Source organism: Labeo rohita, chromosome 3 (genome assembly GCF_022985175.1).
Source record: "Labeo rohita strain BAU-BD-2019 chromosome 3, IGBB_LRoh.1.0, whole genome shotgun sequence".
Lineage (NCBI taxonomy): Eukaryota > Metazoa > Chordata > Actinopteri > Cypriniformes > Cyprinidae > Labeo > Labeo rohita.
Window position 1 is genome coordinate 28,687,592 of NC_066871.1, and position 144,179 is coordinate 28,831,770.

Here is a 144,179-nt window from a genome sequence, read left to right on the forward strand (position 1 = left end):
AATATCTCAGGTATGCATTACAAGACCTATAGCGAAAAATGTTGTGAGCGCTTTCTGGAGTAACTTAAATATGTGCACTAAGAAGAGACAACTGGATATAATGGTAAAGCATGTGAACGTTAGGTATGTATGCTTGAAAATTTTGTATGTTATTTTGCACTGTGAAGGATTTTTATTATTAAATTTGTATTGTGTTATGAGATGTGCTATTTTTTTGTAATTTCATTTAAGTGATGAAATGTATCAGATTGCTTTTTTTCCCATTCTGTCCCAGAGTTTTCGGCGCATAAGGAATATTTCTGAATATATGCTGATGTTGCTTGACTTGATACTGTTCCTTCTCTTTTGTCTAATCCAGTCTTTGCTTTGGTGAACCGCCATGTTGAGATGGGACAATCCCCAACGTCATTGGCCAGGCAGGGGCCTCTTTTTATAACAGGGGGCAATAGACCCTTTTATTACCGACAGTCTGGAGAGAACCGGATATGCTTGTGAACTTAAATTACTTTATTTCCAGCAACGTCTTTAAACAATCTCCTTTCCCCGCAGTGGGTCAGAAATGTTCCAGTTGATTTCTTGAGATTTTAGCTCTAGTGCCCTCTAATACGGTTCCTGAGTTAAACGGCGCTCTGTGAAAGGACATAGCACTGAAATATGAGTGCTCATCTGGTTCAGTACTTTTGGACGCTAGACTGCTGGCAGTCTTTCAGGTCTTGCCTTTGAACACGGAGAAGACCAAGCTGGTCTGTGATTTAGGTAGTTTCAAGTTGTTGGGCTGGACGTTTAATTTCACAGGAACCTGAAACTGCCTGAATTGCTCCAGTTAAACACACCATTGTCCGTTCAACGTGGACTAAGGTTACAGTGTCGCCTTCATTGAAAGTACTGATTTAATAATCCTTGTAAATGAGCGATTCTGACAGACCATGCTTATGTTATTACTGCAGCCATTACATCGCGTTTTTTCTTTCTTTGACATTTACTTAAACACTTACTATTTGGAATATACAATATTCTTTTTTCTTTTTCTTCTTTTTTTAAACGATGAACACTTAGCTACGAGCAGTAGTTTGTAAATTTGTTCACCCACAACGCTGCGTTTCTTCGATAGTTTTCCTCTCCATTTTCAAAATGGCCTGTTTTTACTCCGCGTCGGTGAGTTGGCAGAAGTCCTGCACCATTTTTAAAACACATTTTAAGTTTTAAAAATTCCAATAAAATGTCTCAGTTATATAATAAACTATATATAAAATGTTTTAGGACATTTAATGTTAATCAGTTGTGATCACTTGTAAGTTTTGCAGTTAGACTAGATTTTTTTGTGCTGTAGGCCTATGATACACTGCATACATTTCACATCTTTTTTTTTTGTTTTTTTTTAACAAACATATTATCTATGACAAAAGCGTTTCATCTCATCCGTGTAGAAAGTTGGTTATATATTTACTGTTGTACTAGATGTATTGTGGATTTTCCTACTGTAGTGAACTGAGCGACTGTTGTTTCTTTTGTTTCATTTGTGTATTTTCACTTAAAGGTTTGAATGTTAAACGTGACCAACCTGCCAGTGGAGTTTTTAACATTCTAAAAGATCCAAGTTTATTTGGAATATACATTTTAAATACACAGGGAGGAATACATTTGCTAAAACAGTAGTAAATTGACCTAATAAATTATATTTGCATATTTTAGCCTAAACTGAAATATTTAAAAATTGACAATAGGTTTATAAATAAAATACGTTTATAACAGATCTAATCAAATTCGGTCGTTTTAGAACCTGCTGTGTTAAGAAATCCACAGTTAGTGACAAATCCACAACAGAATATTTGTCATATAGGCTGTATCATATAATAGATATGATTAACTGTGATATTTTTTAAGACAAACGCATTAGAGCAGTAGGAAAAACTTAAATGCATTTGTTGATGATTTGAATTATGCACTGGTAACACTGTGGTACCGTTAGTAGAGTGCCTGCTTGTGGTGGCTTATAGCGCGCAACAATATTGGTCAATATGCTATCATTGCTGAACTCATTGGCATACCGGCAAAAAATATGGCAAAATTGTAGTTTTAGAAAGTTTTATCGCTAAGAATAAGGTTACGTATTTTACGAATGCTTGCAAATTTGTATTACAGTACCAGCCCACTCTATACAAGAAACTCCATATTGAAGGTGAGACGTGCAGTTTGACCTTCCAGTTAAGGTCCACTCTTCTACACTGAATAAAACAAGAGACGTTTACTTACAAAATATGAAACAGTGTTGATATTAAGACATTTTTAACTTTGCCTTAAAAAATATTGAGAGCGGAGCAAAGATACATTAACTTCTTTGTTGCTGATGCCTTGAGTAGGCCTACTTGAAGAAATGTTACAATAAAAAAAAAAGAAAAAAAAAAAACCCCAACATAGCCAGAGTGTGGACATGGAAGGTACTGAGTCATGCTTAACAGCTAAAAAAACCTAACCCTATAATGTATATATAAAAAATCTATACCTATATTTTAAAAATCTATTAGCTCTTGTTAATAGATATTTACTTACACATACGTGTGCTGAGATGCATCTCGATGATTAATATTTGTTTGAAATAAATTTATTTGCTCACAAGGGGTGTTGTTTCTTTATAAACAGGAATGTGTTAAATAAAACTGTATTTTCTGTGTTCACTTAAGGTAAGCAGTACTCTAAACAGGAGTTTCTCTACTAAAAGAAATACTTGAAACTTGTATGCGTCACAATATACGTGTTTTTTTTTTTTTTTAGAAAATCACGTCATACATTTTAACCTGCTTGATGTGGTATATACTCTACGGCAGGCTCTTCTTCATAATATAGAGGTCCATTTTTTTTTTTAAAGAAAATGCGATCCAAATCGATTACAGTGTAGGATTAAAGTGTAGCTTTCGATACAGTTTTTTGAGATGCAATTTTATGTTCTCGTATCTCTGTGTAATTCCAGCAGAAGGCAGAGGTTCTTGAATTCATAATGTGAAGTAATGCACCGTTGGCGGGTTGATTTTTTTACAGGGTGTGGTTAAATGCCTTTTAAAACAGCTATGTTGTGATTTAAGTGCATAGCCTTTTCCTGATGTAATTAACATTTTAGTGGTTTTAGAGGTCCTATATAGCGCAACTTATTGCACAAATGTATCTTATTATGCAACTTGCTCTGTTTACGCATGGTTACGCATGGTTATAAAATTAGCACGAAGCTAAGTATGAGCTATCTGAAGTTACAGTGAAATAAGATGATAATAGTTGCTTTAATTGTCTTTTTTTCAGCTAACTCTACAGTATCTGTAATGACTTTGTAAATTTAGAAACATAATTTGCTATTATCCTTTTGCTGAGGCACAACAACATCATAGCCTTGATTCATTCTTGTATTTTAAGGTGCAACTATTTATTGAACACGGCCAAGACACACAGCAAGTGCTGAAATCACTGTTATATTGTATTACATTACATTGATGGTCCAAGACAGTCACCACAAACAGTGAAATCCTTTCTGGAACTGTTGCCGTTTTGCAAGCGTAATTCAGAATTTCTGTTGCAAAATGTTGCAGAGAGAAAGAGAGAGAGAGAGTAGAATGGACTGGTGTGTATTTGAATGAAGTGATAAAATAGAAGAAAAAAAATCCTGTTTATTTGTATGTGTGAAATGAGCGACTGGATGGAATACTACAGCGGAGTCGTTCACGGTCCTCGCCACAGGCAGTATATCAGGCCTATAAAAATCAAAGCTGCCTGATGTAGTATTTTATTATAGTATTAAACGACCAAAAAAGTTCAAGTAGTTTCTTCCATAAATACAAGGGGATTGTCGCACGGTGGTGTTTAATACCCTCGTTAAGAAAAAATGACTGTTAATTTCCCAATAAAGCTGTTCATTATCTCAACGTACTCCTATTACTCCAATAAGAAAGAGGTTTGCCTCCTCGGAGGTTTGGAAGTTTAAACACGTGGGGGTATAAAATATTTTAGGGAAAAAAACCGGTTGAGTAAACTTTATAAGCAGACGTCGCTGCCTTAATTTGGTTTTTGTGATGTCTTTCAAAGCCCTGTTAAATATCTCGATAAATTGCCTGTATTAAATAGTTATTGTCATACATTTTATCAAGCAAATATGATCCAGCTCCTATTCAGCACTCATCCTGTAGATCACGATATAATGCCACATCAATTCATAGGCAAAAATGTTCTCTCGCTTATTATTGTGGGCCATTGCCCTGCATATGCATTTTTTTATATAGTAATGTCAAAACGTTTCATAATTTAAGTTGACATTTTCCCGACTGCTTGTAGATATCTGGAGATATATGGACACACTCCCATTTTGCATATTGCATAAACAAGACAATTTATTTAGATGGGAAATATAGAGAGCACAAGAGGAGGAGAGCTCCGTACAGCCTCTTGGCGGATTGATTTACACCCCATTGACGCTTTATCAGGCTCGCGAAAAAAGTCTGACCAATCACTTCGCTCGGAGCGCACACCATAGCAGCCCTGCTCTACTTCGTTGGCGAGCGAGTAGAGAGGAGTACCGTAAAGAGGGGAGTAAAGCACATTTCTATTGTACATGTTTTCCCTTTAATGAACAGTACGTTATATAATGTCCGAGAATGTCCATTTCTGGAACTCTAAGCAACTACTATGTCGATTCTATCATAAGTCATGAGGGAGAAGATCCGAACGCGTCCCGCTTCTCCAATGTACAGTACTCCAGCGCTAGACAACCGGGACCCGGCGAGCATCCCGAGTTCCCCTCTTGTAGCTTCCAGCCCAAGCCTCCAGTGTTCAGTTCGTCATGGAGTCCATTCAGTTCCCACGCGTCCAATGGCTTACCCGCGGTCTACCATCCGTACATACCGACGCAGCCAGTGCCTTCAACGGATACTCGATACCTCCGCACATGGCTCGACTGTGCTCCGAGAGCAGAGCCTCTGCCCGGGCAAGGACAGGTCAAGATGGAGCCGCTCCTGGGACATCTTGGGGAACCACCGAAACTAGTTGGCCAGCATGAGTATATCTTGGAGTCCTCTACAGCACGGGAGATGAATTCTGGTCACAGCGCCGGGTTTGAAGACAATAAGGACATATGCGAAGGCAGCGAGGACAAAGAGGGACCGGATCAAAGTAAGTTATAAACCTAGGAAGTGAACACTCTGTAAAGCGTTTAATGCTGTCATAAAACTAGAACAAAGCAACGGAGAGCAACACACCTCACGCAGCCAAGTATGATCATGTAACATTTTCAAGTCTTCGCTAGCATGTAGGGATTTTTAATCGAACCTCTATTTTTACCCAGATATGTATGATTTAGCCATGCTATACATATATAGCATCGCTGAAGACTGTTTTGCTTTGCCCAGCTGGAGTCGAGTAGAGGTTTCACACGTTTATAAAACAAGCTTTAATTTTCCCCAAATCATTTTATTTGCATTTATTTAATTCTTGAGTAACTTTCAATATATTTTTCTCTTTCCGACTCTGTAAGAGTCCCTTATTTTCGCGTCAGTGCACTTTAGTGCACCAGCTAGTTTTAAGTCGGCTGTACACAGCTTTTTCGTGCAGTGACTCCCCAAAGCGTCTCGTAGTTATACTAAAGAGTTCTAAACATATTAAATGTTACTAAAATGTTTTACTAAATATACTACTAAATATACTAAATGTTGGTATTTAGTAGTTCATGGTTAGCAAAAATAGTATAAGGTTTATTTGCTTTTTATCTGAATCTTTAATGTATTTATTTTATCCAATTTATTTATGAGGAAAAATTACTGACTGAGGTCAGTGTATAGTTTGAATACCACAATATAGTACTGCATGGATATGTTTAATGGTAAATCTGGCTGCTGGGGGTTTGTATATTTTACCCTGAGCTGTTTGCCTGTTCTTGAGCTCCCTCAAGAGTGGGTTTGGGCTGGTGCAGAGAATAATCCATAGAATAATTCCAGCTCATAACCATGTAAGACCAAAGTTTAACCATGTTTATTGGCAAAGTATTCCAACCGATTCAGAAATACAGCTAAATTTTTAGGGATTAGTTCAACGATCGTTTTCGATTTTGTCGCAGTGAATTTGAAAAGGCCATTGATTTTAATCCGTGAAATAGGCTGCAGCACTATGAACTAATGGAATTGTGCGCAATAGAAATCCCAATGTGCTACCCCGGGCGGCATTCCAGAATAAACTGTAGGCAAAGGCAATGATGTTGGGAGTTACACGTCCCGCTTTGTGCTCATGGCTGCCCATGAGAAGGAAAAAGTTATAGCCCTCAAGTCTATTAAGTTATCAGAGAAGCCAACATCCCCATTAATCGTACGGGAGCTCTTTGGGATATGTTACGTTAAAAAAAAAATTCAATCCAAACATGGGCAAATGCAATAATAAGGTCAGAGGTCCATTGTCTTTGAAAGCGTAAAGGCAATAAAATAAATTCTAAAGTTTGTGTAATTCGCGGATTTTGATCTTTTTTTTTAATGGAAACACACGTCACTTTCCTCATCATCTAGCATGACCCTCCTAGTGTTTCATTGTTAGGGATCATGTCTTGGTCCTGTCGTAAGGTATACAGACGTGTCCGCGAGGCCTGTTGACATGACACGCGCATTAATCATTTTAGATGCGTGTATCTCATTCCATCATTATAAAAATACAATTCCGTCCTAAGATTTGGGATATCCTAGAAAGCTGATGTACAGCTGACGCTTGTGTCTTGAGGGAGAAGCTTTGGAGTTTCCACGCATAGGATGGGGAACATCTGCAAATAAGTGGCTTTTCCTAAACTGCTAGCGTACACATTTAAACTGTTTGAGCCCCTGAAAAGTGGAGTTACGTGCCAAACGTTGAGAGTGTGAAGCACTAGCATAGTAGAATTCCCCCTGACGTCACTGAACCCACACAGGTAAAGAAGACATGCACAGGTGACATCAATTTCGTCATCACAGTGAATCTCGAGTCGCTGTAACATTCAGCTTCTCCGTGTGCATGTTAACAAAAGTCAGCACAACGGAAATTTTTCAGCCTCCCATCTGCATTCCCGACCAAACCACTGAGGGAGAAGACGCCTCGTTAGAGATGCTCTTCCTCCGTAATTCATCCCACATTTCTCCCTAAAAAGGAGATAATCTCATGTCACATGTGACCACATTTTACAGTGCATTCCAGTATGGTTAAACTCCCTGTAGAGTTCAAAATTAAACCTTTCTTTCCCCCTCAGTCCTTTTCTTATTTTTTTTTAGTGTTTTCACATTATTCCTTGCGGAGAGATGAATGACATGGATTATCACAGGTGAACTTAGATGGCCTCTTGTACAAAGTTGTTGCTTACTGGTGGTGGTACAGTTTATACGTATAAAAAGCATTTTAATTCTGCATCTCAAATTAATAGGCTACTTTGAAATCGGATTTCCTTGTTATTTTCATCAATCATAGAGTTGGTTTTCATGCATTTGTAAGTGACGGAGCACTAAAGCACTTTATTTTAATAATATCGTCTTCGTGAAGGCTGTAACTTTGAATGCACCGTGAAATGTGTTTCCTGTTTCATAATGGAATCTGTACTGATCTGCTCTTCTTGTTTTTGCCTGTCATTTGCAGACGACCCATCTGCCAACTGGTTACACGCTCGATCATCCCGGAAGAAGCGATGTCCATACACGAAATATCAGACCTTGGAGCTAGAGAAGGAATTTCTGTTCAATATGTACCTCACCCGAGACCGGAGACACGAGGTAGCTCGCCTGCTGAACTTGACAGAGCGACAAGTAAAAATATGGTTCCAAAACAGAAGGATGAAAATGAAGAAAATGAATAAGGACCAGCCCAAAGAATAATAACGCAGACTGGTGCCAGGCGTCCAAGCCTTTTACAAAGAGTCTTTTAAATCTGGAAGCTGATGCAAGAATGTTTTACTGCATCAAAAAGAAAACGCACACACGCACTCACACACCATTTTCCGTATGACTGGACAGTGTTAAGCATATAGCGTATAAGGAAGAGGTGAGATGATGCAGAGGAGGGGGGAAAACGTCGTGCCATCTCTCCCTTCTTTTATTGCATTTTATGACTTGTGTGAAAGAAACACTTCATCAGGAAATAAACAGGTGATAAGGAACTGGTTTCAACAAGCTAAGAACAGCTGAAATATTGTGTTTTTATATGTTGTTCTCTATAATTCTACATTTTCATCATTCCTTTTGTCATAGACGTGTGCTGACATAAAATGTATTTAACAAAACATAAGCCTCATTCAATATACAAGGGAAGTTTTGCTTATCTGTAAAGCATGTTCACGTGTTTGCTAAAGACGTGAGCTCTCTTTTACAAAATTATTATTATTATTATTATTATTATTATTATTATATAAGAGCGGAAAAACTGCCTTTAGCTCGTAGTGTCTATACCATCCGTGAAGCAGTTATTGAAGTGTGCATATGCTAACGGTTTTGAAAAACCTTTTGAAGTTTACGATATTATAAATTAGCTCCTTTTGACATTTACTTGTACGCAGAGATGTGTGGTAGAGGCGCACTTATAAAATGTCTCGGCTGATTCGAATGTATCAATAATAGTAATAATAATAATTTCTACACTTGATTACAGATCTTTTCTTTAGGCTTTAGCTTCTATCATAGTTTCCTTCAATAGTGTTTATATCATTTGGGGTCAAAATCAAGAATCAAACTTAAGTAATTAAACACGAATGAAATGAATGGTTTTACCTACTATTTTTTGTTTTGCGTTCAAATATCCCAAAATAATCCTTTTAAAAATTAGAGTGCAGGTTCCCGAGTGTATGTATTTGTAGCGTGCCAGTAACCATAGAATTAATTCGTGCTTAAATGTATAACAACATTTAATACAGATTCGGTCGCAGTTGTTTACATAAATTTGCGCATGCCTCGTATTGTGTAGTGTTATTGAAAAAACTAGTATTAATTCGAAGCTGTTTTATGTGCGGTCTAAGGATTGTTTTAATTTATTGTAAATACGTTAATAGTTTTTTTTTTCTTTTAAATGGAATGTTTTATATGTTGTAAAAAGAATTTAAAAAAATAAGTCATACTTGAATGAGCTGATACACGTAACCTTTTAATTTTCCTATTTTGTTTACACGTTCCATGTATATGTCCAGAATCATGTCCGTTGTCCATTGTCAGTGATGTTTTTCTGTATTTGCGCGTTCCTTCAAATTACTTTGCTGGTTTAGAGGTTTGTTTAATGTTTTTGTGTTTTGACCTCACAGAAATCGAGTGCGGCTATCTTCAAATGTCAATTACTCCTTAAATTGTTAGTGGTCATTGCAACTGTTTTCCACTTTCTTTGACGCATGTCCAGTCAGGAACACACACACACACACACACAAACACAAACAAACAAACAAACACATCTGTGCTATTTTCTGAACCGCTCGTTTCAAGGCTTCTGTACATTTATTAAAAGACAAATAATTGCGTCACTAGACTTTAACCCGCAACGCCGGATCTAAATTGTTTTCGTACAAGACTGCTCTTTAATACTGCGTCTCGTTTGTGTTATTGTTTTGTTGTGTTGTTAATCTGTGCTATTGCACTGTTGATGCTGGACTCATTAAAAGTTTACATATAGACCACACACAGGTATTGTCATTTTTATGGATAGAGCTAACGCAGGTTGGTGAAAGAAACCCAGTTACAATATGATTTAAAATGTAATGTTTTTTTTGTTTTTTTTCTAATTGAGTGCACAGTCTGATGTATCACTGCAGCAAAACTCTCTCGAAATCTAAACGTTCCTCATGTAATTAAAATAAATATGCGTGGCTGTGCATGATGTGTGTATCTATGTGTATGTCTTATCAATACTAGTCGGACGCACGAACATTTTGGTGAAATTGAATTCTTTGCTGCTCTTTATTATTATTATTATTATTATAGCACGTCAATTGTCCTTAATGTTTTTGATGGTAAGCACGCTCAAACTTTATCTCGTCCTTTTGTGCTGTAGCTAAGGATATTCTGTGATACTCTACTTTAATGTTTACTGCATTTTCTAATGAGAGTCATATGTTGTAAATATGTTATCGTGCGCTCGAGCATTCTTGAATCGGAATGAAGAAACGTGCAGCTCATATGTGGAAAGACGAATTACTGAGAATAACCATGACTCATCTTTGCTTTGGCTCTCTTCTTAACGTATTATTTGATTCCCTTACGATATTTGTGGTATTATATTTGGCTATACCGCATCCTCCAGATGCAAGCTATGCATCAAGAGTCAAGAAGGATGTTTTGCCTGCACAGGCGATGCATAATAAATTATGCAAACTAAAAGGGATAAGGTAAGTCTAAATGTTTCAGACTCTGAAGTTCTAGACACTCAATAATGTGAGACCCGAGGCCTACTGTTAGCAGAGAAAATGTGTAGTGTCAGATGCGATGGTAAATATGGATATATGCAGTATTATACGAAACGAGAAATAGAACAAAACAATTAAAAATACAATGACGTGACTACAAATTTGGACAGCTAAACTTCTACCCATTATGCAACTGACGCAACTGCAACTTGAAAGACGAAAGGGGATAGCTCTGCATTCAACAGATTGTAACAATTAAATATTTTTGAAGACACTGCCAGTTGTGCTGGCTCACAGATGTGTGTACAAATTCAGCCTTCGTCACATATTAATTCAGCATAGGTCTGTCCTGGTGATTCTAGGGCTGAAAAGATATTTTGAGTCCCGCCACACCACTAACGCCCTTTATTTTGGTGTTTTGAAAGGAAACAAACTGCAGAAAGGATGTACGCTCGATGTTCGGAGGAAATGGGAAGTCGACTGTCATAAAAAAGAGAAAGAAATTCAATGTGGTGTGCCGCAATAAAATAATATGACTGTAATAAAACTTTATAGGGTATAAATTTCTGAAGGTTAAGAACTAAATGGCTGTAAAGCAAACACTACGCGAGAAAAAATGGAGGAAAATGTGAAAAACGTTTGAGGATTCTAATAACTGTAAGGCAAAATAATTTGCGTAAACACTGTGTCTCCGTTGGGGGAGTCTGTTTTTTTCTTCCCCTTTCTCGCATTTGTCGTTTATTGTGTACAGCGTTTGTTCTTTAGCCGTCCAGATTCCTTACAGAGTAGGGGGTCGGGATGGGTGAGATCTGGACTTCCACATGAGAGCCCTGAGTCCAATTCAATCGACGCCCACCCTTTGTTCCATTTCCGAACGCACTACAGCCCTTATAGCGGGCCATAAACTGCCACAAAAAGGATTTCTGGCGAGACGTCTGGGATGACCAACGTTAATTTGTTTACAACCTTTGGGACCGGGCTCGACTTCGCCATTTTGTGGGTACACATCCGATTGTGTCTTGGTGATACAAAGGCCGGTTGCTAAAGAAAAATATTTCATTCTCTCAAAAACAATACCACACATTACATTTCATTTCGCAACTATAGATTCCCTAAAATGTAACCAGAAGTTAAATATGTTCATTGTAGTTTATCATTTATAAACTAACATGTTGTTTATTATAGCTGCTTCACTGTATATATGAATAGCAGAAACATGTTGAGAATTATATTCATGTTGTGGTGTGTGGTTGGATGTTGTAGTGTAATATACATACATTATCAGTGATGTAAATAATAATGTAATAAAGCTAATAAATACAAATTTTAAATCGCTTTCTTTCTTTAAAAAAAAATAATTTCTATAATTGATCTCCGTGTTCAGAAGCTTAAATACCGGCAGTATTGACAGCTAACAAAAAAAGTCAACATGACAATGATGATTACTAGTAGTAATTTCGTAATGCTTTTAAAACAGTGCACAAGAACGCAGCCCAAATAAAACGTTGAAGTACGTATTTATGCATTAAAATGTTATTTCATGACCTGATTTTTTTTTCCTGACAGTGTATGCAATTAAAAATAATACGCGAAAGGCCGCTAGCATCAGCTTATTATTATTAGCCTATTGTTGTTATTATAATTGGAAGTAGTAGCAGCTGCAGTAGTAGTAGGTTTTGTGATGGTACTATTAATAGCAGTAATAGTAATAGTTGTGTGTGGAATCCAAATAAAAATTGCATATCATGGACGGACGGAATGTTATTTGAGCTTCATTCTAAATCTTAAGCTTAAAAATATTAAAAAAAAAAATACTAATATGACAGAAATAAAAACTTTCTTTCATTGTTTTTTACGGTTTAACATTAGTTTAGTGTTCCAACCCTATGTAAATTAGTTTTCTAGATATGAAGAAAAACACACAGGACTAGATCCTACAAGGGTTGGTTTTAAATGGATTCCTTGTTATAGAGAATGAAAATAAGTACTTAACATCATTGAATTTGCACTTACTGAGCTGTTAATTCGCTCATTCTGTTTTTATGTTCGTTGTTTATAGAACCATTAGCTTTTGAACTTCCGTCTCATTACAGATGAATTTCATGGAGTAACACACAATTGCCGCTTGATGGCAATGTTGTTCCATGAAAAAGTGACTTGCTAGCCACCCTCCACCCCCAAACCGGAAACACTGGGGCCAAAACATTTGCAGACATGTGCGGTATTACACTTGACTAAAGTAAGGTTCACACAATTTCACTCTGTTACAGCGGAGCTTTTGAAGGAAAAGAAGAACATTAACTTCAGAGGATTCTTCAATCTATGTGAATAAGATCCTGAGAAACAAGTAGACCGTTTTTTACATTTTACTCTAATAAATGTATTTTTAAATGTTACTACACACAATATATAAAAATCAATAATACATTTTTTGTAATTGTGTTTTAACATTTAATCTTAACCAAATATATTATTGAAAGTGTTCAGGTTTTATAAATTATTACAGCACCGTTAAAAGAAATTGAATTAGTGTACTTTATTATCTGCTCCATTTTATATGAGACCCAAACATTTTGAGATGTGATGATTCAGTAATTGTTTTAAATGATATGATTAAGTAAGATATAAAGTCACCACACAAAACTTGGTTAACAATTGTTTTATTGACAGCAATAAACACACATTACTTGACTACTGCTATTGCAATGAAACTATAGAAAATGTACAAAAAAACAAACAAACAAAAAAAAAAAAAAAAGAAAAAAGCCAACAATCAAACAAAAACATACAGTAGTGTGACGTTATCTGACACCAGCCATATCATTATTAGATGTATTATATATCCACATATTCATTCAATGGAAAGTCAAATTACAAAAAAAAGGAAAAAAAAAATATTTACAACAGAATGTCTGCTATGCTTACATGAATTATATTTTTACGTTTACATCAAAATTTAACATACGAAATTCTAGGTTTGACTAAAGCCGAATCATTAGCCTACTTGTTAAAACGGAGAGATTCACGCTTGGAGTACTCCTTGCCCTTGTTGAAAGACAAACGTTTAGTAAGTGTAGAACAAGATGTGCGTGACTACCGCTTAAGATTAAATCGTAATATAGAAACACTAACATTGTACAAAACTCAAGTGTTGAAATGTAAATATTCCATATGACTACCCATATAGTCAACAAAAAGCTTCAAAATGATTCGTCACACTGAGGTGATGATTTTAGAAGAGACATTGCAGTAATTTATTATGGACGTAAATGAAGTTGTAAAATAACAAGCACCACCAGCATATGTGTCATAGAGATTTAAAAACTAAACTTTTTTGTGCGTTAGGTGAGCATTTCTATTCAGTGTATAAGTACGCTCACTAGTGACAAATGCAGATACTGTTTGTTACAAAAACCATGACAAAATCTTTAATTTTTAGAAAATGTGAAAAGTTACAGAATTCTATAATAATTTAATCATTAGAATTCTGTATTTTAAAACGAATACAGAAACATAAAAAACTGCTACAAGCACGTAAAATGTATTGTTTGTTTACTCATTAATTATAATTTATTTATTAACTGAGATTTGCTTTTTTACCATTAGAAAATTCCATGCACGGTACTTTTCACTCCTCGGATTTTCTTGGTAATGTTAAAAAGCTTTACCCGTGGTAAACACAATGGCAGACTATACGAAAAAAACAAAACAAACAAAAACGAAAACGACAATTAAAGGACTTACTATTTCTGCATGGATAAAATCCGGAGTGAAGCATTTACAGCACCGGTCGTAGAACCTCATAAAAACCTAACAGCTTTTTGATGCACTACGTCAACAACAAACAGTAGGGGCGTTTATTGCATTTTATAGTTTGTTAAACCATTTACAGCCACATTTGCCATTACACCTGACGTGCAGGTCCATTTCAACATCTTCGTATCTCTGCAAATATATGTATATAAACACAATAATCAGAATATTAAATATGGCCACCTCGCTTATTTTCGATGCGCGCACACTGGTCGCTGCAGAGGATGATTTTGTAAGTTTAAGCGTTCATATAAGGTTTATAGGATGTATTTAAACTGATGCCAATTAAATCGTGTACCTTTTAAAATTGGGCGTCTCGACCCTGACATTTCAAAAAGGAGACTCGACCTCGTTAGAGATTTGGAAATTAACGACTAAATATGCATCACTTTAGGTTGTCTGTGATGAACATGCAAAAAAATCAATCTTTCAAAGGGGTTTGGAGTGGAGAAGTTGAGTGGGGGGAGGAACAGAGGCTATGCACTTGATCTGATGCAAAGCGGCAGATTTCTCATTAACTTACCCGCTTGAACATATTAATGTGCATATTCTCCCCTCCTCTCTCTCCCTTGGCCCCCCTTCTCTCTCCTGCTCCCTCGCGCTCTCTCCCTCTCAGCTCTCTCTCCCTCGCTTTCTCTTTTTCTCTCTTTTTCATTCTCTCACTCACTTCATATCAGAATCGCGCAGAGCGGTGTCCGTGTAGGGATGCGAGAAGCCAGTGGAACGAGGATCCGATAGAAGATGCAAATGATCGTGAAAACACACTGCAAAATATGAAACTTCTCATTTGCAGCCGAGTAGATCATAGAAAACTGGTCGGGAACTGGCACCCTTCACCGGAATTGTGATGCTGGAACTCTACAGTGGGAACATGCCTATGGAAGCGTTAGATAAGTTGTTTTAACAAAGGTATACAAACGCAAACCGCTCATTTGTTGGAAATCAAGGCTTGGCTGCTCTATTGTTTGTTACCTCAGTAACTGTGAAACTGACAACTCTCTGTAGCTACTGCGCTGATATAAAGACATTCAGACGTCAAACTCTTGAACAAAATCAGTACCACCAACAACATCAAAAGATGAGCTCGTATTTCGTCAACTCTCTCTTCACTAAATACAAAAGTGGAGACACTCTGCGGCCAAACTATTACGAGTGCGGATTTGCTCAGGACCTAGGGACGAGACCCACCGTCGTGTACGGTCCAGGCACCGGGGCCACTTTCCAGCATGCCCCTCAGATTCAGGAGTTTTACCACCACGGCGCATCCACGCTCTCCGCAGCTCCTTACCAGCAGAGTCCCTGTGCAGTAACTTGTCACGGCGAGCCGGGTAACTTCTACGGTTATGATGCTCTCCAGAGGCAAACACTTTTCAGTGCTCAAGACGCCGACTTGGTTCAGTATAGCGACTGCAAGCTCGCCGCGGGGGGCATCGGCGACGAGACGGACAACACAGAACAGAGTCCGTCGCCCACACAGCTGTTCCCGTGGATGCGACCTCAAGGTGAGCCTCAGTAGACAGAAAAGCCGGCCAACTCGCGTTGTGTGTGTGTTTGTGGAAGTGACATAAACCTGGGTTAGCCACACGAAAGGAATCTCGGTGCAATTTAGGTTTAGAATTGCATTTCCTGTGTGCACGAGAGGAGGGGGGACAATAGCCGTTTTTATTGTTTTATGGTGTTCAAAACTTGTGAATCACTTTACAGTTTAATGACCCTGCCATAGAAAGACAGCAGAGTGGGAGAGAGGAAGAACAGGGCGAGAGCAAAGCCCCTTCTCTTCTTGCTGTGTCCATGTGTGTGAGACTGTGCCCCACAGCTGATCTCTCACTTCTCACCCAGGTCAAAGTTTTACTGCAGCCTTTAAAGACTTACAGTGAACCCTGACTTTATTTCACTACACGGTGGTCGTTTCACAATGATTATGTCATTTATGGCTGTGCCTAATCCTTTGAACATGTGAAACAGTATAGACTGCTTTTTGACGACTCTGCTGTGGGGTTAGTGTTGTGTATTAGTGTTGTGGTACTTATATTTGTAGTGGCGCAGCCTTTATATTAATTACTGTGTTAGGCTGTGGGGAGTCTCCATGGTACACTAAAAGCCTACCCATAAACTAATAATGTATCGCAATTATGTGCTGTAGATGTTCATTTCGCGTGGAAGTTGCCTTTGTTGAATGTTGGTTCACATATATGTTGGAACTTCGTTGTAAAAATTACGATTTGGCGCGTATTGTGAGCTCTAACATCTGTAAACTTCTTTATTGCCAGTAGCTGCCGGACGGAGGCGAGGCCGCCAGACGTACAGCCGCTATCAGACGCTCGAACTCGAGAAAGAGTTTCTCTTCAATCCCTACCTAACGCGCAAGCGACGGATTGAGGTATCACACGCTTTGGGACTGACAGAACGACAAGTCAAAATCTGGTTTCAAAACCGTCGCATGAAATGGAAAAAAGAGAACAACAAGGACAAGTTTCCAAGCAGCAAGTCTGAACAAGAGCAGATCGAAAAAGAGAAACGGGAGAAAGAACAGGCATCCGGGACACAGCCAGCCGGCGAAGACTGCGACAAGGCAAAACAAATGTAGAGCGGATGCGAGTGTGTGTGTGTGTCTGTGTGTGTGTGTGTGATAGAGAGAGAGAGAGTGTGTGTGTTTGCGTGTGTACGTGTGTCAGTCAATCAAAACGGCAAAGAATAAATAGGGAAAATAAAACAGACAATGATGAAGAGAACAACGGTGTTTGCATGGGAGGTTTGTCTCACAGAGACGTTTTAATCAAGTCGAGTGGTTACATCTTCCACTCGAGGAAGGAACAGGAAAAAAATGACTGGGACTAGACGAATGACTATAAACTTAATGTGGTGACCACAGAACTTCAGGAAGACGAAGGACAAGAGGCATTTCTACTTTTTAACTGTTGTTCAGAGAGTATGATAGTGTTAAAGCTAGTCTCCTTTCTTTGTGAAATAATTATCGTGAAACTTAAGTTTCTATTGTTAGGATATTGTCATTAACAATTACCTTGGCAGCTGTATAGTTTTTAAGTTAAATGGTGCACTTTTAACTGTTCTCACTTATATGTTATGATGATGACGTAGAAATTAATGACTTCCAACAACATGAAACTGCCTATTTATGCCGTAGAATCTCTTTTTACACGTCTTTGGTTCTTCTTAAATCGATGGTATTTTTGTTGTCTTCCTTTCATGGGGTAAGCATGCGCACAGTGGATTATAAAAATGAATAAACATAATAAAAAAGAATTTTGAAAATTATGTCATGTGACCCATTGTTTACTATGAATCAAACTGTTGTCGTTCACCTTTACTGAAGTAGTTCATGAAATGACTATATGTTTTGTTGTCATTCTTAACTGTATTCTAGTGTCTAAAAATTGAGGAATCCGTCAGAAAGTGGAGACAATAAAGTTTACAAGCGACAATCCCTGGCACCATGTATCCTCGACATCATTTCTCGCTAATGTGCGGTTCCAAAGGCCCGCTTTAAATCATAAACTTTTAAGTTAGCTACCAGATAAGATTTGGTTTATGTTAAACACATAGGCCTTAATTTCAAATAATCTGTATAGGCACAAACATAATGTTTACAAATCTGTAAATCTCACAGAAAAGTAATATAGTGTGGTCTGATTTTTGATTTATAGTTAGATACGTGAACTAAAAGAGGCGGCATGTGAAACCACAACTGAAAACCCTCATAACTACTCTGTCAGACCAATATTGTAACACAACACGATATAATACACCACTAAACAGAAACAGACTTATGCATTATCGTGAATCTACATCGAAAATCTTCTAAAACGAAATTTCATCTTGCTGGTCTTTGTTAAATGTGGGTATTTGAGTAATGGGAGCACATCATGTCAGGTGAATTACTATCCTAAGAGTATGTGGGCTTCTCAAACATTCAGAGTGTAAGTTCCACGACAAGATTCAGAGCCCTCGCGTGAACATGTTTGCTTACTATGTACAGGGAAACTGTTTGGGGTGCACTGAACCAGTCCGTCGCCATGGAAATGGCTAGTTGGTGGTGACTGTTCATGCTATAGGGATGCTTTGAAGCAGAAACTAGTAAGGGCTCGAGTCATCGTGCTCTTGACATGGGCAGACTGTACAGACATTGCAAAAATACTGTGATGAGATTGTGGTAGCCTATTCGCAGAACCGGTGACAAGGGGAAATCGTGTTGAAGATCAATACAGAAATAAATAGGTTTCTTGTTATTTGTGTGGTGGCCTCCCAAACAGGAGGCACGTTCCTAAATCTGGACAACCTGAACTCATTTATAAGTTTGTACAGCCCGCTATTATTTATTGTTTGGCACGGATTTAGGTGATTATAGAAACCTTCTCAATAGCCTATCGATTTGTGTGTTCTCCTGTGCGTTTGTGTTGACTGTAGGTACCGTTGGCTGTAAGTGAATAATTTAACAAATTTATGTGGATGGTCAGCTGCGAAGCCCTTCTCCACATTCGACGGGGCTCTGGGAAGACGTGCACCCATTGGAGGATATTTCATCACGTGCTGCCCATCACGTGGCCCCAGAGGAAAAAGGGGTGATTTTTGGTGTAAATCTGGACTGTAATTCTGTAATATATCATTGGACCTCGTAAAACCGACACTAAAACTTCTTGGCATATAAATCACTTCTCAAATTATGAGTTCATTGTATTATGCGAACGCGTTGTTTTCCAAATACCAAGTGGCGAGTTCAGCCTTCTCTACAGGCGTGTTTCCCGAGCAAACTTCTTGCGCCTTTTCGTGCAGCTCGCAACGGGCCAGCGGCTACGGCTCGGCTTCTACCGGTGCACCGGTCTCCTCTACATCTTCTGTCTCCCTGTCGAGCATGTACACTAACGGCGCTAGTCTTTCCAGCCAGACTCAAGGCATGTACCCCACTGCGTATGAGCTGGGAGCTGTTTCGCTGAACATGCACAGCTCTCTGTTTGACCATCCGAATCTACCCATGGTGAGCGCTGGCGATCTCTGTAAAGCGCAAAGCAGTAAAGAAGAGCAGAGGGGCTACCATCAAAACAACGAAAACAACCTCCGAATCTATCCGTGGATGAGGAGCACAGGTCTGTGAAAACTGAATGTTTCTTAAGGACAGGGGTGTGCATCTGTTTGTCTGAGGGGGAGGGAGACAGATTAAGGGGAGCGACCAAGTCATTTCAAAAAGTGTTCTTTTCCTCAGATCTTTTTTATGACTAATTAGTCGCCATAATTCAAGACACCTTAGTACGTAGTACTTCGTGTCTTGTTGAAAAGGGAGGGGACGGCTATATGAGAGGTTTGATGAATGATGTTTAGCTTCAACAAATATACAATATCCCACTGAGATTGTCTCATTGTTGCACATACTGCTGCGCGTACACATGAACCCATCATTAAGTTAGTATGTTGGGAATCACTGGCGTTAAAAAAATCCTCATGTTTTCGATATGGAGGGCGGGGCCTTGTATTTCAATGGTATGTTACAGCTGGGTGGACCTATGTTTTACATTACTGTCAGAAATTTAACAGTGTCTGTGCGTGGACGTGTGTGTGCGTTTTATATATGTACATGCTGTACATGTATGTGCTTGCGTGCGTGCACTCGCGCATGTGTTGGAAATTTCACAAAACATACGACTCGAGATCTCCGGCCCTTTTCGCGGCTATTTTTTCGCTCAGTAGCGGCTTTTAACAAATCGTCAACTTTTCGTAGTAATAGCACATTTCTCACATAGTCACCACACGTCCCGGCTGACGTTTTTGAAAAGGAGGTCGACAAGTTCTCCTTTAATGATTTTCTGCGGCCTCTCAAGACACTCCCCAAGAACACCGACGTTCCTATCAGTCAACTGTCAACCCGGGGCGCTTCTTCTCTTGTTAGCTCCAGTGTAATAATACAACAACATAAATAGTTTTGAAACAGATACCTCATTAGCAAAGTTGTTGACATTTACTGGCAGATCGTCTTTGCGCTCCTTTGGTGTATACATTTTCGTTCTGCGTCGTAGTTTTGTGTGAAATGCCAATGTCATTTAAAAATAATGCATGGGTCATAGTTAGCCAGTCTTACTGTCGTTGTACAGAGAGATACGACATTTTAAATAATTTTAGTTTTGATAAAATCCGCAGCCAAATTTCGATTGTAAACACGATTAAGCCTCTCTCAGATAGGGAAACTGTATTTTAAGCACTGTCATTTTGTATTGGTTTTTAAAAAGATTAAATTAGTCCACTGATGTCCTGCATGTCCGCTGTGAAGGCCACATATTTGGTCTTATGATACACTAAAACTGGTGTAGATAGATGCACAGAAGGAAGTCGGGCCTTATAACAAACATTTACAAGTATATCAACACATAAAATCACAAGAAGTAATTCTTTTGCTCCTATACATTTTAACATATCAGAGACTGGGCCTTGCACCTCCAACCACCAGATTTGTGTCTTTATTGCTAGACCAGCTGCGTTTTTGGTTGATTTCGTGCTTTGGGTTGATATTTCACATAGATGGACTCTGTCCCTCGTTTTATTTCTCTTTCACTATTCACAGACAGACACATTCACACACTGACCAGATAAAAATTCTATTTCTCTGTCGATCATTCGGGAGCCTGTGTACGTCAGAGGCCCTGCACAGTGACCGAGTACAATGCTCATCCTTGTTTTAACTCGTGTAAAAGCGTTTCGTTCTGCGAGGACTCGTAATATATGCACTTAATTTATGCCTTTTAAAGAACGAAACAGCTGTATCATTTTTGTGGAGTTTAATTCTAAACTTGTGTTTCATTCTCTCGATTTCTCTCATTGCTTCTGCTTTTCACGCACATTCTTTATGCTTTTGCACAGTTTGTCCTAGACTAGTATCAACAAGAAGTGTCACGGCGTTGCCGACAAGACGGAAGTAAGATACAAACGACTGAAGAGTGCAATAAAAAAGTTCAAATAGCACACGAACACAAAGCAGTCCCCATTTGTCGACAGTCTGCTGAAAACGGAAACGCAGGGACAGCAGAAAGTCACTGACCGTGCATGGGCAATGTTGTGAAAGTCTAGTTAGATTTCTTCTCTTTAAACGTGCAGCTAAAAGATGGATACTTTACGTAAATGGCTTATTTCTCTAAATGGATAGACGAACACTTCAGCGCTTATGTGTAAGGGAACTAGATCATGTTGTTGACTTTGGTCATGTTTAGAAGGAAGTCTGAACGCCAGGGCTCCATTAGAGCCACGGGAGTGTGCGAGCCAGTGAATTTACTTTGTGAAAGGGTATTTGTGTACTGTCATTTCGCTTTTTAACTACATTCCACTTTTATATTTAAGATACTTTTTAACTTCCAAAGTTTTTATTAGCTACTGTTGTGTGTCTCAACCTTAATATAGCCTAGAGTTAAAACCTAACGCTTAAATAGTGTTCAAACGCGTGCTTAAATTGCATATGTGTGTGTTTCGTTTTGCTTTATTTATTTTTACTGTAGTCTGTGACCTTAATGTAAGGAATAAAAATACAAACAATAATTTAGAAGCCTTTAAAGGCCTGGGTTTGTTGGCCGCTGTTTTGAAATTTCAGGATTTAATAACTGCTTTTTATGTGATTGTTTTCCACTTATCTCTCTGTAAAAAGCTAACCAAGTAGTATTTAAATATTTAGAGTCACTAATCTCAATATCAGAAAAAATTGTGTGTTATCACTGGCTGCTTTGTTTATGGTAAGATAATAATAGACCTAAAAGAAGCAGCATCCGTGTTTATGACTTTTTTCCCCCAGTGTGTAATATTAATGAAAATGCTAAAATGTCGAATCTCTCGTTTTCCATTCGCTCATTGAAGTGTAAAGATTTAGCTTAAATATGAATGTGTTTTCGATCACCATATCATATTTAAATTATTTTTAATGAATTCTAAATCTTTCGTTTTCATTCACACCAGTGCGGATTCACCCAGGCAGAAGTATTTTTATTTTGACTCTTGAAAGAGATTTCGAACACTTCATATTATTCTTATTACTATTGTTGTTTGTATACATATATTTATATTTGTTATGCTTTCTTATCCTCCTTTCGGATTTCCACAGGTGCGGACCGGAAAAGAGGTCGTCAGACATATTCCCGCTATCAAACATTAGAATTGGAGAAAGAGTTTCACTTCAACCGTTACCTTTCACGACGGCGGCGTATTGAGATTGCACACGCCCTGTGCTTGACCGAACGCCAGATAAAAATCTGGTTTCAAAACAGAAGGATGAAATGGAAGAAAGAAAACAAATCAATGGGCCGCTGCTCTCCTGCTGCTGACCAAATCGGGGGCGACGAGGAAGAGGAAGATGATGAGTAGCCACGCAAATGGAAGACATAAAAATAGACTATACTATAGACTATACTATCGATTCAACCTGCTTTATTTCAGGATACACTGAGTTGGAAAAAAAAGACATGCTACTTACAATCTTGTAGGTAAAGTGTCACTGTCGTCTACCTATGTAACTTGTGTTAGAGGTGTTAATGTGTTAGACTATGCTATAGTAAATATAGTAATACAAGTAATTTTAAAACGCATTTTAATATAGTTGTATACGTTTAATACTCCTACTGTATAGTAACCTAAATTATATATATATATATATATATATATATATATATATGACTAATATTAGTGTTAATAATACTGGATCATAGATTTCATATATTTGTGACTCATATATTTGTGACCTGTTACGTTCGGCCTAGTCCCTGTGGGGTCAACACAGAAGGGAGCAAGCTATTTTTAATAACTTCTTATTTTGATATATCCCTATTCTGTATCTATGTGTACATTTTTGTCTGCTTAAGCATTTAGCATTTCCCCCTGTTATATTTTGCGCAAGTGTTAAAATAAACGAACTGTACAGCTGACTACAAGATGTTTAAATTTTTGACTCTCGGGAGTTTTTCATTTTTGTGTTCTTTGCTTGATTTTCGTTTTTAATCGAATTGGAAATCACAATAATGTTGAGCCAAAGATCCCTGAACGTGATAATACCACGAGCATGTATTTTTAGATTTTATAAAGACCCATGCCTTTTTAAAAATATTGCCCTAAAAGCCACTCGGAAGTCCGCCTCTAGTTAGTGTTTTATATAATAATAATAATAATAATAATAATAATACAAGCGTAATGGAAAAATAATACAAACAGAAGCAATCTCGCCTGTATGTCTGCTTTTACGGTTATTCTTTATTAGTTAATTTCTATTTACTACCAGGTTAATACATCCTCGAAATAATTATTTTATTTAAATTGCAACAGTTACATGGTTATATTACTAAAATGTTAGTAATATACTAAGAAAAAACAAAAGCTTTTATGAATAATTTCACATTATTTGGGAATTACAGTTGTTTTGCTGTGGACAAAAAAAACAAAACAAAAACAAAAACAAATTAAAAGCATTTTAAACATTTGAATTCTTTAAATATCTATACATTACTTAAAAAAAAAGAAAGAAAAAAAGAAATTTAATTTAATTTAGTAGATTTAGTAATGATTAGTGGAATGGAAGTTATTTCACGAAGCACCAGAGCATTGTTAGTTTGATTCTATAATATTATAGTGACATCGTCGTTTTTCGTCTACATTATTACAACAGTTTTCGTTTATTGTGACTAATTTTTTTTCCCCCTTCGGTCAAGCCGAGTCCTCGTAGAGAAGTGACAGGTTCTGTATTCGTGTGAGACCAAAAGAAGGCGTTTATATTATGGGGTTGTAAACTAATGTGTTTAGTGCATCAATAAAAAAGCCGGAAACGCCATAAAAGGGACAAAAAAATCTGCAGAATGGGAAAACGGTTGGTCTTTTCTTGTTTTTAGATCTCGCAGAAGCAGTTAAGCTTTTGGTGACAATACCTTTTCCGATTTAGACAAATCTGTAATATTATAAGTGACCCGTATTTGTAATTAATATGTTTATTTTGTTTTAAGCAAATCACCGAAATCTTCAGTGCTGTTCACTTTTTTGTGCTTTTTAATAACGTAAATTTTGTCGCATTGCGAATGTTTCTCGCATCTATAGTTTAGTGCTGTGTATATCTCGCTTAAGCTGTCAGGGTTGAGCATTGCACTAATGCCATAACGTTGCAACTATTTTCGTTGTACATCTTTCCTTCTGAAATGTGTTTTTAAACAACTATATTGTTAATAACATTTTTTTCACTCTTTCTTTTTTACTGTCTTTTTGTTTTAGTTGAGATTGTTTTATTTTTCCAATATTAATTAATATAAAAATATTTATTTATTATTTTTTAATCGACTAATTCTAATTTCTATTTCTATTTTTAATTCTATTTTTGATATTACTGTACGACATTATGAGTCTGCTTTTAACGTAGTTTATCCTCAGCTCGAACATTAAAAAAAATAGCAAATACGTTCTCTTGAGGTAGATACTACGAAACAAACAAACAAACAAAAAAAACCTAAAACTAACCATTTTATAGCACCGTAAACCTATAGCATCAATGTGCTATCTCTGATCTTGCTTGATTCGCTGGATAGTTTCATTTTAAATTAAAGCTAATCCGTGCTGAATTGCCTCATATTATGAACATTTATGAAAAAATAATAATAATCAAACCGCACTCGTGTTATATTTCGGCTTCAAAAACACAAATATCATATGTTCAAGCCTATTCTCTTTCACGTTTGACTAATACGCCTTTCAGTTAGTCTAAGTATAGCAGTGCATGAAAATAAGCACGAAAATACGAAATTTTTCTTTGCGATTGTATAGGGAAAAAGATGGCGACGGCAGAGCTACTGCTGTTAAAACAGTCATGAAGAAATGCAATAAATTCCTTGTTGTTTTATGAAAATTTACAACTTTGTGATAGAACTTTATGAGTGCCTGGGTCCTGGGATTGGCCGAGGATGGTCATGTGGACGAGTAACCGTGAACATGAACTTTTTATGATTTCCCAAGTGGTTATATTGCAGCATTCTTTTGGCCGCAGCACTTAATGTAGCTTCACTGTGCTCCTTAAAGGTTCTTGCTCTATTTTTTGTAGTGTATTTTGACCAACACTGAAAATTCACACAGTCGGAGAGCATTGTTCAGGCTGATGTTCTCAGAATGAACAGGGAGAGAACAGCCTCCTCTCCGCTCTGCTATGCTAATGTGGCCGCCTGTGATTGGGATAACCACTGCGATGGAGTCTTTATTGAGATCTGGACACGCAGTAGGGTCTCATCTAATTTTTCATACGGGGGTCTGACTCCCGTTGACTAAAGCGAGTGTAACGGATGGAAGCTGTGGTGCCGCTGTCATTTTCACTGCTTCGCTCTAATGGCGGGACCAAGAAGAGCAACAGGACTTACCGAGAGCGAGCTACGGCGAGAGGTTTGCGCCTCTCTGTCCTGGTGCTGGGTGACGAATTATCAACAAAGGTAAGTCTGTCATTGTCTCGCAACCGCATCGTTTCTCTGAGGTAAGAGCTCGACCAAGCCTAATCATGCGCACTGGATGGACATACTCTACTTCCAAGCTGTACAGGCGCGACTTATTAGTAAACACCTTCTCTAAATCCAATTATTCATTTCCATCTTGGGTGGAGCAGACGTAAGCGTTTTGGTGCCTGTCCTTATGTTTTCTTCTGTTCAGCGTTGGGGTGTTTAGACCTAATGCATGGCGTGTGCATTTACAGAGATTCAGATGTGCTGATTTCGGCTTTTCCACTGCATTACTGTATTTATGATATGGAGCGCAGTCATGGCTGCGGCGAGAGGGCGAGGTTTGAAGAAGCTGCTGCCTTGCCAATCGGATTTTAGCCTTATATCCCTGGGTCATTTATTAAGTGTAATGCTTGATATATTATTCCGTGCCACATTTAAAGTTGTATACATGTGATAAAATGTGATGCATACCGCCTTGAATCACAAACTAACAATAAAAAATAAATAAACTAATAATAAATAAACCAAAAAATATAATGATACTTGAAGGCCTCACTTGAATCGTCAGGGTTCTGTTCAAAATACCCAAAATAGCCAGAGGTCTCTTTGTGTTTTGCATAGGACGTCTTTCACTTCCAGATCAGATGAACTAATCTTCCAGGTTATTCTACCGGGCTGTTGTGAGAGGAAGGTAATGATTCCTCGCGGCTCTGCTAGGTATTGGCTATTTTCTTTCTCGGTTCTCATCTAATCTATTCCATCCCGTCCAAATTTCTGACGTTCCTGGAATTTTGTTGTCCATTTATTCACATGCTCGTTTTCTGTAACATTTTATGGTATAGACTGTATGGGGCAAGAATAATGTGGGAAATTAGTTATGTCTATCTGTCTGTCTTTCTATCCATGCATGCCTCAGTTTTTTTTAAGATAACTTGTCTGTAATTACTAAATTGTTTGGAATATATCTCACATGTCTGAGAACTATCATCTCTCTGTCCCAGAGCCTGACAGTCTTACAGAATATCCATCCAATGGACTATGAATAACGAAATATTCAGTATTTTTTTATTTATCAAAAACTTCCATGTGCATTCAATTGGTCGGTGTTTTCCTAATTTCATCTTGCTAGGTGCAAGAATTCGGTCAGCTTGTTGTTGTTGAGAGCTGCTGACACAAATCCCAGCACACAAGCCATTTCCCCGCTATCTGGCGCCATCTAGTGTTTGTTCTTGCATTTTGCCAGCACAGACTGCTTATAGTAGAGGGTGTGTTTATTGCACTGGGTATATGTGTGTGAGCGTGTAAGAGAGAGAGAGGATTTATTACAGTGCGCATTTGTTTGCTGTATTGTGTGTGTGTGAGTGTGCGCGCGCGTGCACGCGAGCGCGTGACGTTTTATGGCAGTGTGAGAATGTGTTTTAGTGTTCTTCTAAAGCACGTTTTATTGCTTTGTGAGTGTTTGTGAGACTGTGTGCACGCAGTATCTTTTCTCCCTCTTTTATCAAGTCACACCAGCATTTGCCACTCACTAACAGATGTGTGCTTTAGCTTTTAAATATTAATAAAACCTCTTAAATGCTGTATGCAGTAAAGCACACATTGCAGCCGCAGATAACAGGAAAGACAGGGAGGGGTTCTCGGCCCGGTGGCAGTGAAACGTAAAAGAATGTAGGGGCTGTAAATTCTCCTAGCTGTTCTTGCTGCTCTTTGAAGTGTCTGCGTTTGGGGAAGATTTGTGGCATACACACACACACAAAAACTGAGGCCTGAAGGGCTTATATTCCTTCTACCCTGTTCCCTTGCTTCTTGTAATACATCCAGAATATCAGGATTTGACTACTCCTAGGTTATTCCATTGTAAAGGGAATGAAGTGCGTCGAGGCCTGAGTGCGAACCGACCTGTGTGCGCCCTAGCCAAAACTTACATCCTTCGCCAGTTTTTAAAGTCATGCTGACCTTTTTATTTCTTTGGCGTTCTCTCTTAAGGAAGTACATACTCCAAGCAATAGGTGTTTATTTGGACTGGTAGTGGGCATAGTAACCGGAAAGAGAGAAAGAGAGAGAGAGGGAAAAGTGAGAGGGAGGAGGGACTGCTTGGAGATTGTATGACTCCTGTTTAATGTCGTAAAGAGCGAATGTGTGATATGGTTTGTCTCTTGGTTTTTGTGTATATTTGACGGCTCTGCCGTTTTGCACCTTAAGGACTATCATTTGTAAGCAATTTCAGTCACAAGACACAAGTTTTCATAATGTGAAAAGTACAGACGCTCTCCTTTTATTTGCATTGGTCCCGCATTTATTACCACAGTGATTTATGCTGTTTCAAAACATGGATAATTACAGGGCGGACTTTAAATTTTTTTGTTAACATAAATATAAACGACCTGTTTAATGCAGCTTAAAGTAAAATTAAAACGCTTTATTGTTTGATAAACCTAACAAATATAATGATCATTATTTTTGTTGGAAACAGAGCAGAAGGCTTTGTAACCATCCACATACTCAGAAATCCCTTGTTATGAGTGGCTGACACAGCTTCTGAAAATCAATAAGGCTTTTATCCGTTAGGCTCATGATATTAGTGAAATCTGATATGGATATAAAAATTCATTAAAAAATGACTTTTTTTTTAAGATTAAACGTGTTTGATTTACTAATTCATAAAGACACGGACATTTCCATTTATTTTGTATGTTGTCTAACACGCAGTTCTCGGATTTTTTTTCCCATTTAGACGCGCTTTTTTGCACTTTGCTTTGAGAAGAGCTTTTATACATTAACATCGGGGTACACTTTAAGACGAGTTTGCGGATCCCCCTCCCCCGACTTTTTGACTGTAAAATGCATGCGCATTTGTGAAACTTGATTAACAAGATTGCTGTATATACTAACCTACAATGTACAAACAGCGCACATAAATAAAATATTTTACTGACTGACCTTCCGGTATTTAGGGGGAGTAGATAAACTGTATAATTATCGTGCCATAAATTCAAAGCGCGAAAATAATGTACTCAAATGAAATTAAAGCGGGTGAAGGCTGCATATATGACATTAAGCGGCAACCACAGACTTACCGTAAATTTAAAGGAAGCCTCAAAAACCTTCAATTATTTATGTTAAAACACATATTGTACACGGAGACACGGCATTTGGTGTAAATCCTGTATGACATTTTAACTGTTCAGTTTCAAGAATTAGTAATTATAACAAATGTCTGACACCAGCATTCAAGACAGTGAACTCGTGAGCTCTTTATATATATATATTTTAATATGAACGTGCGCTTTGTACAGTTTTAAATACATGTATTAATTTTAAAAATATCAATTTAAAATAAAAAAGACAATTCAATGAAAATACACTCGATACAACACTCAATAAATTATTTTTCACATATGCATCATATAAACACACTAGAAAAGTTACACACACGTGTATTAATAATGCTCATTAATGCACATTTGACATACTCACATATGCTCCACACTCGGGGGAATTTACAGAACGTTATAGCATACCTGACAATAAATAAATAAATAAATAATATCAAACCACGTAACTCAATGTCCAAACGGGGTAAAATTTTTCACTTTTACTCCTTATCACTAAATAAGTGACTTCCGGAGATGTTCCGGAGAAGTTGTCTATCTATTAGTCCATTGCAATCCAGTCGTCTCGCTGGATTCGGTAGTTCTTCGACGAGAAGGAAAATACCTGTAAAATAGAAGAATAATAATGAAGTTAAGAATAAAGCATAAGCTTTTTGGAGATAGAGTATCACGCTTGTATTTTGAGTTACGTTTAAATACTGTGCTATCACAAACTAAGATGTCTTGGTTAAGAATTTATAGAACGTGTAATGGTAGTTATTGCTCATTAATAATTAACAAACGTTGACCGGGCCCTTCTCCCCCTTGGTCATTTGTACAAATGGAAACACAATAGATACTTTCCGTTAGCAGAAAACTATGCAATGCGAAAGGAAACGCAGCATCCTAGTCAAAGGAAACCGAAATGAAAGTAAAATGCACGCAACCCCCCGTGCGCCACCTTTAAAAATATCCACTTGTTGTGCCGCAAATGGTTTACTGGTCGTATAGCGACAGGATACCCGGCCACCATAACTGTACTTTTGGTTAATGAAAAACACACACGCTCGACCGGTGCAGCGTAACATCGACAAAAAGCTAAAACACTGCTGAATTATTTGCTGGCATTCTCAAACCATTAATTTAAGGAAAGGTGGAAACATCTTGTGCGAAATTCTGTCAAAAAATCCGAGGCTGTTTTATTCTCATAAAAAATAAATGTAACAAAACTCTTTCTATAGACTTCTACATACGGTACGCACACGCACGCACACACACACACACACACACACACACACACACACATTATATATATAGGTTATTTCTATTATATATATATATGTATTAGGTTACACACACACACACACACATCAAAAAACTGTGGACAGCACGTGTCTTTCACATATCTGTACTGTCATGTGTCAAAATTAATATTTAATAATTTGAATTATCATTAAATGTTTTTAAAAACAGTTTTGTATATACAACAACATACCTATTGGATTTTGTAAAATAGTTTTGCTCAGGCTCATTTACTTTGCACTGTTTATATATAGGCTTTGGTTTTCTTTAACACGTCGTTTACCATTTATAAATCACTATGAAATTACAGTGATGAAAAAAGCGATGAAGCCGCGATCATCAGTATGTCATTTTATCTATTGTGACCTACTTGTGAGATAAGGCCCAGCAAATATTTGAAATATAAATAAGGGAGGATGAAAAATTATCAAATGTTGTACGGAATAATGTCTGTTTGGAAAATATGCTACTCCAGGGCTTGTATGTTGACACTCTATTGTCCAATGGTATGATAGGACCAAAGACCACTGTATGTGGGGGCACAAAGTGTCGATGTATTCAATTTAGCGTTTTAAAATTCCTATGTGATTCGTATTGTGCAATCTCATTGGAAGGTACGGAAAGGGTGAAGGGATTAAAAAAAAAGAGCTAGCTCTCTGCTCCGGGGTCCCCCGGCGCGTGCAATCACAGCCCCCCTCAAGGGTGCTATTTTGCAGGCACGTCCGCTCGCTATTGGTCAGTGGCTGGTCAGATGGTACGGTTTCCCTCTGTCCCGCACTGGCACATAGCCACCCAGAACACCCCCCCAACCCCCCAACTAAAACCCAATCTCCGATAAACTACTAATAGCTAAACCACTTGGACTATAAAACACAACAAATCATAAACCAAGCAAAAGAGCCGTACCCTCCCAATGAGTTCCTATTTTGTAAACTCAACTTTCCCTGTGACTCTGCCCGGAGGACAGGAGTCGTTCTTGGGACAGATACCGTTATATTCCTCCGGATACACAGACCCTTTACGACACTATCCCGGTGCTGCTTATGGAGGTTCCAGTGTCCAAGAGAAGGCGTACCCATCCTCCTTTTACCAGCAAGCGAACGGTGCCTACGGCAGGACAACCGCCGCCGGTCCCTGCGATTATGCGACAGCAAGCTTCTACAGGGAAAAGGACCCTGCCTGCGCCCTCGCCAGCATAGAGGAGCACTCGTTCGTTCTCAGTCAGGATCATCGCAAGCAAGACTGCACGGGGTCGACGGGGAAAAGCATCTACCCTGAGGCCGACGAACAGAAGCCGTCAGCGCCGGTTTATCCTTGGATGCAACGGATGAACTCGTGTAACGGTGAGTTCATGTTGTCTTTTTCACCCTTCATTTTTCTCATCGCTAATAAAGACGGAGCTAGAGCGTGCTATACGTGACTTACAGCTTCACTGTACAATGCCGGAAGCCCATACAGTGCAAATACGCTCGTCTCCACCATAGTGTCATACTGAAAGCAAAGCCACTCCTGTAAAGTTCTGTGAAATCTCTCATATGTACTGTACTTGCTTTTGAGGGAGGACATTTAGAAATATGTTCGCCGCAAGGCTCACATTTAAATCACTGGAGAAGCTTGTCTAATTATAAACAGAAGAGCTGTTGTAGTACCGTATGTCTTATAGCAAAATGACTATTGTTGTTTTGACACATCTGTTGCTATTTGTGCCATCTTGTGATACGAACAATCGCGAGTTACTTGGCAATATGAAAACACAAAATATAGCCTATGGTTAGACTATGCAATAGTTCGTGAAACAGAGAGAAACTCTAAAGGATAATAGAAGCTGAATAGTCGGTGACTTTTTTATAACTTGATTTTATTCGCTGACCATTACTAGCCCTGCCCGTTAACAATGGTTTCATGTTTAAAAATAAAAAAAGATCAGCAGTATCGACATGCAGTATGTCACAAACACAACTTTGACAAGTGCTCAAACTATTACTGGACGTATTGCGTCTATGTTCAGATATAAAGTTTGCTATGCAGCACATAAATAGACCAGTATCTTTTGTTTATATCTGTCACGAAAATAAGGAGAATCACATTTCCTCTGAAATTTCCCCTCATCGCAATAAAACTGTTAGACCTCTTAATATGTCCGCACAAGGGTTTAAATGAGGACAAAATTGGCATAATAAACATATTTAAAACATATCTGAATATGGTGAAAACGCAAAATAGCAAAAATGTGTGATGTTGTGGACTGTGTTGTAGGTGCATAAATTTCACACTGTCTTGAGTGTTTCTTGTCATTATGTCACCCTCGAGTTGTTTTCTCCGGACGCATTTATCATTGTAATAAACACGCTCTCGGTGTTAATGTTTGACTTTTCTCTTTTATCTCATGGACAGGGACCTTCGGTAACGCTGGCCGGAGGGGTCGTCAGACGTACACTCGCTACCAGACGTTAGAACTGGAGAAAGAGTTCCACTTTAACAGGTATCTGACCCGAAGACGCCGCATCGAGATTGCGCACGCACTGTGCCTGACAGAACGTCAGATAAAGATTTGGTTCCAAAACCGGCGAATGAAATGGAAAAAAGAGAACAAATTGATCAACTGTTCACAAACCAGTGGCGAAGAGGAGGAGGAGAAGAGGACAGAATGAAAATTTAAACGATAAAATCCCCCCCAAAAAAGAAAACTATTGCATAGAGGGCACCAGACACCACTCTGTAATAACACAAATGAAGACTTTCCATCATGTTAGCAACTGTAGCATTCCTGTTAACTCATAATTGTAATTTCTTTTGTGATTTCTTTCCTTTTGTACATGACGTTTAAAACATGTGGTTTAGTGCGCTCTTACTCTGACTTTAGATTTGCTCTTATGACTGAAATGTCCATGTTGAACGAAGCTATTTGAAATTTGTGTCATATTCGTGTTTATATTTAAGCTGTGTATAAATAAAAATAAATTCCCATTGTACGGAAAACGTTTTTCTATCTTTCATTTTTTTTGTAAGTTTGAAAAGGGTGAAAAGCAAAGCAGTTAGATATTGTAGAAAAACATATTAGATACATAGTAGAAACAAAGCAGATACATGTATATATGTATGTGTGTGTGTATATATATATATATATATATATATACCACGTACGTTCTGTTTGTTATTTAATAAAAACAAATCATGTCATGCTGTACCTATATGATGACGGTCGATCATAGGAAAAAGACGAATCCTTTTGCAGTAAAACACCTGTATGCTTTACCTTTTTTTTTTTTTTTTTTTTTTTTTTTTTTAAAGTAGTTTACCCAGGTGATGTAATGAGAAATACAGTCTTCACCGCAACTTTAGTCTGTTAGGCAGCGCAATAAACACGCGCCCTTATGCGTTACTAGTATGAAATTTCAGTACCTGCCGGATAATATGTAAATATACATATACATAGACATTTATTAGTGTGCATATGATATTTTAGTACAAATAGTGGTCACGTGTTTTTCTGATTTCATTAGACAGGTACAAAGCCCAAAAAGTTAGGGATTGGTTTCGCTTTTTTGTACTACTAAGAGGCCGAACGTTGCCCACTTGGTTCCAAAATACTTCCTACAAAGCGAGAGGTGAGAAGGTTCAGCAGGTTTTAATAGATAACCAAAGGAGAAAGCTGACCTGTCGGCGCTGGTCACTCACCCTGAGAGACTACACAGCCTGGAGGGCTAAGCGACAATAAACCAAAATTTTCAGGTGGAGGTTCCTAATTGCCTCTTCAAAAAAAAAAAAAAAAAAAAAAAAAAAAAAAAATACAAAACCAATTTACTATGTACGTAATTTACATAGTAAAAACATAGTATAACATGGTATATGTTATAAAGTAATAATGCAGATGTTTTCTACAGACAAACCATAAATTATATATGAAAAGCAGAGTATATATGCATCTATGCATGTGTATGTTCACAGAGCACAATGGATGGACTTCACGCTTCTTCGCAGGCTGGAATATTGTAAATATGTTAAATTCTGCACTTTTCCGAGCATCAAAAATGTTGCTAAAATGTCAGTGTAAATGTTGATCTGAGGTATTTCAACGGTCCTTTTTCCGGCTTTAACGTAATCAAAAGGGCATGGAAGTTTAGTACAGATTTACATCGTGCACATACATGAAGCAGCAATTGGCGTTTTGTCAACAAACCATATATCATCTTGAAACATAAATTACCATCTCGCATTCCTTATATTCACTTCACAGAATCTGCTGTGTGTAAGGAGCTCATCTTTGGAACACGTCTACTAAAAAGTCACATCGCTCCTTAAGTTTGAAAAAATACATCTGCGGTGAGACTAACGATGGAAGCTATTCGAAATTAGCGAAATATAATTTGTTTTAATCCCCCTCCTTAACTTGGAACTAATATGGTATACATATTTCATGTAGTCACTGGTATCATTAGTGCTTAATTTTTTATCATTATTATAACTTGACATAAAGTACAATTTCAAATTACTAGTTTAGCCGTAGGGTTTCACACCATTACAACCGTTCAAATTTCGAAAACTAAATCTTAGTATATTCTTAACATGTTCAAAATATAATTGTTTCATTTCTTTTTGTTTTATGTGGAATGATGTGACATTTAACTGTATATTAATATCTGCATATCAAGTAGCCTACGCATTATAAATTCTGGGTAATGTTTGTATGTGTTAAGGGTCAATAAGTACACGAAACGTTGTTAATATCACAACAAACTACAAAGAAAATTATTTTTATTTCCATTTTAGAGAAATAAGCAGCGTTAAGCGCTGAAAATATCTTTCCAGCGTGCAATAAATTTCATTCCCAGTAGGTGACGCTGTCCGCTTACATGCAGCAAATCCCTGCAAAGGGAGGAACACGTTGACTCGAGTCTAACGACTCCCCGTCTCGTCATCATTTGTAACCATAGAGCATGAATTACCTCTTGAAGTCATCAGTGAGAATTTACGACTGGTCAACAAAAGCACGTGATTCTCAAACGCACCCCCACCCCCATATTTGGCCGCATACATAGCAAAAACGAAGTACAGTGCATTGCTATAATTCATTAATACATCATAAATCGTGAAGCACAGCGTTATAACGACCAAGATCTACAAATCAAGCCCTCTAAAACAACCTAAATGAGCTCTTACTTTGTAAACTCGTTCTCAGGGCGCTACCCAAATGGCCCTGACTATCAGTTACTAAATTATGGAACTAGCAGCAGCGCTATGAACGCCTCGTACAGGGACTCCGGCACCATGCATTCAGGCTCTTACGGCTACAACTACAATGGAATGGACCTAAGCGTCAATCGTTCAACCAGCACTGGCCACTTTGGGGCGGTTGGGGACAACTCCCGGGTCTTCCAGTCTCCAGCCCCGGAGACGCGATTCCGGCAGCCGTCAAGCTGCTCGCTCGCGTCTCCGGAGCCGCTGCCTTGTTCCAACAGCGAAAGCCTTGGACCCAAAGGCTCTTCGCCCCCTTCCGACCAAAGCACCACCACTGCGGGTAATAATCTAACCAACAACACACATTTCACAGAAATCGACGAGGCCAGCGTTTCTTCTGAGACCGAGGAGGCGTCGCACAGAGCGAGCAACTCTGCACCCCGGACACAACAGAAGCAAGAGACCACGGCAACCTCTACTACCTCGGCGACGTCCGATGGCCAAGCTCCCCAAATATTCCCTTGGATGAGGAAACTACATATTAGCCATGGTACACACGTATTATGTTTACGTCTCTTTGTTTGTTAGCGAATGCGTATTGTGTTCTGTTCTGATTTTAATTCAAGTGTGGCGTCAGTAACAGCCTTTATTTTAGATTTCTGTGAAAGTGTCATAAATCTATCAAGCTTGGAGCCTCGCAAACTGTAGAGGAGAGAATGGGAGCGGGGTGGAAGAGAGGGCAGGAAGGTTTACAAGTTGTTGTTTCTGTGAAAAGTTCAGCTTTATGGTGTGTGGGAATGTGATTAGTGTTGGAGAACCGGTAATAAAACGGCGAGAAAGAGCACGGGATAAAAGGCTAGAATAGTGGGATGGATAAACGAGCGGCGGAGAAAAACGAATACATTTAATAATTACGTAAATGTTTGGTGATGTGTTGCATCTAGAAAATATTGAGGTTTTAAGAAGTAAAGCGAAACAAAAACAAACGCCATGAGCCTACAGTGAGGCGCTGTGCAGTGTACCATTTGGCGTTTTCCCTGTACACGTCCAGCTGTAAATCGTGTCACCCATGTGTATCTATAGCAAAAAGTTGTTGGAAACTGTTGTTTAAATGATGTGCAGGTCAAGTCTCGCTAATCTTTATTCCCCTTTGCGTTTTGTCCACATTATTCAGATATGACTGGACCAGACGGCAAAAGGGCCCGAACAGCATATACCCGCTATCAGACGCTAGAGCTGGAAAAAGAGTTCCATTTCAATAGATACCTCACCCGAAGGAGGAGGATAGAGATAGCCCACGCTCTATGCCTCTCAGAGCGTCAAATTAAGATATGGTTCCAAAACCGGCGGATGAAATGGAAAAAGGACAATAAACTGAAGAGCATGAGTCTGGCTACCGCAGGTAGCGCTTTCCAGCCATAGTTGTATGTATCCCAAGTCCTACTACGTGGTGTGCAAAAGAAAATCACGAGGAAAACGAGATGAAAAATAGGTCTCAAAACATTACTTACAGAGTACTGTACATCGCGGCACCTTTCGGCATGTTATGGATGTTTTAGGCATTTTAAAATTCTACTGTGGTACTGCTATAATGAAACGAAAATTAGTGTTCATATGTTGTTCTTTTAATACTATGGTGACTATAATTTTGGCAAGTAAATAAAACTGAAGGGGAAAGAAGCTATCAATATACCGCCTGTTGTTCTTGTTATGAATATTGTTTATGTGTCAAGTGCTATGTTAATGCTTTCTTGAGAGTTAGCATGTGAGCTCTTAAATGTTATAACTTATTTACCTATACACGTGTATACCTTTTGAGTTTACAGCTTAGAAACGCATCTGCCCTTGTATGAAGTGAAGCTCTAGTTTAGTGGTGACTGCAGTAAATTTAGCAGAAGCCTCTGTATATTTCATGGTCTTCTGTTTAATCATTGTCTAAATAATCACATTGAATTTGTCATGTGTTCAAACTCTTCTATTATTTTTGGGAAAAAAAAGAAAAATTGTAAATAGTCCTCACTAGATTCTTGTACCCGTTCATACGTGTGTATAGTTGTATTCCAAATATGTAATTGTATATTACTGGATCATGTTTATGTTCCAAAAAGGATGTACATATTGAACATTTTTATTGTGATCAGTTGGCTATTTGTAGTAGGCAGAATGAACGGCAAACGTGTGGAAACGAAAAAAAAAGAAAAAAAAGAAAAAAAAAAAAGCAATGTCATGTCGAACTGCCTGTTAGCATTTTGCCAAAAAGCTTTTTGTATTTGTTTGTAGTTTAACTTGGAGTAAAAAAAAATAAAGTTCCTCATATTCAAAGCTAATACATTTCTTGACAATTCTTCAATTTACACACAAACGAGACAACTGATTCTTGTCAGTGGTTGACAGTTATCGATTACACACTAATAATATTCTCTGAAACTCAAAATGCTGTACGGCCCTTTAAATTACTGAGAAACGTTTCGCTACGCCACAGTGCAGATCCTTGAACTGTATACTGACAGCTCACACTCAACTTGGACACTAATAGCAAAATGCTAAAATGTCATTACTATTAAGCGATAACAGACATCAGGAGAAATATTCACCAAAACCTGGCGTGTACAAGACTTAAAAGACGTTTCTATAGTCCAGCTAATTCTAAACAACATACATTTCCCAGAATGTTTATATAATTTACAAACGCTCTACTGTGTATACCCCTGTATTTCTGCGTCCTAGTAAACAAGCACTGAACCTTTAAACTTACCATGCGTGCCAAACTCTTCTCTACCTCTAAGTTTGAGAGCCGAGTGGAGGTCCCCGCAGTGTACCATCGGCCACTTGCCTTTTGTAATTTTGCTTTTCCCTTTGCCCAAACTATACAAAAAGTAGCTATGACATTTACATGTCAAACGGATGAGCGTTTTATCTTGAAGTTAGATCGTAAAAATCGCCCAGGCCACAGACAGATACCCCTTACTGGCTCTCAAAAGTCACGTGGGGTCCATAAAGTTAGTTTTATGGTTTTGGGGAGTTGACAATGTACTATATATTTCACATTCTAGAATGCAAGTGACGGTTTAACTGCTTCGAGGGGATTCTAAAGGGTCAGTTGTGAGAGGAAGAGCGTACCAGTAGGCCACTACAGTGCCAGTGTCTAGTCGGTGCAATGTCTCTCCGGTTCTACTCATTTGGAGGCGGAAATATGGATAGTGGACCGTGCAGAGTCAAAGTAAGTTCAATTTAAGGCTGCATTGGCCGGTGATTTGATCTAGGAAGATGTGGGAAGGAAAGGAGGGGTATGTCTCAAGTAGAAGTGTCAATCATTTTGTTTCTGTGAGTGCAAGAAGAGGTCCTTAGATATTAGTTGTGCCATATGCTAACGTGGTTATCACAAGGGTTCATGTACACAAGTATATTTCTAATAGAATTAGCATACTAACTTTGGTTATCTTATTTTTTAAAAAGCGAAAAAACATATTCTTCGATATATATATATATATATATATATATATATATATATATATATATATTCTTAGATATATATATATATCTGTGTGTGTGTGTGTAAATAATAGATTTAAGTGTTGTTTGTTTTCTCGAAAAGACTTCCATTTTTTTTTTTTTTTTTTTTTTTTTTTTTTTTTTTAATAGTTGTTAGTTGCACATTAGGCTGAACAATTTTTGTGAAATAGGTGAAAACCATGAATCTCCCTAGATCTCTCTCTCTTTTTCACACACACACAGACACACACACGCAGACAACAATATGACAATATGCCTCCCTAAGGTTCTACAAGCAAAGCTTTGTTCCTTCCCCGCCCCTGTATTTTTCAGGGAGGAAGCGCGTAAGGAACACATAGTAGTACTTTCTTAAATGGGCAACAGGAGGAAAGTATTTGGTTAGGCTATGATCGAACTATATGTTTATCACAGACAAATAGCTACGATAATATTAGAAACTCCTACAGTATAATTATACTTTTTGAATAAATATTTTTGATTGTTCTGTCAGAGCACTTTTGTCGCCGCAGGTCAGTTCGAGTTCAACTCAAGTATACAGTTTTGAAACTGTAAATGATTATATTACACTCTAGGCAGCGCGAAAGACCTTTTGCTATATTTTTTATTTATTTATTTATTTTTTTATCTGTAGCAACAGATAAACTAAGACTTTACTGTTGGTATTAATTGTTATGTCCTGTAATCCTACCAAACTTTGCCGTGACTACGGTTAGAGCGTGTAACCTGACCAGGATTCCGGCTCAAAGCATAATAATGCAAAACTCAGTAGTTAACATTGTGAATTTAAAACGCCATCCACATATTCTTCGTCTCTTACTCTTTAATACTCTTTAATAATCTATTTAATCATTCAATGGATATTAATACAAGTGACATTTAAACTATTTAAACTACCCTCTAAATAGCACATTATTTAATTACAAACGGTACTGAAAAAAAGGATATATGTATATGTAATACAATATATTGCACATTGATTTCGGGACCGGCTTTTTATTTATTTATTTATTTTTAGCCAGACCTTAACCCTTATTAGAAAACAAGTTGCAAAAGATCGAAAATCTAATGCTTCTGCTTATTTTTCTTATCAAATACTTGTTTGGTTCTTTCCTGCTCCTCTGCGTTTAACATCAACATTACCTCGAAAATAATAAATGTTAAGCTTTCAGGGTGTTTTACAGCCTACTTTCAATGAGTGTTACAGATTTTATAGCCCTCCATTTGGCATTTCTGTGTGTGAGAAAGAGGGAGAAGGAGGGAGTGAGGGCGCGCACAAGAGAGAGTAAGTTTGTGTATGCGTGTGTGGGTATGTCCGAGCAACAGAGTTAGGAAGTTTCAGGCCGTAAACAGGAAGGCGAAATTGTGGTCGCGAGCATGAGTCGAGGGCTACCGTTTCATTTTTCATCAGCTTCCTTTTTAATGATATGAGCGGGGAGGGCTGGGGAGGCCTGCATGAAAAAAATGCGCGCATTCCTCTAGAAAGTCACTTAAAAAGACAAGCGTCGATGCAACCACAATCGAGGTCCATACTTATAGCATACAATGCAAATACAAAACAATGCAAAATGAGGAATAGCAATTTCCCTTGAGTGTTTATATGTGCTGTGAGTCACTAAGGCGACTGGGCGTTAATTCTAGGTGTGTTTGTGCGTCAGAGAAATATTTGCAGGGTGTGTGTGATACGTTTTGACACAAACTCAGGGGATCAAAGACTACAGTCTATGTGGTCTATGAAGGTTAGCCCAAAGACATATACGACTATTCGGTATTACTGTGCTTTTTATTGATGTAACGAGGTTCAGAGAAATTATTTAGCAGGACATTTCAATATAAAGTTTCCAGCATTCTCTGTCCATTGAGCATCTGGTACTAAAAATCAATTTCTATGATTTCAATGAAGCCTCTACCATGTAGACGCAGCAATTTCGAACGTTTAAATAGCAATTTTAAGACTAATGCGTTTTGCATATTGATAGGGGCAATCTGCGGGCATATCTCATCCATAATGCATAGGGACGGGATCATCCAGGGGTCAGCAGACAGGAGCTGCTGGAAGGCGCAAGCGCGAAACAATACAACGTGTCCATAAAGCAAAATTACGCGATGTTTGTCTTAAAAATGGCAATCTTGACTGAAAATGTTTTCATACCATTGTTTTTTTTTTTTTTCTATTTTCAACATTTGTATTGAATATTTAATTCAATTTAAAGCCAAAACAACAAACAAAAATATCCCACATTTAAGTGTGGTGTTTTCTAAATGTTCTGTTGGCCTTTTTGACACTGTCTAAATTTAGAAATTTAGAGAACAGGAAAAATGAGGGTGAACAGGACCGGCAGAATTTGAACTCGCGTCGCCCGCTCGCCATATCTTGGCTAACCACTAAGCCACAGATTGATTATATCGGATTATTCATATAAACCGTTTAAGACGTAGCCTATTGAAAATGACCCGAGTTCGATAATAGAAAAACTCTCATTAGATACTACAAATATTTAGGCTGTTCAATTATTATGTATGTATAAAGTATAATAAAAAGTACTCATTTACTTGAACAATTCTTAAAGTGAAACATAAGACTAAAAATTAGTTATTTATTTATTTAGTTATTTATAAAATTACTATTTATTTTAAATACATTACATATACATCAAATCATAATTAGGTTATAATAAATTAACAAAACATTCAATTGCATAACGAACAACAATTCATCAATATTGATATTTGTAATAAGAACCTTAATATTCTAACCTTGTTATTCTATAACATCTAATTGTTAGAAAATAATTCGAATGAAACTTCAAATCATAACTAAAGTTATGATAATTTTCTCAAATTTAAATTAAATGTAAGGCAATATTTAGAGCAAATAAGTCCAATTATACATTTTATATACATTTTTGTATTTTGTTTTAAATGATCAGATAGAGCGAATATATATTTACGCGTCTTATTTGAAAATTATTTTATAAACATCTTTTTGTAATGTATAAAAATACACATATTTTCTCCTCAAGACGTTATGCACGAGTTTGATTTTTCTCAGATGTAACTCTCCTCCGTCGCCAGCAGAGCCCGCTTTAGACCAAGATCATGATGTCTGAGGCTGCTGGTTTCTGATTGTCGCCCTGTTCTAAAGACTAAAGCTTTTGGAAACATCTAGAAATACGCGCTTTCAGTTAACAAAATACAATACTATCCTAAATCCCATCCGATAGATTTCGTAGTTTTTTTCGTGATCTGAAAGGTGCTAACTAATGGTACTTATAGGATAGAGCATTTTGCCAATAGAAGCTTACATCGTGAAGCAGCCTAGTTCAATCCTTTTGTCGTAAATCAGGAGGCATAGAGCTATGGCTTCGGCACAAGATTGGCTTGTTCTCCCTTCTCACTCTGTCTACGTTAAATCCAAAGGAGCGAGAGAAGGTGAACGTAGTCTCGTTAGAAGTGGCGCGAGATTTGGCGGGGTCAGAAAGTTCAGGGGTCAAAAGTTTACGTAGTGCGTGACTCGGTCGTTGGCTGTCGACTCACTGCGCTTGACCAATCGCTGGATGTCAATGGCAAAGTGGGAGAAGGAGAAAGAGGGGGAGTGAGGGGTTTCAGACTGTCTCTTTTGAAAAGATTAGAAAAATGATAGAAAGAGCAGAACTGAGAAGACCGACTTTGTAACAAAGCACGTTCCCGCGAAAGGGTGTGTTGGGGAGTAAAAAAAGACAATCGATTCCCGAGGTTTAGGGCATCGACGAAAAGGCCTGATGTTGCACTGCGAACCTTTTTAAAATGTAGTTTGTTCTGAGATTAATTTCATTGCTTATTGCGTTCATGCATTTTGTAAAAAGGCAGCTTGTTTATTAGACAAATAAGGCCAGTCAAAGGCAAATATAACAGATCGTTTGATTTATTCGTGTACTTTAGAAACGTGACTCTTGGAAAAAAAACTGTAGTAAAATCATTAAAATCAGTTCGACAGTTACCTGTCAAAATACAGCAGTGTTGCTGTTATGAAATATATTGTGTTAAAATATGTTATTAAAAACGCATTCTTTTATTTTTTTATTTTATTATGTATTACTTTCCTTATCTTGTAAGTCCAAGGCCATTTATGTGAATTGTGAAAATGTCTTTGTCTAACACGATAATTTTAATTCTACAACTAAAGCTTGCATATAGGGTTTCTGACGAGACTTTATCATGTCGTAATATTCACGGGAATATATTTAAGAAATAAGATAGTTATATCTTTACATTTTAAAAGAGAAACAGCAAACTAATTGTTCGTGACTGAGCTTGTGATTGTGAGTGCGCCAAATGCGTGTTCAATGCCCCGCAAATAAAATATTTTCTTTTTCTGATTGCGAAAGAAATAAAATTAGTTCAGCGCCGCCATTCCTTTTATTTTGATAGAAGGCGTATTGTATTCCGCATTTTTGTTTGTTGATCACATTCAGCACGTACGAAACGGAAGACCACCTGCGGTATTTTGTTTACATGTTTTAAATGTAGACAAGTCGTGAATAAACAAAGGAAATTTGCTTAGGAAGCACATTTCCCTTTCTTAGGAAACTCATTTTCAATTAATCAAATGTATCATATTTTATCAACTCTAAAAAGAAAAAAAGAGATGAATATTGCTATTGTTGTCATGAATATTGTTTATTTCGTGTGGGCATATATATATATATATACACACACGCACACACACACATAGCAATAGCAAGAAAACTATATGTTAGTGTTGAAAAAGTGCCGAGAAACTGGGCAATTGATAATTTGGTCATGAATATTAATTTATTGGCACGAACATTTGGACTAATGGTGGTGAGTCAGGATGATGTGATGCTGAACGACTTGGTATTCTCAGAAACAACGTACGTAAGTGGTGAATAATTATATTAGAAAACTCGTCCCATTTGGAGTTCAGCTAGAGTTCACTGAATTAATTTCCATTCCATCCTAACATGTGCCGTTGCTGGGCAGTGTCGTACCCTCATTCTATATTCTATATATATATATATATATATATACATACACATATGTATCGAGGGTTTTGTTTTAATTATTCTATGTTCCCATTTAATGAACGTTATCGCCCCTTAACAGGTTTCGCTTGGCGATATCTACCGCTGTAGAAATATATTTACAAACAAATATATACATCAATTATTTAGCCTACATAATTTGTTTTTAAAAATGTGGATCGTTTTTTTTTAAAAGACATTGGTCGTTACCCTTCGAGTACACAATGTATTTTAATTTTTCAGACACACATTTTTTTTATATTATTATTTATTTATTTATTTATTTATTTATTTATTTATTTATTTATTTATTTATTTATTTATTTATTTTTGTTAAAGAATTAAAAATTGCGTAGATATAGTGCTCTATTCTAAATGCACATTTATAAGTGTGTGTAATAAGCAGTCGTTTGTATATTCTGGACTTTTAGATACACGCTGACTATCTCCTTTAGTGCTCTGAATACAACTAGGGAAATAAAGAATTGCTCTATGGTTGAACTGATTTGTGGGTTATAAAGCCTTTTTGAATGACCCCCTTTCTGGAGCCATTTTTCTTCAAAGTAATGACCTGGGCACAATTCAATATGAGCGAGCAAACTATGCATGCATTACTATAGAACTTTAGAGTGGGAGAGACCCAGAGAAGGGGTGAACCGGAGGTCAGCGCGTCTAACAAATATTAAAATGTACTGGGACTCGTGACACGCCTCGCTGTTTAACAAAGACTGCCAAAGTGCGAGATTAATATGAAAACTTGAGAGTCCACAACAAAATGCCTTATATCGCCCAGTGGTATTGTAGAGCTCGCAGCGGCTCGAGGCTAACGTGCATTTTATTTTTAGTTGTTTTAGGACAGAGAAGGCTGCGATGTGTGGGGAAAGCCCCTTGTTGTTGCCAGCAAGATAAAGCGTCAAAACGAAAAATGCAGCGCGATGACTCCCGCTGTCGAAGTTGGTGGCTCGGAGCTTTTTTCTTATTATTGCTTTTTCTGAGCTCTTGAGTCGGCTGAAGATTTGCTTGGATGTTTTAATGTCCGCTTGTCTGTTATCGTCGCGTGATGTTAAAGAGGAGCTCGAGGGGACCCACGGAAATGAGAGGGAGTTGAGCACACAAAGGTATCACGGCGAGGTCACGGGCTAAACCTGTGGCATTGGAGAAAGGAGTGAGGGGGGGTTCAGACGGAGGGACTCGCAGGAACGGTTGAAACGAAAAGAGGGGCTTTGGAGCGGCGACAGTCCCTTGCAAAGACCGTGTACGGCAAAGGAGAGAAGCTATGACCGAGAGACTACCGAAATGAGAGGTGCAACACCCAGAGTCAAAAAAGTAAGTAAAGAAAAAGGCGCTTCATTTGCATATCGCCGAGCTCTCTTCTGCAGGTGTTTGCTTGGGCGGACCACGTGTTCGCGCACACTGTGGCGAGAGTACGGGTCCCCCCTCCTATCATAACGGAGTTATGACTTTGAATTCGAGCCCCACGGAGATGCACTGTTGCGTGTGTGGGTTTTATATGGTGAATATTTACCTTGGCTATAGTCTCTGAGACGCGGCTTTGAATGCCTGTCGGTGTACACATTAACCCCATAATGAGGCAGATGGCTCGAGGTCCCCATGGCTTTTAGAAGGAGATGGCTCACGGGGGTGAAGGCGAGGTCGGGGACTTCAGGGGGTGAAAGGGTTAGAGTGGACACCAAGGCTGAACTTTCTCCTTTGCAGTTACAATAGCTTTTGCATCGATAACATGTGAAATAAGGTGTACGGGTTACACGCGAAGTACAAGCTGAGTCATCTAAACATTAAATTATTAGCCGTTTTCAACTCGGACATGGATGCTAACCTGCTTCAGTGCAAGAAGGTCGGCACGATTATTACCAAGCAGAAATCAAAATGAATTGAGAGAGAAGAAAAGCATCAGGCAAGTTGAAAAAAAAAGAGCTGAAAATGGCAGAGGCCCATTTGAAAAATTGCCAGAGCTTTGACTGCCAAACGCTAGGGGTGCTACAGATTTCTTTGATATGATACAATTTTTTTTTAATTCACATTCAGACTACTCAGTGAAAGGAAAAAGATTTTCCTTCGTTTGTGAATATTTCGATACTATTCGATATTATTTTGATACATTTATTAATAGATCTCTTTCGTGTATACTCTGGAGTCAATTTATAATCTTTTGTACAATTTGTGCCCTTGCCGCAGGAGAACAAAGACTCCCCAGAAACCCTCCAGATTTAGATTTGCAAACAATAAGGAATGAATGAATATATATATATAATTCCAATATTTTGATATTTGCTAAATCATTATTTTAAATGTACATATCATTTAAAAATCGAAAATATTTAAATTGTTAGCTGTTTGGAATTGTTTTAGTGCGTGATGGAAAATTATAGCAACTATTACGACGTATTGTGTTATGGTACTTGTTCATTTGAAATATTTTGGTATGCAGCGCAACGACAATTTAGTTGCATACAATATTAATTTTACGATGTTTATCTAATACATTTTTTTGCCAAATAACTAACTCTAGTAACTTTTTTTCTGGTAAGGTTGTCTTTTCGTTTAAGGTATGAAATGTGGCAAACGGAGCGTTATGTAGTTACATCTTTATCCCTCGTTTTTGTGTAGATTTACTGACATAACTTACTGTTTGCTGTTGTAATAAATACGGTCGATTATTTTTAATAGCAAGTAAACTGTAGTATCGAAAAATAAATGCGTTTTCGTTTTTTTCCCCATTATCCTAAATTTTAGTGTAGAATAATTAAATAAGGAAATCTTACCTTTTCTGTACATCTAGAAAACCAGCCTTGAAATATCGGTGCATCCCCAAAACAAAGAGACACTCCTTAGAATGAATTAGAAGTTCTTTATTTCAGAGAGTTTTTCATGAAATGAGTGACCGAGTGTTTGGTGAGAGAAACGCTTGTTTAAGGAGTCATAAAATGTTTGCTCGGTGTCAGGGGGTTAAAGAACTATTGGTATTGTCCTATGTGCATATTTTATTGTTTTATACCCTCTCACCTCGCTATTTATTCGCCGTTTGACTGGTGTTTGCGGGCGACAAACAGAGCTGACCTGCCATAAAACCCACATGTTTTATTCCAGTGGCTGTTTTCAGCTTTCTTTGACCTTTGTTGAGATCTGTCGCGGTCGCATTTACATGCTGGCCTGATCGCGCTTTGTGTGTTAGATTCTAAGGAACTATTTTACAATTCATGTCTGTCGTGAATAGATGTTACATAGGTGTGCAAGTCTTAGCCTGTAATTGTATGTTTTGTTAATTTCCAACGTGAGTCTATTTTTTCTTTCAGATTTTAAACGTTTTTTGAAAGAAAATTAGCACACCAGACGACAAAGGTGTGTGCTTCGACTGCTCAGTATATAATGAAGAGACAAAGCGTTTGAGTTCGAGGGTAGGAAAATGTTGTTTCCGGGCCATGTGGTGGAAAAAATGTCCATTTTCCTCCCTTTAGTTGTGTTTAGTTTCTATGTAGGGGAGAAATGTACAAGAAAAACTCCAGTGTTTACCACAAACCATTAGCAAAGTTTATAAAGGAAGCACCGATCCATTAAGTGGCGAGACAGATTGCTGATATCCTTGGAGGCAGACTGTTCCAGGTGCAACACTTGACACTGGGAAGGCACTGTCAAGGTGAGCAGGCTCTCTCAATACCTGTCAAGAAGATACCTGTCATCTATATATACCCTGTAGATCCGGATTTGTGTAAACAGACGCACAGTCACAAATTCGTATCTAGGGGAGTATGTAGTTGATGTATAGGCTACATTTCAACTTCAACGGGCAAAGAAGATGACATTATAACTTTCGGTTTGTTTATTAATTACTGTTTGGTAGTGGAATATTGTAGCAGGAACGAAAATTCTTTTTTTCCCTAAGTACTACTTTTATTTCAGTTAAATTTTGGTGTAGATTTGAAGTGAGTTTATGGTATCACACATATTTTGTGAGACCTTCAAAGAATTCGAATTTAAAGAAAAAAAAAAGAATTCGAAATGAGCAAATATATTTGTACAGTTTTGCACTGATTAATGATTATCTGAATGCAGTGATTTTTAAACATTACTATCAGTAAACAGCGAGAAATATTTGCTGCTGGCGTTAATAGTGAATTGAGCACATATATTACTATTCAGTGTGTGTAGATTTGGCATGCAGGATAAACGCGCTGTTTGGAGTGGAATGACTGCAGACTCCGTTTAAATGCAGAAGGTCTCCTTTGTGATTTAGGAGGCTTTGTAACCTGAATTAGTTGATGAATTTTCTATCGATCTTAAACAAGCCCAGATTCATCTCTGACACGCTGCTCACGCCACGACCATTCTCTCACCGTTATTAGCGAGTGCATTTAAGAGCTTGGCCAAGGCGAGCTTCTTGCATCACTTTCCCCTGGTACCGCTTTTCATGAACACTGGCCAAAATTAAGCAGTGTTTCTGTTCGCCAAATCTGAGCAGTTCTTTACAGAGGTGTAGTCATGCTCTCAATGTGCAGATGAACTGAGAGGGACTGGGGGCGTGACTTTCTGTGCGGCTGGTAGAATCCAGCATGCCTTTTCGTCGTGTCTGCTTTCGCTTGTTATTGTTTTGATTTACTCACATCTCATCAAGCGCGTAGCAACGTATGAGAAAGTATGGAATTTTGGACTATGCCGAAATGCGAGTTGATGCGCGCGGTCTAAACTGACTAATCCCATTTCCTTATCCGGGAATCGCGAAGATCCACGCCATTGGCTGACGATGTCACATGGACCCTTAACTTTGTTCACTTGACAGAAAGTAGGAGGGTTCTACGAAACAGGAAAACGAGTAAAGGGATACATATAAATTTTAGTATATTTTGTGTGCAATTCAAAGAAATTAATGGCCATGAGTTCCTATTTGATCAACTCCAACTATGTGGACCCTAAGTTTCCACCCTGCGAGGAATATTCCCAGAGCGACTACCTTCCCAGTCACTCTCCGGACTACTACAGCGCCCAGAGGCAAGACCCCTCGTTTCAGCATGAGTCGATCTACCACCAGCGGTCGGGCTGCGCCGACCCACCCTATTCATCGTGCCAGGGTTCGGGGCAGCCTGCCGCGGTCATCTCTCCGCGAGGTCACGTTCTACCCACAACCGCACTCTCGACCCCTCTCCCAGAACCGAGCCATCACTGCGACTCGGTAACTCCGAGCCCTCCGCCTGCCTGCGGTCAGACTCCCACTAGCCAAAACACTTCAACGGTCACTTCAAGAAAAGATCCCGTGGTATACCCCTGGATGAAAAAAGTCCACGTAAACATCGGTAAGTGCAGCTGAACTTCTCTTACTAGTGTTTCCTTGCGCAGACAGCTCAGCCACTTTAGAAAGCCTAATGTCCGGCGTTAAATCTATGGCTCCCCTTATGAAGTTGCCCTTGGTCGAGATTTACGATCGTCTGTTTGCAGGGCAATATAATTACACCCTCCATAAATTTTTATTGCACTCCTTCTTTAAGCTCTTTCGGGGTCTATGCAACTTTCTCGTTCTAATTTCTTGCCGGGAAGAGGTTTATGAGTTCTCATGTAATCCATAAGTTAAGTTTTATGTTTGAGTAATTTGATTTTAAGTGACTGGACGGATTAATGTGTACTTTACACTGTCACTTAGCTATTGTTAATAAAAAAAAAAAGTTTTATGGGAGCTAAAATATTAATAGTTATGAGGACGATAATAAAACATTGATGGTAATACAAACAGTCGGACTCTTTTATAAACTATTATTCTGCGATAATTAGTGCTTGTATTCATAGAGCTGCCATGGTGTGCGCTGAAAAGGGGGCAAACTCCGTGTTTGCAAAATCACGGCTTAACATTAGTCGCCCAAAGCCAACTATAGATTATGCTGTTCCCTCGTAGTGAATTGCTGAATATGTATTTTTCTTATGAACCCTTATGCAAAAACTAATATCCCTATTGTTTTATATTGTGCTGCCATTTGTGTCACTGTCCCGATGCTATTCAATTGCTAATCCTAAATAGACAATGGCCACTTTTTTTTTTGTTTTGTTTACCATTTTTGCATAACCGAATCTTTAAACAGTCACATTGTATACTTGCAAATTCGAGATAGACAAATATATCTTTACATGTTCAAATACATATATTATTATAGTGTTTATTAGAAGAGTGTACATATCTATGTACGTGTGTGTGTGTGTGTGTGTGTGTGTGTGTGTGTAGCCTATGTGTTTGTGTGTTATACTTTTTTGTAACGTGTCGCTCTCTGTTTCTCAACAGTGAGCCCGAACTATTCAGGGGGTGAACCCAAGCGCTCACGCACAGCCTACACGCGGCAGCAAGTCCTGGAATTGGAGAAAGAGTTCCATTACAACCGCTATCTGACTCGCAGACGGAGGGTGGAGATTGCCCATACACTATGCCTATCTGAACGACAGATTAAGATTTGGTTTCAGAACCGGCGCATGAAGTGGAAGAAGGACCATAAGCTTCCCAACACCAAAATACGCAGCAGCTCTGCCAACACTAATTCAAGCAGCGGCCCGACATTGGGCAGCAATCAGAACCGAGCAAGCGGACCTCCGCCAAGTCTATAGCCCTCCACTGTTGCCCAAAACACGTACAATTATAAAATCTAATTTTCTGGAGTGTAGAACGTGGATTTTACCCGCGTTATGTCTCCCTACTCTACCCTGCACTCTAATTACAGGGACAAAACACGAGGAAGATGTGGGGGAAAGGAGCAAAGAAAATGTTCATCTTTTTAACACTAAAAATGGGTGAAGACTCGAACTCAAATGCTACTATAGATGGGTTGCGTTCCCAGTCTGGTTCCCATTTTTATCCCGCACGCCTCTCCTGCTCACTCGCCCCTTCAATAAGCACAGAAGGCGGCAGATAGTTTTCAGATTTGGTGAAGATGGATCCGTGTTTCATCTTTAATCACGCCAAACTCGGCCCCATTTGTCATGTTTACTCTGTGGTACAAAGGATGAACCGTAGGCCTGCCCATTACCTCGACGTCTAGCGTTGTGCTTAATAAATGAGTCGCTCTGTTTTGTCAAGAAGCCTTTTCTAACTCCCTTTATTCCCCTGGCTTAAAATAACTAGCCGAGTGTTTTTCAACTGATATGAAGTTTTGTATTTTGTAGCAATTAGGATATTTTGCATTTGCTATTTGCATTTCGAATGCAATGCCAATGGGACTGAGGGTTTATTGTGCGTGTGGTCCATTTATCGCTCATTAAAAATACAGGGACTTGTTTTACTCGCCTGTTTAGCGCATTTCAGTTTAAGAACAGCAAATTACAATTAGTTGCTATTCATATTAAATATAATATAAAAGTTCAATGAAGCTGGACGGCTAGATATGCATAACCAAAACCGGTACAACGCAAAGCATTTTAATGAGAGCACTGCTAAGTACTATTTGAATTACCTCAATTGTATTTTTTTGTTCTAGTTTTATGAAGTGATACGTTTAAGTTCTTTGGACTTAACGGCAAATATCTGCAATAGCTTATCTCAGCATTTTGTTTGTAAGTTGAAATGAAATTTAAGTTAAGTGTGGCCAGGGTTGTATAGAGAAAGGTGCGTATATTGCATGAGTAAATACACTATATTTTGTTTATTCTTTATTATGTCACTACCACCCTCGTTTTGTTTTATGGTACATAGACATGTGCACATACCACATTTCTCTTTCTTTCTTTCTTTCTTTCTTTCTTTCTTTCTTTCTTTCTTTCGTCAACTTTAATTTTACATTATTATTATTATTATTATTACATTCCAAAGATCAGTTTTCTCGCTGATGAATTGTAAATTTCCCCTCTTACATGTTTGTATTTTGTCTTCTTTCTGCTTGTACCTTTCACTGTTTACCTTTGTTACATGTAAATAGCTCTAGAAATTTAATAAATGGCGGAAAAGTATAATCTTTCTTCATGTGTCATGTCTTCTTGTGGATTTTAAAGCTAGATATGCTTATTTTAAATACACATTTCTTATATAGGAGGATACCATCGTTCTCTGTGTTCTGCTAAAAACAATTTAATTTCATTTGGCTTGCCACTGCGCATTTTCGTTAGCCTTGTAGCACTCGCCTGTCTTGAAGATCACTGCATATCTCTCTAGTGATTTATATCGCTGCATTGCGAGTAATCCTGGTACATTACGCCTTGTAATCTTATTCTAAATCACAAAACCCTTCCTTTCTGTCTCGTCTCTCCTTAATTTAACGGTGCACAAACCCTCTGCTCAACGATGCCGTGAATGCGCCTAAAAATATGGATCCATGTTAGAAAAAAAAAGCAGAAGTTAAATAGTTTCTCGGCTCGTGGGCTTTTAATGCTTTAATGAGTGTAATTCTTGCACAACAGTTTCGCGACTGTTTGCCAGCGCAAGCTGTGTGTTTTTTATATTACAAAGGAGCGGGTCGGTGCCATAGCTCAAACCCTGACAACCAAATAGATAATCAAGAAGACAAATGGCTTCTTTTGGAAGGCGCAGCCCTTGTATTAATTTTCATTTTCTTTTCTCAGAGCAGGTATTGAAAATATAGAGCCGGAGAAAATAACATTCCGTTTGCTGGCGTTGAACTTTACACAAAAGTATGGCCTTAAATTGGTCTTCTAGCATTCCGTGGCACCGAGAAGATTTTCTATTACTTGCTTGTTGATATCAGAAAGGCATTTTCGCCACACAGCCCGCTAAAGCCATTTGTCTGTTTTCTCCCTTTTATTTATGAAATGCTGTCTGGACATAACGTCAAACACTTCAAAAAGCAAAAAAAAAAAAAAAAAAAAAAAAAAAAAAAAAAAAAAAGCGAGGCAGTAAAATCACATGAAGACAATTATCTAGTTGAAATAGTTAAATGTTCTCAATTGTGCACACACGTGTTTGTTTTTATTAGCTAAGACTGATTGCAGTGGCATAAATATTTCATTTTTTAACACACACACACACACACACATATATATATATATATATATATATATAGATATAGATATATAGATATATACATATAGATAGATAGATAGATAATTTACATACACCCATTTTGTGGTTTTTAACCACACATTTTGTCTCTCAAAAGGTACTCGAGAATTTAAATGGATGCATTTGCGTGTGGCATCTGTATAGACCTTGGAATCCTATTGTTGTCACACATATTTTATTTTCTTTAAAAAAAAAAAAAAGCCCCACTGATTTGAATAGGAGTGAACAGATTTCTTTTGAGGGCCTCAAAAGTTCACCACCATTATTTGCAGACAGAAGCCTAAAGAAAAATGTGAGAATTATACAGAAAAATCATTAATCACCGCTTCTCTTTAAACAAGTCTTCTCTCCTATTGTCATTCGGCAGCACAACTGCTCGGACCTTCTGCTAGGAGGGGAGTGAAATCTTGAAGGGCACTTGAAGACATCCCCCCTCCCTCCTCTGCCATCTTCTATTCACCAAGTCATGCCACAAGAAAACTTTTTTGGCGAGGGATGTCCCATGAAGAATCTCTTGAAAATGTTAGCGCGAGTGAGAATCTTCGCAGGACGAGAGATGGCAGCGTTTAAGGTACAGTACTTTTGGTTTATTTGCAGCACTTTCAGTGTTTGGAGTTTTATTGCTTTATGGCCTTCTCGCAGTTGGGTAGCAGAGGCACATTTGTCGTGTTGGGTTTTATGGCTGCTTTGACAGAAAGAGTAGCTTTTGGGAACCGGCTGTCGTGTGTTTGGATTAACTTCTAGGTGTGTGCCATCACAACTAAAGACGTAGCATGTTTTTCTTTTCGTTTGGTGTAACACATCTGTAGCATTGTTAAATGGTGTATTTGTGGGTGTTGGTGCTGAAGTAGTATGGAGCGCCAAAAAAGTGTGCACGGGAGCGTCTGTTTGTCCCTTCATGTGCGCGTGAACGCGCATGTGTGCCTTCTATCAACACTGTGAATATGCATGAGTTGCAATGTGCCACATACACATGTGAGCAATATCTAGATTTGCAGTACGTAAGACACCTTCTCCTAGCTACGAATATGACATGACATGCCGCCTTAATGACTGTTGTTAATGGCGCTTTATTTCTTTTGCACATCATGTTGTTTGTGTGCGCACGTGTATGCGTTTCCCCACCCTTAAACGCCTTTTTATTCTATCAGAGAGCCTGGGTGGCACACAGGTGCAAAGCGGCCGGTTTCGAGAATAAATTATTCGATGCTCTGTTGGTCAGACAGGAATGAAAAGCACCGAAGAGAATGTCTCGAGAGCAACTATTTGCCTAAAACAAACGACTTGTAGCAAATTGCTTCAATTGCATGTTGTGTGCTTAGATGAGCACCAATGCTCTGATACGGGCTCACCGCCATTTAACCCCTGCAAATCAATCTTTTGTGCGTATTGGAGAAAAGGCCAGTGGTTCTGGTTTACGGCTTTCGCCTCCCTCTGCGGACCTGTGTAGCATGAAGCGTGGCAAAAAGAACAAAAATATAGAAACTGATATTGAGGGAAGTTGAGGGATGACAGGAAAAAAATCGATCCTTGCAGCAGGCAGACAGAATGGCAGCAATGGGTTCAACCAGAGGACACGTTTTTCTGACCGATTAGGTCTGTTGCGAAGGCTTAGACTGACCCTTCTGAAACCCTTGACCCGGCGCGGACAGGACAGCGCTACGTGGTACATGGTCAACAAAGCCCTAGGGCGAGTTTGTCATAACAGCGCGGCCGGGGCACTGTAACCCGAGGGCACCGTGCTATCTCTTCCCTCAGACAGTCTAGTAAACTATCGGGGCCCTTAAAACAACAGCAGCCGTGGCCTTGCAAAGACCCATCCTTAAACATCTCTCCCGTCTTTTGGTTTGAGCAGCTTGTGAAAGGCCCGAATAGTCACCATGCGTGTCAAGACCTGCAGAATGCACACCGCGAGATTACTTTACGATTTCCTTTATATGTATTTCAGTAGCAGTAACACTGTGAGGGAGGCCAAGAGGGCCTTCCGCTCCAGAAATATGACGGCTATTTTGTGTGACAACGCCTCGCATTGTATCATGTAAGCCCCCTCCTTCTTGCTCTCCTTGTTCTGGTCTCCACTCCCTCCTTCAAGGTTTGTTGGAAAGCACGCCGTTTGGCCTTGTATCGCTGATGTGATGGTGTGGTGCCTGTTTTAGCTCACGCCGCTAATTGCGAAACAAATAGCCCTCGCACATTGCTGAATTATTATTGTGAAAAGCCACGGAGCGGAGGTCAGCACCGCATAGTCACAGAGATATATGGCCCGCGCACGCCAGCTTTGTGGGCCTGGGCTGAGAGCCTGTGTGTGTATGTGTGTGTGTGTGTGTTTGTGTGTTTTAAAGAGACACATATTAAGTAAGGCAAATCACCATTGTTAACATTGCCAGCAAAATGCAACCCCTCCCTTTTCTGCTGCATTACTAATCTACTATTTCATCAATATTACTGTACTATTACCGATCTCTATCTACACATGGTCTACTACAGCTATTTAGTAAATATGTTTAATCTCTTGTTTTGAAAAATGCAGATTAGACGTGCATTTATTTCTTTAACTCTCCGTATCTCTCCAACCGGGCTCCTCTTCATTCGATATTAATATTTAACTAACTGAATGGTTGCTGCGATACAGATTCCATTATTTCCTGAGATAGCGAAGAGTAATGAGTGCGCTCACTAAAGAGGAATATTCAGGTGCTTTATTTGTTACTCTTGGCTTCTGAAAACGTGACTTCTCATTTAATGTGCAACTAACAGATCGCGCATGCTGCAGCTATTCCTACCGCATATTTTAGGCATAAGATTAGGTTCGTGAAAAACATAATAATTAAAATGTTGAATTAAAATTATTGTTGTTGATAATAATAATAATAAAAATAATAAATATTATTATTTAAGACGCTACATTTTATACACTTCTTGGGTTAATCTAAATCCTTTCCCTGATTGCAGTTTTATAACAAACAAACCTGACACATGGAAACTGCACGTTTAGCTCAATAGGCAGCTGTCCTGCAAGTCTCCCTATCAAAGGATATAATTTTTTTTAAAGGCACTACGCGTTCTGCCGCTTTTGACAGATTTACAGTCCCCAATAAAAGAGGGTATGCTCAGTGCCGTAAATCAATCTCCGCCGCTCTGTATAAACCTAGCCTTTAGCCAAACGTTCTGTTTACTTAAGCGACTGTAAAATCTGGGATATTCATTGACTGATTTATCTTTACAATCTGAGCTCTCTCTTTTCTAATAATAATTATAATAATAATAAAAACAACAATACTGGTTGTTGTTGTTGTTGTTGTTGTTGTTTTATTACCATTACCGTTGATCTTGCTGATGCACGTTTAGTAAATTACAAGTATTAAAGAAATATCAGATGCATTTATTACCTGCACTGTAAAAAACTCGCGACACAGAACATATTTAATAAACTGGTCTCGAATGTTAATATAATTCCTATCCCATTTTTTGACGTTTATTTTAAAGATTCAGTTTCTACATGTTTGTTATTTCGTTTTAACGTTTGAAGAAGATTTGGTCACAAATTGAAATACGGATTTTAACTTAATTCCGTTGTTCTAAAATAATTTAAAGACAAGAACAAAACAATCGCCTTGTACATTCGAATGATTTTTATTAGGTATGTTTTATTTATGTTGTGGGCATTACTAGCATGAGTTTATTTCCTTTTTTAAAAATGTAATTTAAAATCTGAAACGTAGATCTTATAATAACTTTTTTCAAATGTTACTTTTTTTTTAAGAAAATATAAAAAGAATCTGAATAAACCTGAAAAAATGTCAGATATAGTCAGATATTTTAAAAGCACATGCGCAATTACTGTCTATTACTGTTACTATTTGGGAATCACACTATTTCTTTTCATTCTTACAAAGCAGTCGACACAGAGCCACATACATACATGCTTTAATCTTGATAGGCAGTGGTGTTTTAAAACTGATACAATCCACGTGTAGTTCATATGTATTTGTTTGTATTTACACCGCCACAGCTATTTTGCAAATGAGAAAATGCATTGACTGAATTGCACTTTTGCGAAATTGCAGAGGTTCAATTGCATTTAAAGCTTATCTTTATTGCAGTTACCTTCTTTGGCAAATAGTCTAATTGCATTTGATAAAAACTGCTGCGGAGCTGGCTACACTTTAATCGTGCGTTTTATTCGTTCCTTCGAGCTGTTTGGACTGAAATTAGCTATAGAAAAGACTGTGCAGATTCTTTGCTAGACTTCTTCGAAGCACACAGCAAGTCAGGCTATTGTTTGACCTTCAAAGTCTCTGTACTGCTCCGTTTCTTTTGACTCAGCCCCAGGTCTATTGTTTCCGTTTTGCCTCAGCGCTGTGCAGAAGGGCATCCTACCATTGTTGCTTAGGGCTCGCGGCAGGGTCTCCAAAAGAGATTTTTCCCCCTTTATCTGTCGCTTGCTACCTGTCTTTGCACAGCCTAAAAACTCCAGAAAATATTAATAATGATAGATATATATAAAAAATAGCATTTTGTTAACTGAATGTGGATAGATTAGAGCCAAATTAAACATCTACAAACCTACTAACTTGTTACAAAGGTGCTCTCTGCACTAGAAATGTTTAAACCGTTAAAACTGACTTAATTTCGATAAGATGTCATAAACGCGTGGTTGTAGTGTTAAATAAGCTGGCAAAGAATCAGTGATGAAAATTGGGTATGTGATATCAGTTGTAATGCCAACAGCCATTCATCAGAGTGCTTGTTATCGTAAGAATTTCTTCACAGAGAGAGAGAGAGTCTCTTTTTTATTTAGCATTATTTAATGTATATTCAAAGTAGTGTTACAAAGAAATCAAACAAGCCATCAGTATAACATTAAGGACAAAATTATCGCAAAGTAGAAAAAACAAAATGAAATATGGAATGCGGATTACAAATGTAAGCTATTTCATAGGCACATAACAAAACACAGAACTGATATGAATTAAAAACGATTTTTAATTTAAAAAAAATGTCCGTAATAAAAATACTTGGATGAAAGACTTTAAAAATAAAAGAAAGAAAACTTACACCACTTGCACGCAAATTAAGCCATTATAATTATCTATGTATACCACATAGGTTACCATTCACCACATATATGCTCGTGCCGTAACAAACTTTTTTCTTTACCTTTGTCCTGAATAGTATGAAGAATTTCATTTTACGAATAAAAAGGACAGCATGTAGTGTAGCTGTGGAGTGTTGGGTCATAGTAATCCCGCGAGCGTGCAAGCCGTGGTGCCCCCATCCCCCTCCTGGTCACGTGATTCATTAAATAATTAATGCAGTGGTTGCAGAATAGATATGTATTCGTCAGGAATATCGCAGACATGGTCTCCTAGTGTCTGACGTGAAATTCAACTGTCCTTTTAAAAACAAGCCCTATAGCGGAGCGAAAAAAAGCACAGGCAGAGACCCTCACCGAGGCTGCAATAAAACAAATTTGGACGGGGGAGCGTCTCACCGTGTGAAGCTTGTGAGTATACGAGGAAACGGGGAACGCCACTTCGACCGCCGCCACCGTTCCAGGCTTACCCGACTCCTTGCATTTATTTGCTGTTTTGTGGTGCTGTGGTAAATATCGTCCAGAAATACTCATCCTCGCCATCCCTTGTCATCATGCATGTATGTCTCACAAACCCATTCCATCGTTTGAATTCAGCTGCCAACAGGAGTGATGCGACATGTCATAGCATTACACCGTGCTCCATTCATATCACTACATACATATATATTTTGAAAAGCAGCGTGTTACTCTTCTTTTCTTCACCGTCCCACATAAACCATCTTTCTCCCTTCCTTTGCATGTCCCTCTCTCTCTCTCACTCTCCGTACCGTCTTTTCAGCCAGCTACTTCGCTTGATTTATAGTGATATGTGTGTCAGCGGCAGCGGGGCTGCCATTGTGTATTTGTGAGGGAGTTGTGTTGTTTATGGCCGTCTGCGCGATAAATCATTTCTCTTTGAAAATGATGGGCGAGCGACGATATGCGGGAACGAGGAAGAGATTCCCCGGATTACCGTTTAGGCTCGCCGACTTTCTGATTCGAAAACGGCCCGCGAACCCTTCGCTTTCGCCCTCTCCCTTCATCTTTAAGCCCCCCAAGTTGATTATCGCGAACGATTTACGACAATGGATCAGCGACTAATATGAAGGCTAAGTAGCTGCAGGTCTTGAGTTACTGAATATGCAATTACCAATTAAGGGAAGATTTGTTTAAATTTGGCAAAACGGGAACGCCTCGTCGCCTTGTAAATCTCATAAAAGTGTCCGCGCCCGCCAGGAAACTCATAGCCAGGGGTCTCATACCTGGACTGCAGCTGTTTTTCTTCATGGTGTAAAAACCTAATTGGAGTACTTACTGAGCAGAAAGGGCTAGCTACTGCTTTAGTTTATTCTTAACTAGAACATTGACAGAGCTTGAATTGCCTTCAAGCTCAAAGAGGCTCACGGACTAGCCTCTCAGACACAAAGAGGATCTTTTTTTCTGAAATTCCTTTTTATGTGGGACAAACTTAATACACTGATATTGCCTGGTTTAAGAGTAGGCTTTTCAGGTTTGCTGGAGTACAGAATGCTTTGATAGCCTTTTCATTGTTACAAACCTTTTTTTCTCCATAAAAGTGATCCCAGTTAGTGTGAAAACTAAAAGAATAGCACAGAAATCTGCCTCATTGGCTGGCATGCTATTTGAACTGGATTCCCCCCCTTATCTGCGCACGAGGAGGAGGCTTGTCAAGTGAGCGACTTTACCTGTAGTAAATCTTGTTTATGACGTGTTAATGTTATTTCGTAGAGATGGCAATAATTGTGCAATGCACATGCGCCGCTGAAGAAGACGACCACAAACAAAGAGGTTAATCGATCTTTATTATTTTATTCACACAAACATAAAACAACAACAACATACATTTATTGTAATCTATGGTCTTAAGGTCAAAATAAAACTAGAACTGGTTTTGTTAATGTTACAAGTAATAAATGAGCAGCAGGAATAATCATCATCATAATAAAATAATAATAATAATAATAACAATAATAACAATAATAATAATTATTATTATAATAATAACAACAACAATGAGTTCGGGGACCCTTTGCTTTATAGCATTGCCATTGTTTTATTCACCTCCTCTCCACCTGGGTAACACAAACCTTTGTGCAGCAAAATTAGAATAACTCCTTGGCTCCTATCAAATATTAATGGGCACACCGGCATGGCGAGCACGTTCAAAATGTATAATTCCAGCAGCGCTCCTTGTTGCCGGGCGCTGTGTCAAAAACAATATCCGAGCTCATTTTGGAGGATGCGCAGGGGGCGAAAAGATGGGACATTTTTTCGTGCAGGGACTCGCCAGGCGGATCTCATATCTGATTTCACGTGTTTAGTGACAGCCGAGGTTGAATAAATGATTCAAAATGCCAGTCAGTTTGGATAGACGTTAAGAGTCCCATATCTATGCAGAAAAAAAAACAAAAAACTGTTGTGTTAGGTTTATCACAAAAGCCAGTGATATAGATGAACATTAATGCAATCAAATAAATACCCTTTATATTTATTTAATAATAATAATTATTAAAATATTACATTAATAATTGTTACGTTAAATCTTAGTATGCCAGCCGTACAAATGACCAGTAATGTAACTAGCATTAAAATCGTGGAGTAAAATCATTTAAAATGCCCATAAAGACAGTAAATCCAGATAATTGTATATCAATTTATTTTGCGTTTTGATAATGGATAGGCCTGTGTATATGACAGGAGATGTTAATGCTTGTTGGCCTTTTTTCTTGTTTATCAGACAGTATTCCGATAGTTCATCACTAGCAAGTTTCCTTAGTCTTTGGATTGGATGTCGGCCATATTGTCCTCTTATTGCATCCAAATGTACACTAACAAGATGGAGCGATGTATAAACTAAGCTGCCGTTTCGCAATTTAATCTTCAAACCGATCATTTTGACTAATTTAAAGCAAACATTACCACACTTGACAGAGCAGACATAGCGCAAGACAACCCAAATTAATAATAATAACAATAATAATAATATTGATAATAATAATAATAATAATAATAATAATAATAATAACAATAATAACAATAATAATGATCAAGAGATTTCAGTATTGCTAACTTTGATAACGCACACCGTTTTCTGTGGAAAGTTAGATATGTGCAATAAATAAAGATACATAAAATCAATGTCGTGTATTTGTACCACTAAAAGATCACAGCTATTTGGAAGTTAAAAGATTATAGTTGTGTTTTCGCTATCACTAAACGGTCATAGAGAATACACAACTATCACTAAGCGTGGTGGCTTAATCTAATCATGTTTTGGCCCTTTTGTCTCTCATTGGATTCGTCATTTTATTAGGCCAGCAGTAGCAGTTGTATGTAGCTACGATTTATTTTATGTTAGCTTAGGTGAGTTTTCCAGGTGTTTCACCTGTCTCCTAATGCACGAATAATTACCCATTTGGAAATAAATCAATATCAAACCTCTCTCTAATTCATAACGGTCTACACAGAGCAACGATTGAAAGCACATGAAAAATGAGCAGAGAAACGCTATCCAGAGGCTACATGCTGGATTTTCATCCATTTGAGGAGCATGGGGGAGCGCGATAAGAGAATTCAGCCGGAAATGTTCGAGCCAGCGTCTGCCTTTTTATGCAGTGGCTAAGAATAGCATGGATACTATCATCACACTTTTAAATAGTTATAATTGAACTTCCGTCTATGTCTGCTCGGTGTGTGTGTGAGCGCACGCGTCTGTTGTTTTCTGCTATCTTTGCGTGGGTAGAGTACAACCTAGCACACAAAAGCCTCGAAGAACGAAAGCCAAGTGCAGTGACTTGAAGGTTTGCAGTGTAAGGCTAGTGAATGCAGGCAATTGGCATTAGGGAAAAGCTAGCAAAACAAAACCGACTGAAGCTACCACATGAAAGACCGCGGGCACTTATTTTTGTAAACTCGAGAGAAAAAGCAAGTATCACGCTTTGCCTATTTACTGGAATCTGGCATCATTCCCTTAAAAATGAAAAAAGGAGACGAGAAACGTGTTGGATGTCGACAGGGAAGGGAACAATTATCGGAATGAGGTTGACCGTGTTCGCCCTTGCCGAAGCCTGCAGGTTGCAATAACCATATGGCCCATGTGTTGGCCCCGTAGCCGTGCAGTCCCCTATTGGACAAACGAACCCCGTTGGCTTCTCCACCCTGTGTGTCCTGTCAGTCCACTGGTTCACTAGTTCACCGTGTCAATCCACCCTGCTCCGCGCAAGCAGCGAAAGGCGAACAGACAGCTTGAGGCTAGAGGTGGAATCTTTCGCCTGCTGGTGAGTGGTGCTCCAGAGCAGTCACACGCCAAGACTTAGAGCCTGGGGTTCGGCTGAAGGAAAAACGAGCTCCCGGAGTATTGGGGCTGTGGACGCCTAAGTGGAGTGCGCGCGCATTACCAGCTCCCAGCGCGCCTATGAACGCTTTGATCCACAAAGTAGCCTCATTTTGTTTTATGCAAACGTTTAAATCGATAAGGAAGCTATAAAACGTTACCTTCTCGCATCGAGCAACCATTTATATGCACCTATAAAACAGTCCTTGCATGGCAGTCAATCTGTTCCGTCGTTTTGCGTAAATATTCCAAAAACAAAGACCCATCTTCGGCGGAGAGATCGGGAGGAATGCTGGATGTCAGGTAAGATTTGCAAGCTTCGAATGATGCCGCATGCCTGGACTCTTCCTTGTGTCCCGAGCTCTTCTGCCGACAAGTCATTAATTATCCGTTGTGTGACCTAGAGTCATCCCTGGGTGTGCCCGACTTCGAAAACTTTTTTCTTTGTTTTCAAACAACCGGAGACACTTGCCTTCAAATTGGTAACCGATGAGGGCTAAAACTCATTCCCCACATACCTCACTGCGTTTCTTTTATTAGCATGTGGTTCTGTAATTTTAATTTTTAATTTTTATTTATTTATTTATTTATTTTTTTAAATCGACGTTATAGCTCATAAGTTTCCTCATCAGTTAGCCTAATTTCTCAAATGCTCACTGATTGGAAAAGTGTGGAGATTCGAGCAGAGGCCTGAAAGTGTAAAAGGAAGACAGATTTATGACCTAAACAGAGGACTGCTTATTCTACTAACAGCATCTAATTTCGACCTTTGCTTTGCTCTCCACTGAACGCGCCACAGGTATCCTAAAATGGCCTTATGGCCATTTTGTCTTGTTATTATTTTTCAATTTTGCTGCTTGTAAAACGACTGGTGTCCCTAAAACCTACAGTAGGCGCAAGCTGTCAAAGGTAATAGAGGAGCGGCTAATAATTCAAATGTGGCCTCAAGGTAGACGGCTATATTGAAACATAATGTCTCCTCTGTGTTCCCAGCTCCTTGGTCGTTTAAACGCCGTTTAAACTTTTTAAAGGGAAAGAAAAGAAATAAATAAACAAATAAAATATCTTGGGTCGAAAAGCTTATGCGCAGTTTACTATTTACTATAACCGTGTAGTGACTTTGCTACATTTTAAATATTATATATATCTATATATATATCTATATATATATGATTATAATTGATTTATTAGTTTCAGACTACAATGAATAATTTAAAAATAATTACAAAAAAAAAAAAAAAAATCGCGTAAAATGTAATATTATATAGTTTGTCCTTTTTGATGAATGAAGACGGGAAAATTTGCTATTGTACATAACCTAGGACAGAGACATAATTAAATGTCAACAAACTTTGCCTATAAATCACTTAGAGGTTCTGACACAAATGTTTGACATCAAACAAGTAAAAACTACATTGTCACTTGCAGACATGTGCACCAAAAGGCACTAGAAGCTCAAAACAGCCCTCTGAGTCAATCTGTGCGCTTTGACACATTTTGAAAAATCTCTTCTCTAAGTAGTACTTTTGGTTTTGTTGTTGTCTTGATGGTCGTTAGCCCAAAAGAGAAATTGTGACCAGCGGTTTCCGTGAACTAGCGTACAGGTCTGAATAAAACCACAAAAGTCTAAGTGGATATAATTTAATTGATTTTATCATAAATCACTGACAGTACAGAGAGAGGACCAGTTAGAGAGAGCAATTTAAAGTACAGTGCGACTGTCAACTAGGTCATAAAGCCTTTTTTATATATATTTTCCATTCTTAGAATAGTTTATTGCTGTCATAATTATCACAGCCTGTGATTTTCATGGGCACCAATGCTGCAATGGCGTGTGGTGTTATGTAGCTTTACTAAGACGCATATTTAAACGGCGACCACAAAATAAATCATTCAATGACTGATTTAACGTATCTTTTACTCTTAAAGCTCCAAATGCAACTGTTTCACTTCTAACAGGGTGAAATTGTATTTTCTCTGCTCATTTGTCAGATTTGTGAAGTTGGCAGTTTTGGGGACCCTGGGGGCATGGGCCTTGGTTGACCCAAAGACCCTGTCTCTTCAGTGTCTTCATTCAAAAAAAGTTAAACATTATCCACCCTATGCACAGATGGTCCTTAAAAATTAACTTTGTGGTCGAAAAGCTAAAAGTTCCACTTTTGATATAAGACCATTTGAATGAGTACTATTGGAGCAAGGAGGTTTGCAGGGCGTTGCGCAGTAATGCATCTTCAGGTCTTCGCGTTTTTAGTTTCGTTTAGTTAGCCTTACCAGTAAGCCTACTTGGACGATATGTTAGTCAAGCTTTAGACCGGGTCAATTAAACAATATATAATCATTAAGTAGTACAAACATTACATTTACACAAAGAAAACCAACTGACCCCACTCCTAAACAATAAATAAAGATTAATTCGCATATGAGAAAAAAGTTTATCCCGGTGCGCGTCTTTGTTGTGACCATTGCGCACAGGTCAGTAAGGCGAACCAGAAATCTTTAGTTGATGCTATATGCGTGGGTGTCAGAAACCAAACCCCCTGCCCATTCACACAGCCTGAGAGAGCAGAAACGCCTTTAATCGTTCAAAGATTGGCCACAGAAGGCCTAACGTATCCAGCGGCCTCACACTGAAGTTTGTGGTGTTGAAAGTTGGATGTCATCCGCCAGACTGCAAGAGAAAAGAAGACATAGCTAGCCGCTCCCAGCTTAAAACAGCCTCTCCTCTCGGCATTTGGGTATGCTAAGCGTTCGAGCTCATTACTTTTCAAAGCAGTGGAATCCAACGAACGGACTTGATGAAAGCTCACCATTTCAGTGATGGGGAGGCGACATCAGTGTTTTCTGCTGGGTGGCACTCAAGAAAAGGAGGCAGGAGTCATTAATTGTGGATTCTAAACGAAAATGTGTATTTTCTGTTTTTGGATTTATTAGACTAGAGACTTTAAAAAGACATTCTGATTAAAAGACGTTCTGACGCATGCGTGTCACGTGAGCGAAGGATTCAGGGCATTATTTTGGATTTGGAAAGAGGGCCCTTAAGGTATCGCCCAGTCACTACTAACTCGCCAGTTCACAACCGCCTGGTAAATTACACAACAAATGGGATGAGGTCGGCTTTGCGCTGACTTCCAGAAGGTGCCATACGTGCTTCTCAAGAGCCTGTGGACGTACAGGACGGGAGATTAATGCATAAATATAAGACATTACAAGGGGATTCCAAAGTACCTCTGATTGATCATTAATCTGGTGAGTTATCGCACCTCCGCGGAAAGGTCAAGCTGCAAACCCAGTGCCAATCTGTCAAAGCCAAGCCGCGCTCCTCTTTTAGTTTCGCGTGTTTTTTTCTCTCTCTCCCATGTTCGTACGTACGTGTTGCATGTATATTTTCGAAACGAAGGACTATATTACAGAGCATACAGAGGGGTGATGCAATATCAGAGGGTGAGAGGGATAATAAAGTTGAAAATGTAACTGGTTTGTAAGTGTGCAGACACGAGTGTAAATGAGTTCACAGTGTGAACTATGCAGTGTAACAGTAGTTTTACTATTTTTAAACGGTCTGACAAAGCGAACACAATCGCCCACTGCCCGTGCATCCACTTAATATGCATTTATATAAATGATGCAGGAGCCCTTTGTTGCAAAGCCCGCAGTAATGAGCGCCAGTGAATCCGGTTGTTGTTTCCTTCCTAACCTTCGACAGCCTGAACAATAATTATATACTACTGGAACGCTTTCCGTGTAATAGAGGAGAAGCTGGTTCTGGTTCGGCTAAGCCGTTGCTCCCTGGTTGCTTTCTCTTCCATTTTCCTCACTAAAAATTGGCTCATCAGCTCTTCTGGCTGGGAGCTGCCTCCTCCCTTTGTTCTGAGAGCAGCAGCGTTCCTGCTTGCTGGGGCACGAGCACCCTTCACTTTATAGGTAACTTTAGGTTAGTCCAGCAAGGCTGCGGGTCGCTGGCGTGTTACCGGGGACGAATCGACCCAAAAATACCCGGACAGCGGTAGAAACGGGCCCGGGTGCTGGGAATGGAATCGAGCCAACGGCGTGCGTAAGTGCGGGGATGCAATAAATAACTTTATAGCGCTGTAGGCCGCAGAGTCGGGGAGGTCGGGGGAATCCTCGTTTTGATTTATGTGTTTGGGGTAGCTGTCACGAGCCGGCGAACGAAACCGTCCAACGTTTTTATTCCACTTTTAATAAGCGCAGCTATGCAGACCAGCAAGGCCATTTCATTCCATTTCTGTTCAGGCCATCGCCTACTGTATATATCCATTTTCGGTCCTCCAGGGCACTCGTTTGGATTAAGGACTGTGTTTATCAAGTTTATGGGCGGATTTTATACCAGAATGGTGGGGCTCGCACTTAATGATTTTCTCAATGGTCGCCGAACGTTGTTGCATGTTATATTTAATTATTTTCAATCTGTTTCGTAATTTGTATGATTTATTTGATGATTGTATTTTAAACGTTTAATGTTATTATTAACACTACTGTTTTTACTATTATTATTATTATTATTATTATGTCATTACTTGTTTATCTCTTTTTTATTTTTATATATATATAACTATAAATTAATAAATCTTGCAGAACAGAAAAGTAGGCCATTCTTTTTTAGAAGGCCATGAGAGCTTGTAATGCTGTTAAACACTGACGAAAAAAATGCGATTTAACTACGGATTTTTAGTAGCATGTTTTTATCCCTTTATTCATCTGTATATTTTCAATATTTGAATAAGGGCGCATGTATGGTTTGGATTTTCAAATTACTCTTCCTGCTGTCAGTAAATCCGTTAGGAAGGCCAAAGGTTCTGTTTTAAATGATTAGAAATATCATACTTAATTCAATACATGTTGAAAATCAATAGAAGTAAGGGACTTTGGGATATAGCGTAAATATTTTCGTTGGCCTCGAATTTCTCTCTGTGTTCCCGAACATAATTTAAGGTTAACATGTCGGTCAACAGTGGCCAACCATCAAATTGTCTTCGAGGTCAATTTCTCTACATGAGGTCTGATGTTCTCTATTGGATTTTTGGCGACCCCGTTTTGATTGCATCTCTCCTTTTTTCTGTTCCTCTACTTACAGTTCCTTCTCGTTATCAAGAAGTTGTATCCTTGCATAAAATCTAGAAGTGATAAAGGACAATATCTCGGTAAGTGATTCAATCTTTCTTGCGTTTGACAGTGATTTATACCCTTTGGTTATGTGTTTGGGGAAGAGACTGTATTTTTTTCCTTCTTCAATTTCGATTTTTTTCTTAAACATTTGTATTATTATGAAATCTGAATTTATATTTTTACTGATTCGAATAATAAAACAAATTTGAAAATTCGCATGCTTTATTAAAATGTTTTAATTTCAAAGACATTTTCATACAATGCAACATCAGAATTTTAGCTACAGATTGTATTTGATTGCATTTAATGAATACAATTTATACAGTTGCACACTGGGAGAACAAATTTCATAAAAAAAAATTACAGACCCCTATCCTATATGCTATTATAATTGCGCATCTAGTGTGTGCTGCGTACACGTTGTTTTTAAAATTTATACAAAGAATGTTGTCATTAGAAAAAAAAAAAAAAATGATTGATTGAGACAGCCTATCAAATCTGGATTGCATTGATATAGCAGTATAGGGACTTGGATGGTGATTACGTGCTTTTTCATTTTTGGGGCTGCTCATGCGTAACATTTATTTGCAGAGTCTTTGAAAAAAATTGTTTGACACCTTAAATAATTGCTTAGCAAACGGTGATTCGCAACTCACAGTAAGTCCCACGCTAGAATAACATTCACAACATGTTTTTGCCATGTAAATAAACATCCAAACAACAACATTAACAGCAGCCCATTAATTGTTTTGCCAAAAGGCTACTGGAGCTATTTGCTATCTTGTTGATGCCATATATTAATTTTAGGGGCACAACAATCTAAAAAATATATACATATATTTCCATTAACGCCTTTATTTTTTATTTTTTTTTAATACCAATATCCTATTAACGTAGCAAAATGTTTTCATCACTGTTCTGAAACAATGGAATTGAGCAGAAATGCAGAAATTACATAAAGTAAAATACTCCATACAGCTGCGTAGAAAATTCAATCTGTATATTCTATACAATTTTAATACTTTTTTTAATGTCCTTTTTCAACACAGACATACATTTGACTTAATTCCTTTTAAACGAACTCATTAATTTTAATTTCAAAAAGGAGTATCCAGGGAAGTATCCGCTTGAAGTACGATAGAATGTCCGGAAGTGCAGCTAGTTTTGCTTCTGGTTTCTGTAGATGTACATCCACGGAAATAATGCACCGAGGTGCGGTTGTCTTTTTTGTATTCCATTGGAAAAGAACGATAAATGTAACATCCATCACCGCGCAGCTCAATAAGCTGTCCTTTTTGAAAATTAACAATATGATTCCCAGTCCATGAAAACCAGCATGCCATAATCCAAACTGTAAAACTCGACCACTGTCTGAACAATAACAGTTTGTTAATGTTTATATCACAGCTGAAAGATGGCAAAATGGAAGAGTAGAAATAGTGTTTTCTGCATTTCGTTGCCTCAGCCCACGTGTTAGTTAATTAGTGCCCTTTTAAGTGGCTCCCCATTGGATCCTTTTAGCAAAGGTTGCAAAATAAGGAACAATGCCGTTTAGTAAAAAGTTGCAGACACCTACATTTTTGCCTCGTGCCTTCCTCCCACACCGTTGGTGATGCTCTCTATTCAAGCACCTAGAAGAAATGCATCTTTTTAAAGTTGCCTGTTTACAGCTGCCTGTGTATGGTGGAAGTCATAAATCTTACGTAGCCATAAACGACGGGGGTAGTGTCCTGAATAATAAAAATAGAGAGAGAGTAAGAGAGAGAGAGGGAGACGTGGTGTTTGGCTTAAGGAGAGAGAAGTAGCAATATCTATTGAACACCTTCGTGGTGTTTTTTCTTTTCTTTTTTCCATTTTGATTTCGCGCCGGCTTTCTTCCTCGTTTCTTTTTCGCGTTTTTCCATTCTGTCCTCCATCCTTAAAGGATATGTTGATATTTTTGTCCTTTTTGTAGCCTAGAGTAAAAACAGAAGAAACTCTCTCGTCTATTTTTTTTTTTTTTTTTACCCTGCAAGCGCCATCCATGCTACTCGAAGAACTTGTGTGACCAGGACTCGACAGAGCTTCTTAATATTAAAAAAAAAATCTTTCTTTTTTCTTTTGGGTGATTTGTTTTCACACCCCTCCCTCAGGTCTCAAGTCCGCCTGTTGTCTGTTCTCTTGTTCTTAAACCCCCATCTCATTGGTTTTTATATTTTGCGCATAAGTTATTATACTAGTTGGGTGTGTTGGCAGGGATGTGATGAAATATTAACAATACAGATAGAATGTTGTTTCTGCCTCAAGCTAGAAGCAAGCCGGCGCTAAGAACGTACTTCCTGGTAATTTAATATACACCGGTAGAGTAGGAGAGGGAGAGAGAAATGGGTCCTCTCTGCTATAGTTGCCTATTCAACAATGTTACTAGAGCATAATAGTTAAACCACACAAGTGAAAGAGACTCGGGGAAAAAAACTCTTCAGCTTCCGTTATAGACCCTTATCTTGTCCCGAGCGCCTGCAATTAGCATAAGTTTTCACTGGTGACGCTGTTTGATGGGGATTAACGCTTGCGCCTCTCACATCCAGCCTGCTCCGTTATTTCCAATAGCTGGAAAGGCCTGGTGTTGACTACATACAATAACCTAGCAAAGACGAGCAAATTACACCAGCAGACCCCGGGCCCCGACATGAGACGGGGAGATGTTACGGCGAGTCGGGAGCCCACCTCGGATTATGATGTTCAATTTTGCGCCGTGAGGAGAAGGCGAGGGGAGATTGAAGGCGAAATCTGAGGCCATTGTTATCTGCGAGCAGGGCGTACCAGTCGACAGGGCGGCCAGGAGCAGTGCTGCCTGTCCATTTGCAGCCCCCCTCGCATACCTCAGATCTTTCATGCTAGACCGTCTCCCCCTTTCGCGAGCCGAGGGGAATCGTCCAGCAGCGCCCGCACTCTGGCGCGGGGCAGCCGTGCTCGAGATACCCGGCGTTTGACGCGCGCTGTCTGGCTGGAATATCGAAACTGGTATGAGCTTTGGGCTTTTTTATTGATTGCAGCGCGGCCGAATGTGGAAAATATGATGCCTGCCCGCGCGTCTCTCGTCAGAGGCTAAGGTAAGCTGGTCTGAAATAGGCTATCAGTTTGTGAATGGCGGTATGTGTGTCCTAGTGATTTATGACCGTATGACTCCAAACGCGGTTCAAGAAGAGTTCACAATGCTTTAAGCTTCCATTGGAGCTGGAGCTTTCTTTCGCTACCTCTGAATAAATGCATCCCAGATTTTGTTATCTAGTCTAATTTGGGCTTCGTTACATAACAAAGGAAATCATTTTTGGGGATGTTTGTTTTCATGTATGGCTTTGGTAGGAAAGCGAGCGTTTCATTTTTCAAAACTGACTTGGTGTTTTTACGCGAGCAAATAAAAATGCGGTGGTTAAACGTCAGTATGAAATATTCAAATGATTTTAACGATTTCACCAAATGCTTCGATTGGCACCAAGGTGTGTTTTTATTTGATATTGAATTTGCACGTTCAAGGCCTATTCTTTCCGAATGCAAAGACTGTGGGTGTCTCTAATCGAAATATTTACTTACTTTATTTTTGGGGTTTTCTATGTAAGCCATCCTTCAGAAATTTACATAAATATCAGGTAACTTATTTTCGAATAGCAAAGAGGCGCCCAAGCAATGTTATGTTGTTTTTGTTGACGATTGGGTTGGTCCTGCTACTACTACGTCCGCTCTTGACTCCGTAATTGTGTTAGGGTTGAATCTACAGAAAAGTTGGTTATTGTGTTACCGTAACAAGAGGGCCAAGACATTACGTGTTCCATTTAATGGAACTGCGATATGATTTCATATCTATTATGCCTGTTTTTATATCCCCCCTCTTCCTCTCCCCTTTCTCTCCCCTGAACAATTCCTTAGAGTAAATGATTAGGATTCCGGCCGTCCTCTTCGAAGATAAATGACCGACATTTGTGACGTGTTGAGACTCAGTCGATGTCCAAAAGCTGTAGCTCATATTTACGCTTTATACAACAGAAACACAAACCTCTCCTCAAATATTTATTTAGATTTATTTCTAAATAATAGAATATTAATCGTAAGATTAGAAATATATAATGCAGGGAAGTGCATTTTATAATCAGAAAGAATGATCTCTTCGAGAAAGACAAATTCACGGACTATTCCAGTTCATTTTAACAAAGGATTTTTGTTTTCTTTTTGAGTTAAGCTTCTACAATAATGTATTTATGATCCCTGAAGCTTATAATGTTGGTTCAAAATGTTATGGCAGCGTATTAACGCTTTCCTTTTGCTTTTACACAAACAAAAGAAAAAAAAGAAAAAAACAGATTTAGAACAATATAATGTCAGGATGGTCAGATGATATTTCAAAACCACATATACTATTTTGTGGAACACTTTATTATTATTATTATTATTATTATTATTATAGATAGATAGATAGATAGATAGATAGATAGATAGATAGATAGATAGATAGGTAGACCAGTATTATTCTTTACTTGATCAAATGAGTTTTTTTTTTTTTTGTATTTTTTTTTTTGTATCTGATTTTCGCAACGAAAGCGAATAATTAAATAAATAATAAACAAGCACAAAACAGTGTTTACGTAAAACAGGCCTTCGTTACATTTGTCAGGTATGTGTATGTATCCAACGAAATATAAGACCGCATTAAAATACTAATACAGTCTTCCAGTCATTTTAGTACATTTATGGTAATATAGACATAGCTATTTTTAAATTCCCAGCTCATGCATACAATTTGTAGCTATGGAAAATGATTACACGAAATAATTACAAAAATTGTGTTGCCCACTGTGAAGTGAACTTGCAAGTATCTGATAAAACAAAAACCACAGTAGTCCTCCTAAAACATCTTACGCAATCTCCTGGCTTCCCCTTAGTCTTTTTAATAACATTTACTACCCAGGCGAGTGAGTGAGAATAAATGCCAGGTGCCTGTAAGTGTTTGAGTGATCGTTTTCGCCCGGTCCTCTCAGCAACCCCAGAGCCAAGCAGCGAGGTCTTTAGCTTTTTAAAGAGCTGGATTTGTCTATTTGGGTCCAGCGACCGTTATGAATAACACCAATCGAAGCTTCCGGTGAAGCTTTCCCTATGCGTTCATAAAGGCCAGCAACAAAGTTAAAGAAACACGATGCCGGTTTGTCAGGTTTTAATGTTGCCCAAATACGTTTGTTTGTAACTGGAGAAAGCCCTCCAAAGATGGCCTTTGTGTTGGAGGCGAGAGCTCTCATATGTCTGCAGAGCTCGCCTGTATTGTCCATATTTTTTTCTTTTTTTCCACTGTGTTTGTTCAGTACTGTTTTAATTGCACAAATGAAATATATGTGAAATGTTTTTACACAATATCAGAAGCTCAGAATGGAGCCCTAGTGTCAGCAATTATCGACCTAAAACTTGGCAGTGATTTCAAACATTTTCATTTTTATAATAGGACAGTATATATGTATGTATGTATGTATTTATTTATTTATTTATTTATTTACCTACCTAAATATACATGCAAGTAAGAACAATGACCAGAACACAAAACATTTATTTAAAGGACAGAAGCAATATAGATCTGTAATAAACAGTACAATTTAAATAACATGCAATAGAAACAAAAATTTGAAATGTAGTCCTCCAGTTCTAACCCTTATGTTTGGTTTGTTATGATGTGCAAAAGAGAGAAAGTGAGAGAGAGGGGGGGTGAAAGAGAGAGAGAGCATCTGCAGGCTGCGTTGTGGGAACATGCTATTCATGTCATGGCGTCTTTCAGTGCAGTAAGATGGATTTACCTCGCGCCCCTCTTATTATGTGCCTCTTATAACCTTTCAGGTCAGCTTCCAAGAGGCCATTGGAAAGAGACCGTCACGTGACATCTAGTGCCAATGTTCTTCCAGAAGGTCGTCAGGACCCTGGTAGCCGGTAACTTGATTTTTGGAAATGCAGAAAACGACCTACTACGACAACTCGACACTTTTCGGAGGATACTCGTACCAGGGGGCAAACGGTTTTGGCTATGATGCCCCGGCACCAGCCTTCCAGAACTCAGCGCATCTTGAGGGTGACTACCAAAGGTCTGCATGCTCCCTACAGTCGCTCGGCACCAGCGCACCCCCACAGCCTCAGCATGCCAAGACGAAAGAGCTTAATGGCAGCTGCATGCGGCCCAGTCTGCCACCTGAACACCACCCACCCCCCCAGGTTTCCCCTCCTCAGAACGCTGTAAACGTTGCTGCCTCAAATGCCACCCAGCAGCCAGGCGGCAGCGGTGGTGGTGGGGCTGGCAGTGGGGGCACGGCCAAATCATCATCCAAGTCATCCTCTCTGGCCCCAAACCCAGCTCTCACGAAGCAAATCTTTCCTTGGATGAAGGAGTCACGTCAGAACACCAAGCAAAAAAACAGCTCCCCTAGTGCAAGCTCAGCTAACGGTGTGTTTGCCAAACCCCCTCTTCTCTTCTGTTCTCTTCTGTTCTCTTCTGTTCTCTTCTCTTCTCTTCTCTTCTCTTCTCTTCTCTTCTCTTCTCTTCTCTTCTCTTCTCTTCTCTTCTCTGCTCTGCTCTTCTCACCCTTCTTGACCAAGACAGATGTTGGCCAACATCATTAGCTTGAAATGGGATACAAAGGGGGTGGGACTAAATCAGACCATGCTCATTTCAAATGTTTTCAATATTTTTTTAGTGATTGGATGTTTAACAAGGGTACGGGCCAGTCTATTTCCAATTTATTGTACAACCAAAATGAGTCTCAGATGATTATATTCTTATACACTCTGAATATCTCTGACTATAAAAGCATCAGACGAATCAGTACAAAAGATTATTGTTCGGATTTTAGATGGCAGCAATGCCACATTATTTGTCATACATGATTACTGTGTCCAGATAACAGGAGATTTCTCCCACAAGCCTCTGAATCTGCATGTAGAGGTTTCTATCGTCTTAATCCTCCCTGTAAACCGTTCAAAAGACAAACCATGTAGCAAACACACCGTTGCCTAGTGCACAGTATGAATCTGGCCCTGGGCTTTAGTTGTAATGTGATTTACATACACAAGGTCAATGTTAGGGCATGCGTCTCTTAATAAATGCCAAAGTTATGAAGTGTTGACAACCAATATCAGGGGGATAAGTTTTTCATGGCCGGCTTTATTAGTGGGAACGATGCATTCAATTTCCGTGTGGAGTAATTATGTTTTATTTCATTCTCACCCCAGCGGAGAGCAGCGGTGGTGAGAAAAGCCCTCCGGGTTCTGCAGCTTCCAAGAGAGCACGCACCGCTTACACCAGCGCTCAGCTGGTGGAGCTCGAGAAGGAGTTTCACTTCAACCGATACCTGTGCCGGCCGAGGCGCGTGGAGATGGCCAATCTGCTCAACCTCAGTGAGCGGCAGATCAAAATTTGGTTCCAGAACAGGCGGATGAAGTACAAGAAGGATCAAAAGTCGAAAGGCATGGGCTCGTCCTCAGGGGGGCCGTCCCCCACAGGAAGTCCGCCTCTCCCAATGCAGTCCTCAGCTGGTTTCATGAACTCTATGCACTCAATGGGCAGTTACGATGCTCCGTCCCCACCATCTTTTAACAAGCCCCATCAAAATGCATACGCCATGTCAACAGCCTATCAGAACCCAATGAAAGGTTGCCCACCCCAACAGAAGTATGGAAACACTGCACCGGATTACGACCCACACGGGCTACAGGGTAACAGTGGCACCTATGGGACACCGAACATGCAGGGTAGCCCTGTGTATGTGGGAGGTAGCTATGTTGATGCCATGCCTGCCACTGGGCCTTCGATGTACGGCCTCAATCACCTACCACACCACCAGTCGGCAAGCATGGACTACAACGGTGCCACACAGATGTCGGCGAACCAGCACCATGGACCGTGTGACCCACATCCGACATACACGGATCTGTCTGCGCACCATCCTTCTCAGGGTAGAATCCAAGAAGCACCCAAGTTGACTCATCTGTAGCAGGTTTGGACAAAAAAATAAAAAAATAAAAAAACAGAAAAAAAGAAAGAAAAAATGAAAGGAAGACAAAACGAAACAGACTAACCCATGGGGCGATGCAATGGGGTTGAAAAAGATGATCCAGTGGTTTCTTGCCATGACTAGAACACCGGTTTGTGTCAATGTTGTCCTTCCATTCATACGTGAACATACCTGAATTTACTATCCATAAGTCTAAATACCCCTTTAAAATGACACACTTCATGGAAAGTGGCTAGTTCATGCCAAGGAATAGACTGTCCAGCTGTATGACCTCATTACATCATCCTAAATGTTTGTGTACTTCTTCAGCATTATCGCTGCATTCCTCACACTTTGGAGGGCGGTACGGTATAGCTTACATTTAAACTTACTGGTGCAAGAAAACCACTGGATTGTTTTCGTCCACCACCCTTATTTCACATACCTCTTTTTTTAAACGTCTCAAAAACCAGTCGATTTTTTTATTAACTTGTTCCCAAAACAGCAGCAGACTGGCACCTTGTCTTTAGCAAGACACGGTGATGAAGATATTCATCTCTTTTAAGTCCGTTTTACACTATGCTACCTATCAACTATTGATGAGAAGTAAATAGAATTTTGTTATGGCTTTGACACAGGGTAAAAAAGAAGAGTTGAGAATACTAGTCAATTAAAGTTCATTCCCTCGTTCTCAACTTGCTGCCCCCCCCCCTCCCTCCCTCATACTCCTTCCCCAGTTCTTTATCTTTCCCAATCTTTGGGTTCGCCTACATTAGTCCAAACTAATATGAAAGGCCCACATTTTCTCATGTCTTGACTTAACGTGGAAACAGGGTATATTTGAACAAAAATGCATGTCCGGGAAACCAAGCTACGGCGCAGACGTCTTTGTTTACGCCTAATGCGCTCTCGTCTGGGCATCATTGTTGCACTTAGAGTTTACATTTAATGGGTGAGGAAGAAAAGTAAATCTTATTTTGAATCGGAAGACCTTCAATCAGCGTCTTTCACTAAGTGTGTTCAAGTGAACATTCATAAATATATATTTATTTGTTATAGCCAGTTTAAATACTTTCTTTTTTGTATTATTTATCCCCATGTATTTATATCGATAAAAATGTACTTTTTTAGTATCTACCTGTTATAAAAAGACGCTGTGTTCTTGTCATTGTAACAAATTAATTTTTAGTTCTTGTATTTTAGAGATATGTAGGTTTATGTTACCCTTGTATAAATAATGTCTTGACTTGTACAGGGGGCGCAAGAACGGAATCAAACCGTTCCCGCATAGTCGAGATTTAGACGAAATATAGCGAACATTTTGAGAACTTCATTTGTCCTTTGTAACTACTTTTATTTCCTTGTTAAGAGTTGGTTGTTGAACAATTCTTTAATAAAATGTTATGTTATTCATTTCCACTCTAGAAGTTCATGAGTTTACCAAACAGACTGAAAGACTGAAAAGGGTGGGGGTGGGGGTTCCTCGAGGCCTGTGAAAGAGCCCTGGAGGCCGCGCCTGCAATGGTCACGTGAAGGGAGTCCAATAAAATCGTCGAGCACTCTTATTGCTTGTTATGGAATTAAAGCAAATCATTACAAATAATCCCAAGTTTGAAGAAGAAAGGCACAGATAACACATGACAAAACATATTTTTGCACGTTGGATCTCGATTATTGTAGCCAAAAAAGAGGAAAAATGGCTGCGTTGCTGTCTGTGCTACTCATTTATTTAACAACAGATTTGATTTTAGCATGCCCAGGTTTCAGACAAATCTAGACAAGGAAATTTAGAACCACGTGAATACTAAATAAACAAATATTACAACAACAGTGATAACATGAAATACTTCCCATTGCATGCACAAAAAAATAATAATAATACACTAAGGCGGCTATTGGCGGTTTGCGATTACCTGATTTTCTCAACATGTCACCGATTTAATGTTTTATATTGTTACAGACATTTATACTACCTTAATGTGTCTAAATATCTAATAAAAACACATCAAAGCTGTTATCAGAATAAAAATGGCACAAGACGCAAGTTTTTGCATTTTAACCAAATATACAGAAAATAGTCACATTTGGAGGTAGTGTACGAACGTAAGGTATTAAACAGTCAAATATACTAAATATATAATTTTTCATGCATTTCAGATAGAAAGATAGATAGATAATTACAACATACGATATATAAGAAATGAATTTAAAAAACCCGCTGTCCTCGGATGATATAAATCCCTTTAAGCATTTAAAGCAAACGGTTGTTCGTCCCAGAATATTATAATTATTTTCCAGCGGACAAAAATCCAGTTGAAAAAAGGATCACTTGACAATTGTTTAGGCTAGTACTGTCCGAAACAGAAACACATACACATAAAAACGCACAAACAATAAATAAGAGAGATTATCAGTGCGTCCCAGTCCCTCGCAGTCAGCTCCGTTCTGTAGTAAAGGAGGCCCTTTTAGATTGACCCCTTTCCGAAGTGCCCACGGCCTACAGCTTGCTTTGTATTTCCTTTAAAATTCCCAGACACCCACACAGGGTTATAGCCTATCTGTTTCCACTGTGCTTTTAGACGAGAAAAACGACGAAACGACGCTCGGGCTGCAAATCCCAGCTATTATGAAGTCAATTTCAAAATTGGCTGCAACAATTTAGTTTTAATCTCTAATCCTATCGAGTCGACGCACCAATAGAATGTATCCAATGCAGAAAAAAATAAATCTAGAAAAAAATCCACAAATCTACGAGGGAATAATGGGGGTTTTCTTTGTTGTGATCTTGGAGGAAAAAGGCGAATTCTTGAGGGTGGCTGCTGTCAAGCGCTTTGCCGGCGAAAAGATTGATCACCCTTGCTGCCTCTCTACTCCTGCTCTAAAAATATCTACCCCCTTTTCCCATTCGTTTTAAACTTTGACGCAACCAATTTTGCTTAGTTTTTCATCGACTAGCATTATATTGTTGCTGTTTTTCCACCAATGTGCAATAGAAATTCAAGTCAACACACTGGCAATTTTCATTCGTAAACGCGACCTCACGATGAACTTTTGGTTGTTGTCACAGTCAACAAATGTTTCACACACACCACTAACCACTATTTTTCGTGCGGTATTATATGTCTTATCGGCACCTTCATTTTAAGAAAAGAGCAAAATATTTATAGAAACATTATTTGACAATTCTCTAACCTGGATTTAGTGCAAACTTACGCGCTTTAGGGTCCCAGTTTTCAGCAATTCTTCAGAGGCTGTGTTAAATAAAAAAAAAAAAGAAAAAGAAATCTAATTTGAGGTAAACCCCAAACTAATTTATTTGTATCGTAATGGTTGGGAATCTTCTATTCGGCAACTGTGGCACACAATCTCACCATCAGTCTTGTACATCCTTATTTATGTGCTTGATAAAAGAAAAATTTTTAGATCTACATCTAGTGTCTGTTACTCTTGTCAAAACTTTTAAGATTAATGACCCTTGATTGTAAATACGCAAGAAGCCATATTGTGGATGTGCTTATCGGGCAAGGCCTGTGAATTACATCACCGGTAGCTCTGCATTTGGATTGTTATTGTCTAACATAAGAGGCCCGCACTTTACCTCTCATGACAAAACAGGACTGTCCGAACACATGGCAGCCGAAAGCCTTTTTTTAAAAAAATATTATTTCGTCCATGTTACAATAAGAACTGGATTATAATATCCTGTTGTATTTTTTCAGACAAATGTTGCTTTTCTTTTGCCACCAGGCCCCGAATTTCGATTGGCTGAGATGAATCATGTGACCAGGAATTGGCTGCAATTTCGCCCATAGTCTTCAGTTTAGTAGACCCTGGTCCCCATACGCTAGTAATATCACCAATATACACAATTATTAAAGCCCGCAAATGCCGTCATAGCAGGACGCAAAATAAATCCTAGCTTTTTGGATGTTATTTTTTGCGTATGTTGGTGTCGCTGGACGCCCTTTTTGCCCAGGCGAAGCGATGAATTTTGAATTTGAGAGGGAGATTGGGTTCATCAACAGCCAGCCTTCCCTTGCAGAGTGCCTGACGTCTTTCCCCGCTGTCCTGGAGTCATTTCAAACTTCATCAATCAAGGACTCGACAGCAATTCCACCTCCTTTCGAGCACACCATCCCTAGTCTGAGTCCCTGCACAGGCAACCAGGCGCGACCGAGGAGCCAAAAGCGAACTGCCTCCAATGGCCTCCAGCTCCGGACACAAACAGCACCGCCGACGCAGCACCAGCAAGGCCCGGCCCCGCTGTCGGGTGGCGCGCCCCTGGCCCACGAGTTCCCATGGATGAAAGAGAAAAAAATCCTCGAAGAAGTGCCCCAAGCCCGGAGCCACTGCTGCAGCAGCAGCCTCCCCTTCTCAGGCATCCTCCGGCTACACAACCGCGGGACTGGAGTCCCCGACAGGTACGTTTATCAAAGCAGTGAACGCGTTTGTTCTGCATTTTGGACATTTTACCCTGAATGATTCGTGACTCGAATAGATGTCAATGTAGCGAAAACTTTAAAGGACTGAATTGCCTGTTATTATAGCCTAAGCAAAATGATTACAGTGTGATTTCACATGCTATGAATTATGCAATTAAGAAAAAAAAAAAGAAAGAAAGAAAAAGAAATGCCCTTTCGAAATTGTTCTTTGTCTTATTTGTATGTAATGTACGGCTTAGCCTGCTTTGGATGGGCTAGTATTCGAGCTCTCTGTATTTAGGAATAATTGTGTAATTTCATCTGATGTCTACATTTCCAGCACCATTAAGCATGCATGATTTTTGTGCAAACATAAATATATACATTTTAAAATTCCGTTCCAGTAATGTCTTTAAAAAGATAAAAAAGGCACCCCTCCCCCATTTCTTGGCACATATACAAAACTGTGCACATTCTGAAAGATTACGTTGCCATCCTGCAGATAGTAGATCTTGATCTATAATAACGATTTAATCGCAATTGATGTCAGCTGAGACTCGATATTTATTCATAACCATGTTTCATGGCTTGGGGAGCCATTTTGGATATCAGTATAAATTGTGAAAGCTGTGGAACACTACAAAATATGGGGCTTGCTGAAATAACGCTTGTACACCACGCTGGTCTATTACCACAAGACATGCCTAACCATTGCAGTCATTGCTACATGACAAGCCCAAACCACATGGCTGTTCTACACTGGGATTTTATTGTCATCTGGACAATTTCTCACATGAAGTTCGATGACTTCGCCTTTTGTATGGGATTTATTTCTGTTTTGATTCTTGCAGAGGCTCAAGGTGGACTGGATAATGGTAGCGGTTCACGGAGGCTGAGGACCGCATACACCAACACGCAGCTACTTGAATTGGAGAAGGAGTTTCACTTTAACAAATACCTCTGTCGGCCCCGGCGCGTTGAAATAGCAGCACTTTTGGATCTAACCGAGCGCCAAGTGAAAGTGTGGTTTCAGAATCGACGCATGAAGCACAAAAGACAAACTACACACCACCGGGACGGGCAAGAAGGCGAGCCCAGCGGTTTCGAGCTCCTGGAGGGAACCGACGCTGCCTCGCCGTATTCGAGCCAATCATTGGAAGTATCTGGTTCTGGCTCTGGTTCGGCAGCAGCTTCCGAGAGTGAGACGTGCCCCACAACTGCCTCCTACACGAACAGTGCGGACAAAAGCCAGCCCACGCCTGAAGAGGGCCAGGCGAACCAGCCGGAGCCTGCATCTGTTCCTGACACAGCGGTTCACTCCCCCCCGTATCCAACGCCTACTGCAGATAACCCCACCACAATGGCTGAGGGCCGAGCAGCTGGGCCGGAGCATTCGTTCACAGAGCCGCAGGATGCCACCTCTCTGCCCGATTTAAATTTCTTTTCGACGGACTCCTGCCTACAGATTTCGGACGCTTTATCGCCGAGTTTGCAGAGCTCATTGGACAGTCCAGTTGACTTCTCCGAGGAAGATTTTGACTTGTTTACGAGCACCCTTTGTACTATAGATTTGCAGCATTTACAGTTCTGAACAATTATGACATCAAAACGCATACAAGAACAATCGAACTCCATCTTATTGCAGTGTCCTGAATGCTTCTCGACCGCAACATTCCTATGATAAGACATAAAAAGTGAAAAGAGACATCTACCTAAACAATTTTTTAAGAAAAACAAAAAAGGCGTGAAACAAAGCCTAAAAGGAAATAAATTGTCCATTATTTTGAAAATACGATGATGTAATCTTTTTGAATACACATCGGGATGGCCCCTGTCGAAGTTTCAGGTATTTTATTGCCTTTTGATTCTCGGATATTAGTTTATGTCTACTAACAGATGAATGGTTGCGGACTTTTTCAGTGAAACTCAATCATTGGAATCTCAGGAATTGTGTCAGACATAAGGGTAGTTGAACTGCTTTTAGGATTTCTCCCAAGGCGGGCGTTGTCCCTACTGAATAATTTTAGAACTAGTTTATTTATTGAGATTCTTTAATAGTAAATTTCAAATTTATTTATTGTACGTTATTTTCATAGTTGAAATAATAAAAAATAAAAAAAAAATAAAACATAACATGGTGGAGCGAGTGTGATTGATTCTCTAAGCTTTAATGAATTATTTCATTAAGAATGTTTAATATTTTAATATAAATCAAGACATTAATTTTAAGAAATTGTTCTTTCTCCTTGCTATTGATGCATTTGGATGAGACAGTCCGCAGGTTGAACCAATGTTTTTGACGAATGTTATTAAGAGTATATGCAAGGATTATTTAACTTATTATTATTATTATTATTATTATTATTATTATTACGTTACTATTATTTTATTGTGATGAGTGATATTCTGTGTCATCAGTAGACTATTCGTACGAGAAAGATGTGGGAACTGCATAAGATCAAGGAAAAAAGAATAAGCCACTAAACTTGTAGTAAAATTCCAAATCTATTTCCAAAACACAAGTAAAAAAAATCTTGGAATCTTTTTAAGCAATGCAACACGAACGGTGACTATGAGCAATTTGAAATGAAAAATGAAAACAACATATTCTTCACAAAATCGACTGTGGTTAATAACATTAGACGTAAAACGCAACAGCACTGATATAATTTATTTTAGAAGGTTGTTTAAACGAGCAAAAAAAAAAATGTCACGGGGTAATCTGCAGGAGGGTCAAGCGCTTGACTGGGTTGTGGGCTCCCATGGCTGCACTCGCCCTGATGCAAAATGGCGCTTGAAACACAATGAAGGATATGAACAATAAAGCGGCAGCCATTATGGATAGTTTAGGCTGCAGCTGCGAGCGGGATGCTACAAGCTGGCTCGTTGTGTTGAAAACATCAATTTAGGCTACACAGGCCAGAACTGTATCAGTTAAATCAACGATTTATTATTATTATTATTATTATTATTATTATTATTATTATTATTATTATATAGTAATAAGTACTGGACAGGCTAACAGCTGGATCTGAGCACTTATGGAGGAAATTATCTCACAGTAACACTGTGGTTATTTCCTGTAACACAACTGCAATACTGCTACTACTACTACTAATACTACTAATACTTTAAAACACTGTATATTGCACAGAAAGGCCTTGATAAATGTTATAGACTATTTTATTACTACTATTTGCCTTTGACCCAGATAGAATGTATACAAAGTTTACATCACCCAGGTCTGACTTCTGTTATCTCACTGTTATGAGTTTGAAGCAGCAAGTAAAACAACATTTCAATTCAGTTTAAGTATTTGAATAGGTCTTTTTTTTGCTTGGTTTACATGAGCAATATCAGGTAATAACCCCTGTGTGTGTTGAACAGGTGCTCTGACTGGAAAGGTGGATCTGGTCACAGTAGCACTATGGCAGCTAAGATTTTAACATGTGTACAAGAGGCACACAATGAATTAAGCTCAAGTTTGCTGCTGTGTCAAGAATAGGACAGTGATATACAGATGGATAAATGCAACGACAGATGTCTCTTGTGCTGATCAGTAAAAAGGAGTGTGATTTTGGCCAGCTGGCTGGCATCTATCCCTAAATTCCAGTGTCCATTTCAAGTCATCAAGTTTGATTTCCATTATTTAGTTATTTCTTGTTTAGGTGCTGGTTTGGGATTTCTTAATTTCCTTATGCCAGCGCATACAGGACTCGTTCACTCTCCCATTTCAGACATCTGCCCTACTTCTGTTTAATTCACCTGAGACAGGTGAGACAGAGAGTTTACATATCAACATATCTCCGAACAAGATAAACAACTTGTTCCCTTGCCCTGAAGCCACACAGGATTGGTAAATATTATTATATAAAAAAAGAAATAGAAAAACTCCAGTGGTGATTTTTTTCCCCCATTAGCCTGATAATTTGAGGTGTGGCTGGGTCGAGTTTTATCTCAGTCCCTATGCTTCGCTTGGTGGCCTGCCAGCTCCTATTTATCAGTACAGCTCTTTCTGTTTATATATTTCGCAGAGCACAGTACTTTGGGACAGCAGAATCTAAAATAAGAAGAGGTGTGGTGGCACAGGGATTTTCTCACATGAGAAAATGGGCCAATGTTTACAGTGGTGCATCCTGGGTAATGCTATGCCTGAAGCAGTGGTGGGACTAGCCAAGATTAAAGTGGAAATGTCTCCTGCCCTATTTCAGTCAAACCACCATGAAGGCTCAGTTTAATCACTGAAGTGGTTAGGAAACCAAAGTACTTTGTCATTGAACAACAACAATAACAATTGTAACAGCAAAATATTATCTTAGCTTATTTTAGAATGGCCTTATAAGACTTTACGGTTAGCAGTGTAAACACATCATATTGGATTATGAGCTCTGTAAACAGCTCCCTTTGTTGTACCTCTTGTATTCATTTGTTTAGCAAACACTCTTTGTTCACAAAAGCCTGCGACTACACAGCTACTGGTCATATGCTTATCAAATGAAGCATTCTAGCATGCATGGGGATCAGAATGGTAACTGGCAGTTTCAAAAGAAACCCAGAGATATTAATGCGACAATACCACTAAGATGCACCACTCTGTGCTCTGAAAACAGACAAAATGGGACTGACTGCAATGCCACCTGAAACCCTCTCCTGTGACATTTCATAACGTGAAACATTTAACAGCTTGAGCAGTTCTATTTGCATACATGTTCGAAAACAAGACACATCGGTGTCATACAAAGTCTCTATTTCTCAAACATTAAGCCATTATGCAATGCATAACAGATTGGTTCATGTACACTGAAACTGATACAAAAGAAACTTGATATTTTCACATATAATAATGACACTGACATAATAAAGAGGGCTTTTAAAGTTTTAGTCTTTTCTATTTTGGTCTCTCTATTATATCTCTACGCAGAGTTGCTGACAAATAGTAAAAGGAAACTGTATATGCTTTTGTGGCAAGTTTGCAAATGTACACACAAACCTAATTATAGCATTAGCCATGCAGCTAATTACTGCAACTCTCTAAAGGAAACAGAATAGGTGTGAAGCTGCCAAAGAAAGGTAAATGAAGTGATGGCCAAAAAGCAAGTCAGCCGATACAACAAAATCAATTTTAACCTAAAAACTCAATGGTTTACATTATCATTTAGTTTGACCGCTCACTATATTCACAGAAATAAAGAATACACAGTTTTGATAGCACTAGTTCACTCATAAATGAAAGTTTTGTGATCGTTTACTTACCCTCAAGTTATTCCAAACCTGTATAAGTTTCTTTTTTTCTGATGGAATATATCTTAAGGAATATATTTTGAAGAATGTGTGTAACCAAAAAGATGATGGTCCCCATTGACTTCCATAGTACTGCTTTCCACACTATGGAAGTCAATAGCTACCGGCAACTGCTTGGTCACCAACATCTTCAAAATATGTTCTTTTGAAAAGAAACTCATGTGGGTTTGATACAACTTGAGGGTGAGTAAATGATCACAGAACGTTTATTGTTATGTGAACTATCCTTTTGAATAAAATTGCTTATAAAACCAATACATGTTCATTGCAATTTGGCTAATTCATATAAATTTGTATTTCATTCATATATTTTTGTGCAATCCGCTTACCAGTGTTGGGGGTAACGCATTACAAGTAACGTGAGGTATGTAATCTTTTTTCAAGTAACTAGTAAATTAATGCATTACTTTTTAATTTACAAGAAAACTGACTTTTCCAAATAAGCAATGCCAGTTACTTTTTATCCCATTTACTGATTGAAAGCTCTCCTGTCCCCATTAATTCATCTCACTTACAAAAAAAAAAAGTCAGTATTCCTCAAAACGAATAAAAACAGTAAAATGCAATGTAGAATATGACGCAAACCTGCAATTAAATATGTTAAATAATACAAATATCTCTTATGTATTTAATCCTATTTTATTAACCATTGTCTTTGCTGCTGGCTTTCGATGATCCAATTCATAATAAGCAAAAATGACTTGATAAATTAACATTTGTTCTTTTTTTATTGCTTCTTGTGCATTCTACTGTACAGACGTGAATTTACTTTTCCTTCAGCTTGAAGCTTTTGATGTGAAAGGGCTTTTATATTTGCAAAAAAAATATAACTTTTTAAAGTAAAAACAAACAACCAAGCCCTGCCCAGATTTAAAAAGTAACGTAAAAGTAACTTAACGCATTACTTTCCCAAAAAAGTAACTAAGTAATGTAATTAGTTACTATTTTAGGGAGTAATGCAATTTGTAATGCATTACTTTTAAAAGTAACTTTCCCCAACACTGCTGCTTACACACTGCCATTGGCGCTTCAGAGGTGGATTTTCATGCATACTCTTTTTTTAAAAATCGTATGTTTTCATATTAATTAAACTGTAAGAATTCATACAAAATCACAAGCTCATAAATAGTTTTGTAATGAGATCGGCAACAAAGAGTCTTACATCGAACAAGTTAGAATAGTCTTTGATAGACATCTCTTGCAGTATTCATTCCTTTTCACCATTTAAACAATGAAAATAAAGTAATCCTTCAGTATGTTAACATTAGCAGTATGCCAAGAAAGCTCACTGAAAGCATGGTATACGTTTCAAAATGTTTTCAAAAGACAGCGACAGCTGGTGATGCACAAAGAATGGGACAGCCTGTATACTGGCTCAAGACCTTGCATGTCTTTCTGCACCAACTTACAAAAAAAGAAAAACCTACCCTGTTAAATAGAAAACTGCTTTTGACTCTGATATGCTTTCAGGGGTTTAATCTGGGAGAACTTTGTTAGTCTGTGATTTCTGTGTATTGACTGAAGTCATTGATGTTGGCACACCTGAATCAGAACCTTTTCAATGACCAGAACTCCTAATATGATTCATTACACTAAAATGGCAAGTTTTCTTGGTACTTTAAAGTGAAAACACTACAGAAGGAATCAAGTCCTTGTGTGGAAAAATGACAAAAGCATTTGGAGAGCAGCATGATATGATGCTTCCGGAGTTTATGGCATGCCAATCCCCTCCTTCAACGGCAGAATCAGAAACAGACAAAAGTATATGAGCTTTTGTACGCTTGAAGCGGAGCCTTCACAGCTGTCCATATCTTCTCAGAGGGTGAGGGGGCATTCACTAACACTTGTACAGTATCTAACAGCAACACATTTTTACCCTTAACCCTGCCAACAAGAGAATGTGTCGACAATACCTTGAAGCAATCTCTGTTCTGCTGCTATAGTAGACAAGATGACAGCTTCAAGTCACCCAAAAACGTAATGTATCCAGTGACATTCCATTGAAAGCAGCTCACAGGCCAAAGCAGGTGTGTACTACATATGCTATCAGTCTTTGCACTGATTTACAGTAAAAACTAATTGTCCATTTTTTTTTTTTACACATTTTAATTAGGATTTTAGGTTAAACTGTATATGAATGTACTAAGGAAAGTGTACATCTTTGGTCCTCGAACTGATCATTGTTGTTATAACAAGTTTAAAATACATTTTAAATGGCCCTGCAGTATGACAGATGATTATAAAAATATAAATAATATCCATGTACAATCCATGGGCTCTGTCTACTAATATTAGCTCATAAAAAATTAGCATATATAGACTGCCGTTCAAAAGTTTTGGATCAGTAAGATTTTTAATGTTTTTTCTTTTTCTTTTTTTCTTTTTGATTAAAAATACAGTAAAAAAACAGTAATACTGTGAAATTTTAATATACCTTACATTCCTGTGATCCAAAGCTGAATTTACTCAGCATCATTACTCAAGTCTTCAGTGTCACATGATCCTTCAGAAATCATTTTAATATGCTGACTTATCAGTGTTGGAAACAGTTGTGCTGCTTATTTTTTTTTAATTTTTTGGAATCTGTCATACAATACTTTTTTCAAGATTCTTTGATTAATACATTGTTAAAGAGAACAGCATTTTTTAAATAGAAATCTTTTGTAACAATATACACTAATGTTTAAAATTAATGTTTTAAAGTTTGAGGTCAGTAAATTCTTCTTTTTTTTCTTTAAAAAAATTTACACTTTTATTTAGCAAGAAAGTTTTAATTTGATTAAAAAAAAAAAAGTGATAGTAAAGACTTAGTCTTAGATAGTGTTAAAAAATGATTTTGAACAAATACTATTCTATTTAACTTTTAATTTATCAAAGAATCCTGAAAAAGTATCACAGGTTCTAAGAAAATATTAAGCAGTACAACTGGTTTCCAACATTGATAATTAATCAGCATATTAGAATGATTTTTGAATGATCATGTCACACTCAGGACTCAAGTAATAATGCTGAAATTTCAGCTTTGCATCACAGGAATAAAGTAAAAAACGGTTATTTTAAATGATAATAATACTTTATAATATTACAATTTTACTGTATTTTTGTTAAAATAAATGCAGACTTGGTAAGATGCATATACAGTAAATCTTTTTATTATTTTTTTTTTAATGGAGCTTCGGCTTTCTTTGGTTTTTCTATGTGATCGAAAAGTGTACTGCATTAATGCAATTTTCAGTCTCTTCTAAAAAGTAGGAGATGGAATATCCACTCAGAGAGTGCCTATCATATTCCATGGCTTTCTGCACAGACAGCCAACCAATACGGTAAAGAGGTAATAAACAACATATAGAATGTCATGTGACCTCCTGAAAGCTTGGAATAGAAGCAGAGTGCTTTATCCCACAGTGAGTACAGTATATTCACTTATCATATTTAGCTTCCTACGACATGTAAAATTCATAATTTGTTTCGCCTCAATGAGCCGCTGCAAATGTCCCAATCACACAAAGTAAATAATAGACTTGAAGGCGTTTTATTGACATAATACAAACACAGTGGTTTGTAATCTGTAGTGATGCAATGATAAGCACATATCCATCATGCAGAATGTGAGATAAGGAACTTGGATATTTTGTTTTTAATATAAAAATCAATTCATCAGAGCAACAGTCGCTGAGTAGGCAGCATTACCCTCAGGCCACACCATGAAACCGTACATTGTGCGTATTTACAATCTCGCAAATTGTTTGTGCATGTGTGTGCATACCAAACACACTCACAATCGAGTCCACTAGTAGTGCGTAAGTTATCTAATTTCTAGTATTAATCATGTAAGCTGCCAACCATAAATGGACGCCACACATTCCAATTAATCTTATAACAGCATCAGTAGTGACTATGTGTGATGAAAAGGCATATATCTGATAATGCTTAAACATTCAAACTCAAGCTTTAGGTACTGAGAACTACAAAATCAGTTGACCGAGCATGGTCCATCCACGTACATACATGACCCTTAGACCTCAGCTGTCAAGAAATGGGCAAAATGTTAAGCAAAACATGCAATGGATAAAACAAAAGATCAAATACAGTTTTTTGGGACAGTGCATATTGCATCTCTCCATTAACAATCAGCTAAGACTACTAAACTAATAAGACTACTAAAACTTTTTGTGCCATCATTTTTGCTGTATGAAATGTATAAATAAAAGTCTGTGAACGGCCTAAAAATTCAATTTTGTAAAATAAAAAAAATGTAAATGTTTGAAACCCAAAATATTTTTAAAAAGTTTAAAGTTTTTTTTTTAAACTCCTCATACTGAAAAGTAGAACAGAACTCTTTAACATAATAATGCATGTTGAATGCTACTCTGTGTTAAATGTCTGTGACCCCATGAAATGGCATGAAACTTTAAACCAGTGACTTTATGAAAATGTGTGTGTACATATCTAGCAAAAGTACTTAAGATTTAGTCACACATGGGCAACCTCCACTTTGCTACTCAACCACCTGGAATGACAACACCTGCCCAGAAAGTTTACATCTGATTTGCATATAGTTGACAAAGATAGAGTGCTCTCTGACAGATTTGACAGCGAGAGGTTAATTTTACATGGAGAGAAATACTGAATAGTACATATAGTAGTATAATGATAAAAATAGACAAATAATGTGGATATGCTGTACCACAAAAAATTGACTTTTTAACTGCTGTTTTTGACTTGCTTTTCAGTTAAATTTTCTAAAAACAAGATCATTTTAGTTGCTCGAGAATCAACACTGCGTAAGATATTAAGCCTTGTTTTCAGAGGATGATTCTTGAAAGTACAACAAGTTAAAAACAAGTGTATAAATCTATTTCAAGCAAATATTTTTTGTTTGATTTTTTTTTTTACTGGAAAACAAGACAAGATTATTAGGAATATGATTTTTCTGTGGAATTGATTACAATAGATAAGCTAACATTGAAGAAAAGGTTCTACATTTATCTTAAATTGGTAAAGCATCATTTTGAGAGACCTGAGATGGATGGAGCGATATTTTGAAGTATATACACAAAACAAAAGAGAAAGAGAACGAGAGAATAAGAGAATGATAGAACGATAGAACAATAGAACAACAGAAAAATAGATAGAACGATAGAACGATAGATAGATAGATAGATAGATAGATAGATAGATAGATAGATAGACAGATAGATAGATATATAGATAGATAGATGAAAAATATTCCAAAATGTGATTTCAGAGAATAAACATGATATGACTTGGCTGAAGCATTCATTTCATACTAACCTGAACGAGGTCAACCCCTAACACATCAGATTGCGACAGTCTAAACAACATCAACCTTTCACGGCCCTCCTGTCTCGGTTTAACAAAGAATAATAGCCTGATTTCACGCAAAGTCCCATTTTTCTTTTTTAGATACGCCTGTGAAGTACAGTATCTGAATCATGTCAGCAGATCTTTTGCATAGTTTGACTAAGAGGACATTAAGATGAGTTATTGTGCCCCCATCTGCAAAATATTTGATTTATTGAATGCTATGGTAATATGTTTGCACCAGCAAATTAAGTGTGGACACATATTTACTCAGAATTCTTATAAAGTGGAAAAGAGACTCATACAGGACAGCAAGAGAGATGTATAGACAGACAAAACTATAGATAGAACGATAGAAAGAACAATAGATAGATAGATAGATAGACAGATAGATAAATAGATAGATGATAGATAGAAAATAAATAGATAGATAAGATAATACAACAAAACAATAGAACGCCAGAACGATACATAGAACGATAGACAGATAGAACGATAGATAGATACGATGATAGATAGATAGATAGATAGATAGATAGATAGACAGACAGATAACAATACAACAAAACAATAGATAAAACAATAGAGTAAAATGGCGAAAACCAAACAGATGCCATTGTTTCTACTGCTCCATCATTGGTTGTTTGCATCAGTGGACTAAGATAAATTATCTAGATCACTTTGAAAGTTAAATTCAGACAATCTACATGTCCTATATTTGTTTATTATAAAAATGACTTGGATAATTTACACAGATGGCTCATTTAACCTCTGTGCAACATATGAAAATAAGGACATGACTGACTTTGGGTAGGTGTCACTTCACAAAGGATGGATGCAGGAGGAAAATCATTCAATTTGTATAGCGATTTTCTTAATATCCCACTTTACATGTACAATGGAAATACCTCTATCTCCGCCTACAGGCATAAATTATTCTGCAAAGCCGGTGTGTATCAATACTCTTACCGCACATCAGCCACTCAAGCGAGGACATAGAGGAAGGGAGGTGGGTGAAGGGCATGAGCCAGCTTTCAGAACTGAGAAAGGCCTGGGTTCAAGGAACTGTAAGGGAAAAATCATAATAACAGGATTTAATTTGTGGTGTTAAGGTTAACATGTGCAGCTTAGTCTACAAACTCTCAATGTTGAGCATGTGGTGTGGAATGAAGAAAGAAAACGACATTTGAATGGCTTCAAGGGCCATTCATTATGCAAGTTAATGACTTGGACATGCAAAAAAATGTAGTTATGAGGTAGTTATGATGGAAGCCCCATTACTTGCATCTGCATTTTAGGTTTTGCCTGGCAAAATAGGAAAGGAACTGCCAAAGTATACAAATTGAATAATAAACATAATTTCAGTTTTAAGGTTCTATATACCATAACCAATAAAATTTAACATTTTCATAGAATTGATCCCATACATTATTCACAACTGTTAAATAAATGAGTGACATCACATACTTGAGCTTAAGTTTCATTGGTTAAAATATACAGGTTATTTTGGTCTCACAACCTTGAGTGTTCAGAAAGGAAACACGTGGCATGCAATGACGCCATTTAGACCCAGCTAGGCCACACCTACGCTACAGCTCAAAAATAAAACCTAACTGAAGTCGAACTCAAAGTTTTTTGCTAATATCAGGTTTTTTTTCGTAGGAAGTTTTTTAGTATCCAAACCTGAATTGTTGCTTGCATTTTAAAATATTGCGAACAATCCCGTCAGACGACCGTAAGACATCGGCCAGATGAATTAATTTAATGTATCTACAATACATTAAATTAATGTAATAATAACAAATACGAAGTTAAAAAGCAAGAATTCTTTCATGTTTAAAGCCATAAACAGTTATTTTTTCTCTTACTTACTTGCGAACGAATACAGCGAACCGCGAGGGTGCGCAGCGGCTTTTTTTCTCGGTCTGAAGAACGTTTAATCTTGCAAAAAATAGTTCTTGGCTAAAGCCTAATAGTTAAGACGTAATAATTAATTACTTAAACATCAATAAAATAAATAAATGTCGATTTATTTATTAATAATGTATCAATTATATTAATAAAACTACTATTATTATTATTAGTCTATTATTTTTATACAATTTAAGTATTTTAAATTGTTATTTTCCTGTGTTCTTTTCCAGCTATAAATGGAGTCTCCTTTATAAATATTTTATCTTGTATGTTCTGAAAGGAAATAAACTTTACGTTATCATTCTTCTCTATCACATTCATTTCAAAATCTGCACATCATTATTGCTTGAATATCCCTCACACACCCCTAATATAATTTGAACAAATTATTTTGGCGGTCATTTGAAGAACCGTTAAAACGAACGTCAGATTTGAAAATATTAGGGTTTTCGAATTCTTAATTTCTTTAATCAAAAACACTAGCAAGCGTCGTTGAATCTTACATAACATTAATGATTCGTCCGTGATCATAGAAATATTAACTGTTCCAATTTAATAAAAAAGGTTGTATATAAGCCTATGTTTACGCAGTAATGACGTTGGTTCTCGCTTGTATAAAACATTTAAACCAATCAGCTGATGGATTCGTTTAAAACAACCAGAAGACCAGATGCTTTGAGGACTCTTGGGTGTAGGACAGAGCTACAACAGTACTAAAAACTGCTCAAAGTAGCTTGGAATCTAACTAGACAATCACTTGGCACGTGAACCGACAGATAACAAATCACTGTGGGCGTTATATTGTTACCCTTTCTTGTACCACCATGTACTAATGAGCAAATATATTCGAACTTCTTCAACCCCCCTATATTGAGCGTGGGCTTTATATGAAGAGGAAGACTTGCTCTGCATTGTCATCTTAATTAATTATTAGCTTCTCTCTTCTCTTGCTGTCCACCAACGCCTGTCAAGCAATCCGCGATGCAGATGAACTCATTAGTCTGACTTACAATCATAAAGTTTGTGAAGCTTAGATGTTTAGAAAGCGTGCTTTTATAACCTACTGTTTTAAAACAAAAGTTACAAACTGTAAAGACTATGTTTCTAGTTTTGACCGGCAGTTGGAGTCAACGAAGAGAGAACAATTCCAGACAGAAATGCAGCAACACAAGTTTCTAAAGGCTGTGAGGGAAAAGGGAACTCGTTGCGGTTCTTTTCCTGCTCGTTTGGACTCAACAGAAGGCTTGCTGTCGACCTAATTTCGTTTTGGTAACAGATCAGTTCAGTGATTCAATTAGACGGGTCCAAAGCCAACCCGGGCCGATCTGTGAACCGTGGCGTCACTTCCAATTCGAGTGTTAAAGAGATTTCCTTCCTAAACACACATAATGAACTCTGCGTTCGGCCAGTCTTATAGGCAACACTGAACATTACTCTTATTAAAGAGGACAATCGCGTAGGCCTACCTCAGCCGATTACAGTACGAAGATAACGCATTATTCACTAAGCTCACGCGATTAAAACTAGAAACTAAAGAGGAGATGAAGAACAAAATCTCAATGCAAAAGTCTGAAACGCTCTTTCTTTATTTCTCTTTCTCTCATTCGGAGAGCCTTTCACGCAGGGTTTGACATATTCTAGCTGTTATCAGATTGATGGGCTAGTTTGATTGAAGTGGCTTTGTCATGCAAATGTCAAACGCGTGATGGATGGTCGCCGTGCGCTGACAAACTTCTGGAGGTCCCCTCACCATTGGCGCCGTGACGTCTCACGTGACCAGCAGCTGAGGTAAAGATGTGTTATAGGGAAGCACGGGCAAATACTCCAGAGGTAAGCATTTCCCCCCTTCCGCATGACATACTGTTGCGAGCTTGCAGGACAGGAGGCTCTCCCGATCTCTCAGGTTGACCCTCCGCCATTAATTGCGCATGGACAATTCCAGAATGAACTCTTTTTTGGAGTACACAATTTGTAACCGTGGGACGAACGCCTACTCGCCCAAGGCTGGATACCACCACTTGGATCAGGCGTTCTCGGGCCCCTTCCATTCCGGACACGCAAGTGACAGCTATAACGCTGATGGACGACTTTACGTAGGGGGGAGCAACCAGCCAGCAGCAGCAGCACAACATCAGCACCAGAGCGGTGTCTACGCGCATCACCAGCATCAAACTCATCAGAATGGCGTTGGCCTTACCTACGGTGGCACGGGGACTACGAGTTATGGAACTCAGGCCTGCGCCAACCCGGACTACGCTCAACAACAATATTTCATCAACCCTGAGCAGGATGGGATGTATTATCACTCATCAGGGTTTTCAAACTCAAACGTCGGTCCTCACTATGGCTCCATGGCTGGTGCATACTGCGGGGCGCAGGGAGCCGTTCCAGCCGCACCTTACCAGCATCACGGATGCGAAGGCCAGGACCACCAGCGAGGCTACTCACAAGGCACCTACGCCGACTTATCGGCCTCCCAAGGAAGAGAGAGGGACACGGAACAGTCGCCACCTGGGAAGACATTCGATTGGATGAAAGTCAAAAGGAACCCTCCTAAAACAGGTGGAGTGAATTGCCTCTATGTGCTGTATTCTCAAAACAAGAGCAGATATGCCTTACATCTATCTTTAAAGATTGCAGGTCACCAAAATATACCATTAGGCAATTCTCAAATTAGAAACGTTTTTACTTCAGACAGATCTAAAGTAAAAAGACAGATAAGTTATAAGCAGGCCCGTTCACTTCAGTTTCAACCCGTTTCCCTCTGCGTTAATGCATCGAACAGACATGCTTTCGTTCGCCCTAGGAAATGCACCAGCAGTGTTATCCTTAGCATGTCCCCGGTTCTCGCCGCGCAACATTCGTTTTTGTTGGCCTCCATTGTGTTCTTAAGCTTTCGTCTCCTGTCCCAGCAGTGTTTGCCTCATAACGATTTAGTGCACCAACTTTTACGCACAGGGGCCACCATTTTGACATACTGTACAAATTGAGTGGTCATAAAGCCATCTTTGGGGAGTATTGAATTGCATGTATTCCACAGACCCCTTTATGAGTTCTTTCAAAATTGATAACATATACAAGCAGGGGAAATAATGTTAAGGTTAACAAAAGTTTGCAATACCATATAACTTGTTGACTTCTTGGTATGATACAGCAATTTAAATTGTCACATCTAATACAGGTTAAGAACAAGAGCACACTTGATTTTTGTTGGTTTGTTTATAAAATGAGCCAGTTTATTTACGTGTTTAATTGTCTGACAAACTGCCATCTAACTATTCTTTCATTTTGTCCTCGCAGCTAAAGTGGCCGATTACGGACTGGGACCGCAAAACACAATCCGGACGAATTTTACAACGAAACAACTGACGGAGCTCGAGAAAGAGTTTCACTTCAGCAAGTATCTCACCCGAGCGCGGCGAGTTGAAATTGCTGCCACGCTTGAGCTGAACGAGACACAGGTTAAGATATGGTTTCAGAACCGCCGAATGAAACAGAAGAAGCGAGAGAAGGAGGGACTCGCGCCTGCTTCGTCCAACTTGTCTAAAGACCTCGAGGAACACTCTGATCACTCAACTTCAACATCTCCAGGAGCTTCTCCAAGTCCGGATTCCTAACCGTGGACAATAATTTCGGGTACATTAAACAACAGATTCGAAATATATCGTAAAGTCTATTAATTTAAGCATTCCACAATGTGCCCGAAAGTCCTTCTCGTCTTTTTTTTTTTATGATGGACAATTCGTTTTAGGAAAGACTGAAGAGCAAAGAGCCTTTTAGCACAAAAATGAACATAGTTACACCATCGGCTCAAACTAAATTTCCAATACTCCTTGGAAACGTTTGTGTGTGTTATACAGGGTATTTCTACTATTATGATAAATATAATGCACTTTCACAATGTTTACAAGTGTCTAAACGAACCTAACTGACTTTACAGGGAGTTTATTGTGTTGTTAAAATGTGTTGGTGTTTTTTTGTTGCGTTTCTGAAAATGTATTTTTAATTTGGTGTACACATTTCATATATTTGAGTCTTGAGGATTGTAGCTATAGGGGTTTTCGGACTTCTTGCACTATGCGTTTACAGGGTAGGCCTTTACTGAGCACCAGCACAATTTAATGGAATATGTGAACGATTACTTCACAGCGTGCACTGTGATATTCTATTATTTGTCGATTTACAGCGAGAAAATAATTAATACTGTGTTCCAAGTCAGGTAGAATTAACTACATAAATTTGGTTCTATTCAGTTTGTAGAAAAAAGGCAATACAGGGTTTTTAAAATGTACTTTTCTTAATTAAAACATTTAAAGAATTTGATCTCTTAGCCTAGTATTTTCTTAAAGCGCAGACGAGCTAAGTTTTATTAGTTGTTGTCTGTATGATTCCGTAATCTAAATGTCTCAATCAAATGCTTCTGTCAGTTCTTTATCTACCTCAAATAAAAACAATATTTTACTGAACAAGTCTCTGCCACCAGATGTATGCGTGAATATATAATACAAGAATAAATATAATGCATAAATATAAAAATAAATAAATAAAATTAAAGGGGGAAAACGTTAATATGGAATAAATGATGACAAAGGTTTAACAACTCTTCATTTGGAGAGTGAGAAAGCGACCACCAGTCAGTACTGTTACAGGATGCTCGGAGCACGGAACGGAATGTTGTTGAGCAATCAGGGTGGTTAAAGATGACCTTTTTACCTCGGTGTGCTTCTGGGATATCTAAACATCCAAACAAACTCTCTCGCTGAGTGGTTCAGGGGTGGCACAAATAGCACTGAGCCTGAGCAAATTAAAAGAAAGACAAGCTTTCAAGAAACGGAACAGGATTGTGGGCGGTGCATTTGAGTTATTGAGTGTTGTTATGAATGGGCTTCTTATTTACTCGCTAAACACATTAAACACTTTCGAAACCATAAATCTTGTCCGCTACATGCATTGAATTATCATTCTCGAGTGTTCAACAACAAATAAAGCACTCTTAAAAGTGACAAAATATCGACTTTACATTAGCTCTCAAATTCTGACGGTTGCTATATATTATTGTAATTGACAAAGATATGTTAGTCATCCAAAAAATCCGCAGAATTAAAATTGTGCCGTGACAGTTTGATGATGTTCGGTCTTTGCAGCAGTGTTAACATTAGGTTCAGAGGAAAACAATGCTGGGTTGCAGTGGCATTCACGCACACCAGCTCCCTGGGTGGTTCTGTTACTGAAACGCATCTCTCTCACCAGGCCAATGTTTATGTGGCAAGAAAGACAACACATATTGTAACAAGCAGTTCCTTCGAGCGAAGGCAAAAACTTATCAGGCACGTTAAAGAAATGTTCAAAAACATTTAAGCATATTTAATTATGATTAAATATATGACTATTATGACTTAAGTGTCACTAGGATTCTTAATATCCCTAAAAGTTTTTCATAAGAAAAATTCCATAAGAAAAAAAAAATGTGTTGCATTTAAGAACTTCAAAATATACACACAAATAATGTAAACAAATACAAACGATTTGGCTCAACATACAACTGGAAATAAAGACGATATACAGCAATTGTTCTATGATTCTCTCTCGACCATCTGCTGGTGCAGATTTCAGTCACGCTGTTCGGGGCGTTTGTCCTGTACCCCCCTGAACGGGCCTTTGATCCAACCGCTACCCCCGCGGTCAACATCCGTGGTCTGCATTGAAACGTAAAGTAATGCTTACAGTAGGGGGTTTACATGGAGGTCACTGTTAACTTTACCTGAACTCTTTGACAAAAAACTGGACGAGTCTCTGACTTTTCTGTAATGTCCCATGGCAAAAACTATACATATGTATAATTTATTTTCCGCCAATAAGGTGTAAGGTATATGGTAACACTTTAGTATAGAGAACAATTCTCACTATTATCTACCTAGTTGCTTATTAGTATGCCTATTTATAACAAATTGGCTATTTATTAGTACTTATAAAGCAATTCTGCATGACCAAATTTTACATCCCTAATCCTACCCAATTCATAACTAACGACTAATAAGCAGCAAATTAGTAGTTTAATGTGGCAAAATTAATAGTTATATATATGAAGAGTTCAGATGCAAAACCAGCTAAAAGCCATCTCGGTCAAAAATGAGATAATGATACTGAATGAATGCTCCTGACACATACTATACGTCCATCAAATACTTTTACTTCAAACTCGCTAAATTCCATCCTCAGCCCAACCAGAAGTACCAGTACTTACATAGAAACCTACACAATGTATAGATACAAAGAAATTATTTTTTAGAGAGAGATGTCAGATGGATTTAGCTGGTTTTGCATCTGAACTCTTCATATATATATATATATATATATAATAGTTTTTGTGGGCGTATTACTAATTACTTCACATTACAGTACTGTATCACAAAGACTGAACATACTTTGGGGTTTTTCCCCTTCTGAGTGTAAAAAGGTCACCTTAAAAGAAAATCTCATTGAGTAACGAGCATCACACATAAGCATCACACGCTCGCACACATCTGCTTTCTATCTGTGCGCTACTGACAGACTTTCGTTCAAATTAGACATCAGATTTTAGGAACTCTCAGTTTTCTTTTGTGCCACCTCAAAAACACATGCGGAGCAAAGCAGGTGAGCGAGAAAGGGCAAACTCCGGTGAAAGAATTGGGGGGAATGAACTCTGAGCTGGAGGGTGCTGACAAGTGGTGAAGAGAACTAGTGGAGGGGGGTCGCAAAGGTTTGGGGGGTCGTTTTCCTAGCATTTGAGGAAACGAGTTTGCCTAACTTTTTTCCCCCGTTGTTCACTCTCTTGTGGCCTCACCTCTTCCCCAAAGTTTACGCGGGCTTGACAGTTCCATTTCATCCACGACCCTCTGACGGACTACCCCAATATTTGCTCAGGCGGACAGGTTTGCCCTAGGTCCTGCCTCAAACATCCCCTGACTGCTTCTCCCCTGGCCTCGGTTCACGCAGAGTTCAGGCCAAATTAATACTCGAAATAGGCAGGTCAGCCTGTCAGGAGCTGCGGACGGGCTTCCATCTCGCCGGGGTCACATGCAGGTCTCTCCCTTCAGCTTGCGCCGCGAGCACTGTTCTGGGGCTTCACTTTGTCTCTCTTGAATTTTTTTTAGCTGTTCACCCGTATCTTCCACTCTCCCCGGTCAGCACCTTTGATTCACCCATCTTTCCACCTTTTTTCCCCTTTGTAATTAAAAAGCCCCAGAAGGACTTTCGATTTAGAAGCAAGTAATAGGTATTTCATAATGTTCGGAAATTAGAATATAGACGTCAACTTTAAAATGTTTCAAAAATCTGAAAATGTTAAAATTGAGTTCCTGAATGGCTTCAGAAATTATTGACATTAACATTTAATCATGGTTATAAAATTATTACACTGAATAAAAGTGTTTAATATGGCAGGTAAATTAACGAAAAATCAACAGGCTACATTATCAAGACATACCTATGCAAATACACTACGATAAACTTTTGAAATGTCAGGATTTTTCATTTAAAAACAGAGCCCATTTAGAGTAAACTGAAGATGAATTACAGTACCTGACCTATTTTTGTTTTGACCTGACAATGTGAGCTAAGGTGCTCTGTATCTCTCACATTAAACCAATTATGAAGGGAACCGGTACAGATCATTATTATTATTATTTATTTATTTATTTATTTTTTCAATTTTGTGTGATCGTTTTTTAAATTGTGAATACTAGATACTGTAACTTATTATTCCTACTGACTTTTGCATTCACAGCTGTTTTCTTCAGTTGCATTTCGGTTGTTTTTTATAGTGATTTATTTACATAACTCTTCTAAATAGCTGGAAGGAAACGTTTATTTAACAAATTATTTTAAAGCTTACACTTTAGTGTTATAGTTATAAAAAAAAAACAATATTTATAAATTAAAAAGTAATCTGTTTTAACAATTACATAAATTAATTATTATTATTATTATTATTATTATTGAATTAATAATATTGTTGTCGATATTGGATGTAATGGCTATTGAAGTTAGCCATCGCTGATTAACAATATCACATCCCATCACTGAACTCTGCACTAAATTTCACGATCGTTTGCCCTGTAGTTAAAAACGGCGTAAGACAAACTTAAAAAAAAAAAAAAAAAGCTTTTCTTCACAATCCATCAAAAGTGGAAAGGAGCGCAACCCACTCAGCAGGCCGTCAGGGTTCATGCAACTGAATGTGTTAAAAAATGCCGGTGAACTTACCATGACCCTGCGCTGACCAGACGCAAAGGAGAACATCCTGAAACGAGAAGAGAACTATTGGAATCTGACGAAAATTGCGCAAGTTTTGCATATCTGGATTTACAAACCCATTACTAAGAAAATAATCAGTCACGTGGAATTATTACATACGGAGAAATATTTAAAATGTATTTAAATATTTACTTAAAATTTCGTCAGTTTGCTTGCATTAAAACTAAATGTTAAAAAAAAAAATCACCTGCTTATTTCTTTTTTTTAGAATATAATAATAATAATAATAATAATAATAATAATAATAATAATAATAATAATACATGTCGAATCAGGTTTTTACTTAAACGAAAAAATAAAACTATAGTTTTTAAACATAGAAGATAATGAGTTCTGTCCATTTAAAAACTGGCAAGAATAGAAGGGAGAACATCTATTCTGTTTATTCTCACATTCTTGGTTGAATTCAGAGCAAAAGGTTATCTGAAAGAAAAATTCCTGTCTCACGCTTGAGGAAGGCCAGAGAAAAGGCCAGCAGGCCACCAAACAGAAGCAGGGGAATCTTCTAATATATCACAGGTTACACAACGCTTAAAGCATTTACCAACTTAGAGAAGCTTATTTTATAAAATTGCATATTTTATAATACAACCGATTTAACCGTATTTACAATAATATGTGAAAAACTATAAATTAGTATCATATATAATGCTGTTGTGACGCAACTAAGTATTTGTTTAGATTCCAGTGTCAAGTGCGCGCAAACCAACAATAAATTGCCTTAAAAACAGATTTATGCATGTTTAGCTCATTCGGGATTTAATGTAATTGCCTAACATCTAAAGCATCATATGTTTGTTAATAAACCTATCTGAGGCCGTTTTAGGAATGCGCGTCATTTATTGATGGTATTTTGCATGATTCATCTGTCCCATTTTTCTATTCTGTCACTCTTTCGCTTGTGGTATCCGATTTTAGTTAGATTAAAAGAGTAACCAGTACATCCCGTCTCTTTTTACACACGCAAAGTGTTGAATGAGATCTGCACAATAGCCCTGTTTACCTCATACAAACACAGCATGTTGTCAGAAGGTATTTATATCTCAAATGGAGATTAGAAACCGAGAGTATCTCCCTCTCTTTCACACACACATACACTCCTTCTCTGTATAGAAACATATCTGTACAAGAATTGTGGCTTTGAGTTAAGTTATCGACTTCAACAACATATTTTTCCCGTAAGAGAGGGCGCGGCCATTTGTAAATGTTATGGGTGTGGCTTCCAGTCTCATCTGCGTCCAGCTATTTTTAGCTGTACAAAACAGCTTGTTTTGTTGCCTGATATTGCAAATTGAAATTGGCGTGTTTTACCATAATATTTTAATGTATTATTTTAATTCTGAACACATTGGTTTGTAGCGCAAACAGTTTTTACTGTTTACTGCATGTTGTTATTTTTCTTGTTATTTCCCTGTGGCGGCTAATGAATCGGAAGTCTCACCCATAAGCTTACTTCCGCGTTGAAGAAAAAGGTGGATATAGCATATGTATGTAAAGAAATACAACCTCTTTTTTCCCTTTAGTATTTAGTATTTTCAGTAATTGACAGCTGATAAGTTATTTTTCACAAGCAATTTGAAACTTTGTAGTACAATAAGTGGATATTTGCCTATTTATTAATGCACAGGTGTTTGGGAAGCAGTAATAGTTGAGAGCAGTTGCTTACATGTGTTTGTACGCATCCATGACGACCCCACATCCATCTCTTATTTATCATCCGATTCTGTTCTCCAAAAATAACACACACGATTCTCATTCGCTCTGCCTGTAACTCCTCTTTAACAGGCAGAACACAACCTGAGATCAGGCGTACGTGTCTGTATGTGTCAGTGTGTGTTTTAATTGGTAACCAAATGCTGAATGAGTCAGGACCTGATGCTCAGCTACAGCTACAACGTGAAGACGGACAAATGCTTTGTCTCATATAACAAGCCAGAAAGACATTTCTAAAAGAGAGCCTCCATTCCACCAGTGCCATTCAGAGTCAAACGTATTCTCATCTCAAACTATATGTTAGCGTTTGTGTGCATGCCAGGATTCTTGAGTGATCAAGACCCAGCGAGGCCTTCCTTTCATTTGAGACATGTGCGACTCCTCAGAGCTGTCAGAAACCAGAGTGGGGGTTCAAGAGGCGGTGGAGACTGCAGATTATTTTTGTGTGTGTCTGCACAGGTGTGTGTGTGTTCAGAGATCAGAGGTCCGCATAGGATGGTGTGGACAGGGCAGACATATTTAAACCGAAGCAGAGACTGATGAGCAAAGACTGTGTGTGTGTGTGAGGGAGACTTCTTATTTTCAGCTGCTCTGACATTCAGTATGTAGGAGTGTATTTTTGTATACGAGATAGCGATGACCTGAAGACAGGATGGAAACCCAATCTCAAACAAGAACTGTCTTCGGTCCACACGTACACTCATGTGCTCTCCTCAAAATTGTGTAGACATCATTACACGTCCATCACAACAGTTCATAGCGAGGGCACACCAACAGCCTTTGACCTTCAACCACATATACACACGTCATTGCAAGCAGGGCTAGTGCTGAAGCGCCTGTACTCACAACTATCCAAATGAGCCATTTTTTTTAGCACAACCAATCCAAAACCAGCTTGCTGTTGAAAGTAACCAGAGACTCAAGGTTACATTGGCACCTCACTGTCAGCTCAAAAAGACACTGCATGTGACACCTAAGGTCAAAAGTGTTTTTCTCCCTCCCTCCATCCTTGTTTCATCCCTACCCCCCACTGAAACAGGCCAATATGCGTTACGCTGATGACAAAAGTTGTTATATATGTGTGTATGACTCAATGTGAGCATTCCCAAAAGAGGTGCTGGAAGTGTGAAAGACTTGATCCAGGTAACAGCTGTAGCTTCTCTTAATTAAAATGATGTTTGTTTTACTTAAGTCTCAAATGGCATACTATAAAACAATTACTTGGATTTCATTTGATACAACCTCTCTCTTCTTTTTCCTTTCTTACTTTTTTCATGGGCTACTTGTATACATTGATTGGTTTTCTCTCACTTGCAGTCCCTTGCTCTATATTGACAAACTGCAAATACTCAGATACTCTAAAAGAACTGTAAAGTAGTGAGGCTACCATCTATGAGATAAAATTACAACTGAAGAAAAAAAAGGTTATTGCGACTTTATATTTCACAATTCTGACCTTTTTTTCCCCTCAGAATTGCATGATATATATAAATAAAAACGTAATTGTGCATTATAAGGTCAGAATTGCGAGATTTCTCACAAATGCAAGTTTGTATTTCATAATTCTGACTGTTTATCTCACAATTCAGAATTTTTTCTCAGAACTGCATGATATAAACTTGCAATTCAGATTTTTTTTCTCAGAATTAAGTAAAATTGCAATTGCAAATTGAGAAAAAAGTCAAAATTGCTGGATATAATCATGCATTTGCAAGAAAAAAGTCAGAATCGTGAATTTATTTCACGCAGTTCTGCCTTTTTTTCTTACAATTTTTGCAATTTACTTTTTTCTCGCAATTCTGCTGTTTTTCCTCACAATTCTGACTATTCTGACTGAATTCTGATATTTCAGAATTGTGAAATATAAACTCATAATTCTGAGAAAAAAGTCAGGAATGTGAGTTTATATCTCGCAATTCTGACTTTATAACTCTCTATTGCAAGTTTATATCATGCAATTCAGAGAAAAAAAGTCAGAATTGCGTGACAAACTCGCATTTGCAAGAAAAAAGTCAGAATCGTGAGTTTATATCACGCAGTTCTACCTTTTTTCCTAGCAACTGCGCATTTGTCGCAATTGTCGACTTTTTTTCTCGCAATTTTAACTTTTTTTTCACAGAATTGCGTGGTATAATTGCGAGTTACAAAGTCAGAATTGACTTCTCGCATTTGCAAGAAAAGTCAGAAACGCAGGTTTATATCATGAAATTCTGACTTTTTTTTTCTCACAATTTTTGCAAAACTTGTAATTCTGAGAAAAAAAAGTCAGAATTGTGAGAAAAAAAGTCAGAATTTCATGATATAAACCTGCGTTTCAGACTTTTCTTGCAAATGCGAGAAGTCAATTCTGACTTTATAACTCACAACTGCACATTTGTATCTCACAATTCTGAGAAAAAAGTCAGAATTGTGAGATAAAAAGTCACAATTACCTTTTTTTTTTTTTAATTCAGTGGCGGAAACAGGCTTCCATATACATATATATACATGCATACATAAATGAACAAACAAATAAATTAATATTTGAAAAGACTCAAAATTAGAGCTAAATGTTTTAAAAATTCACAATTTCTATAACTAAATAACTAACTAAATAAATACATTTCGAAGCTATTAAAAGCCGTGTTTATAGCAGTTAAAAAAATGACACACAAAATTGAGCACACAAGTCTATAGTAGTCAACATTTGAAGTGGATCAAAAAAAAAAGTGAATCAAAGTTGTCCTAAGACAAGAACGGGTATTGTTTTGGTTTTAGGACAACTTTAATGAAAGGTTTTTGATTCACTTCAAATGTTGACTATTGTATATCAGTGTGCTAAGAATTGCTTATTGTGATTATTAATCAACTTATTTATGGAATATCTGTGTTTTGCATCACACTGCTAATTAGCAGTAAAAAGCAATATGCCTCTTTTTTTGTTTTTTTGCCTTGATGCTGTTCATCAGACAATTTTCTCTATCCTAAGTGTGCCTATAATCTCCCTACAGGAAGTGTGCAGAACTGCAGCTTTCCAGAAAGGCTTTTGCCTGGATGACAGGAAAGGGAGGGGTTACCCACACCCGTTCTCTCTCTTCATGAGCTAATCAAGTGAAATCCAATTTAGTTTGGGGAAAATCAGGGCATTAAAAATTTACAGGAAGAAAGGAAGCAAGAAAGATGGATTAAAAATCGTACTATTTTCTACATGCCTTAAAACATTTGTACATATGTATGTGCCGCCTTAGATTTCACATGCTGTGATGTTCTTGGCAGTGGGCCTGCTGTGTCTGGGGTTCACTGCAGCAGAGTGAAACCAGGTTAATGTCACTCTGGGATCGGCTCATATGGTCTGAGGGAGGTTCCAGTTGAGAGCTCAGATTTACTTTTGTCTCCCACAGCACACTGCCTGGATCTCAGTGACAGCTAACCTCTGACTGAACCCTCACACACACACACACACCATCCTCCCTTCCTCACTGCACTGACATTATCCAGCTATAATGCGCAGACATTATAATACTCATGGCTAGACATACAAATATAGAAGTAGAAAGAAGATTTTCAATCAAATATATGCAAAGCATTTAAAGATACTAACACATTAGACTTAGTATCAGCCAAGCTCTAATCTGATTGGCTGGCCTTCAACTTCCTGTGGGCACACAGATTTTTTATTCGTCCGTATAGAAAATTAGTCATTAGGAGTTACCCGGGTGATATGAAGATTATTGGGTTAATTGGAGTTACACATGAGTGCAGACTGACTTTTGAGATTGAAGGAGTTTTTTTTTTTTTTTTTCCCCACATTAGTATATGATATATTTAGTGATAACACATTACTTGCAATAAGGTAATTCAGCAACATTAATGCTGCAAGTATTATGAATTAATATTGTTTACTGTTTTTATTTGTTTATTTTTAATGTTAATTTATGCACACAAACATTATATGAACTTATACGAACAAACATGAATAAAATGGTCTCTACCCTAAGTGGGTGGTTCTTGGCCAGAATAAGCTTCACGCCTTACTCAGAAATTTGGCTATGCCATAGTGCTAAACCATATTGTGGTATGGCCCTTATCTGAAAACTGTGGCTCCGTTTCTTTTCTTCTTTTTGGCCCTCTACCAGCTTCCCTAATGAACCCTGACACAGAGCTCCGTCCTGAGGCCTTCACCATCCCCTGCCTCAGCAGTGTCCAGCCCACACAGTTCACTCAGGTGAGCCCCATGGTGCAGCACTGCCTTGGGGACACACATGCCACAATTAATCAACAGGAGAGAACGCGGAAACCACAGACTACACTGGCTCAAAGCCACACACACACACACACACACACACACTCCAGATACATGCAATGCCGCTGTATTCATACTGTATACACACCCCCACACATTTACTCATATTTGCTTTGAAACCACAACTATGCATTATGATTCTGAAATTTCATAGCAAATGTTCATCTTAATACAGAACTCAGTTTTAGCATGTTACTGCAATATTTAAAGGGAACGTTTAAATCTAAATGAAAACTGTCATCATTTACACACCTTCATTTAATTCCAAACCTGTATGCATTTCTGTTGTCTGTAGAATAGAAAAGATGATATTTTATGAAAAGTCTTGATTAATTTAACATTAACAATACAAGATATTACATTGTTAAAACTGTAATCATATTACATTAACTGCAATACTCAGACAGTTAGCCACATTACAGCTTAACCACAACATAAAAAACATTTTGATTAACCTGAATAAATTCGTATTTGGAGAAAGCATATTTCTGAATTAGGATATGAATCATTCCAATTTTAATTTAATTTACTGAAACATTTATTCATCTAAATTAAACTGTTATCAGGGTTTCGACTGTATTTTGATACATCAAATTTCACCGTTTTGTAATATTGTTACATTTATTACATAATGCTAAGGAAATGTTTTAGTAAGACTTTACTAAAAGACATTAGTTACACCAATAAACAATAAAGCATTTTTTAATCTAGGTTATTTTAATTGCTAACATTTTAATTATAATTATGATTATTTAATTATAATTTAATTCATATTAATTTCAAGTATAAATTATACATTATAATGTATATATTAATGTATTGTGAACAAACAAATGAACAAATGATTTTTTTATTATAAGGATTATAAAGAATGCATTAAGTAGTGTTAAATGCAAATTCATTCATTGTCAAATACAATAATTAATTTCAATGTTTTGAACAACCAAATATTAAATTGCCATCATATGACGCATTACCTTCCTAACAGACTATTTTGAGCTAATTAATTTTCAGTGATCCAGTAATATACACTACCAGTCAAAAGTTTTTGAACAGCAAGATTTTTAATGTTTTTTTTTTTTTCAAAAGAAGTCTCTTCTGCTCAACCAAGCCTGCGTTTATTTGATCCAAACTACAGCAAAAACAGTAACAGTTTGAAATATTTTTGCTATACAAAATAACTGTTTTCTATTTTAATATATTTAAAATGTAATTCATTCCTGTGATTTCAAAGCTGAATTTTTAGCATCATTACTCCAGTCACATGAACTTTCAGAAATCACTCTAATTGTTATGTTGAAGACTTTCTATTCTTTGATAATTAGAACATTCAGAAGAACAGAACTGATCTGAAATAGAAATATTTTGTAACATTATAAATGTCATTTTGATCCATTTAAAGCATTCTTGCTAATAAGAGAATCCTGGAAAAATGTTTTTAATATTGCTAATAATAAAAAATGTTTCTTGAACAGCAAATCAACATATTAGAATGAATTCTGAAGGATCATGTGACACTGAAAGCTGAAGTAATGATGCTCAAAATTCATTTTTGAAATCACAGGAATAAATTACATTTTAAAATATATTCAAATAGAAAACAGTTATTTTAAACAGTAAAAATATTTCAGGATTTTACTGCTTTTGCTGTATTTTGGATCAAATAAATACAGGCTTGGTGAGTAGAAGTGACTTCTTCAAAAAACATTAAAAATCTTACTGTTCAAAAATGTTTGATTGGTAGTGTATGCATACAAAGCAATACAGTAAACAGTTAACCACTCAATCGTGATAGAAAAGATTTAAAGACACAACTTATGTCACTATGAATGAAACAGCACATTAGGAAATCTCTTCATGATATTGCCTGAAACGTATATTGGCAAAAGTCGGATGGTTGCAAATATACCAAAAACCTCACTTTTATAAAGTAAATGTCTCTTACGTACAGCTAAGAGATAAATAGTGAGACAACAGAGTACAGTACAGTATAGTAGACAGATCTTGTGTTGAGTATTCTCTGACATAAGAAATACAAAGCTATTGTTAATGACTGGCTGCTGGTTTTCCTCAAGAAAAAGAGAGATTCATCAGCCTCACGGAGGCTGAGGTCTATGCGGCAGTCGCTGGGTTAATCAAAATGATCTGTGATCCAAATAATTTGCCCGGCGGGCCGATCAAAAAACACGCAAATCAAACACGCTCACGTAAACACCCACCACTTTGCAAGCCAGTTCAAAGACAACTAAACAAATAAATCAGCAAATGTATCCACACATGCACAATTACAAACACGCTTTCATACGAGTGGGCAGCACCTGGGTTTGCCCTTGTCCGAGTGAAGTACTTCGGCTGCGTTCCCAGCCGAAGACAGATGGACTAATTACAACAACCTAACCACACTTGCCACAGAAGACTTTGATTAAAGGGTGCCTCATAAATGTAATTTACAAATGTATGTACAGGGCGTCGTACACGGATACTCCTGATTGTATGTGAATTTATGCGTGCGAGTGGAAGTGTCTGCGCAATGGCTGGTTTCCAGATGTTGCTTGGTGAGAGACTGGCCTGTCTGCCAACAGGAGGTGAAGCGGTCTAACACTCATCTCCAGCTGGAATCAGAGTCAGATATTCCAGAAGAGAGAGAGAGAGAGAGTTACGGAGAGGAAGCTGACAGGAAAGGAGAGGAAGATGGAAGGAGAGGCTCTTGCTACAACAAAAGAGTTGATTCATTATGCAAAACAGACCTTTCTAACTCGTCAACAGCAATTTCATTTTTGTTTGGCAATTTGCTGTACAAAATGATTCGTGCATTTTAGGAAAAGACCTTTTGTGAGAGGATCAAGTAATGGTGAGAGAAAAAAAAATAGAAACTTATTTCCTTTCAACTTTCTTCTTCAAATTCTCCCTTCCTTTAAGCTTCCTTTATCCCACCCATCCTGATATCAGTACCTCCATACCTCACTATAAATGCTGGGCAGATTACTTACAAGTTGAAGTCTGTTACTGATTCCAAATTACATGACAAAAATTGTGGTTTGTAACGTAATCCATTACATTACACATTTTAGGTAATATAATCAAGGCTACTTTTAGCTTACTTTTGACCAAACTCATTTATCACATTGATTTAAACAGGGATTTTTTTTTTTTTTTTTTACCATACACTAAAAATAAAGGTTCCAAAAGGGTGTTTTCGTAGTGATGCAATATAAGAGCTATTTTTGGTCCCCCAAAGAACCTTTCAGTTCCTAGTTCCTAAAAGAACCATTTTGAAGAAGATTTTAAAAATCTAAAGAATCTTTTTTAATTATAAAGAACCTTTTCTGCATTTGAAAGGTTCCATGGATGTTCAAGGTTCTTCATAGAACCATTGTGCCAATAAAAAATCCTTTATTTTTAAGAGTGTACTGATATAAAAATACAGAGTAAGAAAATGTATTCCATTTGTTGTTATTAACAACATGAGGTGCATTTAACATCATGTCATAATTTCCCAAACTGGGGTTCGTGAGTTTAATGAAAAGCTAATAATTAATTAAATAATTAGAATGTAAAATTACAATACATCATTTTGAAATAACAGCAATCTAAATAAAACACTTACTAAAAAACTACATGTAATATGATGTCATAGAACCAATGAATAGGCACGTGTGACACTTGATTATTACATTCTTTATTTAAAAATTTTAGGGGGACTTAAATATATATATAGTAAATGTATAGGAAGTGGTGCCTTTTGCCTACTTAAGAAATTATCAAATATAGATTAAATATAACAAATAAACGTGTAATTTAAAAACATTACCATGTATGCTTTCACCAATATTACATAAAAAAAGCAATTAAATATCATTTTAAATAGCATTTTAAATAGCATTTATGCTGATAAGTGTAAGGTTTTTGGCCTGTCCCTCACGATGATTTTTCTTTTTCATCAGGACATTTAATTAGCAAAATAAAGGCAAAATGATATAAAAATCACATTTGCATATTGTTCTAAATATAGTTTCATTGTTAAGCAATGTTTTGGCATAATTATGCTTTTTTTCCAGAAAACATAAATCATTTTATTGGTGTCCCCTGATTTCACATCAGCCCTGTTACCCTTCATCAAAATAACCTTGTAAAATAACACATATTCAAGTGACATCCTATCCTGACATTTTAGGATTTTACATCATCTCTCAACCAGGATTCCAACACTTAAAATATAAGCATGTTTCTCTCACTCCTCTATTATGTTATATTTTTGATGATTTATGAGGCTTGACATGCAATGTCAATAATGTTACCATTTTTAAAGTGTAAATGTAAATAATTATTTCTTACATTTAATCAACATCTACAAGTAAAATACTTTCAAAGTGTACAATATGTGCTTTTGTGAACATGACATATTCGGTAGCAATTAGCAAATTTGTTTCAACTTGTCAAACCTGTTACTGTCAACCCTGTTACTTTTTAGAGCAGGTTTTGACATGTGGATAACAGGAATGACATTGATTTGCTTTGACCCTGTTTTTAAAGATTGTCTGCATAAAATTCAAACATTTTAAAGGTCGCCCTTGGTATATTATTGAGCTAATGCCTATATCATTTAGTGGCATATGAGTTCTAATTAAACTATAGTATCTAGTAACGCTTGTGTCGGTGACAGGGTTGACAAAATACCAAAACATGAGGTAGAAAAATAATAAATCACACAAAATAATAAATTACATAACCTGAGATGGCACAATACAATTTCTTGTCACTTTAAGGTGTCCAAGTGGAAAAGACACCGATTTCGTGGAATGACCTGAATAAGAAATCATGTTAATTTGGGCATTTTAATGTGTTTGAAAGACAAAAGCCTTTCCAAAGACTTAGTAATAAGTGGTTAAATAACCTACTGATGAAATTCAAATAAAAATGAATGAATCAATACATTTTTAATAATGTATTGCTATTGTTCGAATAATATGTAGTCATGCAATCAATAAAAAAGTAACTGTAGTCTGATTATTTAGTAGTCTGTGTATGTAATTGAATCTAATTACAGGTACTTCATTTTTAGAATCTGATTACATAATCCAGATTACATGTAATCAGTAATTACCAACTCTGAATGGAATCTCCCTCCCGTTAGCTCATATCACTAAACGAGCGACGCCTTGTTCCTTCACAATGAGGCAAAAAGTCACTTTCCAAAACTTTCACCTTCTCTGTTCCTCTCTGGTGGAAAGCGCTGCTAAAGTCCACCTGAATTACTGAGACCATCACATCTTTCAAAAAGCAGTTAAAAACACCTTTTCTGCAAGCACTTAAACTATTAATTTCACACACACTCACATTTCTTCTCTTCACTGGCTTACTTCACAACAGAGTTGTCTAAGAAACCTGGCACTGTGCATTACGAATATTGTTGGCTCTTTGATGAACGTCTTTTGTAAGTCACTTTGGATAAAAGCGCATAAATGCAATGTTAATTTGTACTCAAGCACCATTTTAACTTAACCCAAACTATAAAAATCATATTTCTTTCAGTTATCAACAACATGAAGTGTCACTGAAGATGTAAGCTTCCTAAGTGCACAGCATGTGTAACTCAACATTTTGGAGAACATCCACAGTCTCCTTGGGCTTTGTTGCTTCATCCCTGACAGATTGCACATCTAAAGGAGGCACAAAACAACGAAGCGGCGGCTCGATTTGGAGAAGACTGATTGAGCTAACGGGTGAATAGGATGCGGTCTCTTTTGGATGGGGGTTTTAGGCGCTACACTGCTGTACGGGACAGGTTGTGTCCAGGGGGTGCGGTTGGGGTGGGGGAGAATAGGACAGGTCTCGGGCTTTTGTGACTGTGTGTTTCCATGGTGGACAAGCCCCAGGCCAGAGGGACTGCCCTCTGTCCCCCTCCCAGGCCCCTATCCTCCCTGTCAGCAGTGAGTTATTGATGGGACAGGTTGGCAATGGAGATCCCCCTCCCTTCACTGCGGCCATGAATACCACACAGCTGGATGGGGACTGTTTGGGATAGAGTGAGCGCGGACGGTGCATGTGTGAAAATCGCGATTTTGTACAATACTCTCCTTGTGCAGGAGTTTGCGGGACTGTACTGTATGACGTGTGCGCTTAGGTGTGTTAAAGGGTTAGTTCTTTCAAAAAAAGGGTTAGTTCTTACACACCCTCACGTCGTTCCAAACCATGGTTATAAACACAGTAAACAACAATTATTTCCAATGTTATGAAGCTTAAATAACTTTATTTCACTGTTTCTTTTCTTTTGTGTTGGTCTTTAGACCACTGATTCCAAATTGATTATTTTAACTACTACACTGTAAAAAACTATTTGTTGAGTCAACTTAAAATAATTTGTAACCTGTCTGCCTTAAAAGTTTGAGTTCAGTCAACTCAAAAAAAGTTTATTCAACTTGAAATGTTAAATTATACTAAGTGACAACTTAGATATTTGAGTTGAATCAACTTAAAATTTGAAGGCAGCTGGGTTACTTACCCATCTGTTAAGTTTAGCAAACACAAATATCTAAGTTGTTAGTACAACCTAACATTTCAAGTTGACTAAACTTATTTTAGTTGACTGAACTCAAAATTTTAAGGCAGTAGGGTAACAAATTATTTAAAGCTGACTCAACAAATTGTGTTTTTTATTTTTTACAGTGTACCTTTCTGGGTCTTGAACATGGTAGTTGCATTGCTGTCTATGCAGGGTCAGAAAGCTCTTAGATTTTATCAAAAATGAAAATGAACGAAGGTCTTACATGTTTGGAACGACATGAGGGTGAGTATTTAATGACAGAATTTTCATTTTTGTGTGAACTGTTATTTTAAAGGTGTAGGATTGGTGTGTTGTGACTTATTCATTGGAAGTCTGCAGGTGTGCAGATAAGACTATATCATGAATAAGTGCAGATAATATGCTTGTGCTGGGCAGGGAATGGTAAGCTTTTACTGTCTGTATCAGGGATTAGAGTTTAGTCTTTAAACCAAAAATGAAAATTCTGTCACCATTTATTCCCCCTCATGTCATTCTAAACCCTTATGACTTGCTTCTGTGGAACACAAAAGAAGATATTCTGAAAAATTGCTTTAGTCCTTACACAGAAAGTCATTGGGGACAAAAAAGATGCAGCTTTAAACCAATAAAGGTATTTCAGATTTCAATGACATTATCAGTGACATCAGTGCATGCATTCACAATCTTGTATTAAGGATATTGATGCTTTTCATAAAGAGTCAAGGGCAAAAATCTAACAAAATCTGGCTAAAGCCATTTCTTTTGTCCTACAAGTGAAGAAGATCCATATGACTTTGCCCCAGTTATAAGTTTCTAGTTTTAAAATGCAGAAGCAAATTCTTCTAAATAGGTTCCTCTCGCCCCGAAGAGAAAACAAAAGCAGTTGCAAATACATTTTGGGGCTCTGTGGAGAATCACAACATGTGCTGATCCAAAAATAATGCGCTCACTGTCCAGGGGTCCTGGGGTGTTCTAGTTTGAGAGTGGTAACATTTATAGTTCAGAGGTAAAGTAACATGAGATTACTGCACTGTGCTAAATAAAAGTCTGCTGTTATTACATTTAGACCTCTCAGTGTCAGTTGCTAATTTTTGACCACACAACACAAATTTATCAAATTCAAAATCAAATTTATAACATATTTTAATATATTAGAGAATTTCAAAACTTTCTGAATAAACCATTTTTCTTTGTTTTCAATTATTCAAGCAAAAGAAAGAAAGAAACCAAAAAAGAAAGCAAGCAAGAAAAAGAAAGAGTCTCTTTCACTTAAGATTTCACAATACCGTGCTAACAACTTAGAAAAAGAAAGCAAGCAAGAAAGAAAGCAAGAAAGCAAGAAAGAAAAAGAAAGAAAGAAAGAAAAAGAAAGAAATATAATGATATATTAGAGAATTTCAAAACGTTCTGTAAAAAACATTTTTCTTTTCAAGTATTCTTCAAGCGAAAGAAAGAAAAAAGAAAGAAAGAAAAATAAAGCAAGAAAGAAAGCAAGAGAGCAATTAAGAAAGAAAGAGAAAGAAAGACTCTTTCACTTAATTAGAAAAAGATTTCACAACACCATGGTTTGTTTCAGTTTGGATTTGATTGATTACCCAATAAAAGAACACTGCTTAAGGTAAATAACGCACTCAAAACATTAATAATTAGAAACTAAGATAAGGAAATGTTGTCATTGTAAAGACCTCTAATCTGCTGGTGGTTAATTATGCCTTCATCATTCACATTGTGTTGCTTCTCTACTCCATGATGATTATCGTCAACAACTGACGAAACAGAAGTGCGTGTGATGCAGAGCATCTCAAGAAGACTTTCTTACTGCTTACAGTGAATATTTCTCCCAGACAGGTGTTAAAAAATAGCTACAGCCTGCAACAGGGTTCTGCTCTCTCAGCACAACAGTTAAACAGGCAGGTCACACTTCTCTCGGCTGGCAGGTAGATCCTCCCTTCCCATCCCTCGCTGTCGCCGGTGAGACCACGTGTTGGACCGGAAACCTCCCGGCCCCGCGGTGGGAGTCCTGATGCGATCTGACAGAGCTGTCAGCGACCAGGTGGTGTCTCTTCCTCCCTCTTCCAAGATCTGTAGATGTCGCTGTTGCAGATACAGACTCGCGCCCCCGGTTTTCTATCTGCTGTGTGGAAGCATTGTGGAGTGTCTTAATTTCCCTGTGCGCTCTCGTTCGTTGTTCACAGCGTGACAGTGAAAAATGGTTCGTCAGCTCGGTTCTCTTTGCCGGGCGACGCGAGGCCAAACGACGTAACATCTGGCGACGGAGCTCTGTCTCCAGGGTTTTTTGGCACGTGCTCCTGGCTGCCGTTTCCACTCTGCCTCTCATTTTATTTTCCTCCCTCACTTTCTTCCCCTCTTCCCTCGCCTCACTCATTCCCTCCAGAGGTGCCGGCGAGCCACAGCAGGTCCAGGTGGGCTCTTTTACCAATGAGACTCTCGTCGACGTAGCCTCAGTGACCAAGAAATTAAGTCATGGAATGTTCTGGAAAGGAATATCTCTGGTTCCATAAAAGTTGAGATCAATTGACAGCAATTGTGGTTTAATGTTGATTACCACAAAAAACTAATTCTCAACTCACCCCACGTTGTCCTAAAAAACAAGATTACTGAGATTTTTGAGAATTTAAAATCAGACATTTCAGAAGATTATCATTTTATAAAAGCACTTTTTATGTTAAAACTTCTGTTTTATTTGAGCTGTAAAGTTCTCATCGTTTTTATGGTTATTTTTATAGTTTTAAGTGCTGCCTTGAAAAGGCAACAAAGTTATAAAATTGGATATATTTTTTCACAGACAAGGTTATATTTACTCACCCCAGTGTCATCCAAGATGTTCATGTCCTTCATTCAAGATGTTCAAGAAATGAAGGTTTTCGAGGAAAACATTTAAAGATTTTTCTCCATATGGTGGACTTCAATGTAGATCAGCGGGTTAAAGGTCCAAACTGCAGTTTCAATGCAGCTTCAAAGGGCTCTACACGATTCCAGCTGAGGAATAAGGATCTTAATAAGCAAAACGGTTGCTCATTCTCTAAAAAAACCCCCCCTAAAATTTCTATACTTTTTAACCACAAACCATGTCTTACACTGGCTCAACTTTACACATTACGCAATCATGTTGGAAAAATCACGTGTGACGTAGGCGGAAGTACCGACCCACTGTTTACAAAGCAAATGTGTAAAGAACAAAGAATAGGCTAGATTTGCTAGATAAGACCCTTATTCTTCGCCTGGGATCGTGTAAAGCCCTTTGAAGCTGCATCAAAGCTATAATTTGAGCTTTCAACCCCGTTGATCTCCATTGAAGTCCACTATATGGACAAAAATCCTGGTATGTTTTCCTTAAAAAAAAACTTTAATTTGCTTATTCTGGAAGTGAATCTTTGAGTTTTTTTTAATACTACGGGCCTTTGAATGCTTGAATCTAATTGGCTGACAAACTTTCTAAGGTCTGCAATTATTTTCAGGGAAACGCACGGAGAACGTAGTTCCAGGCAGCTCTTGACCGCATTACATGTGCATATCACTTCACCACAGGATTTCATTTATTTCAAAGGTACAGCCTAAAACATCAAAATAACCAAAACCCACAATGACATTGGGCAAACAAATAAACACAGTAAACAACAAGGTAAAAACGACAGATTATTTATAATCAAATAAGTTTTTGCCACAAAATTATGTTTTATTATGTACGGAAAGCAAATACTCTACTTCTCCCACTCTCCCTTACAGACGCACACTGTACACATACAGTCTTTCTGTCTAAACGTCATTATTAACTGCATTAGTATAATATTAATGGCTCAAGCGTCGTTACTAGGTCTAAAATGACGATTTGGAATTAGCAAATGGATGAGCTGCATAAGAAATTAATTAGTGCTGTCAAATGAGTAATCGTGATTAACTGCATCCAAAATAAACGTTTTTGTTTACACAATGTATGTATGTGTACTTTGTATATTTATTCTGTATATATAAAAACACACATGCATGGATATATTTAAGAAAAATATGTTATGTTTATGTAAATACATGTAAAAATTTCAAAAAAGATTGTATGTGTGTTGTATTTATATATACATAATAAATATACACAGTATACACACATATATTATGTAACCAAAAACTTTTTTTTTTTGGATGCGATTAAGTTTGACAGCACTGAAATTAAACCTACTCACAATAGCATTTTAACGACAAAAACTGGACGAATGGACTGAATGTTTTAAATATATCATCTGATCGATGTCTTGAGGTGTGGTAACCGTAGTATAAGCAAACAAAATTAGCTTATTAATTAATTAACAAATACATTTTAACAATGCATTTACATTTTGTTGTTATACCATGGAAAAAAGTGAGTATTTGAACATTTAACATTTGACCTCATTCACTTTCATTGCATGCATGCATGCATCTCAGTGTCACCTAGATGGAGGGACAAATCAAAAAAAATTTTGTGGTTATCAGCATAATGCCACAAGTGCTGTCGACTGAGCTTGTGTCGAATGAGGAGTATTCCTCTACACTGTAACTGTGTAAAAAGCACACAAATTAACATTTGGTCTTTGAAGAATGGAGATGTTTGACAAGAACAGAGCGAGTGCCCTCATCCCAGTTAAAGAGCCCACACATTCTGCGGTTTCTCGAGTGCCTTCCATAATTCATTAACTGATACCCAATCACTGAACATTTCACTGGTGCTGAACGTTGGCTCCTGTGGAGAGAGTTTGGCCGCATGCCTCATTCCACCAGAGTGCATTCCTAGGTGATTCATCAGCATATGCCACACCAATACAAGAGACTCTCAAGACACCAATTATATGTTTGCTGCTTCTTAAGAAATCTGATATTAAATCTGAGTGGCACCTATTGTTCAATTTTGATCAGTATCTCGTAGAAAAACAATCATTTTAAAAGCATTAAAAAAACATTCACTGTCATGGTGGCAACAAATCTTCATTTACACAATCTCAGCGATGATCTGTGCTCTATTTACACTTACTGCTAAAGCACCTGATACTGATTTCAAAACATTATGTGTGTGTGTGGGTACTTGTTCTTGCTACACTGTGGGGACCAAATGCCCCCACAAGGATAGTAAAACCTGAAATTGTTGACATTGTGACATTGACCCACAATGTAAAAAAAATTATTAAAAATAGTAAATTATGTTTATCTGAAAATGTAACGATGCAAACAGGTTTTCTGTAATGGGTAGGTTTAGGGTTGGGTGAAGGGATAGACAATACTGTTTGGTCAGTATAAAAACTATAGAAGTCTATGGAAAGTCCCCACAATTCACAAGAAATGTGTGTGTGTGTGTGTGTGTGTGTGTCATTACTATCACTTTTTATCAGTTTAACACATTCTTGTTGAATAAAAATATATCTATATTTTTTTACTGAACCCAAACTTTTGAATGGTAGTGTTTGTTAAAAAGTTTCTATTCCCCCCTTCCCCCGCATCAGAGGTTCCCAAATAAATAAATAAATAAATAAATAAATAAATCAATCAATCAATCAATCAATCAATCAATCAGAATATTAGACTGATTTCTGAAGGATCATGTGACACTGAAAACTAGAGTAGTGGCTGCTAAAAATTCAGCTTTGCATCAAAGGAATAAATTATATTTTAAAGCTTAAAATAGGAAACCATTGTTTTAAATTGCAAAAATATTTCACAATATTACTATTTTTCTGTATTTTTTTTAAATGCAGCCTTGATGAGCATAAAATAATTTTTGCACAAAGGCTTTAGATTCATATAAAAACATCCACAGCTTTCATGTTAAATTTATCAGTCTACAATTTTTAGTCCCACAACAATAAATAACTGTTAAAATGGAATTTGGATTATTCTTGATCTGCACACAAGCCATGTTTTCTCCATTAGAAAAAATTCAACAAACGCTAAAGTGAGTCAAACAAACAAAACACATTGCATCACAGGCTTCAATTTAAAGTTTAGGCTCCAAGTAACTGCTTGAAAAGAAAAATTATTTATTTTGTCTGATTCTGCAGGTGTTACGAACAAAAGAAAGAATGCTGAACAGCAACAGCTGCTGTCAACACATTTACGTCACAACACAGTACATTAGCAGAGATTAAAAAGATTCTAAACTTGTTGCCTGGCAATACAAAACAGAAAAAAATAATACAAAAAAATAAACTTAATGTTTACAAAAAAAAAAAAAAAAAAAATCACAGGCAGAACACAAAGTATACAGAGCAATCACTGTATTCACTGTGAGTATTGTGCAACTCATTAAATAAATAAATCAATTCTGTACCATGTGTGAGCTAACATTTTCACTGTAGGTTAATGTAGCTGCTTTAACCTGAGTCTTTGACACTACACCATCTAATGAATTGAAAGCCCTCCATAAAGCTTTCAACACAGCGATCCTATTTTAGAACTACCCGAGTGACTAACTTTCTTGCTGTGCAATTTGAAGATTGCTCAAGCCAGATCCAGTGTGTTACTGAGGCAATAAATAACAAAAGACAGACACACGGTCACTCAAAGTAAGCTACTACTGAAACGCGCACTAAAACGCTTATTCATGAGAGCCCAGTCCTGTTTTCAGCTGCCGTAATATATGAATCTAATTTATATTCAATACAGAGAGTTTATTTTCAGACCTGCACTCTTCCTCTGAGAAGCCTTATGGGCCTCGGTCATACTTCATCGAGGATATAAATGTCAGATCATGTACTGTGATCTCGAATGATCCAAATATTGTTAGGAAATCCCTCTTGATTCAAGCATTGAATAGAGTGCCGGAGTGATTCATGTCTGTTTTGAGAGGAGAGGGCTATAATCGTAAAGCGAGGAGATTATTTTAAGAGGCAGCCGGCAGGAGGTACAGACAAGTCTGAGCTTGCTCACTGACTGAGAAACTGGCTGTAATAGCATAGTATTTATGATCTCAGGCCAAGGGGCTATGTTACACACTGTTTTTTATGAAGTCACTACTTGTAAGGTAGTAAAAAAGCAGGATCATTAAAGCAGTGGACATATGTAACGAGAATATGAATTTCCATTGATCCAATTTCTCCACTGTTCATTTCAGTTAGATTTTTTTTGGTATTCATTTATGTTAATTTAACTTCATTTATTTGTTTACCAACTGACTACTAACTTCTTATTTATAGTATCATCAGATGATATATACAGTGTCCCCACTGCAAAAAAGGCCTATCTTACTTAGTATTTTGTCTTGTTTCTAGTCAAAATATCTAAATATTCTTCAAACAAAATTATAATTAAGATAATCAAGATATTTAGTCTTATTTTTACTTAAGGAACAAAATTCTACATTAAGTGAATTTTGCTTAAAACAAGTAAAATTATCTGCCAGTGGGGTGAGAAAAATAATCTTATTTTTGGATAAATTCACTTAATTTAGATTTTCTTTCCTTGGGAAACCTTGGAAATTTAAATTGTTAAAATTGAAATTTGTACATTTCAAAAAAAAAAAATTCTGTATTAATATTTTTATTTATTTATTTTTTATTTATTCATTCATTCATTCATATATTTTATCTGTATTTAGAATTTTCCACTTCATTGTCGTGTTTTAGGGTTAACAGAAATGTCCAAAAAGTACTAGAGAATAGAAATTACCAGTACATTTTCTTTTTTTTTTTTTTTTTTTTTCTTACCCAGTGTACATGTAGTGTACTGTAGTGTATATATAAACTATAAAAGCAACTAGATTTTCATCTATGAAAGCACATTTGTGTAAACAAAACTGTCTAACTTGTTTATTCCTAAAATAAATTATTGGCTTGTACATTGCCACTGTCAAAAAAACTAATAAAATAAAAATAATAAATAAAAATAATAACATAAAAAAAATAAATAAATAATGCAAATCATTAAAATACTATCTATTTTTTCAAACTACCATTAGAAAATACACAAAATATTAACAATATTAGTTTGTATAAATATGTAAACTTATCATATGAGAAACATTTCCAATTAGATTTTTTACTATAAAAATCATTCCAAAACAACTCTTTAAAAAAAATGCTGTTTAAAGATTAATGATGTTTAGAGAAAAAGAGAAAAACGTAAAACATTATTTAAAAAAATTAAACACATTTGATGAATAAATATTATATATAAATATTTATATCTAATAAAATATTTATCTCTTCATTTTGTGAGGTTAGCTACTTAAAATACAGCTTTATTATAGTTCTGGCAAGCCACAGATTCAAAGTAGCTTTCTGAACACTGAATTCTGGCAATGGAAAGCGTTGGGAAAATTACTCAATTTACAGAGCCATTAATTCAAGCCGAATGCTACTGTATGTGAAAGAGAGACAATGGCAATGTTTTATTGAGCAGAAGCCAGATGAGCCAGGAAGATTAAACGCGGCGTTGATTTCAAAACCGCCTCACAAATCCTTATTTTACGAGCCCTCTTCCACAGCGCGCTGGGATTTCGGAGCGGCGCGCTACTCCTGTGTGTGTCGTATTTATCCCCATACGTTTTACAACGCCTGCTCTCGTTGTGGAAGGAAAATCAACCGAGAAAGAGGATAAATCTCGTTTGTGGCCTCCTTTCAGCAGTTTGCTCTTCTAAGTCAGCGGCTGACGGGTTTACAAGGGTTTTGACGGGCACGAGACTGAGTTTTCTTAGCCTGTGAACGGTTCACTTTTTACAAGGTTGCGCTGTGTGGAGGTGATTGTTCCTCTGAGACCCTGACGCTCAAAGAGCGGTAACGCGGTAGCAGCGCTGTGGCAGCGTCTCACAGGAGGAATCCAGAGCAGTAAAACCTACATTTACACAAAAACGCCTGATCCAGAGGCCCTCGTTTATTAGGACTGCACTATAATGTTAATATGTTTAGACACAACATACACACACATTAAAACAAGTCCTTCTGCTCCAGAGGAATGTGTGGAGGTCTGGAGAGGAGGAAGTTTAGGCCGGGTGTCCCATATCAAACTCCCTCCACTCAGGCCACAGACTCTTCTCGGTAAGGACATGCAGCTGAACCTTTAGACCTTCGCGTTTAGTATTAAACCACGGCATTCGTGGAGTAGACAGTGTGTGAATTTTTGTGGCCTGGGTTTAACACGCTCACTCATTTAACATGTATTATAATGAGATCTTTGGAGGGTGATAAAAAGTCAGTTGAGCCCCAAATATGGCTCCTCTGGGGTCGCGTTGTGCTTACGTTCTGAAAGTAGACTAGCGCAATTCACATGCTCATTTATCACTATCAATAGCAAAGTAAAGGAACAAGAGAAAGTGACCATTAGATATATCGGGAAAAGAGCAGAGTTACACGTAACAACTCTTCTTGTGTTTAACATGGTCATCATTTGGCTCTAGCGGTAACGTTGTAAAAAGCCAAAGCTAATTTTCTCCATCTGCAATTCACCTAAGGGAGCACTAAAAATGCTACAAGAAAATAAAAATATGTGGAATGCGTGTTAAATGGGATACAGCGATACACCAAAGGTACTTCTGAACAAAGGCCCAACATGAGTAAGACTCACAATCCTTATCTGAAAGTTCACATGCTAATGCAAAGTCTGGCACTTTGGGGTTTTCAAACCAGGATCCAGAGACCCAAAAGGGACTTCAAGAGCATCCTAGGGTGTCTGTGGAGAGTTTGACAATAAAGATTTGGCAAAATTTATTTTTAGGGCTGTCAAAGTTAAAACTGCTTTAAAACAATGTTTAGCGTGCTATTCGCTACACAAATCCATTTGAATTGAAAATGCTTTACTTCATATGTCCTCAATGATTTGGACATATGGATATCATTAGTGTTGGGGGTAACGCATTACAAGTAACGCGAGTTACATAATAATATTACTATTTTTAAGCAACTAGTAAAGTAACACATTACTTTGAATTTCAAAGAAAATATCTGAGTTACTTTTTCAAATAAGTAATGGGAGTTACTTTTTTTGTCCCCATTTTTTGATTGACAAGTCTCCTGTCGGGAAACTGGGAGTAAACATGATGTTACTGTATTCTAGACTAAATGTGAACATGCATTAATTCATCTCACTCACAAAAATAGAATCAGTATTCCTCAAAATGAATAAAAACAGTGAAATGCAAACTCAGAATATGACGCAACCCAGCAATAATTAAATAATAATAATTATTCGATGATGCAATTCAACCATAAGCAAAAATTACTTTGGACAAACTAACATTTGTGCTTCATTTTTTTTTTTATAGCTGAAGAGTGATCTCCTGCATAAATGAACTTTTCTTTCAGCCTGAGGTGAATACATTTCACTTTTGGTGTAAAAGGGCTTTTACATTAGAATTGTTTTATATTAAAAACAAAGAAGCAAGCCCCGCCCAGATTTAAAAAGTAACGCAAAAGTAACGCAACACATTACTTTCCATAAAAAGTAACTAAGTAACGTAATTAGTTACTTTTTCAGGGAGTAACGCAAAATAGTAATGCATTACTTTTAAAAGTAAGTTTCCCCAACACTTACTTTTAAAAGTAATGCATTACTATTTTGCGTTACTGGCAGCTTAATATAAAGTCAATGTTTCTAGTCAACATTTAATAAATATTTTTTCTTGGCGAAATGAAGAAAGCCAAAATATTAAAAAATCATGGGTGTATATTTACTGAGTAATATTTTGTAGAAGGGGTCAAAATGACCATTTTCACCTGAGACTTAGAGTCAAATTACAAGGGGGTAAAAATGACTTGGAAAGATGGCAGCATCATTATATTATTTTTACACAGAGATTCATAAGTCTATTAGTAAAATCTGTTGACTTTAGCAATCTTTGTTGCATTATGCGCCAATGGTGACCATCCAAAAATGGGGAAACAGCACTTTTCAAGTTTTTTTCTCTAAAGTTTGCATGCCTGTAACTCAAGAAGTATTAAAGATATCTTAATCCCCTTTTAGATTTCGCGTTCTAACAAACTGTCCTTTTGCCATCTTCATTTTTAAGGCCCTGTATGATTCAGCTCCACAGATACTGGGATCTAAATATGGCTCCAGGAGTAAATTGTTAAATTGTATACATTTTCAGTGGTCAAAAACCAGACGTGGGTCACTTTGCATAAAGATGATACTTCTTTTCTTTCAAAGAGGGATGTTGAAACTAGAAATGTATCTTGTTCCTGCTGTCAAAAAAAAATTGCATAGCTTATACCTGTCTGAGTGCCATAAATATTCTTTCTCCAAAGTTTGCATGCTTGTAACTCAGGAAGTATTGAAGATACTGCAATATGATCTTAGACTCTAGTTCTTAATACACTGTTCTTTGGAAATCCTCATTTTCAAGGACCTATATCATTCAGTCCTAGATGGATAGATAGATATGGGAATCTCAATGCAGCTCCATATTCAGATTGTTGAATCCCCCCCTACAAATTGTTACTTAATATAAATGTTTTCCAGATAATATTTTAATCATTTGTAAACAATATTTAAAAGACGACCATTTAATTTAGCATAGAACACGTTGCATTTATGATTCCACTTTTTCCTCACATAGGACACATGGACATCACATCTTGAGGACTTTAGCGTCAAAAAGATTGGAAACTTTTGAGATTCGTTTTAGATTGACTCCCTAAAAATGAATTTGCCCACATTTACTGACCAAATAAAATATTAAAATACCCCAGTTCACTTCGGTGCTTGACTTGCAATAAATGTTAGGAACATAATCTATTTACTGAAGCGGCCAATTACCAATGTGTTCTTAAACTTTAATAATGTGCCCCCTCTAACAGAAATAAGCACTGTACCAGTGTTATTTATGCTGTCAAAGGTGCGCACACCACATTAACTGTCTCCGCTCTTTGCCAAGCAAAACCACTTCCAGCAGAATCAACAAAACATATTCATCAGCCCACATTCATCAGCCCTGTAATCTTGCTCAGGGTGACGAGGTAACAAGAGCCACTGGATAATAGCCAAATGACAAGTGTTTTGTGGTCATGTTCTTTGTGTTTAGTAGCTTTTGACACTATAGGTTAGCGATTATAGGCTTTTCTCTGCCTGCCCCTGACAAAAGTGCTGTTTTTTAAACTAGGATCCTCGGCACAAAAAGACATGCAAATTGATTCGAGGCTGCGAGCCGGCCGCTCTGAGCTTTAATATACTGACTTGAGGTGATAAATCACAGCTAAGCTACAGCTAGCACGCTAACGGCCCAGCACTATGATAACAAACACAGCTCTGTGTTATGGGTCATAGAGGCATTGACATTCATTTCCCCGAAGCTGAATAACTGACTCGCTGGCCTTCACAGCGAGCGGCACTGGGACGGAACGGCGGCCATGCTTGGTTCCCTCGCTCCTGGCTCCGCAACACAGAACGGAGAAACAAACAACGCTTTGATAGAAACGCGCACGCACAGGCGATCGGTCTTATTAAATGACGCAGAGGAGATTTAGTGGAACTGCGTGCGTAAACGGCCACATTGATTTGTCCATTGTGATTTATGCTGAACACCTTCGTGAATATTCACACACTCCCAGACAAACATCACCTCTACCGAGCACAAATCTGCTCTTCATATTCAAGGCGAAATTGACCTGGAGTGTTCTACCGTCATAAGACACCTCGGTTTAGAGAAATTTCCCAGAAAGACAGGTTGTGAATATAACTGAGACAAAAATAGAGAGAGAGGGAGAGCGCCAGGGAGAGAGAAGAGACAGCGGAACTCAATCAGAGGCGGGTCACGAGGGTTCAGGGCTGCAATACAGCGTCTGTGCAGTGCTGAAAAATGTGAGGTGACAGTTCATTTTCGCTGGTGACAGTCTTTGTCGCTCTCACTCGCCTGCTCACCCTGCCAACAGGAACCGTGCCGGCAACCGTTGCCCTGACAGCGGAGAGGAGGCGGACCTTATCTCATGACAGGGCTCCGCAGAGACCAATTGGAGGAGCCGCGCTGCTCCATGATGCTCAGGAGAGAGAGAACGAGGCCGGAAAAATCACAGCAGAAAGCCTTAAACGAGTGTCTGTGAGAAGAGCGCACACACAAGACTCTCCTCACACAAGCCCTTTACTGCTGCATCAGAATGAGTCCAAGGTAGTTATTTGTCAAAGAAAATATGGACATGTTTAATTGTCTTAAGGGAAACTTCACCAGTACATGAAAATTCTGTCATCATTCACTCATGTTGACCCAAACCTTCCTGACTATTTTTATTTATTTATCTATTTATTGAAGAAGAAGAAGAATGTTTCAACAGTTTTTGTCCATTCAATGAAAGTCAGTGGGGTAGAAAAAACAACAACAACACTGGGCCTCATTTTGAATGAACTATAGAGTGTAGTTGGTGGATATATATAGTAAATAAATGTGTAAATCTAATTTTAAATTTAAAAATGTAGTACATAAATTAGTAAATGAACATGAATAAATATGAATAATTGTTTTTATGTATTTAAAAATAAATATTTATGAATATAGTATGAGATATGTGTATAGATATTTTCATTGCATGGATTGTTTTTTTTTTTTTTTTTTTTGAGTGAACTATATGGACAATATTTGGCTGAGATACAACTGTTTGAAAATGTGTTAAGTAAAAAAAAAAAAAAAAAGAAAAGAAAAAAGAAAAAAGAAAAAAGAAAATCGCCTTTAAAGTTGTCCAAATGAAGTTCTTAGCAATGTATATAACTAATCAAAAATTTAATTTTTATATATTTATGGTAGGAAATTTACAAAATATATTTATGGAACGAACTTAACATCTTCATGATTTTTGGCATAAAAGAAAAATCTATAATTTTGACCCATACAATGTATTTTTGGTTATTGCTAAAAATGTACACATGCTACTTAAGACTAGTTCTGTGGTCGATGGTCACATATGATTATATACATATCATTTTTTTTCAACAACTATACTGTATAGTTCACTCAAATAAAAATAAACAATAATAATAATTATTATTATATTAAAATATATTATTATAATTTTGTCCATGGAATGAAAGTAAATGTAGTCCAGTTTCATTAAATGGACAGTCGCGTATATATACATACATATATATATATATATATATATATATATATGACAAAATGAAAGACAGTGGATCAAAGCATACTGGGGGAAGGAGACCAGATTTGATCGGAGTAAAATTTTCACTTGTCATTGAACAGACACATGCTTTACGAGTGGCATGGATGATTGCTCCCTCGCGCTCTCTCTCTCTGTATTTTAGCTTGCCCAGTCGGCTCAGTGGAGTGACGCCTTGGAAAATGAGAGCCGATTGGTGTCGACGTGGCAACGAATGGCCCTTAATTTGCATGCTAATTGTGCGATGGCCGCTGGGTGATTGTTTTGGGGCTGGATCAATGTTGAGAGGAACCTCAGAATGGCACCCAATTACAGCAAACACTCCCACTGCAATGGCCAGGATGACTGTTTATGTAATCATGTTTTGAAAATCACGTCCATACCTGTCGAATTCAGCGTCGCAAATGCTGCATCAAACGCCAATGAACTCTTAATGACGCTGATGTTCTTTACATTGCATTGGAAAAGAAATGCAATTAATTGTCAAACTGGAATTAAAGAACTAATTAGATTGCCTCAAAATTAATTGGTGCACGTGTCGTGGAAATGATTCACACAAGGATTTCAACATAGGTTTTCTGTGAGCAGACAGGTGATACAACTTAAGGAACTATAAGACGCAGGATCGTACACAGATAAATACATAGATATCTGTCTATCTGTCTTTCTGTCGTTGTGTTTATCCATCCATCTATATCTATCAGTTTATCTATAAATATTATTCAACGTATCCTCATATCAGTCTTTATGTCTGGCTATCCATCTATGTGTCTATCCATCTACCATCCATGTATAATTCCATCCATCTATCCTTCTATCATTCTGTCTATCCATTCTTTTTCTGAACTTTTTGAATTAACTTTTATTAGGACTCGACCTTTATGTTTAGCCAGATCAGCCATCTTGGTTTCGCTCTCTCCATTCTGATAGATAGATAGATGGATGATGGATAGATGGATAGATAGATAGATAGACAGACAGACAGACAGACAGACAGACAGACAGAAAGATAGATAGATAGATAGAAAGATAGATGAGAGAACAAAAGAATGATAGATAGACAGACAGACAGACAGACAGACAGACAGAAAGATAGATAGATAGATAGATAGATGAGAGAACAAAAGAATGATAGATAGACAGACAGACAGACAGACAGATAGATAGATAGATAGATAGATAGATAGACAGACAGACAGATAGATAGATAGATAGATAGATAGATAGATAGATAGATAGATAGATAGATAGATAGATAGATAGATAGATAGATAGATAGATAGATAAAACAATGGAAAGAACGACAGATAGACAGACAGACAGACAGACAGATAGATAGATAGATAGATAGACAGACAGACAGATAGATAGATAGATAGATAGATAAAACAATGGAAAGAACGATAGATAGATAGATAGATGGATAGATAGACAGATAAAAAGATGAGAGAACGATAGAACAATAGAAAGAACGATAGAACAATGGATAGAACAATAGAATGACAGATAGATAGATGGACAGACATACAGATAGATCGAACGAAAGATAGAAAGATGAGAGAACGATAGAACGATAGAAAGAACAATAGAATGATAGATGATAGAATAATAGAAAGATAAGAGAATGACAGAACAATAGATATAATGGTAGATAGAACGATAGATAGAACAATAGATAGAACAACAGATAGAATGATAGAAAGTTAGATAGAACGATAGAACGATAGAACGATAGAACGATAGAACGATAGATAGATAGATAGATAAAAAGATGAGAGAACGATAGATAGAACAATACATAGATAGATAGATAGATAGATAGATAGATAGATAGATAGAACGATAGAACCATAGACAGAACAATGGAACGATGATGGATAGATAGATAGATAGATAGATAGATAGATAGATAGATAGATAGAACGATAGAACCATAGACAGAACAATGGAACGATGATGGATAGATAGATAGCCAGATAGATAGGTAGGTAGGTAGTGATAAAACAATAGACAAAATTCAAATTTTATCCATCAATTCCTGTGAATTTTGCAAAACCTTGCATTCAGTACAAAGTCAAGCGGGTTCATCTCATTAGCACACATCTTTCAGAGCACACAAGGGAAGAGCAGCGTATCCTACTGGGAATTTTACCCCAATTAAAAGTTAGGTGTGCAGGTAAGCTTGAAAAAATCTTTCCAGAAGCAAGTCTGTGTTGACAAATTGATTTCAGCTCTTCGCATCCAATTTTCCGTCAGAGTCTCTCTGCAGACCAGCGCCCATATGTAAAGGATGCATTTCTATCGGAGACACATGGCCCAAGCGTTCAGCCCATTGAACACCTGTTCACTAAACACCAGAGTGAAGGTCCATTTATTTCATATGGGACTCGATAGCTTAACCATCCATCCATGGAGTCAATGCTTTGTTAGCTGTGTCTAATTCTGCGAGAACCACAGAAAAACACACATGATCACACACACTGAGGGAATGGCAGATTTACAAGCCAACTTGAGAGCTGTATAGCATAAAAATCCTGAATCTAAACTGATTAGTAAGAGATTTGGGGTGCTAAGACCTGTTTTGTTCTGTATTGATTCAAGTGTGGATTGGAAGAGTCAATTAAGGCCTGTGATTCAGATTCACATGAGTCATCCGTCTTTGCAGAGGCGGCTCTGACTCGCCACCAAGCCAATCAATTCACAGTGGAATCAATACTTAACGAACCTATAGACTGAGAGCATGTGAGCTGCTTTTGCTGAATGGCAGTCGTTTAATGGAGAGGATCCTGCTCAGGATGGACTGTAAGCAAAGATCATGTTTACAAGCAGCTGTACGGCCTGGAATCTGATATGGGAAGAGATCCTCATTACCTTCCTGGATCTACCCTGTGTTCTCTCACATGTCGCTCTCTCTCTCTCTCTCTCTCTCTCTCTCACACACACACACACACACACACACACACCCATCCCCGAAAGCATGTCCAGGTCAAGACCTGCTGCATCTGTTGCCATAGAAACCTCTCATGTGCAGAGGGATCTGTTTCTAAAGTATTCTCTTTTGTCTTCCCTTTTTCATTATCCTATACTTAATCTTTGTACACTGACAAAGATTCTGCCTCTCCATTTATCTATCCAACTAACATCCATATATCTATTCTCTATTATTCTTTTTATCTATAAATCTGTCTATCCATCCATCTATCCATCCATCCCTCTCTCTGTTTATCAATCTATTATCCTTTCTATCCATCCATTTGTCTATTATTCTGTCCATCCATCCATCCATCCATCCATCCATCCATCCATCAATATACCCATTTAACAACCAGCATCTACCTACCTATCCTTCAATTCATCTATCCATATACTGTATATACCTAACATGCATTTATCTATCTTCTTTTTAGTTTATCTATCCATCTATTAATCAATTCATATCTCTATCTACCTGTCTAATCACCTATCCACTGATCTATCATCTGTCCATTCATCTATCATCCATATATCTTTTCATCTATCAAACCCTGTTATTCTTTTAAACAATTCATCTATCCATCCATTCATCTCTCTCTCCTCTCAACAATATGTTATTCTTTCTATCCATCTATCTATCCATCTATTATCCTGTCTATCCATCTAATTATCCATCCATCCATCCATCACGCATTTATCTGTCTATCTTTTCTTCTTTTATTCAGTTATCTATCTATCTATCTATCTATCTATCTATCTATCTATCTATCTTTATATCCATTTATCAGTCCATCCATATCTTCATCTAACATACATATATCTATTATTTTTATCTATTCATCTATCCATTTATCTCTCTATCAATCTATTATTATTTTCATCCATCTGTCTGTCTATCTATCCATCCATCCATCCATCCATCCATCCATCCATCCATCCATCCATCCATCTATCTATCTATCTATCTATCTATCTATCTGTCTGTCTGTCTGTCTGTCTGTCTGTCTGTCTGTCTGTCTGTCTGTCTGTCTGTCTATCTATCTATCTATCTATCTATCTATCTATCCGTTTACCTATCTTTATATCCATTTATCAGTCCATCCATATTTTCATCTAACATCCATATATCTATTCTTTTTATCTATTCATCTATCCATTTATCTCTCTCTCTGTCTATCAATCTATTATTATTTTCATCCATCTGTCTATCTATCTATCTATTAGGGGTGTGCAAAGCAGCCGGTATTTGTATCTGTATTTGTATTTGTTGAGGGGGGAAAAGTATTTGTATTTGTATTTGCATTCGAGTAAAAATCAAAATAGGCGTAAAAATCCATTTTTTTTTTTTTTTTGCGTTACACTTCTACACACTTTTTTTGGCTGGTGGAGGACCAAGAGATCTCAGCAGCAGCCACACTCTTTTCTATTTGGTTGCCCAAATCCATGTGAGGAGTTTCAACTAAGTTAATGGGTGACGGGAAGCTATGCTAAGGTGAACTGGGGAGTCGCTCTCTAAACAAGGGCTATTAAAATTGCTTTTGAATGCGCGCGCGCGTTTTACTTTCGGTTTCGTTTTAACGATGGCGCGAAACTCTCGGCGGTGCTAAGCGTGCATTCCACAATACAAGACATTAATTTAACAAAACTATTCAAAAGTGGTGGGACACAAACGGGATTTTGAAAAGTGTGTCCCCAGTGGAAATTACGCCCCTGTGTGAGTGGAGTTATCATTTAATGTGAGTGTATGCCAGAATGTGCGCTGTAGCACAAAATATAGTATATTTCTTCAAAAGCAGATTGTGGAGACATTTTAATTGTCCACAATCAAAAATCGTCATATCACACACCCCTAATTGCAATGTAGTTTGTGCAAATCCGGAACAGAGGTTGGTTAAGAGAGAGAGAAAAAAACGGCCGGTTCCGAGTTTCAGCGGAGCGCAGTGTCAGTGACAGGGAGTGATTGACGACTAATATCTAAAATCTGTTAAGAATGTACAGATCGAGTTTCATTAGTTATGTAATGTTGGAGAAAACGGCGAAACTGTCACTGTATCAGCTCACAGCGGTCTGGGCAGTAGTTCGGCTAGCGAAAGTTTTGTAAAGAAATAAAAACAAGTCGCACCGCAACGATTTCTCGCACTCGCACAAATGCTTCCAAATATATTTTGAGGTCGCGCAGATTAAATTTTGGGAGCATATGCCCTGCCCCCAACCCCTCCGACTCCTGAATGTCACTCACTCACTCGCTCATGCGGGCGTGCACTGCGGTCTCATGAGGAAACGCAGCTTTTTGATATAAAGTTTTTCTTGTTCCCGAATACAAATATCTTTTTAAGTATTTGTTCGAAATAAGTATTTGTAAAAACACGCTATTTGTGCCTTTCCGAATACCGTATTCGGGTTCGGCTCCACCCCTACTATCTATCTATCTATCTATCTATCTATCTATCTATCTGTTTGTCTGTCTGTCTGTCTGTCTAACTATCATCTATATATCTATTAAACCCACTATTACTCATTTTATCCATTCATATATTCATATATCCATTCAAACCCCTCTCTCCTATTACTCTGTCTATCCATCCATCTATCCATCTATTATTCAGTTTATCCATCTATGTACTAATCCATTCATATCTCTGTCTAAATATCTATCCATTGATTATTCTATCCTTCTATTATTCTATCCATCCATCCATCCATCTGTTTATCTGTCTACCCATATACCCATCTAACAACAATCTATCTATCCTTCTATCATTCTGTTTATCCATCCATCTGTCTATCCATTTATCTATCATCTATTATTCTATGTATCGTCATATCAGTCTTTACATCTGCCTATCCATCTATCTGTCTATCTATCTAGCTTTCATGTATCATTCCTTTCATCTATCCTTCTATCGTTCTATCCATTCTTTTTTCCATCTTCTGAATGTTTGAATGAACCTTTATTAGGACTTTATTAGCCTTTATGTTTAGCTAGTTCAGCCATCTTGGTTTCTCTGTCTCCATTCTGTTACTGAGCTCATGTCCCTCACGCTGTTACAGCAGGCGACCGTTCAACTGAGACCAAAAAGGGTGAAAGAGAGAGAGAGAGAGAAAGAGACCACCATGACAGGTGCTGTGGTGTCCAGGCAGATCACTAAATGCCCCTGTCAGTCTCAGAGCCTCAGACGGCAGCAGATCTAGGAGCAATCATCGCTGTACTTCATTACACACCACCCATTATACCAGTGACCAGGGTCTTTTTAATTTACTGTATCATACAGTACTGCATTTACATAGTAATTTCAGTAAGGAATTAATTCATGAATAACTCTTATCACATAAAAGAAATGCAGGCGGATAAAGCTGCACGCACAAAAAGAAAAAGACAGAGAGAGAGCGAGCAAAGCCTGACAGATATTTGAGGGAAAGAACATACAGGATGAAAGTGAGCAGAGTGTAATGAGAGAGCGAGCGTTCAGTGGAGGTAAAGACGGATGGAAACAAGGCCAGGGAAAGACACAGGGAAGACAAAAGAAAAAGAAAAGGAGAGAGAAGAGAGGAGAGCGACTCGGCTGTAATGGCTCGCGTCTCCTGGCAATCGAATTCTTGCCGCTCTGTCGCACAGGGAGCGTTAATTGACAGGCAACCACTTAAGTCTTAATTTTCTTTTAAGATTGTGGCGAAAAAAAGAAGGAGAGCGAGGAGAAAGAGAGGGTCTACGAAGGGGGAATTCTAATGAGGGAGGCATCACGTCTGAGCAGGGCCATTACGTGTGATCTCTATTCCATTCTCCCAGCAGACACCACGGGTCCGCTGTTTTAATGGCCCAGCCACTGGACGGAGAGAGCATGTCACAGCTAACTGCCTCACTGTGCAGGAATGAATTTAACACTAGGATAGGTCCTCGTACTTAGGTTTAGCATGCGTCTAATCGAAGTCTCCGGAGAGACCGAGATGGTTTACTGCATGGTTTGAGCTGAGGAATGGTTTTATGACCTGAAATCTGCTGGAATTTGAATCCCAGGGCTGCCTTAAGACGTCTTCTGTTTGGATTTCTCATGATTTTACAGTCTAAATTGAAATTAAGATAAGGATTTCAGATTTCCTGTGGATTATAGAAGTTTGCGATCACAATAAATAAATAAATAAATAAAATATAAAGAGAAATCTGTTTGCAAGTTCTTTTGTCATACAGTAATGTTTTATAGTGACCATATCTGTCCAAACAAACAAACAAAACATAAAATAACTTAGAATCTACCAACGTTCTGTCATGTTGGAACAAACACATGGCATTTGGTGTCCATTATGTGAATATTGGTACAGTATATAATCCAAATTTGAATCTAAGACACCCAGACACAAATAAGATTTCACAGTTTTGGAGAAACGGAAGAATATCAGTGAATAAGGACATACATTTTATTTTGTTTCTAGGACTATGACTATAGTTTGGAACTATGTTTCAAACAAAATGAAAAAAAAAAACAAAAAAACATAAAATATAAACAAAAAAAAATATATAAATAAATAAATAGACATACTAAATAAATAAATAATAAAAACACTACAAAAATACAATAAAATAAATAATAAAAATATTATAAAATAAAACTTTAAAATAAATACAAAAAAAATAAAAAATAATAAGAATAATAAAAATAAAATACTAAAAATACTAAATAATAAAACAAAATATAAAAAAACATAAAATATAAAAAGATGAAATAAATAAACTAGAAAAAATACTAAATAATACATAAGAGAAAATAAAAAATAAAAATAAGTACTAAAAATAAAATAAATAAATAATAAATAAATACTAAAAAATAAAATAAATAACAAAAATAAAAGAAAATAAAAAACTAAAAATACAAAAAAATGAAATAAAAATACAAAATAAATAAATAAAATAAACAATAAAAATAATAAAAAATAATAAAAAAATTAAATGTAATAAAAACACAAAAATAAATACAAAAAATAAAATAAATAAAATAAAAATAAAATAGGCTTGGAAAGACTTTATAGAGACAGTAAATAATGACAGAATTATAATTTTTGGTTAAACTCTCTCTTTAAAGCAATGCAGCATTGACTGCCTAAGGCTTAATAACACATAGTAGGTCGTGATACTAAAATGCAGCTGAAAAAATGCAAACAAAACACTCAGAGATCTCCTTTTTTACCGGTTTCAACAACATCTGTACTCTTTGTTAGTGCCTATTCAAAAGCAAATTTTGGTAGTGTCTATTCAAATCCTGTCTAAGTGGTCCTTAGCCAGAAAAGCAGCAATATGAACCAGATCTATTGCCGTTTAGTCAAACGTCTGGCAACCTGAAACTACACAAAGCCAGCCAATCAGACTGCAGCTGACAACTTCAGCCAGTGCTGGCCATGTTTGTGTGGATAGGCAGACACTACCTTTTACTTAATTTACATAGAAACACATCTGTTTGATTTTTTTTTTTAAATGTTCCTGACTGTTAGAAAAAAAGTACATGTGGACACACAAGCACTTGAGTATAATAAATACTGACTGTCATGAGATATATCGCATATGATTTGTATTAGAACTCAATGAATAGAGATTGAAAAGGCAGTAGCGTTCAGCCACGGCCATTTCAGAAAGAAACGAAAGCACTTCAAAGCTCTCAGTAATGACATGTTTGAGAGGATGAGTGTTGTCTGAATTATTGTTCAGTCCCCTTTAAATCTCTCATGCTCTCTGGACTCTGTGCTTGCTGGCAGTGGAATGAGCAAAAATCTGAGGCAGTGCAGCTCGCCCCCTAGTGACACTGAGATGAGTTACAAAAGCCCACCAGAGAAATCTCTGTGATTCACTGTTATGCAGCCCTAGAGACCAGAGCGGGTCAACCACTTTACAGCTGTGCAGGAGCTGGATTACAATGATTTCTCTCCAAGTTCAAAATAGACACTACAGATTCTGTTCAACAGAGATGGCAAAAAGAGTATTATACACATGCATATATATTTTTTTTTTCAGTTAAAAATTGGTTACATGCATAAACAATATGCCATATTAATGAATTACCTCTCCCATGTATGGACCCACTTTAACTTTTTAAAAAATATTAGTTTTCAAATTCTTAAAATATCATGTGGTGCGACCGTCCGGCCAAAACTGTTGTTTTGAAAACATCTTTGAAATTTCCCTTTATTTATTCAGATTTATTTTCTGCACTATTTAGCATGATTTCCTGTACAAAATTGCAAAGCACTTGTATCTATATTTCTATCATAATATACAAACTAATTTTGCCCAATGATTTCCATTTGATGAAATATCATGTGGTACGACCATCAATAACCACCTTTTTGGGACTCTTATGTTGAAAGCCATTCAAAGATAGGACTTTACATCACACACCAATTTGCCAATGACCCATGAAAGCATAAAACAGGTTTGTAACTCTCTTTCAAATTTGGGAAAAAATAACCTTTTTAACAGATGGTATTTAGTTACCACATTTGGATATCATGTGGTTTGACCTTAAAAAAAAACAAAAAAAACAATGAACATCCAGGTTTTTTTTACAAGTATTTATTTTTATTATAAATTCTATAGTGTGGGAAGCTAGCTTGTTTTGTTTAGGCGGCAATTCTGCGCTTGTACATCTTGACTGAATTTGAAAATATCATGTGGTACGACCAAATATCATGTGGTGCGACCACCGCAGAGTGTTTTCCATTATAGATATATGTCCCAGATTGGCAGTTTTTGTGCTTTTACATAATAATATAAACCAACTTTGTCCGATGATTTCCATTTTATGCAATATCATGTGGTGCGACTACCAAGAAACTACCATTTGGGAACTTTTATGTTGAAATCCATTCAAAGATAGGACTTTGCATCATACACCAATTTGCCAATGACCATGGAAGCATCAAGCAGGTTTGTAACTCTTTCAAATTTGGAGGAAAAAAATAAATAAATTAACAGATAGTATATAGTTACCACATTTGGATATCATGTGGTATGACCTCAAAAAAATAATAAATATCAAGTTATTTTAACAAGTATCTATTTGTATTATAAATTCCATAGTGTGGGAAGCTAGCTTGTTTTGTTTAGGTGGCAATTCTGCGCTTGTAAATTTGGACTGAATTTGAAAATATCATGTGGTGCGACCACAGCAGAGTGTTTTCCATTATAGATATATGTCCCAGACTGGCAGTTTTTGTGCTTTTACATAATAATATAAACAAACTTTGCCCGATGATTTCCATTTTATGCAATATCATGTGATGCGACCACCAAGAAACTACCATTTGGGAACTTTTATGTTGAAATCCATTCAAAGATAGGACTTTGGATCATACACCAATTTGCCAATGACCATGGAAGCATCAAGCAGGTTTGTAACTTTTCCAAATTTGGAGAAAAAAAAAAAAATTAACAGATAGTACTTAGTTACCACATTTGGATATCATGTGGTATGACCTCAAAAAAAAAAAAAACAATAAATATCAAGTTATTTTAACAAGTATTTATTTGTATTATAAATTTCATAGTGGGGGAAGCTAGCTTGTTTTGTTTTAGCGTGTAAATTTGAAAATATCATGTGGTGCGACCACATATATCATTTCATATATATCTTTTCTCTTAAAAATAAGTGTGCCTTGTGGGTTAATGGCTTCAAGGCGTCACTCCCTCTCATATCTTATCACAGCGGCCTCTAAAGAACCAAATGGTTGAAGTGTGGTTCTGTTATCTCACCACTGCCTCTCTTGCCCCCTCGTCACATAGATATCATATCTCAGCCTGTATCTTTCTCTCTTTCTCTCTCTCTCACACACTCACATAAACACGTACACTCACTTCTGTTCGCACACACACACAAACACGCCGTCTCTCTCACATCTCACACAGACACACATTCATTCTCTCTCACACTCTTACACACACACACTCTGACAGCTCTGAGTCTCCCTGCCTCCAAGGTGCAAAGACCAACTCTTGGCGATGGCAGAACGGGTTAAAAGGTTATCGGCGTCACCTTTGACTTGGGCCCCGAAGGGGCCACCCAAACAGTTGCCATGGCCACCGGCCTTTATCAGAGCAGGCGAAAAGTACAGCGGAGAACTGAAACACAAGACAAAGGGCAGATTCGAGTTGTTGGGTTGGGTCCTGGATCGGTATCCAGTTGTGAAGTAGGTCAATTAATAATGTAAGAAAAGGTCATGGTGTTGGATCACCCCAGTTCTAACTATAGGTACAGCTGTCGACTGGCAGTTTACGAATCTGCTGAAGTGCCACCACACCTGTCCGGCGTACAGGTGTGCGCTCAATGAGGCTGCTGGTCGTGGTGAACTATTTCGGCTTTCTGTTACCCAAAAAACTTTGTAATCTTCTGGTGACCTGTACATTTTCAGAGTTTCTTCGTCTTAATCGGGTCATACGGACCATACAATATTAATTACACCGAGCAGACTTTCAAAAGTTCCTGTTCACAGTCGTATGCTTTTCATTTCCACTATTTTTCTCTTTGCATGTATGTGTGTTTGTGTATATACACTAAGTAAATATAGATATCTCTAGACTCACATCCTTATCTTGAACTCACAGCAGATGACAATGTTTTAATCACAAGTTGCGATTATCTTATTGACACACGAACTGCGCAGAGGTATAAATAAGAGATCTAATCCTTGTTTAAGCAGTTGTTATCATAAGCAAAGCAATTTATGGTCCGGGTTGAAGGGGATCTGTGATACTGAGGTTTGCAGATGAGTGGAAGTCGAGAGTTGTTTACTTAGCAGATTTATGTGACTCGTGGCAGCGTGAGAATTGAAAGAGGGGAGCTTAAAATGGCTGACGTGCAACACTATATCCACACGCGTATGCATAAAACACACACAGTACTGGTTCAAACCAACTTTTTTTTATCTACAAACAACCTAGCCAGGAAATAAAAGTGCGGCACTGTGAAAAAAAAACTTCAATTCTCGAACTAAACCCAGCTGTCTCTCAAAATGGCTGCCTCTCGATCACGCCTTAGCCTTGACTCTGACTGCGACGGTCACGTGGTGACGATCTAAAAAAAATTTCCTTTTCCTCATCCTCTCCGTTCCATCTGCTCCCTCCATTCACAATAACGAAGCAAGCGATGAGAGAAATCTCATTTAGCAGACGTCACCCTGAGGCAAAGCAGAGAGGGCATTAGCTACTGGGAAATAGTTCCTGAGTGTGTGAATATTTGCAGTTGGAAAGGGAGGGAAAAAGGGAGACTCCACGCCCAGAGCGCTTTCCAGACACTTTTCGAGCCTCTTTTCTCCGTTGCTCTCTGTTGTCAGTCATCACTTGTCAAATTAGAATCAGGTTAGAGTGTTAGAGTCTTATCTTTCTTTGTGCTGAGTGTCAGCTGAGTATTACCTAAGAAACAAATCAACCACAAACTGTGCGTTTGAGGGAATGAGAGTTTAGAGAACAAATGACACTGAGAGAGAGAGAGAGAGAGAGAGAGCAATATGGGAGTAGTTGCTTCAAAGGAAATGGAATGGAGTAAGTAAGAAATGGAAACTGCTGAAGGTCAAATTTTAGACTTTGAAAAATTGACGGTGGAAAAAAGTGTGATGTGATGTGGTTATTAAAATAAATATGTGCTTTACATTAGCTCAGTGAATTATAGTATTGCGAAAAAAAAAGAAAAACTGTAATAAGTAGCATGGGTATATTTGTAGCAATAGCCAAAAATACATTGTATGGGTCAAAACGATCGTGAAAAATCATTAGGATGTTAAGTAAAGATCATGTTCTATGTAAATATTCTGTAAATTTCCTACTGTAAATATATCAAAACTTTTTTTAAATTAGTAATATGCATTGCTAAGAACTTCATTTGGACAGCTTTAAAGGCGATTTTTCTCAATATTTTGATTTATTTTGATTTTTTTGCACCCTCAGATTTTCAAATAGTTGTATCTCAACCAAATATTGTCCTATCCTAACAAACACACATTGATGAAAAGCTTATTTATTCAGCTTTTAGATGATGTATAAATCAAAAAATTGACCCTTATGACTGGTTTTGTGGTCCAGGGTCACAAATAACTAAATGTGCTTCCTTGAGGCCATGCATATGGACTAGGATGCAAACAAAGCCACGTGACTTTGTCTAGGAGGTCATGTGACTCCATAATTCACTAAAATTGGCTACTACCGCCTCCCATAACTTTCTGACACGCTGTCGCTCGCAGGCATAATGTATCTTCCACAAATGCTAACAAACATGAAGTTCAGAGCAGTTCGTCTGTGCACTTGAACCGCAAATAATTTATTACATTCAAAAAAAAAAAAAGCCATGATAGTTTTTTCCCAGGTGGTTGTGACATAGGTGTTTTTATATGCTTACTGTATATTACCAAACATTCTCATTATGTAAGCATGCTCATCCGTGTGCAAAAGATATGAGTGTGAATTGTGAGGGTTAACAGGTATCTCTCATCTCCTGCTCATAAACTCCAGGCTTGGTGCTCCTGATATAGCCAGAGGCGTGTGGCTGATTACATTACGACTGTTTTCCTATAGTGTCTGGTGTTGTAGCACAACCAGGCCGTTGCTATTAGAAAGTCTGAACAGACACCACACACACATTCAAGTGTATCTGTTGAGCATGCTACTGTTAGAGGGGCAAAAGAACAATAGGCAGAATATATTGAGCTTTTTCTTTCATCTTTTTCTTTCATATATATATATATATATATATATAAAGAAAGTATAAAAAAACATAAATATTTAATGTTTTTTAAAGAATTCTCTTTTGCTCACCAAGCCTAGATTTATTTGATCCAAAATACAGCAAAATCAGTAACACTGTGAAATATTTTTACTATTTAAAATAACCATTTTCTATTTGAATATATTTTAAAGTGTAATTTATGTAATAAATGTAATTTTCAGCATCATTACTCCAGTCTTCAGTGTCACATGATCCTTCAGAAATCAGTCTAATATGCTGATTTCTTGTTCAAGCAACATTTCATATATTTAATTTATTATCAATATTTAAAACAGTTGAGTAATTTTTTTTTTTTTAATTTCAGGATTCTTTGATGAATAGAAAGATCCAACGATTAGCATTTATCTGAAATAAAAAGCTTTTTTAACATTATAGACTATACCATTCAAAAGCTTGGAGTCAGTATAATTTTCTATTTATTTATTTATTTTTGGGGGGAAAGAAAGGATAGAAAGAAATTAATACTTTTATTTAGCAAGAATTCTTCAATTGATCAAAAGTGATGATAAAGACATTTATAATGTTACAAAGATTTCTATTTCATCAAAGAGGTTCTATTTTTTTCTATTTCTTTCTATTTTGAGCAGCAAATCAGAATATTAGAATGATTTCTAAAGGATCATGTGACTGGAGTAATGATGATAAAAAATCAGCTTTGAAATCACAGGAATAAATTACATTTTAAAATATATTCAAATAGAAAAAAGTTATTTTAAATAGTAAAAATATTTGTTTTTGCTGTATTTTGGATCAAATAAATGCAGGCTTTGGTAAGCAGAACAGACTTCTTAACATAAAAACATTAAAAATCATTTTAACATTAAAAATCTTCCTGTTCAAAAACTTTTGACTCACAGTGTACATTTATTATATTACATTTTTGAGGACTATTTCTTAAGGAAAGACTAATAGAAAGAAGGTTTTTCAAAGGCATAATTCACACAGCTCTTTAGATTATGGTAAATGTAATAATGATAGAATTTGTATTTTAGCCATAATGGCTCATTATATTTTTTATTTTTGACCCAGCGGATGGGTTAAATGTTTTTTAAAATGTTTTATTTAACTCAACTATTGCTTAAAAAGAAGTATATTTCTTGTTTAAAATGAACACAAAATAGGTTGGAAATTAACATTTATTCATATGTTCAATAAATGATCAATAATATAATAACAAACTTCTTTTTTTTTCTAACCTTTTGATTTTTGCTGATGCCTCTAGTAATTACGAGTCTGATTTTTAATTTACAACCTATTTTGGATTCATTTTAAGCCAGCCATATGGTAATTGGTTAACAATAGTTGAGTTAAATAAAACTACCCAGATGATCGGTTTAACAACCCAATCGCTGGGTTGTATTAAACCCAGCATTTTTGAAAGTGCAGAAGAGTAGAACAGAACAGAAGACAAATGCTGGAAGTATACAACACATTAATGGTAGTGATTTAACCAACAACAAAACCAGATCAACAGCTTTTCTGTGCGCTGTGTTTATTTAGCTTCTGATTTAATCTTTTACAGGTTGGCCGCAGTTCAGAGCATCTTTATTTCATACACTACACACCGTGTTGATGAGGAATGCTTTGTTTCAGGGCACACATTCAGGCCTACTACTGAATAACCGAGAGCAGAGGAAAGCGTGGAGGTCAGAGGCGTGCAGGGATCTCCGCGGATAAACTTTTCCTCCGGATTGCACCACAATGTGAGGGTGAGGTGGCCCCCTTTGTCCTGGAACAGAATGACTGAGTGAGTGTGGAGCTGACGGAAAGGTCAGGGAGAGTTCGGCAAGAGAGCTGCGTAACACTGAGCATGCGTCGCGACCGGCTCTCCGGCGCGCGCTTGTGTTCGCGCGACAGGTTTGAATGATGATCTGAGGAGTGCTCTCGTGTTCTCCTCTCTGTGTGCTGAAGCTCCGCTGGCTCGATGCCAGGAGCGTGAGAGCTTTTATCCGAAATGGGAGACATCCCTGCCCTACTGATTCCCGCTCCTGCTGTCAGTAAGAATGCACAGGCTGAGATCTCTTGTTGTTTGGGTTCCAGGATCCACTTTAGAAATTCACCAGTGGTTTTACGCTCATTTGATATGCCCTTTTCTTCATTTGTTGACCTTGACTGTCCTGATAAAAAATGAAACCATTTTTCAATTCTTTTAAATCATTCTCGATCGTGTGGTCTTGAAGGAACCGCTGATGTCAGAGGCCCTTGTTTGAACTGCGCCATGTAGAACCAAAGCTGCTGTACAACAATAACAATTCAGTGTGGCCGGCAAAACTAAACAACTAAATTGTTCCTATTATAACAAACAAAGCTGGCTATATTCAAAGACCTGCGCTCACGCTATTCTCATGCATGCCATGTTGCACATTAGCTCCAGCTATGGAAAATGAACACACATTTTACATACATAAATCGAGTCAGTTTAATTAACTATTTTATGTGTGTGTGTTATTATTAAATGGTAGTGTACACTTTATATATATTGTACACTAGCATTCAAAAGCTTGAGGAAAGATTTGAAAATGTTTTACATCAGCATAAAAGTCTCTTACGCCCATAAAGGCTATTTACTATTGATGAAAAACGATTGATCAAAAAAATACCACAAAACATTATATATAACAAAACAAAATATTATACATAACAATATTATTTAAAAATACCGTAAAACATCTTTTCTATCTGTATGTACCTTAAAATTGTATTTATTTTTATTAAAACATTTTAGAACATTTCCTATTATTTCTTACCAACAATTGTGCTACATTTTTGTAAAAACTATTTTTTTCTCTTCACTTTTCATTATAATAATTTATACATGAATACTTATTAGTTAAATATATTTAAATATTTTATTTACATTATTTACATGAGCATATATATCTAGTCTACATATCAAAATCAAAAATATATATAATATTTTATTATTGCTTTTATACAATAAAAAAGTAAAAAAAAATATATAAGAATTGAATATATTTAATTTTAATAAATATATAATTTAAATAATTGACCTATTAGAGTAGGGTTTTCATGTATTATTAATTTTCATGTATATATTGCTAAATACAATAAATTATATATTTAAATAATTATAAATTATAAACAACTTTATATATATTATATATATATATATATATATATAAAATCTTTTTGTTTTTTTTTACATTTTTTTAATTATATGAAAAAATATACATAAAAATAAATAAATTTGATATAAAAATTATATATTTAATGTATTATGGCTAATAATGATTTTATATATTATATATTTCATATATATATTTTAAAAATGTGTATTAATTAATATACATTTTTAATTATTTTACATTTTAAAATATT

General features: G+C 37.4%; 10 protein-coding genes across 22 annotated transcripts in view; all 10 read left to right on the forward strand.

Annotated features, from left to right (window-relative positions):
* hoxb10a (homeobox B10a) overlaps positions 1 to 310 on the forward strand; it is a 5,127-nt gene extending 4,817 nt beyond the window's left edge. The window contains exon 2 of the mRNA XM_051106200.1: positions 1 to 310. This exon is cut by the window's left edge and continues 1,784 nt beyond it. The gene's annotated coding sequence lies outside the window, so the exon portion shown is untranslated.
* A 4,191-nt stretch (positions 311 to 4,501) lies between these two features.
* On the forward strand, positions 4,502 to 9,768 carry hoxb9a (homeobox B9a). The gene is made up of 2 exons (XM_051097732.1): positions 4,502 to 5,148; positions 7,615 to 9,768. The coding sequence occupies exons 1-2, from the start codon at positions 4,635 to 4,637 to the stop codon at positions 7,848 to 7,850; spliced, it is 750 nt and encodes a 249-aa protein (XP_050953689.1). The 5' UTR covers positions 4,502 to 4,634; the 3' UTR covers positions 7,851 to 9,768.
* Positions 9,769 to 12,626: 2,858 nt separating this feature from the next.
* Positions 12,627 to 17,443, forward strand: hoxb8a (homeobox B8a). 3 transcript variants are annotated; one of them, XM_051106915.1, is made up of 3 exons: positions 12,627 to 12,701; positions 14,784 to 15,669; positions 16,438 to 17,443. In XM_051106915.1, exons 2-3 carry the CDS (start codon positions 15,246 to 15,248, stop codon positions 16,752 to 16,754), a joined length of 741 nt encoding a protein of 246 aa, XP_050962872.1. In that variant the 5' UTR covers positions 12,627 to 12,701; positions 14,784 to 15,245; the 3' UTR covers positions 16,755 to 17,443. The 3 variants fall into 3 exon arrangements, with proteins under 3 accessions (XP_050962872.1, XP_050962871.1, XP_050962873.1); XM_051106914.1 differs by lacking the exon at positions 12,627 to 12,701 and having other exon boundaries at positions 14,718 to 15,669; XM_051106916.1 differs by lacking the exon at positions 12,627 to 12,701 and having other exon boundaries at positions 14,722 to 15,669; positions 16,441 to 17,443.
* Positions 17,444 to 18,729: 1,286 nt separating this feature from the next.
* Positions 18,730 to 23,073, forward strand: hoxb7a (homeobox B7a). Its single transcript, XM_051098376.1, has 2 exons — positions 18,730 to 19,269; positions 22,257 to 23,073. Exons 1-2 carry the CDS (start codon positions 18,849 to 18,851, stop codon positions 22,514 to 22,516), a joined length of 681 nt encoding a protein of 226 aa, XP_050954333.1. The 5' UTR covers positions 18,730 to 18,848; the 3' UTR covers positions 22,517 to 23,073.
* A 2,087-nt stretch (positions 23,074 to 25,160) lies between these two features.
* Positions 25,161 to 76,674, forward strand: hoxb3a (homeobox B3a). Of its 11 annotated transcripts, none has more exons than XM_051106021.1 (5): positions 25,161 to 25,599; positions 53,077 to 53,280; positions 67,233 to 67,299; positions 73,118 to 73,715; positions 74,501 to 76,674. In XM_051106021.1, exons 4-5 carry the CDS (start codon positions 73,226 to 73,228, stop codon positions 75,259 to 75,261), a joined length of 1,251 nt encoding a protein of 416 aa, XP_050961978.1. In that variant the 5' UTR covers positions 25,161 to 25,599; positions 53,077 to 53,280; positions 67,233 to 67,299; positions 73,118 to 73,225; the 3' UTR covers positions 75,262 to 76,674. The 11 variants fall into 11 exon arrangements, with proteins under 11 accessions (XP_050961978.1, XP_050961989.1, XP_050961979.1 ...); XM_051106022.1 differs by lacking the exon at positions 25,161 to 25,599 and adding an exon at positions 44,463 to 45,037; XM_051106023.1 differs by lacking the exon at positions 25,161 to 25,599 and adding an exon at positions 46,646 to 47,366.
* Positions 30,823 to 32,970, forward strand: hoxb6a (homeobox B6a). The gene is made up of 2 exons (XM_051106039.1): positions 30,823 to 31,342; positions 32,394 to 32,970. Exons 1-2 carry the CDS (start codon positions 30,913 to 30,915, stop codon positions 32,648 to 32,650), a joined length of 687 nt encoding a protein of 228 aa, XP_050961996.1. The 5' UTR covers positions 30,823 to 30,912; the 3' UTR covers positions 32,651 to 32,970.
* hoxb5a (homeobox B5a) lies at positions 34,553 to 37,761 on the forward strand. Its single transcript, XM_051106037.1, has 2 exons — positions 34,553 to 35,727; positions 36,352 to 37,761. Exons 1-2 carry the CDS (start codon positions 35,148 to 35,150, stop codon positions 36,597 to 36,599), a joined length of 828 nt encoding a protein of 275 aa, XP_050961994.1. The 5' UTR covers positions 34,553 to 35,147; the 3' UTR covers positions 36,600 to 37,761.
* On the forward strand, positions 47,496 to 52,507 carry hoxb4a (homeobox B4a). Its single transcript, XM_051106038.1, has 2 exons — positions 47,496 to 49,017; positions 49,992 to 52,507. The coding sequence occupies exons 1-2, from the start codon at positions 48,594 to 48,596 to the stop codon at positions 50,306 to 50,308; spliced, it is 741 nt and encodes a 246-aa protein (XP_050961995.1). The 5' UTR covers positions 47,496 to 48,593; the 3' UTR covers positions 50,309 to 52,507.
* An 801-nt stretch (positions 76,675 to 77,475) lies between the features above and the next one.
* Positions 77,476 to 81,721, forward strand: hoxb2a (homeobox B2a). The gene is given in 3 exon segments (XM_051106033.1): positions 77,476 to 79,572; positions 79,574 to 79,682; positions 80,534 to 81,721. Coding segments are annotated over 3 exon segments (1,233 nt in total). The 5' UTR covers positions 77,476 to 79,188; the 3' UTR covers positions 81,274 to 81,721.
* Positions 81,722 to 94,150: 12,429 nt separating this feature from the next.
* On the forward strand, positions 94,151 to 96,160 carry hoxb1a (homeobox B1a). The gene is made up of 2 exons (XM_051106036.1): positions 94,151 to 94,784; positions 95,523 to 96,160. Exons 1-2 carry the CDS (start codon positions 94,151 to 94,153, stop codon positions 95,837 to 95,839), a joined length of 951 nt encoding a protein of 316 aa, XP_050961993.1. The 3' UTR covers positions 95,840 to 96,160.
* Positions 96,161 to 144,179: the final 48,019 nt, after the last annotated feature.

Bases quoted from the DNA above. Each gene is read 5' to 3' on its own strand.
- hoxb9a (XM_051097732.1), top strand. From the start codon at position 4,635: ATGTCCATTTCTGGAACTCTAAGCAACTACTATGTCGATTCTATCATA. The intron at 5,149-7,614 runs GTAAGTTATAAA...TGTCATTTGCAG, and splicing joins CAAAGAGGGACCGGATCAAA to ACGACCCATCTGCCAACTGG.
- hoxb8a (XM_051106915.1), top strand. From the start codon at position 15,246: ATGAGCTCGTATTTCGTCAACTCTCTCTTCACTAAATACAAAAGTGGA. The intron at 15,670-16,437 runs GTGAGCCTCAGT...CTTTATTGCCAG, and splicing joins CCCGTGGATGCGACCTCAAG to TAGCTGCCGGACGGAGGCGA.
- hoxb7a (XM_051098376.1), top strand. From the start codon at position 18,849: ATGAGTTCATTGTATTATGCGAACGCGTTGTTTTCCAAATACCAAGTG. The intron at 19,270-22,256 runs GTCTGTGAAAAC...GGATTTCCACAG, and splicing joins TCCGTGGATGAGGAGCACAG to GTGCGGACCGGAAAAGAGGT.
- hoxb6a (XM_051106039.1), top strand. From the start codon at position 30,913: ATGAGTTCCTATTTTGTAAACTCAACTTTCCCTGTGACTCTGCCCGGA. The intron at 31,343-32,393 runs GTGAGTTCATGT...TCTCATGGACAG, and splicing joins ACGGATGAACTCGTGTAACG to GGACCTTCGGTAACGCTGGC.
- hoxb5a (XM_051106037.1), top strand. From the start codon at position 35,148: ATGAGCTCTTACTTTGTAAACTCGTTCTCAGGGCGCTACCCAAATGGC. The intron at 35,728-36,351 runs GTACACACGTAT...CACATTATTCAG, and splicing joins GAAACTACATATTAGCCATG to ATATGACTGGACCAGACGGC.
- hoxb4a (XM_051106038.1), top strand. From the start codon at position 48,594: ATGGCCATGAGTTCCTATTTGATCAACTCCAACTATGTGGACCCTAAG. The intron at 49,018-49,991 runs GTAAGTGCAGCT...GTTTCTCAACAG, and splicing joins AAAAGTCCACGTAAACATCG to TGAGCCCGAACTATTCAGGG.
- hoxb3a (XM_051106021.1), top strand. From the start codon at position 73,226: ATGCAGAAAACGACCTACTACGACAACTCGACACTTTTCGGAGGATAC. The intron at 73,716-74,500 runs GTGTGTTTGCCA...TTCTCACCCCAG, and splicing joins TAGTGCAAGCTCAGCTAACG to CGGAGAGCAGCGGTGGTGAG.
- hoxb1a (XM_051106036.1), top strand. From the start codon at position 94,151: ATGGACAATTCCAGAATGAACTCTTTTTTGGAGTACACAATTTGTAAC. The intron at 94,785-95,522 runs GTGGAGTGAATT...TTGTCCTCGCAG, and splicing joins AAGGAACCCTCCTAAAACAG to CTAAAGTGGCCGATTACGGA.